This window comes from Plectropomus leopardus, chromosome 12 (assembly GCF_008729295.1).
Source record: "Plectropomus leopardus isolate mb chromosome 12, YSFRI_Pleo_2.0, whole genome shotgun sequence".
Taxonomy (NCBI): domain Eukaryota; kingdom Metazoa; phylum Chordata; class Actinopteri; order Perciformes; family Serranidae; genus Plectropomus; species Plectropomus leopardus.
In genome coordinates, this window is record NC_056474.1 from 10,650,295 (window position 1) to 10,794,473 (window position 144,179).

Consider the following 144,179-nt stretch of genomic DNA (forward strand, 5'->3'; position numbering starts at 1 on the left):
ATTCCCACAAGACAAATTCAAAATAATTCGTTTGAGCAATACATTTTTCATTTCTGCAAAAAACAAGTCAAAGACATGTAGCCGAGGAAATTTCCAAAAGAAAACAAAAATGTAACAGCAAAAGAGCCAAATTACAGAAAAAATGAGACCCTATTTTATCCAAATACTCAATATGTTTTAAAAATCTTTTTCAAAATTTGAATCAAATTCTTTAAACTTAACAATCCTTTATTTATAATTTCTTATATTTAACTCCTATACCACACATTGTTTGCTCAGGAAGTTTTGTGAATAATATTTATTTTTTCCCTGTTAGTATTTGATGTTTTGTAATGTGAAATGCTTTTTTGTGGAACGATATTAGTATGATATGAAATTGTATTGTATTTTCTTTTCTTTTACATTAAAATGTAATGCTTTTTTTCAGTTGAAGTAGTTTGTAAATTGAAACTTCCTATTACTTTTACTATTTCATAATAAACAGATATGCGCTGTGTTGTACAGTTTGTGTATGGTAGAAATAAACTTTTCAAATGGTCGTGTGGTTTCTCAAAGCTTCTGGAGTCCACCAGCATTCAGATCTGAAACCAGTTAGGAGTGAAGTATCACATTTCCTGAAGCAACAGCATCACCTTGTGGTGAATATCAGGTATTACACGTAGAGTAACAGGGAGTGGTCAATGGAGTCGAGATACTGAGAGCTGCTGAGGTCAGAAAATAAATCAGGGGTTTCAGCTCAGATGCTGATCATGTCACTGCAACAGACATATCGTCCACCTCTCGCCTTCATTTTATCTCTCCACACTAATAAAAGCAGGAAATTACCAAAAAATACTTTAAATAATTCAGTGCACACTAAAGTTCATCTTTAGTATATTAAGTTTAAACTGCATTTGGGGATCATTTTCATTATCAACGAGTCTGTGAATAATTTTCTTGATTAATCATTTGGTCTATGAAATATAAAGAAAGGTTAAAAGTGTAGATCACAAATTCCTGAAGCCCAATGTGACATCTTCCCATTTCATATTTTGTATAAGCAACAGTCCCAAAACCCCAAGCTACTTAGTTTACTATCACATAAGACAATGAAAGACAACAAATCCTCACAATTCACAACTAATGTTTGTCTGTTAATGTTAGGTTCTCTTGAAACATACCATAAATCAATTATAAAAACACAGATTAAATTTCTGCTGATTAATCAACTAATCGTTCCATTTAGAATCGAGTAAACTTTGCTGTCCAGTCAAAGCAGGAAAACTGTGAAATGTGACAATGTGACATTTCTTATGATCTCATGGTCTAACGCAGAAAAATATAAACATAAAACATGTCCACAAGATAAAACCATCAACATTAACACTGTATTCATACAGCCGCCGCTCATGTTCAATAAACTAAGGTTATTTCTAACTTGGATAGTTTTATTAAAGGAGAAAGATTAGTCTTATGTCCAGTGACAAGTAAGTAAAGAGACACAAGTCAGATAACATAAAACACACTGTCACAACAGTAGTGACACTTGCACACAAACTCATAGATATTCAGAAAGCATGTAGTTCAGGAGCCATGGGAACTAAATAAAATCAATTAATAAAAAAAGGCTTAGCAAATTTGGTAAACTTTAAAGTGGGATCAATAGATGTGGCAATAAACATTAAAGGAAACCTTATAATTTAACATTATAAACACCCTTAGAATTACTGTCAAACCACAAACCACATCTCAGGACACAGGTTAAGTATCACATGTCACTCAAAGGTTTCACAGCTGTGGGAACTAAAAATCTTCAACCCACTTTCAAGAAGACTAATAAAATCATCAAACGGGTCATGACCTTCAGGCTGAAGTGTGGCTTAAACTAAGAACGCTTTTCTCATGAACGGGAAGTCCAGGGGCGGAGCCAGAGATTGTAAACATTCAGCCCAAACCTGGGGGGTCTGGAGGTATTGTGATATTTCAACACCCTATGTTGAGATTCAACTCATCTGTTCTGCTTTCTCTGTGGATGTTTAGTATATACAGTATATTTAACAATTACCTACATATTCTCTGAATAATCGAAATCCAATTATTCTGACAATATGTAGAGAATATGTTGAGAATAATGCTCATGAATTGTCACACACTCCATAGATTATCTGTTAAACATCACCGCAGAAATAGAATAAAGCGAAACAGCTGAATTGTTAAATCCCAAATGATAAGCTGTTGAAATATTACAAGTATTCTACACTATCCATAGGCAGACTATCCAAAAATAAAGTGCTCCCTTAAGTCTTCCTGCAGAGCCTACATCTCTATTTTGTAACAAATTTTTCTCAAACTGTTTTCGACATTCTGAAATCACAACACAGCAAATATTGACGATGACTAATTTTCACTCCTGACACCTAAAAAGAGGCAAAAACGGTCTGGTGTCACTATTTTTAAGCCACATAAAACAGGTGGGATTGCAATTTACTGTAAACAGCAATACTAATGTTGAAACATATGTTTGTCACACTATACCAGAGTAGAGTTCACAGAATTAATGTTTGGCTGACAAATCTACTACATTGAAATCCATCCCATAATACTCTGGGCTGCTCTGATTGCAAATAAGGATCCCCATCAATGGCACGTAAATGTGGCCTTAAATACTCTGAATTGTATATCAGACCAACAGAAGAACATTCACTCAATTATATTGAATTATGTTTCTTTATGGAATAGCAATGTAGGATAAACACACATTTCTTATCAAAATAAGACAAAGTTGAACATATTTTTTTTTAAAAACTAAAGGCCCAGATACAACAAACTGACATCGACTAGTGTCGCTGAAGGCCAACTGATGCATCACCTGATGTCGCCTTTGTCTCGGCGAAACAGTTGTACTTGAACGCACTGCAAAAACTACAGCCAATGGCAAACTAGCATGTATGTTATGCGCATTCATGAGAAGAAATAACTCCATTTCAGGGTAGTCATCTGTTTTCATCTGTCAAAAAGAGAAACTAAAAGACCGACAGGACAGATTCAAGACTCTACTTATCCAGTTAGCACATTAACAACACAACTCGATGTTGAAAGAACAAAGCATATTTACCACGTTAGTGAACAACAACACAAACTATTCTGCTAAAGAGCTAAATAGATAAAAAACAATCTTATCTAATATAACAAGTTACTCATGCTTGAGAAATTTTAGCCATTTGTTTCCTTTCCTCGTTTCCTTTTCTCTTCTTATGTGCTGGGTTGAGATATGATGCCAGTAAGTGCCAAAAACCGCAGTTCATCAAACAGCCACTTGAGGCTCCAAATCAGAGTAAATTCCCACAGAACTCCATGTTAAAATGCCAAACTTTACAGCAAAAATAAACATTATTACAGCCTGATACAAAAAAACCCTGCTGTGGTCTCTGTAGCCAATTTAAACATTCATGACAACTGCACAGGGGTGGCCTTTTTTTTCATAATTCACCCTTTTACATTTTATTAAGGCCCAAAGTTACATACATCTAATGACTGGGCTGCTGTGACAGGCTGTCTGCGAGGTTCAGCTACAGTCCGAGTCAGATCCAGCCCAGCCCTCGCTCCTCCACAGCTTCATCCCCTCGTCCAAATATGGTCACTTCTGGCTCCGAAGTGCTGGTGCCAGCCGAAATGCCAAACTCGGCTTCAAAATGGGAGTCCACAAACCAGTGGCTGACGTCACAGTAGCTACAACAATTATTTATACAGTCTATGGCAGGGATACTAAACTGGCTTTGCTTGGAGGCTACGTTTTCAAAATAACAGGAGGCCCCATTTCAAGGATTTTAGGACATTTCTGGGATTTTAGGACATTTCTAGGATTTCAGGACGTGTCTAGTATTTTAGGACATTTTTAAGATTTTAGGAAATTTCTCAGATTTGGGGCCTTTTCTAGAATTCCAGGACACTTCTAGGATTTTAGGATGTTTCTAGTACTTTAGGACATAGCTAGGAAATAGTGGTGAAAAAAACTGCTCAAGAAGGCATTTTAATCTCTGCATCTTTGATGTATTCACTGACCTGTGAGTGAGAAATTAGTATATTTAAGGTGCCACTAAAACAAAGGCAGCATTTCACCCAGACACTAAGTTTAGTTTATAGTCTACACACACTGCACTCATTCAAAATATGAGGCTATGCTGGCTCACACCGCAGACATAATTCCCATCATGCCACAGGAGGCTGCGCCTCCCTGTAATGTATATGCTGTGTGTGTAGACTGTGATATATTAAGAAGCTTGACAGTCACATACATACTCTGACCTCAGCTAACCCTGCTGTAGTCAACAAGTCTGCTTACATTTATCTAATGATACAGACAGCTACAAAATATGTGCTTTAATGGAAATAATATTAGAAGCAAGTGTGGCCAAATGTAGGATGCTGTTTTGGTGTTTTTTTGACGTTTTCATGAAGGCCTCACTCTGAGCACACAGAGGTCATGTCCTCTTTCATAGTGACCTGAGGAGAGTTTGCATTATACAGTTACACAAGTTACACATAATCTTATATCTATCTGTGTTTCTAAAAATCCTGCCCCCAGTTCTGTGTATCACTACTACTTATGATGCTACACACGGGCCATACTTGGAGTGGAAATGCTGATCTTGATCAGTCAAGCCCGAGTGACACGACTGATGACCCTGGTATATGAGGGTAAGTGTAGTTTTCAGTTACTTAAAAACTTGACTGAACCCTGATTATGCAGTCTGCAACATTGTGTATTTTGTGGTCATGTGAGCCAGGCTCAATACGTCGGTGTTACGCAATTAAAATCACCAAGATAGGAAGTCAACAAAATCGTCACCTTACAGAACAACCTGCAGCAGAACAACAACCCAGAAAAAGGTCACATATTTTGGTACAAGAAAGTTACATAAAAACACCGCACTGTGAATGCTAATGGATTTTTTTCTACTCCATCAGCCACTTTGGCAACTAATCAACCAGAACATTTTGAGTTTGGTTGTGTTTGACAATTTGGGCTGGAGAAAGCAGAGCTTGACTCTTAATATTCTGTAAAAAATGCCATCATCCTTTAAAAAATACAGGCATTCAGGCTTCAGCAGTCTGAGCGAAAACCTTGAAAACAGGATAAATGCAGCTCGAAAGTTCATTTTCTTGAACCACAAACAGCCTTCCTCTTTAAAAACAAGTAATCTATAGTATTATTGAGAGACAAGGTGAAGCAAGGTCCCTGAAACCTTGCTTGTCTGCTGGCGAACGTCCATTCCCACACTTCCAGAAAACCAACTGCAAGCTAAATTTAAACCTCTGCTTTAGGGAACTGTGAGAGGTTACAAGGTGAGTGAAACTTTCTAGGATCTTTTGGAGGCTTGTCACAGTAGCTCAGCCATATAGTTTCTATAAATTATTTCTTACTGTTTTTAGCCAACCTTTATCTGCACATAGATATATGGCATTTCAAGTTAGGCCTTCATTGGTGCCAAATACAATGGTTGCAGCAGTTAAGGACACAAAAATAGAGTAGACAGATAGATAGGCTATTATAAATGATTTAATTTTGGCAGTTTGCAAAGAAAACCTGCCAGATTTTGGAGTTCGGGTTGCATTTAAAATAAATACAACCATTTTAAATTGTGAGTTCCTCCCCTGAGCCAAAATAATAAACACAAGTCCCTCCCCAGTGTTGAAAAAAGTATGACAGGCTTGCCCCACTTTGCACCGCCCCCCGTAAATAACAAACAGTCCCTAAGTAACCCCCCAAAATACTCAATATAGGTCTAGTGTCTGTACACAAAAAGTCACAGATAGACAGACAGATAGACAGATAGATAGATAGATAGACAGACAGATAGATAGATAGACAGATAGATAGATGTGTGCAACAGTGCCTCCCTCTATCGACAACACTTTAAACCACGTGACCTGTGTTTACATCCTCTCCTCAGTTATTTCTTTCTTCTTCCACCTCGACACAACAGCTCTCCATTACTACTTTACCTTTCCACCCGGTCCAGGCTCACCAGTTAGCCCAGTAAACCGGTAGTTAGCCTCTAACTGGAGGCTGTTAACGGCTGAAAGTGACTGACCGTCGCAGTGCACAGAGCATCCAGTAACAAGGAGTGAGTTAATGCGACACGGCATTGTGAGTATTTTTAATTTATTTTAAGCGAACTACGTTTTTTTGTGTGTGAGTTAGCCGGTTTGTGTTGTTGGCAGAATAATTGTGTCGGTTTTATTTAACTCCAGACTCGCTGTTCGGTGTGTTTGCTAGCTTTCAGGATAAAGATGTGAGCTTACCTAACCTGCTTTGTCTCTGTTTTGATGATGGCGCACTCAGGCCCACCAAAGCTAACGTTAGCTGGCAACTCTGCTGGCGTTATCCGACAACCAGATGTCAACACTTCGCATTTAAAACGTCTATTTAACGTGTCAGTGTTAGCCACAGTTGCTAAATTCACCCGTTGTTTAACGTCTTTTTCACTTCGGTGTGCCTAACGTACGGGGCTCGAGGACTTTCTGTCACAAACGTTCGCCTCATCAGGCGGAAGAAGCTCAAATCAACGTTTTGTTTGTTTGTTTTGACTTTTGTTTGTCACGCAGCAGCTACCAAAAACACGCATCAGCTTGTGTTGTTTTTTTTGTTTTTTTTAACAAACCGGTTTAGCTAGTCGTTGCTAAAAGATTGAGGTTAATCGCACTGCAGAGAGCTGGCCAGCGACTGCGTTTATGGTCGACAAGTGGGAACAAAAGCTGGAGGAGTGCACACACGCACGGGCTCTGTTTACTGTCTGTCAGCTCGTGTAATGGATGCTTAGCTCGCTGTGTTGTTTCTCACAGATGTGCACGGCGGGATTTTAAGAAACAGCCGTGATTAATAACGCTTGACAACATTTCATGAAAGCGCTGTTGTTGTTTTGCTCCACCGTCACACGCAGTGCGAAGAAAGTGTCCCGGCCGCTGATTGGCTGACAGGCTGCTGTCTGTGTGGCAACTGCAGCACGTGACCAGGTAGAGAGCTGATTGGCCTCATCAGGTGTCAGTTGTGGGGACATAGGAACATCTGTATGTATGTACACCGAGTGGGCAGTAAAATAAATACATCTGTACACTCTGAAGCACCATCCATGCCATAAGTACAACTATACTTTTTATTTTATTTTTTTTATTTAGTTGTTTTTCAAACTTTCAGACAGAGCGTTCAAAACATGAGAAATACGCTTTAAAATAATACACAAACTACCACAGAGTTGAATGAACACTTTTTAGGAACTATGAACATATTAATATGTTCTGCAGATTATCTGTATCTGCATTTTATTTTAATGATTGCCAGTAAAGTTAATTAATGAAAAAGTGTGCATATTACACTCAACCAACACACACAGTCTGCAATACATGCAAAGAAAGTGTCTGCATGGAAGGAACTTTTACTTTGTAAAACCTCAGGGCGATATTTTTGTACAATTATTTTTTATTATAATTTTCACTGAACTTTTTAAATAAAAAAATTAAGGGAACTTGCTTTTGCTAAAGGCATTTCAACAATGTTTTGTGTTGGAGTTTGTTATAATCCAAACTCTAATTTTTGCCAGAAATATTTTGATTTTTATTGTAAAAACATATCTGTTCCAAATACCAGTTATCGGACTCATTAAGTACTAATAATTTGGTATTGGCCCTGAAAAAACAGTATCGGTCAACCCCAATTATGTTTGTTTATTCATCACATCTATTACGCATGATATGATGTCATGTGGGATGGACGAGAAAAAAATGATTGTCTAGTTAGGCTATTCACTGCTCACCTGCATGGCGAAGGAGAGAGGGGTTAAGTTTTCTGGGTTCCCTAATTTACCCGCTAATCTCACTGATTTCACATTTACCTTAGCACAAATCAGTTTCATGTATTAGATTTCGTTCCTGTTTATTTTTACTCTGAAATCAACAATAAAATCTTTCAATGCATATGCTGAAGTGAAAATGGATTATTAAAACGGTACGTCATACAGACATCAGTTGTTCCAGTCTCAGCCTCTTAGGCTATGGTAGTCTCAACAAGTGACTACACAGTTTAGGATACACAAGATTAGGGGTGCAACTACTGCTTATTGTCATCATTTAAACTTATTTACTTGTTTGGTTTTTAAACTATGCAAATAGTGGCAAAATGACCAGTATATTTTTTTAAAATCCCAAGGAAATATGGATTTTTTGACCTATCGGCAGTCTAAAATCAAGAAGATATTAACTGTTGCATAAGGTCTTCTCATCACATGAGGAAAAATTAAGATGGATAAAATGTATGCAGTACAAGACACAAACGGTTGCAGGTTATCTAGCTGCAACAAATTGAGGGAAAGACAACAATGTTTATGTTAGGTTTATCCCAAAACTGTATGACCTTTTTTTTGATCACACAGTCAGTAGGAGCAAAAGTGACAGGAAACAACTAGAGATCTGGTACGATTGCTTCACACACACACTCATGCATTGAGTTCCTGTTGCCAGCCTGGTACCATAAATGTATCTACTCTCACATCCTGTGCTGTCTGTGGCTAATTAACACAGAGTCCAGCGGTCAAAGTTACATAAATAAAGAGAGATGTGAATACACTTTTCATTCACTCTGATCACACCATCACACTGCCCAACCCCTTTGAGATACCTGGGGACTGAGTCAGAGTAGAAATGGTATTATTTCCTAAATCAAAAGGATTTGTCCACCGCTGAGTATAAAAACCTTCAGAGGTTTTCATGGCAGTTTTTTTCGTATATTCCAGTCTGAGGACGGTACTAAAGGAAGGGGTCATTATAGTGAGCGACTCATTAGACTGTGGGACATCTTGTGCAGCTGTGGAAATGAAAGTCAGGACTTGATACTACCACTAACACCGCCCCAAACTTTATAACTGAAAAAGGAACATATACCTCTTTAAAGGCAAAAATGTTTTATAAAAGAGTAGAAATTGGGCCTTATTTAAAAGAAAATTCTTGTCTCACAGGATTGGACAGACAACTGACTTGAACCAGTTAGTCCATGGGTCAGCAACCTTTACTATATTAAATAGCCATTTCTGGACAAAAAATAAAATCTTTCTGGGGCTGCAAAAACATTTGAGTGTTAACACATTAATAATGTGTCTAAATGAGCGTCCATTAATATGTTTTACCCTAAGTTGACTACTCTGCAGTGGGCTATTTATGATCAACCTATTTGGTATTTTGAAGGCCCAGACACACCAAACTGACATCAAAGAACTAGAAGTGACGCCGGCCAACTTTGAAGCGCCTCACGTGGCCTGTGTCTCGGCCAAAAAGTTGCATGTGAACACTGCAAAGGCTACAGCCAACTGACAACAAACACATACGTTGTGCATGTGCATGAGAGGAAACATCCTCATACCAGCAGGCGGCAGTAGTCCCTAATTATAATTTAAAAAGGGAAACCAGAAGACTGATGCGATGGATTCAAGATACTAGTTAGCACATTAACAACACAACCCGATGTTGAAAGAACAAATTATATTAACCGTGCTATTGCATACAATAACAAACAATTATTAACCGTTTCTGTGAAACGGCTCAATGGCAAAAAATGAATCCCATCTTATATTGCAATTTCATTTCAATCTCACGCCCTCTTGACTGTAGCTTACTTTCCTCACTTCCGTTTCTCCTCTTGTGCAGTGAGCTGAACAGCCAATCAGAGTTACTTCATTTACAGACGGGCTCCACCACCCATACTACATGCTGAATCAGCCCCAAAAAGCTGAGAAGGTATAGAAGTATTGAAGTAAAAAGCTAATGTTAGGCTAAAATGAACTACACTACGGTGACCTTGCCACCACTACGAGGTTGTAAAGACGCGTTCTGTGTGGCTCGATGTGATGATGTTTTTTTAGTCTAATGCAGCCATTTGTTAGCAGCCTCCTTTTTTTAAGACACATTAAAACTTTTCAAGTGTATAGTGGGGTATTTACTGATGTATACTTTGTGCCATAGAACAAAGCGTGAAAGTCTCTCGTGTGTGTTAACCACAGAGCTTATTTCAGGCTTCTAACCAAAAAACCTTTTTAAAAAACCCATAGACTTAAGGACATGGGAACCAGAGGTAAAAGACTATTTTCTTGGGTGCTTTATGGGATATGGGCAAAACTAAAAGATCAAAGTACACATCAAATTTTTCCAAAAGATGGTGTCTGTCATTTCAGGTAGTTCTTATCACCCTGATGTTTGATCAAATGTTCATTTTTCTGGTAAGTTTGGTTTGAATTAGTTACTTGATGCTATGAAAAGGGGGCTTGACATCTATATTGGTGCTGATCGTGATTGGTAGTACCCATAAACTGTTGAGGACACAAGATGACAGACAGCTCAAGATGGAAGCAGCCTGATCCATAACATTTAGGCTTTTTGGGTGAAGTAGAGACACATCGTTAATCTTAAATACAGACTATGATTGGAATATGTGGTGAAACATTATTTTTCCCAGGTTTTTCCTGGGTTGACATTAGAGGAGGGGTCAATAGGTCACTGAATTCCAAAAGATGTATCCTCCGATGCCCGTTAACCTATTCAGCAAACATCATAGTCCTCTGTTCAGATTTTAGGTACATTATGTAAAATTGGACATTTTAGTGTAACTGTGGTGCTAGAAAAAAGGTCATTGGGGGACCTAAATCATTATGATTTATCTTCTGCGTGCCATGGATATCCACAGCAGATTTAATGGGAATTGGGTCATTAGTTTTTGGGGAATCGTGTCATGAAATAAAATGCTGAACAAGTGGAAGATTTTCCGTGCTGGTACAACTAGATTAGGACTCAGCATAGCTAAAAATGTATACAAAAGTAATCTTTATTACAGAAATGTTGTTCTGAATTACAGTACAATGCATGTGCAGGTGTTTTTCATCTCAATAACATTCAGGCGCCTTTGAGGCAAAATACGAGTACTTCTATGAAATTTGCATTTGGAGAGCATATTTGCACACATGTTGTATTAATAATACATGTGACATTGCAGGGAAAACAGTCGCTGACTTCCTTCCATACAGATCAAATCTTATTAATTACACCTCCTGAAGTTTTTTATCTGGCATTTTATACTTTAGTGTGATCCAAACATGCTCACATTATTAGCTGCAGTGAATATGGAACAAAGCTTTCACTCACCGGCCTCAAGAAATGTAAATTCACAGGCAGGATTTACATATTCACACAAGTCATTAAGGAAAATGTGGAAACTATTAATTAAATATCTATTTTTTTGTAGCTTTAAACACACTAACGCTGTAATCTGTTGTTACAACGTCACAGTTACAAGACTTGTGATTGTAGATCTATTATGAAATTTATGAAATTATCTATTATGAAAACACATAGATGATTTTTTTCCACTAATAATAAAAACCACATCACCCTGGGCTTTGCCTACAGAGTCTTGGACTTCATTTTGCTTTGCTGACAGAGCTACAAATGAGCTGATAAAAGTGCTTTACTTTACACTGTAAATTCAGGTAACCATGAGGATTATCAGGTTACCCCACACTGCCTGCTGATCACCAGAGTGTACATGTCGGTGTGCTGCCTCGACGGGCCTTTGGTGTTTAGTTACAGCTCTAGGGTTGTTCTCGTCTTGCCAGAAGATCTGTTACGTGTTTCGTCATGCACTGAGTGAGTCCTTGGCTGGGTCATAGCAGCTGGTTATGACCTGAGATGGTGTCAGTGCACTTTCAATACACACCCGGGGTCAACCCAGGACATCCGGTGTGTGTTTACCAGTTTATTTCTGTTTACAAGTATTTTTTTTCTGCCTAGCTTCTCTATAGCAACAAATACCTACCTGGTCCTTATTTTTTTTGTCTGGGTGAATGATGACCCCTGTTTCAAGACTCTGGTTTATCATTGGTAAAACTGTACAGCAGAGCACAAAAGCAATTTGCTTGTAGAACACCTCGCTTGACCCATTTTCCTGGATTTTCTTTCAAGTGCGGGCAACTCAAAGGACTATGCATTACAGAGAGGGTAGAGGAGGGAAACTGGGATAAAAAATACACCGCTGTACAATCAGTGAGGGTGAGCGAATCAATGAGTCTTTTTGCCTGCGAAAAAGAGCCAATGGAAAATTACCTTACCAGGCCTCCCACTACAAAGTCACCTCTGAATTTAATCTTTATTAGCTGAGTCAGATGTGGAGATGCTGAGGAAGCAGAGAGGGAATTCAAGACTTGTCTCCCTCGGCTGAATCTCCAGCTATAGCCTTTCACTTTGTGCCAGTGTGGGGTATTTTAGGCATCAAAGCAACTACAAAATGTTTAAAAACCAGCATGTGGTAGGAATTTCCTCTTAACTTAATAGTGAAGCTCAGTACTCAATGTAAATGTAACCTTCAGATCAGCAGAGATCTGTTTTAATTGACCCAGTGAAGTAAAGCAGTGAATTCTTGGCATTTAACGAATCAATTTAACTAACAGCATTATATACAGCATACTGTACATTACACTCTGCATGTAGGACATTACATAATGAATAGAGCTTTTTTCACAACACAGATTTTGTATTTTCTGCAGGAAAATCACAGGTGTAACAAAATTACACGAATGATGGCTCTGTTCCATAAAGACATGCCAGTAATCCAGCATATGTTATACAAGAGATCTTGAATCAAATAGCTCAACTGCATGGGAAACCATCAGAGTAAAACTCTGGAATCCCATATTTTTACACTGAAGTACATCTGAACTAACAGGTGAGGTGTAGGTGTGATTTATTTTGGGATCAAGGTTGGCCAGTGCTCACCTAAGCAGCCCGAGGATGTGTTTTAAGGAGAGGATGGGGAGCAGTTGTTGAGGTAGAATTGGGAATATGCTAAACTTCTAAAGAAATTCATAGTATTCGACTGCAGACATCTTGCAAACCAGAGGCAATTTTAGACAAAATAACAGGGGATAGTCATTAAATAACAACTGTGGCCATGCACTGTAGTATTGTGCCATACTGTATGGCAAAAAACTCCATGAGAATGCTATCAAAATGTAGTTAGTAATCAACTACATTATCAAAGTAGTTAACTCCAGAAATATGTGGTGATACTTGAGTTAAGGCACTATCTATTCTTTCATACCTTCATACGTTTCTGGCATTTCACTGGGTATACAATATACAACGGCATTTGTGTAAAACAATAAACAAACGAAAAGCATAAGCTGAGAAGCAGAGCTACTGGTGATAGAATAAGTGTAGCATGTATTTTTAATGTCTAGCTTACAATGTTGTGTTTCTCATCAAAAAAATAAGCCCACTTAGACAAGTCTCGCTGGGCTGAACGGAGATGATCTGCTGAATAAAATCACGTGGCTAATAAACTGCTTTTGAAGTTGGAAGAAGTAATCTCAAGATTAAGTTATATGTAGAATTACTTCCAAACAGTGGCTGAGAAGTTTTTCATTTGACTAGTTCTGTAACATTATCCCCACCACTCACAGAGGCCACCTTTCCCAGCTCAGCTGTCAGTAGACGCTGACCTCTGGTGACAGGTGTTGTGCCCTACATCGGCTAAATATGGCATCTTTGTATCTAGAAAAAGAAGCGTCAATAGTTTGTTTTGGAGAATCAGTACAGTATAACAAAACATAGAATTGCAATATCTGAATGTATATTTCTTCTACACCCCTACTATATTCAGTAAGAGTAAACAATGGTATAAGGGAGGTGTATGTTTGGGGGATTACTCTGTGTAGCACAGGTGATGTGATATTCAAAATCTTGAGGCTGAAACTACAAATTATTTTATCAAATCAGAATGCCTTAATGTTGTATTATTGGATTGTTTCAAACATGACATTTTGGTGAATATATTATTTGTAATAAATATTCACATAGATACGCCTATAGTGTTTCATTAAGTCTGTTATTAAACTGTTTTCATCCTGAAGGGAAGTCATTTGGGAAAATCCTGCTATATTCATTCAGTCCTCAGTCTGTTTCTGTCACAGTTAATATTTCATCAAAAAGACACTCCCAGCTGTGGGAAAATATTAATAAATCTTTACTTTTATCAGTATCTTAACTATAAGCTACGCTTGCAGATTTAAGCAGATGCTGTGTTCCCGAGCAGACATGTTGCCATAACGTGTTTATATAATTTCTCTCAGGTCACTTGCTGCGCGGACATGACCGTAGTCTGAACTGACGCTTGAGGAGTCACAGCGGCAGCATCCTTCAGGTCAGCCGTTCATCTCCATGCCACTGTGAGGAGGAATCACTCATCCTGAGTACGAGTTCGGCCCTTGTGTTTCTCTTCTCTTTTCACCATGGGGGGAGCCGTGAGCGCCGGGGAGGACAATGACGACCTCATTGATAATCTGAAGGAGGCTCAGTATATTCGCACAGAAAAAGTTGAACAGGCTTTTCGGGCCATAGACCGTGGTGACTACTATCTGGACGGCTACCGGGACAGTGCCTACAAAGACTTGGCGTGGAAGCATGGCAACATCCACCTGTCTGCTCCGTGTATATACTCCGAGGTGATGGAGGCCCTCAAACTACAGCCTGGACTTTCTTTCCTCAATCTGGGCAGCGGAACTGGCTACCTGAGCACAATGGTGGGCCTTATCATAGGTAAGCATAGTGTACTCAGCTGTGTTTTTCATGTGTGGGAAGTGTTCAGATGGTCTGGAAAATCTAGGTTAAACTAATTTGCTACAGTGCACTATGTGCCTACAGATCTGTATCAGTGACGTTTACATCTGCAAAATATTCCACATTTTGCCTAATTTCAAGAAAAAAAAGAAACAATATTCCTACCTAAAGTGATTATTCTACTACTACTACATGCTACATGCAGCCACTCTGATTAATGTCCCCTAACGTCTCGATTATCATGTCAAAAGATTATCATGCCATTTTGCATTTTTTCAAGAGAATATGATTTTTTCAAAGTTTTACACCAATGGTCAACTTGTTTGACTGTCTAAACGCCTCCAACATTCAATCCTTCAACCCCCTTCTTAAAAAGGTTGTCTTTGCTATATTTGCACTGAAACATCCAACATCCTGCTGATATCTGAGTCTTTCATAATGTTCAAAAGTAGGTGTGTTTCTTCTTCTTAACATAAATGTGGGCTTTCATTTGGGCATGCATCTCTACACCAGCCTTTCAAACTGCTGTTTGTCTACAACACATCCATGATAATTCACTGAGCTGACCATAAACAGGCATGAGGATGCGTGTCGCAAACTGCGGTAAAAACCTCAGTTGAGACACAAGTGTGAGTGTGTTGTTGTGTCCAAAGAAATCTCCTAAAACATGAATAATCCCAGCATATCCCACATCTCAATCGGAAAATTCTACATTCAGAATAAAGGCCTAATTCTGAATATTCAAATAAAATATACTGTTTAAATGACCTGTATCAAATTCTGGAATATTGTTATATTTAGTGTAAGTTAAAAGTCAGTGATTATAGGATGGCAAGGATTTTTTTCATCTCCAGTTAATGCACAGATTATTCTTCAGGTTTTTGGGATAATTGTAAAAAACTGAGAGATGCCCATCACAATTTCCCTAAAGCTTAAGGGACCATTTAGATGTTATTTTGTCAAAAATATAAATTATAAATATTCAGTTTATAATTAACATAAAAGTAAGAAAATCTTTTTTGCCAGAAAAAGGCTATAACAATATGATTAAAATAATTGCAGATTATTTTTTGTATCAACTAATAATACAACTAATACTTTCAACATGATACCACAATACCTGGCAGGTAATGTAAAAATATTGTTCCTGTTGTGTGTTTTTTCCAAGGGCCATTTGGTGTGAACCACGGAGTTGAGCTCCATAAGGACGTGGTCGAATATGCCAGAGAGAAACTGGATGACTTCATAAAGAACAGTGACAGCTTTGACAAGTAAGTGCATGCTTTAAACCAACATTTCATCTTGGGAAAAGCGCTGAATTGCTTTCTTGGGGACAGTTGGTTTAAAAGATCAATACCACTCTCAAATCTGTCCTTAAATTATAAGGTTACATCTATCCCCTGGTTAGGCTAGTTTAGCATACATATTGTAAACAGGGGATAGAAGCTAGCACAGTTCTGTCCAAAAGTCACAATATCTGGCACTAGCACTTCTTAATTTCATTCATGTTATGTTATATCACAGTTGACTATTCCATATAAAAACAAAAATTAACAGGGTTCGTACAAGGTTCCTGAATTTGAAATATAGGAATTTAAATGCTGGAATGAAAATTAGATTTTTTTTGGTCCATTAAAAATATTTGAATAAAATTGAAGAGAACATAAAGATACAAGATCTTCTCAAACATTTTACACAAATGTTTTAAACAAGGAAACCAAGAACAGCCTTGCTTGCAATTATTTTCTAATGCTGTATGAGTGGTATGAGCTCAGAGTGGCAATGGGTTGGTAAACACCAGTAAATAGTCAGCACCAGGATGTTTAGCCTGCAAAATAGTCACAACCGAGCAGCATCAATTGTCAAAGTTTTGAGATATAATTTGGTCAATAAGCAGCCGTGTGTGTCTGACTGTGGATGGTTGAGCAAATCTGCACACTTATCTTCCGCAAGATAAGTGTGCAGATTTGTGGAAAAAGCAATTTCATCCTTGAAAATAAAAGTAAGTGTTTGAAAAAGTACTTTAAAGTCCTTGACTCTGGCTTGCCCCTGCCTTCACAAACCCTGAATTAAACAGATATAAGATATAATGTGTTAACTAGTGAGCTTTAGATAAGAATATTATCTCATACCTTGTGACAAAAACTGCATGTGTTCAAACCACAGGCTCTAGTAACTGTGTTACCTGCCGGTTTCGCTCTTGTGGACCATAAGACTCAGTCTTGCAAATTAAATACGTTTAAATGTCTCTAATTATACTCATATAATCTGCATAATTCAGTCACAGCTCACAAATGTGATGATGAGCCTGAAAGAAAGAAAAAAAACTGTTCTCCTCTGTCATTTAATGCCTTTTACTCACTATACTTGTTATTATTTCACAGGTTTGAGATCTGCGAGCCTGTCTTTGTGGTGGGGAATTGCCTTGAAATTTCAACAGACAGTCACCAATACGATCGCATCTATTGTGGCGCAGGAGTGCAAAAAGACCATGAAAATTACATGAAAGTACTGCTCAAAATTGGAGGCATTCTGGTGATGCCAATAGAGGATCAGGTAAGTACTCTGAGCCATCACACTGATGCAGAATCAACACTCTGTGATTGCAATACAAACTGCTAACACATGAGGGAAAACACGGCAAAATAGCTTTGACCTACAAGGCTGGTTATGCAACTTTCACATGCATTATTGAGCCACAACTGCCCCTGGATTTGAGCACACACAGGGCTGTATAAATAAATGTTTTATTTAAAATGGTGGACGTGTGAGTGTGGACAGACTGTGGGGCATGCAAGAGGGCATTTAGACTATTTTGGGGAGTTAGTGGAGAAAATAGTTGGCAGGAACTTTTTCTGTCAGGAGAGTATAGGTTTGGACGGATTCATGGTCAAGGATATGGGGCAATTTAAGGAATTTTCAAGGTCCCGTATTGTAATAAATCAGATTTCGATTTCTTTTTTGAAATATAAAGGCAGTGTAAGTGCTAGGGTTGGACGGTATGGCTGTAAAATAATATTATGATATTTCAGGGTATTTTTGTGGTAATTATATTTTTGATGATACAATAAAAACATTGAGAATAATTCATTATTAATTAAAAAAAAACATAAAATTGCAACAAAGTAAGTGTTAGAGGTGTATATGTCAACATAAATGTAGTTTGCCTTCAAATATTCAGCAAAAACTGAACCAAAATTCTCTCAGTTTAGTTTGTAAACAACAAAAGTAAATTGTGAGATTCAGATTCTGTATAAAATATAAAAATTTAACAACATAAAGTCATAAAGTAATCAAAACTTGCTCATCTAGATAGTTGCCAAATTGACAAAAACATGCCTTTGATCTATAAATAATCCGTATATACAAATGACTGATTTGTTTTCTCCACCTGGACCTGTATGTTCTGTTATTTCTCCTCCACTCTTCCTGTTATAGCGTGTCTCTCAGCGCTGATAATCAGACCCGCCGCACACAAACAGATCTGCATTCATCACACATTCGTACTTTTTTTTTTTTTGTTGTGCTGGAAGCATCACATAGGTTTACATTAGGAAAGGATTTTGACAAAATTACCTGATGACACTGATTACTGTGTGCGCACAGAAAGAGAGTAGAGGGAGACGCTGTGCTGCTCTGAGCCGCTTACAGTTTATTTTAAGTAGCATAAAAGGTCTGAAAAGTTCGGGGCTATTCATAAAACATTCAACAGTCCCAGCCACACTACTGAAGTTGCTCCTGGCCTAGAGCAATTTTCCTTTCAACCACGCTTGTTGATGCCACATGATGCCATGATGTCAACAGGTCAAAATATTGCCATTATCACAATATTAATTTTTCTTATCATATTAAGCATTATACCAGTATTATCATGGATGATATGATATGGCACATCCCTAATAGATGCTATATAAATACTGTAAAAGAATCAAAATGCTCTATCCACAGAGAAATGCACACCGTATGGAGACGCTGCACCCTCAAACGAGCCGTTAGGACTTCTGTAGAGTTGTGATGTCACAATTACATGATATTAAAGGTAGAAACTGCCATCTCAGTGCTGTTACAGTCTTTATCTAGCTATAATAACGGTGCAGAGATGCAAGAGCACAGATGTGGAAGACCTGGAAACACTGACCAATCAGAGCAGACTGGGCTGTTTTGGGAGAGCGTCTTAAAAACAGGCACTAAAACAGAGCATTTCAGACAAAGGGTGAGTACAGGTATTCTCAGGGAGACAGTATGACAAAAATAATGTTTTTAACTGAACATTAAAGCATGTAAACATGCTTCAATAGAAGCCCCAAACGCAGGAATGAACCTGAAAATGAGCATTATTTATGACCTTTAAAGGACAAATGGGCTGACGTTAAGCAAAGCTTGACCATGATTATATACTGTGAACAGAGATGTGTTATTTGGATTATGTTGTCAGTAACTGAAGGCCTGAGTGCACTCTGAAGTGTGCTCAGAGAGTGCAATATAGTTCAAATAAATAACTCATACGGTATGCTGTGTTTTTACGGAAGTCACAAGGTTTTAATAAGAACGAGAGCAGCCTACTTATCAATCACGATGGAGAAAATAATTACTCATAATTATAATAACAGATCTTTGAAAGATCTAAACAGCATGAAAGTGCTACAACCCATATCCACTCGGGCCATGTCCACACTAATGCTAATAATTTTCAAACATGTCTTTCTTCCTCTTTGTTGTATCCTTTCATCAGCCCCAAGCCGACTCTCTCCACCTCCCAAAAAAACACTGAAATTGCTGGATACTGATTCAAAGAAGCAACAGTCACCTTGTATGTGAAATCATCATAGAAACAGAACGAGTAGAAAGGACGTCAGGGGGTCATAAAGTGTGTTACATTCATTAGTCTAAAAACTGTGTTTTGAATGATTCTTACACCTATTTTCTTTATCAAATAGAAAAACACAACCATACACCAATCCAAGTCCCTGTCTTTCACTAAATTTGGAGTAACAGCTTTATGTCTAGGGAATTCATCATAAAACACACTTTATTCAAACTTGCCAGAAATAAAACAAAACTTGCCAAACTGCCACTGTCCCAACAACCACCAAGTCTGTTTTGGTCAAAATTATGTCCTAATTCACAAATTTAGATGTGAAAATATGCTGATCTGCACACAGTTTATCCCTGCAGTCGCTCTCAGCCTCTCAGCTGTACAACAAGAACTGGATATCGCTCATTCTTCGAAGTCAGCGATGATAACATCGTGTTTCAACAAACACGAATGCAATTAAAGACAACGTAAAAGAGAAATAACAGTTATGGTGATTTTGGTTGTTATTGCATAACCTCAACCCTAAGTGAGTTTGCGAATTTCTGCAAGTTTGTTTTATTTGCCAGAAAATAATGCTGAAATTTGTCTTGCCTCATAAATACAAGAACAACATTTTTACAAAACCATACAACAAACGCTTCAAATCACATCAGACATTACAAAAAATGGATGCAGTGCAACATATTACTCATTCCCTGTTACATTCAGTGTTTGACCCAGTTACACTGAGTGTACTTAGTCATACTTTGATTTAATAGTTTGACAGACTGAGAACAAAAAACATGTACCATCGAACCGGTGGGACTCTAAATCCCCTGTGTGATGGCAAAAACTAACTTACCCAATAATGTGTGTGAATATGTACTATTATTATTATTATTGGTAAAATTAACAATCAATTCATCGTTATTTGAAAAAGAAAAACAAAAAACATAAAGACTTTGCTTATTTCAAAAAATACCAAATGCATGTTTCCTCAATCAAAGCTCAAACCAACATTTTGAACATACTTTGACAGCGTTGCATAACCTATTGATTAATCGATTACATTTCACCTATCTGATTAAATTTATAACAACTGATTAATCGATCATCATTTATTATCATCCCTAGTTCAGACGTAATAATACCACCCAGAGACAAAATTCTTTTAGTGTACGCAGCTTGAAAACTAGACTCAAGCGTTTGACTCATAAATTTGTTTATATGGACGTTTATTTGGCAGTTGGCTGGCTACAACAGTTGCCATAGCAATGGTAAACATAAAAATGGCTGCCGCTCTGACCTACATTGGTTTGACTGGTAATGTCTATTCTACTCTCATTCTGTGGTTAGAACATAATGCATTGTATGCTATAGATGTCATCTTAAGAATACCTTATCTTAATTTATGCTGGTGGGTGCTCTCAAAAACAACAAAAACAAAAAAATTCTAAAAGGACTGCAATGCGCACTCTTAGTAATGACTGTAAGCCTTTATCATTTATGACCCTTAATCATATACAATTTTAAACATGCCCAAACATCTATATTGTGGCTTTAGGGAAAGAAAAGTGAGCGTTATGGTGTTGAATGAAGTACATTAAAGATAGTTATGGATGCATGAATCATGTATTTGCCTTCAAGGCATCTTCAGAATCTGCTGGTATTAATGGGCCTGTTGTGTGCCACTCGAATACTCCCCTGAAACCACGACACCTCCCCCCAAGACATGCACTCCCTTTATTAGCATGCATGATGAGTCCAGAGCTTCATGCGCTTTAATTGTGTTTTGATAACTGTCATGCTGTGGACTGGTAATTACTTGTTATGGCCGGAGCCACCAGATATCTGTCATCTACTGAGGACCATGTCTCGCATGTCTAACTTCTCACACACTTTGATGACGTGTCTGATAGCTGGGGCTGATATGATGATTTAATGTGTGGTATTAAACGAACGACTTAAACGATTAGAAAGATTGACTAAATTAATTGGCCACTCTTTTGATGATCTTTTAAGTCATCTTTTCAAGCAATAATGACAAAGATTTAATGGCTTCAGCTTCTCAACTGTTTTGAGTGTCGGTCTGACGAAAAGAGACATTGGAAGATTTCACCTTTGGCTTTTTTACTGTTTTAAAAATTCTCAAATTAATTGAGAACATTTTTTGTATATTAACTCTCAAACAAAAGAACACTTTGCACATCTATCAGATAAGAAAGGAGCGTTGGAGAGGGATGAATCAACCTTAATGCTGCAAAAGGACTCCTGCACACTGTCTCACTTGCAATATCACTTTATTTACGATGTTTCAGTACTAGACCTTCATCAGGCAAACAAAAAACACCAAAACCGTTTTTGCAAGTTAGACAGTGTGTGGGAGTCCTTTTGCAGCTGTATATTAATTGTAAAAATATTCATATGCAGCAGTTTTTCTACTGTCAGAGATTTTTTATTCTGTTTATACCATGGGAGCTATTTCTTTAATATATCTGGCAGTTATTTGCCATCGTGCGCAGTGTTGCAAATGTAGAGGTGCTCCTCGTTTCCTGGGGTAAGAGATATCTTTACACAGTTTACTGAACACATGTAGTTATGAGTAAGATCATTAGACGTGTGAATGTTTAATGAGCAAACTGTGTTATTTGTACAGAGATAAGTGTAATAATATAGAGAATCACACGGACCAACGCTGAAAGATTCCTCTCTACACAGGTGGCAAAACCTCAAAACCGCACAATAAGCAAATCTAAATATATTTTGGAGAGAAACTGTGCTAGTTTATGCCCCGAGTTCTTGCTCCCTAGTGTCACACAGCATTTCAGATTTCATTTTAAGTGTTGAGTTCAGGTTTTGTCTCTTTATGCAGCTGACCCAAATAACCAGGACTGGCCAGTGCACATGGGAGAGCAAAAACATCTTGGCGGTGTCCTTTGCCCCCTTGGTCCAGCAGAGCAGAGCTGATGGAGAGAAGCCTGACACTGTCCAGCTGCGTAAGTTCCTCAGCCTCAGCAAAACAAAACAAAACTAAAAAAAAACTCTTTGTGTTTTACTATGCCTAACTGGTCTTGAAGTGTAAAGCAGGCAATATTTCAAAGTCAGACAGTACATTCAAAGTGATGTGACGAGACGAATCCTGCAGCAGTATTTGCTTTGACATTAGAAGCTCGCCCTGCAGCTGCTTCAGTTGTTCCCTTTTCCTTGAAATACTGAGACACAGTTCTCTCTTTGACAGCCTCGCTTGTTTATGCTGCCCTAGTTGAAGGACTGGTGCAGTTGTATAGATTATTCTTATTTTTGTGGCGCATTGCCCTGAAAGACTGTGTCATATCTATTTGTCCTCAGCCCCAGTGACTGTCCGCAGCCTTCAGGATCTGTCTCGGATCTACATCCGCCGCACTCTGAGAAACCTGGCCAACGAGAACAGTCAGGGGAAAGGGATGGTGCAAAGAGTTCCCCAGAAGCGCAAACGCAGACGCTGCCGACGGCGACGCATCAACACCTACGTTTTTGTAGGCAACCAGCTGATCCCCCAAATGGTGGAGAGCGAGGAGGAGGAGCATGCAGAGGAAGAACACAAGGAGGTGGAGGAGGAGGAAGAAAGAGACATTGGCGACATTGAAATCTTCAAGCAAGTGAACATGTTGAGAGACCAAATAATGGCTTTACCGCTGCCTGAGTCACTGAAAACATATTTGCTGTATTACAGAGAGAAATGACTAATTAACTCCATTTCCACTCTTAACGGGTGAGGCGCCTGCTGAAATGCTTTTCTTCACCCTTTTCAGTACAAATGTAGCATTATTTCCATTAAATCTTGATGGCAAAACTGTAATAGAAAGAGACGTCATAGATAATATTGGATAATAATGTTATGATTGTCGCAAATTGTTAGTTTTTGCTGACATTTTCTTTTGATTTGTATATCAAAATAACAATGTAAAAAGTATACTAAATGGACATAGTTTCAGACACCCATTTTGAGATTCAGATTTTATCACAATATCAGGATTTCTGCAGGAATTTGCAGATGAAAACAATTGTATAAAAGTTCTTATTATATTTGTTAAAATATGATCATGCTATGATGAAGACTTTTACTGCAGCCTTTTTAGAAGCTTTAACTTACAATCAGTGTATGGTGATTAAATGATCACCAGAAAAGACGCAAAAGACACTGAGAGGCAAATAAGGCCATATCCTCCCATTCTGAGTTACAGGTATACTCTGCAGGAAGTGACGGTTGGTAAGAGAGATGTCAATGGAGGGTTTACTACACATTAATTTTTTTGTTGCGGCCCACCATGATAACAACAACTGCCGCAAAGTGTTATTTACTGCACCACACTCTAGGAGCGCAGAGCGTACTCGGGGCATAAAGGGGGCAGCAGAATGCCAGATGCAGTGTAAATTAAACTTAGCTGATTTCTCTGAGTCTCTAAGTTTGCACTCCCTCGCCTCATCAATCAGTCTGATCTGATCAGATCAGCTGCGATTGGGTCGACTGATCACTTTTCCACTCTGCCAGAAAAAAAAAGTTTCATGTAGAGTTCCACCAGTGCTGCGTTCACTGACCCGCAAAAACGTCCGAATTTAGAGGATATACACACACGCGCACAAAAACAAACAGAAAGTTTGCTTCGTTAATCAGTTTACCACAGAGAATATTTTTGACTAGATCTGCATGTCAGACTGAAGGTAAATTTGCTGCTATTGACGCTATTCATTCGGCAATTACCACAAGTAATATCATCCCTACCCAAAAGCGCTGCTTTGGAAACATTTTGCTCACCCTCCGGTTTCCCCTTCGAAACGGCGTTACAAGCATTAATCACAGATTGAGTAGCATCACTAGCTTGTTCCATTGGCTAACCAGTGAAGACTGGAGGGTGAGCAGCTGGCACCGTTTCTGCATGTTAAAGTGGCTACCCAGCTGTCTGTCAGCAAAGCCAACAGAAAATGAACTAAAAGGCATGACATCTACAAAACCAAACATTAAAATTTCACCACCTTTAAATGGATAGCGCTTTAAAATGCAGCAAACTAAAAGGAGTTACTGGTTAATTTGTGTCCGATTACCCAAAGCAAAACTGACATCCCTGGTTTATAAAACAACATATTAACTCGGCCTCTCCTCCCTACACTGCAGACAACTGAACTACTGTACGAATGTTATATTTGTTGTAATGGAAAAAGCAGATACTTTTGCGATCTAACTAAGCTAAGCGCCAGCATCTACTTGCCCACCAAAAAACAGACCAACTCCACTTCGCCCTTTATCCCCATCCACTCCTGTGAAAGCCAACTGCACAATACTTTAACTTTGAAATGAACTTTTGTCTTCTTGCATCTCACCTCGCTATATTTGCTTTTTTTCGGTGCTGTGTCCACAATTTTCGTCGTTTCCTCTGATATGCATGCTGCTACTATCTGGTTGCTACCTTTTTATAAAGTCCCATGCACTGTGCCCATGAACATCTGACCACAGCAAAATAAGAATAAAATAGTGAAATACACGCAGAGCGATACAGCCACACACTTCTTGTGTGTCATAACTCAGTACATTTACATGATGCTGGAGAAAGTAGAATCATTGTGTTAGTACGTCTAAAACTGGACTTTTAACATGAATGTAAACATGTTAGTCCAACTTAATCATACTAAGCTGATTTCTCTGAGACGGACTAACAAATCTAGATATTGCAGATGAGAGGTCAACTGTCTCTCATGTGTACGCCTAAACCGGAGCTGAACTGGCCCAAGCGTTCTGCACATGCTCCATAGCTCCTTTACTGGGCTTTGACCCGGAAGCTGAATAGCTCAAATTTGCAAAAGAAAGCCGTGAAGAACAAACAAAGCAGAAGGGAAGAAAACAAAACAAGACCAACGAATCAACAAAAAGTAGCTGAGTACATACCAAATGTACAGCACCGAAAAGTTTGCCATTTTTTCACCATTTAACATGCAACCTGTGTGCTGCTAGCTAAATTGTTTGGTGTGTTGCTGTGTTAAAATGAATTTGAGAGCTCGTAGTTACGACACAGGAAGCCGTGCACACAACATGCTTGGACTTCAAGTTGCTAGGCAACAGCAACATGGAAGTTACTGTCGGTGTCTAGGGCCCACCGAAGCTAATGAGTCATATAATTCAGGATATGTAAAGGTATCGGTTCAGAGGAGAAGATGAGAATTACGAATTACGATGAGACTCTGTACGACTAAAATGATTATATATTAACTGCGCCTTCGCCATTGCTGAAAATGTCAGCAAACACATCACAACTTGTCAACTCGGAGCTGACGGAAAATATCTACTCACAAGGTCATAAATACCACATGAGGGGTTGTTCATATGGACTCATGTCGTGTACACAGTAACACAACCCCGAATGATCACATCATCTGACGTAATAAGTCAACCAGAAGATGATCCAATAACAACTAGCTGAAAGAAGGCATATCACGACCCACCGTGGCGGAGTTAGACACACCTCTGTCAATAAATCGATTCTCCCCCGGTGCTCGTATACTGGTACAACGGAGCTGTAACTGTTGCTCGACTTAACTGTGCATGTAAACGTACTGAGTGATGATTGAGAGGGATTACTTCTCTATGAGTCTATACATTGTTCCATAGGAAAATCCTGCACAGTATACCTTCCTAAAAGAGTAAGACATTCTTGCAGAATCATGAATTGTCTTTACTCTTCTTGATATTTCGTTTTCGTTTTTTGTACCTTCTTATAACAAGAGATCATACAGAGAGTAGAATCATTTTTTCTACAGGGCACCTTTTAAATGTAACTTTTTCTACCAGGTGTTTGCATACTCGTTTCCTCACTTTGCATATGAGTAGCTGACATCCTACTTGATAATGAAGAGGTGTTGTAGGCCCTCTCCTCTCCGTGGTTTCCCCTTCCATTTTTGGTGCAAATAGTATATCGATTAATCATATCAGAGGTTTGATGATGGGTGTTAAGTGGTGGTTCAGCTTTGTTTAAGAGGAAACTGCTAAAGGGGAGTTGTTTGTCAATAATGCATGAATATACTGTATATGTGTTGGGTGTTCCTGACTTTACTTCACATCTTATGATTGGTCACTGGAAGTGATGTCCCAAGTGATCAAGTGCGGAAATGTTTGGAGAAAAAAAAAACGCATTTGAAGAATATTAATCAATTTGATGGCCTTGAGACAAATCTTAAATCCTGTATAGTACTGCTTTTTTAATCAACAGCAATGCAAATCAGAATCACTGAGGATTTTGAAGCCTTTTATACCCTGGACTGTAGAAGTGTCCAACAAAGCACCTTAACTCTGCAGTCCTCAAGAGAAATTTGTTTCGTGGACTGTTGTAAATCAAAGTACAATTTGCTTGCAGAACATCCCTGATAGTGATGGCTTTTAAGTGCCAACGTACCCCATCACATTAGGACTTCTGCAAGCTTTCTGGCACATTAAATTCACCCAAACGATGGTATATTTCTACAAAAACATTCCAAGGGGAAAAAAAAGAAAACAGCACATCACTGATAGATGTCACACTTTTTCTTCATGCTTTACGACTTTGGAGATTTCGTTCATCTTACTTTGAATGCATCATTTAGTATTCCAAAAGCTGAGTTGAATGTTGTTGATATTAATTCTATTCAATATAAAGGTGATATATATGTATTATCATATGATTCTGCATACAGTTTAATTTGGTTTGTTGTAGCGCCCTCTTGCTGTACTGTATCTTGACACTGGGAACTCTGTAGATCAAAACTCCACTGCTGTCTGTTTAATAGATAAGATATATTAGTGCTATAGGTCTTCATTTTGTTATAGTGTAATGAAAAATATTTTGTTTGAAAACAGGAGTGATTATTCTATTAGTAGTTTTTGTGTGTGAAGAGGTATCATTTATTTTTATGTAAGGTTTTATTTTTTGGGTTTTTTTTTTTTTTTTACATCCATCGGACAGCTTTGCAAGTAAGCAATAATGGAATCATTTCTCCGCTCATAATTACCAATAACGGCATAGTCCCATTTGATTTGCGTAGTATCCATTAAAATTGTCATGAGCAATTACAGGAATGCAAAAGTTTATATACCATTATCTAAAATATAATTGCTAATTAGAGAGCACATTAAGTATAGAAAGCAGGGGACCTACAACCTCGACTCTCAGGTCACGCCTTGCACCAAAGTTAATGGGACTGCTGTGATTACGTTTAATGTGGACGAGATTCGACTACAAAAATGGCACCCGGTAAAGACCAAGTCATAATCAATTCTGTGCTTTTATATTAAGTTAATCTGTTGAGAGCCAAAAAAACAGTTCTGTTACTGTTTTTAGGTTGACTTCTCATAGTGTGTGCAGTTCATCTTGAAAATGTGTTGTTTCTCCGTAAATGTTTGGCACAAAAATAAAGGTCACAATCACATTATGCCTCTTCTAATCATTGTAACCGCTCTTTTCTTGTGTGTCAGATGGTTTTCTTCACTGACGTCCGACGTGGTCAAGGAGTCAAATGAGTCATTATTGCGCGGGGATAGAAAGCACAAACAGTAGTTAAAGTGCCAATCTGGCATCCTTGGCAAGCGCGTGATGACCTTTTTTTATTTTTCCTCGCTGCTACATTTAATTGATAACACAGAGAAAGAGTTTCCATTGACCCTCGCATTATGGCTTTTCCAACAGATTTGTGGATTTGCTGCAACGACCTGGAACAAGTAAACAGGTCCTTATCTGCACATAAAACTGAAGGCTGCATGCATTACTAATTTATGGTGTTTTGTACTTGATTTTCTGACATAACTCCTCTATCTTTGACTGCAGGAAACACAGAGGCAACATGAGCAGCATTCATGTTGTGATGGAATAAGAAGCTGCTTTTATAAAGCAACTCTATAGCTTCTTGCCTAAGATGCAGGTTTCCTGCTTAAAGCTTTAAATCACTAAGATAATGCTGATGACATCTTTAGGCTTGTTTTCTGGACTATGTGCATTTTTTTTTTCTTTTTGTATACTAACATCGTACTGTGTGTACGTGTTAGCGGTGTATGAGTAGTACAACTTAGTGTGCAATACAGTCAGGGATGGAAGAGTACTAAAACATTTTACAAAAGTACAAGACTGATACTGTAAAGACATTTTACTCGCAGTATTATCTCAATAATAATGATTTTAAAACTGATTCTCTTAAATGTATATCTTGACCTTCATCTGTTTTAGAGTCTAGAGTATACAATTGAATTCATAAGAATAACTAGACACTTTGTTCTTTTTTATTTTATATGCAATCTTTCTGTTTTCCTAAAAATACAATTTGTAAATTCTTCCACATGAAAAATAAATAAATAAATCAAAAACTGACTGATGTCAGTGTAGAGTTTCTATGTCAAAACTAGTTTGGAAACCATTTGCAGTCCAGTATGCAACTTCAACATGCATGGTTGAAGATTCTGCATATCTAACCAGGTAAATAAGTACCATACTTTTTTTAATACTTTTACTTTTAATAACATTGTGTCAGTGATGTATGATGTGCAGTATAGTCAGGGATGGAAAAAGTATTAAAACATTTTACTAAAGTACAAGAGTGTTATTTTAAACATTTTACTCAGGTAAGAGAAAATATGATGATGAGGTTTAATTAAAAAGACCAATTAAAGGTGCAGTGTGGAGGATTTAGGTGCATCTGACAGTGAGGACTGCAGATTGCAGCCAGCTAAAACTTTTTCCATGTGCCAATTGTGAACTCCTGGTTGGAATTCCTTCAGTGTTCATTGTTCATTTTTTTTTAAGCCGAATTAGCAGAGGTTTCCTTCTCTGTAATTAAGGTGGCTGTCTAGAAAACACAAATGGCCTATCTGGAGCAAGTGTTTGGTTTGTCCGTTATGAGCAACAGTAGAAACATGTCCGTGCAGCACGCCGTTTTCTGCGTAGAGCACCTGCTCCCTATGTAGATATAAACGGCTCATTCTGAGGTTTGTAACATAAACATGACAATTCTTATTTTCAGGTGATATACACAAAAGAAAACATACTTATGACATTATATTCCATTTCTGCTAATAAAGCACCCTTAATCCCAAAACCTGGACCTATAAGTATAAGTATCAAGCTCAGGCAAAGACACCCTGACCCTGATGACATCTTCAGGGTCATTTTTTCAGACTTTGTGCAATTTTTTTGTCCCAACATTGTATTGCGTGGATATTAACAACATATATATATAATCTGTGCATTTTAACACATAGACCAGGATGGAAAGAGTGCTAGAACATTTTACTCAAGCGCAAGACTGTTAGTCCGACTTAAAAACATTTTACTCAAGTAAAAGAATAAATGTAAACGATGATGTTTAATATAATCAACTAGACCTCTCAAATTAAAACATTTATGTAGGCTACAAAAAGTGCATCAGCATGACAACCACATCACACCACAGAGCCCGTCTGTCACAACCAGCAACACGTTCCTTTACAGACGGCACTTTGCACACAACTGATGATCGCTGCAACCAGCACAGAGGACAAAACTCAGCCACACAAGCAACAAAGAAAAACAGTAACAGTAACACGACACCGCGGCGGGTGCATCAAGCAAAATCAAGCCACATAAATTAAATAACCTGACATTTCTTATAAAATCACACAGCAATATAAAACATCAGCAGAACAGACAACACAGACATTCCACCAATATAAAACAGCCATTCGCACACATACAGGGCCGGCCCAACACATCAAGTTATACGAGCAGTTGCTTAGAGCTCCCTGGTGTAGAAAAGATTTTTTTCAATTGAACAAGACTAAAAATTGGACATTTCGTGCCATTTTTGCCAACAGAGACAAAACAAAAAGCTCGGAGACAAGCGTAATGGACAATTTAGGTAGACTAATAAGTAATTTACTGTCTGCTACGAAACAGCACTCCAAGGATTGTGTGGTTAAAAAAAAACAAAAAACAAATCAAATGAAAGTCATCGCATCACAGACATCAAATTAAACAGAGCTGTGCAAACGCTGCCTCTGTTAAAATATTTTCAGTGCTTTACTTAGCCATCAGCCTTTTTCAGACAGGGAATTGGAGCAGTTATATCTAAGCCGCAAGACGCCATTCACAAAAACTGTCGTGACTTTGCAGAACACTGGAGCGGTAACTGGTCGTGTATGAGGCAAGGTGGAGCAAATACAGTGCTCACTTACATGGTAATCTTTTTTTCAGTGGCTAAAATATGTCTTGCTGCAGCCCTGACAACAACAGCACATTGTTTAGTTTCTGTGACATTCAATTTGGTTCATCAAACACACTAGCAAAGCAACACAGTGCATTAAATCCACAGAGCAGAGTCCTTATACATCTGACCTCCACATGAGGCTGCAAGGGACAACAGAAATCAACAAGTTTGCTGATTTTGCATATATCTTTGCAATTACAATCGTTTTAACATACTACAATAAGGGGGCCCCCAAAGCAAATCCTGCCTACGGCCCCCAAAGCCTATGGCCGGCCCTGCACACATAATGCCAAAACAGACCTGCACAGTCTTCAATGCACAAACGAGGGAGCACGGTATGTCTTCCTCTGTAGAAAGTTACACAGCAATATGAGTGTTTATTTTACTCACCTGTCTGAAGACACCGAGCCTCGTGCAATCCTCAACAATCTGCTCCAGGTTCAACTTCTCTGCTCCTTCATTTTTAGTCCATAAATAGTCCACTGATCCTCTCTGTCGCACTGCGCTCCACAAAGTTTTCAAACATGTTGCAAAGTTTCTGCAGCTAAAACCGGGACACAGATTATCGTCTCAGACAGCAGAAAGTCCTCACGCTCCTCACCGAGGGGAAAAGTTCATTTAGAAATCACGGCTGGTGGATCCGCCATTGTAGCTTGAAAAGTGTTTCAGCGTTTAGCAATTGGCCAGACAAAACGTGCACCTGTGGGTGACGCAAAACGTGGGCGTGTTTGATTTGGGTTGATGGGGTCACGCATTCCCGGAGTGACGTATTAAACACGTGGTTAGTTAAGGTAGATGCAACTTTTTTTTAGAGAGAGAGGTTTTTTTATGAGCGAGAGATATGCAACCAGTAATTACCTAATTATATATGTATATCTCCTTTTTTTGGTTCTTTTCTTACAAGCTTTATTATTACTTACTTACTTTTCTTTGTGACTTTTGTTTTTACTCAGTACAGTTCAAGTAAAAGTAAAATAACTCGTTTTTTAAAAACATACTCAAAAAAGTACAAGTAGGCCTAAACACACAGAAAGTAACAACTTTGCACCAGTAAGAGTAAATGTATTTGGTTACTGCTACTCCTGCATATACAGTAATCGAAACTAAACTGCTACTTCTTGAAAAACCATTAAGCTATATTTAATTACACTGTTGCTATAATTATGGACTTTACCATGCATTTAACATATCATAGGCCCACTTCAAAAATCAATGTGAGTAAACTGATATAATAAGTATATTTATATTGAGTAAAGTAAAATTAATTAAACTATTACACTTCATTTTGATTTAACTGTGTCTCACAGTCAAATGGACTTTCAGTCATATGTTTTGCTGCTTTTATGCCATTTTAAGGAATAGTGGGAACTTATTTAACTTTCTTGCTGAGAGTTAGAGGAGATCAATATCAATCTTCTCATCTAACTCTCAGCAAGAAAGAGAATTAGCAGTGCTGTGCACAGACACTTTATAAAGGCAGGTGCTCACGTGAAAAAAGGGCATCATCTGTGGAAGGGATGCCAGCTGCAACAATCAGACTAAGTGTGCTCTGCTCTCCTTATTTTGTGCTCCTCTCCTTTCCTTTGCTCTCCTCTTAATTTGTTTCCCTCCCATTTATTTTTTAAATAGTCACTGACTAGTTCTAATAATTATCCTCTAATTAATCTTTAAATATCCTTTAAAAATCCCAGAGAACAGACCCATGTAGTGGCTGCAGCTCCAAATTCCTCCTCTGCACTCTTTGCACTCAGTATACTGTCTGTGTGCAGCACCAAAACACATCAGGTTTGTTTAAATTAATCATTAGAGTTGCTGTGTGGCTCCAGCTCTAATCAGCAGTGATGGAAATAAAACTCTTGGGTGAACATGCTAATTTTAGCCCCCTAGCCAGCGAGATACAATCATGCGCTGCCACAAAATACTGTCCGTCTACGTCTGAGCAGCGTTCAAACATCGTTCCAAATTAGTCCGCAACAAGTTTGAAACAGAGACTGAACAAGTAAAGGAAAAAAAAACAAATAACCGCTGTAACATTTTCACTGGCCTCCATGTTGCTGTCAGCTATTTACTAACCTGTTTTCCAGCCCGGACACACCAGAAAAAAAACAAAAAAGACAGAAAGGCGTACTCTGCTGGCACCGAAAAATGAGTCTGTTGCCTATTTTTAGCAGGATTTCACATGTTTAAAGAACCTGACTGCATGGCAATTTTTTTGTGGGGAAGGGGTGGTAGTGTATTTTTCAAAATGTCAAACTATCTCTTTAAGATGCAGTTAAGTATATTTGAAGTTGTACTACTTATATATTATGAATACACCAAATTCAGAATCAGTATGTCAAAAATAGCACAATTAAACCCTTTGAAACCTGAGCAAATTGGCTATTTTTTTTCCAAAACATGGGAAGAAGGCAATGAGCAACAAAAGGAGAAATGACCCCAAAATTAGCAATAAATTTGTAAAATAAATAAATAAATAAATAATAATTGAAATAGTTAAAAATTAGTTTGAAAAAAAAAGAAATACATAAATAAAAAGAATGGTGAAAAAGGAAATGACTTGGAAAAAGTGAATAAAATATAATTATTCTGTAGCATAATTTTAAATATGTAATTATGATAATTAGCTGTACATACTTTTTTAAAACAAGAAATTGCACCAATTTGCTCATGGTTTAAAGGCATAAATACTTATGAAAGGCATCTGAAAGCAGCACAAACAAAACTCCAGGTTTCAAAGGGTTAAGTACAAAACTCATAGCACACTGGGGAATAAAAGCAAACATCAAAACACATCAAATGGCATAAATTTAAATAGCATGTGAAATTGTAATGACTACTGTCGTGACACATAAACTGACCTTTAAGTGAAATTTCAGTGAAAATTCCCACACGGAAAAATAAAACCTCACTTCACATGATCCATGTTATAAAAGGTCTTATTTATTAATTTATTACACAGCATATTTGTTAATAAAACATCTGCAAAAAATAAAATACGCCTCACTCTCTAGGTCCGGTGTTATTAGGGTAAATGCAACCGAGATCATTTTAAAGCACAAAAGCGTCACTCAGACTTTCTTTGCATAGACTGCACCACCATTAGTCTCCCTCAGACACTCTTGTCAGCTTAACAAGCCCGCACAGTAGCAAGCACTTTACTGACCCCATTTAATTTGCTATCCTCTAGAGTTTACTTACCCACGGGCCTCTTCTGTTTGGAGCCTACTCTGTAAATGGAAGGTAAGAGCATGACTAATTGCGCTAATTGACCTGAACTCTTTTTGAATATGATAGTTTAGTTGTCACTCTGCTGCGTTTATAAACAGTTTAATGCAGAGTGAAGTTTAAAGGGGGATCTCAAACCTTTGGAGGCCATGACGCTACATATCTCTGTTCCATGTTTTATTATTGTCAGTGAAAGGTTGTCGTATTTACAAGCTGAAGTCAAATAAATGAGGATAAAATGTTCCAAAAATACACCATAGCTGATTTTATCCGTCCGAGTTGGTCCATAGAGTAAACGATGAAGAGAGCACGAGGTCATGAGCTTTCTACCTGGTTGTCTCTGGTGCACATCAAATTAACAAATGCTATAATCCCTACAAGTAATCCCGTGTCATAATTCATAACTCTTTGAGTTCATTTGAATGTCAGTGTTTATTTACATAATCAAGTTTTGGGGATAAAAAGCTATGAACATTAAGGAAAGTGTTTTCTAATCATATTTAGAGTTGTATTGTCTGATAATGGTGACAGTGATTATCAAAGTGTCAGTCTTTCATCCACACAAAAAAAACTACACCTTCATACAGCCGCTCTGTCCAGGAAAGTTATATTCTGACCTCAACCTGTGGGTAAACGTCATATAAGGAGAAAAAGAAATGCGGTTATTCAGTTTACACAAATACATCTAAAGTGTTGGCTTCATCCAAGCGATGCTGCCAGCAAACGTCTGTGTAATTAAAGGAATACCGCACCCGCAAAATGACCATTTGTATGTCAGTTTCTCACTGTGTGTTACCTTGAATTTGTGAATAAAACTTTTTTTTTCTCATGCCCCTACAGTGAATGGAAAATCCAAAACAAGTGGAAAAAGAAAAGAAGTGAGAGAAAAATTCTATTCATAATGATCATAATTAAATCTATAAAATTGTGGTACAAAATATTTTTAAGCACTTTATTCAGGCCATTTCGTTGTTGGTGTTGTTATTTTTTTTTTAAACGTGTGTTGTTTTTTATTTATTTTAAACAAATTTTCAGTTGACTTTCTTGTACTTTTCACATTTTTTTTGCTAATTTTTGGGTCATTTCTTCTTTCATTGCTCATTGCTTTCTCCCCGTGTTATTGAAAGAAATCAAGCCAATTTGCTCAAGTTTCAAAGGGTTAAACAGGGTTCCCACACCTTTTCATGGTCAGAATTTCAAAACTTTTCAATGACTTTTCAAGGACCCATAAGAAAATTTTCATTACCATTCAGAAAATATAATATGAACATAAGTTAACGTTACTCCAAATGTTAATTATATTATTAAACTGTCAGAGTGAACATCTGAACTCTGTAGGCTGAACGTGTCATTAGCTCAAAATCTCAAAAATAACTAACTTTTTAACTAACTAATTAACTTTCATGATCCTACATGTTAAATCACACTGTCACAACATTTTTCTCACCCCACGTGACCGGCATTATTATAACATATCAGTTTCGAACATCATTTATACTTAATTCCAGCATAAATCAAGCAATGTGTGTGATGGTTACAAAAAGGTCACCACTGACTCATATCAGAGTCAGGTTACGTCAACTGCTGCAGAAAATACATTTGATTTGACCTTTACAGTGACATGAGTTTCTCACTCTGTACTGGAGTAGTTGCCCTAAGTGTCGAAACTGTCGCCACACTGTGCGTGTCATCCCATCACTAAATGTGGTGCCTCTGTGCGTTGGTGTTTGATATCGACGGCCACTTACTGAGCATCTGTATTTTGAGGATTTTGGAGGGGGGCTGGGTTGATTTGGGTACTACTGAGCCTACAACTAGATAAATGAAACTTGGATTGCACTACAAGAGCTGTGTGAGTTTGTAAACTAATTTAAATAACTTTTTTAAATTCGCTGGTCACCATGGAGACAGGACAAAAACCAAAGTTTTCTTTATGAATTCAATGTAACATGGGGTGAGTAACTGATATACAAATAGCCATTTTGTGACTGAAGTATTCCGTTAAGTTTTGTATAAAAAATCAGATTCAGAATCAGATTTGTCGCCATTTATCTTAAACTCTAGTCCAGTGGAAATTAAATTTTACTGCTAATTCAAGTATGAATGTCGGTAAAAGTTTTCACCCAAAGAACACGCAAAGAAATGGAAATATAGAAAGTGTTATCATATTACGTCATCGTATCCAGTGTCCAGACAAGTCCTCGCAGAAGTTCAAGTGATGTGGAACAAAGAGGCTAAAACCAGATTTGTTTTAACTCTCCAAATCTTGAATAAAATTACATAGAAAAGCAGACTACCTTGGGAAAAGAACTGCATTATTTCATTGTGACGTGATCATAAGGATGTCTGAGGATCAAGAGAGGGACAAACTCACTTAAAAACATTTCTGAATTGCACATTTTGTGTCCATTCAGTCTTTTTGTGAAGTTTCGTTCATGTTTAGGTCCACAGTTATTCCAGAAATCCCAGAAATCTGAAACGTCTTCATAGATATCAAGTATGCAACTCTTAAAGAGGTCTTTTATTTTACCGCTGTCCTTTTTCCAGTTTTCCTGTCCATCATTTTAGGCCACGGTCACGACTTCAGCAGCGTTTCACACGGGGTCTGGTGAGAACAGCGCCTGTCAGGTGGCGTATTTAAGTTTAGGTGTCTGTGAATTACATGAGATGCTGGAAAGAGAAGGAAATCCCGCGGTAGTTGCGCTGCCTTGGCTCTCCACAAACATCGGGTCCAGACAGGCGACTTTGGCAGCAAAAAAGGCGTGAATACAATGAAGCACTGCAAAGAGGTTTGAGAACTCTAGCTCCTGAGGGAGGAGAAAAAAATCAATGCTCAAGTCAAACATAAGTAATTTATTTTTCTATAACCTTGCTTCTTTGAAATTCGTGTTGAATAACCTTCTCTCTGACATTAAACATCCTTTAGAGTCAGTTACCTTTGCTTCAATAGATTTGGAGTCTTGATTTTGGAATAAAAACTTGATCTTGCTTTTTCCATCATCAGATGATCCTTTCAGCTGGGAGAACTTGTATCTCCACAGGACTGCCTGAAACACAGAAATAACAAAGATTATACACGTCTTACGTTAAAGCACCCCTACGGTGTATTTACGCCTTTTTTGTGTTTTTCATATTTGACCTGACAATGTTGTTTAGCTGTGCCATTTGCCAAATACTTTTTAATGAATGTATTAACTTTGTGCTGAAAGTGAGATAAAGGAGGATGTCGCTAAAATAAGATGACGACAAATGACTTAGTAGAATCTGTAAGTCGTACATCATCCTCCAAGCTCGCACACACTGCTCTGTCATAAACAATGTTGTCAGTCAGTCGCTCAAATGGTCTGTATTTTCCCTTAAAGGTAGCATGCTAGCATAGTTATCTTAGATTTCTCTCTGTGTAGTTGCCCTAAACTTACTTTAGTGTGTTTTATTTTCACAATCACATTTGTAGCCTATGTGCAGTGAACGGCTGCAATCAATGCAGTGAATTACAACAAATCCCACCGGCTGAATGAAAACAACACTGACTGTCTCTTTCACTCGCTCTCTTCTTTACCGTCTCTAGGCCTCAGGGCACCACAGGAAGGATAGACATGTTTTTGAGGTCCACTGTCTGAAATGCAGTTTCTGGATGTGTTGAAAACACTTTCTACAGCACCAGCTTCTAACAGGTCCAGAAGCGCACAACTTTCAGTCAAAAAGTCCCGTTAGAATAACAAAGAAGAAAAAAGAAAATCTCAGCGCTGCCCAGAGCAGAGTTGGTGCTGTGAGTTGAGACGAGAGCGGCCTATGCTTGTGGACTGTGCACCATCACACAACTTTGTTTCAAACAGTGGGCCTCAGAAACACATCTATCCTTCCTTTGATGGACTGTGGCCGGCGTGTGGCTGTGTGGCTCCTCAGTGCAACAGCAGACAAACGGCGTCTCGTCATAACAACCGACAGCTACAGCAGAAAGGCAGAGCGAGTGAAAGTGAGAGTCGGCGTGAAGTCCTAATAATTGTCTTATTTGTGTTTTGATAAACAGTAAATTAATCAAATGAAATGCCAAATTGCTGTTTTCCAAACTACTGTAGTTATAATCTTATTGCTATGGTTATGGATTATCATGACATTCTAATATTAAACAACGAAACAACAAATTAAATTAAATACATATACATTTAATAGTTTCCTTGCTATGAAACACACCCTTATTCTCTGTTTGAGAAAAAATATTAAAAAGGAAGAAAAACTGGCAGGAGCAGGGCTTTAAACAAACCGCATCTATAAATCTATATTTACTGAATTCTTTTATATGTCACAATTTCATGAATAATTCATGTTTAAAATCCACATGGATCCAGTGAGAAATGGGGCACGTCAGCAGATCAACCACATAATAGTTGTTTTGAGGTATAAACGTGTTATTTTTCCCATTGAGAAATGCAACAAGCCACAGCTTATTTCACCTGAAACTGCAGAGCTTCAGTGATTCAATTATTGTTGAATAAACAAAAGCTGCACAGCGAGCCAGACGACCGTCGCAGACCGACTCCTCAGGTAGACAGCTGGCCGTGCTTTCACATGAATATGTATCTGTAAGCGTTCCTGCCACTGTAATAATTACTGTGACGCCAATCTGATTAATTCTGGCATAAGAAATAATGTTTAACATGCCGTACACAAAAGGGCCCACTGAGATCTTTTGAAAACAGAGCAGATTTCATGATACATGATCAAGTTGTACCATCGCTCCAGCTTTCCTTTAAAACCAAATCTGCCTCTGACGGAGGTGATGATATCGCCGTGTGTCTGCTGTGTCAATAACAAGTACAGAATGTAATATCATATCTTTATTGTGGCCGACTTGGGGGCAAAAAAACTGTGTTAATAATGTTTCCTTTTAGCAGTGGCTCTCAAACTTTTTTTTTCAAGCCCCTCTTCAGAAGCTGGAAAAAGTTCAACCCAACCCATATTAAAAAAAAAAAAAAAGTCGATCATTAACAATAATTAGGGATGCAACTAATAAACTAGATTTACTGTCAAGTGGTTATATTTCTTCAAGCACTTGTCAAGTTGCAATTACAGTTTAAATACATGTCTATGAAAACATAGAAGATCTATACAATCAGCAACGTTTCAAGATTAACTCCCCTTCTGTTCCTGAAATATGACACTGAATAATGGCCAGAAAACTGTTTTTGCAGGAAATTATTATGTCAAAGACCCTTGACCTTTTAGATATTTTATTTGTGTAAAACTTTTGTCATAATAAGCAGATGGTTTTGGCAGAAAACATGTTTTGTGTGGTCACAGTAACTTTGACCGTTGTCCACCAAATTCTCATAAATTCATTAAGTCCAAATGGACGTTTGAGCCAAATTTAAAGAAATTCCATCAAGGCCTTCTTGAAATATCATGTTCACATGGATGTGACTGATGCAAGGTCACAGTGACCTTTGATCACCAAATTCTAATCAGTTTATTGTTGAGTCCAAGTGGACGTTTGTACCAAATTTGAAGAAATTCCCTCAAGTTGTACGTTAGATATCACATTTACAATAATGAGATGGAAGGATGTACTGAAGGTTGTGGGGATGTAAGATGTGCTCTCTTTTATTATCTTTATTTATATAATTTACTGCTTCTACTTGCCTGTTTGCACTATTGTATCTTGCATATTGTACATATGTGCATTTTTAATGTTGTACTGTTTTATGTGTTTGTATCTTTTCTGTGTCTGAGCGAAGCCAAAGGCACAATTTCCACTGAGGTGGAAAATAGAGTCTCTTTCTCTCTATGTATGTGCAGACAGACAACCCGAGGGGGGAAAAAAAGCCTCTGGTCACAGCTATAGCCAGCGTGAGGCATGAAAAGGATCCATGCTAAATTTTAGTGAAATAAAGGCCATCAAGTATCAGAAAACTCCTGTTTGTTTATTTTTTCCCACATAAGTTACATTCACTCCATTTCTTTCCTTTTTACACTTTAAGAGTTCTATATTATTTGTTTTGAGTATTTTATTTGTTCTAGATGTTTGCTTTATTTATATTAAGTTTAAATACTGTATTTTCTTTTTCTTGGTTTTTGTTTATTTAGTGTTGTTTTGTAAGAACTGGGCAGCACTATGGGCACCTCGTGTTTTATAGAGGTAAGCAGCTATAGGATCAGCATGCACCTGGGAGGGACTTTGTTTGTTCTTATTTACCAGAGAAAGAGAGTCAGCCAGAGTTATGATTTCTTCGTTCTTTGTTTTCTAAATAAACCACAAGAAAACGCTAAAATATGAGAATGGACAATGGATTTTTTATTTTATTTAATTTTTTTAATGTTTTTGTGCTTGTGTTCACTGCAGTACTGTGGAGCATGAATTTGATGACGTGTGATTTTGATTTAAGATAATTAGCCATCATACAAAAGTTTAAATGCTGGTCTTTACCTGAAGTACATCGAGTACTTTTCTTGTGTGGTATTACTTCCTCTACTTATATACTCATACCTACACCTACTTATACTGTCGGAGGAAATCAAAGGCATGAGAAAAGCATGCAATCTCTCCAAAGAAAGGCCCCAGGGACCAAACTTCAGAGCTTTCTTGCTGTTGTTGCTGTGCTTTAAATATTATAAATAATTGTGCTATATATATGTCCTGGCACGGTCATCCTTGTTCTATATGTTCCAATTAAGTTTGTTGCTGTTTTTATACTGTGTTTTATACGGGAACGATAAAAACTAGAGCGACATTGGAACATTACGTCCTGAGCCAGCAGATTACAGCTCAACTTGTCGAACAGTTTTATTTGTGCAGTTTCTGATTGAAACTAATTCAAACATGCTTTGTTAAATTTGCCCATAGCAGCTTTTAATTACAAAGTAATCCCACCCTGTGTGTTGATTGCAATTGCAGTTTACATATGGATTGTGTTTTGTGCATTTCTCTCAGTAAACAATATGCTGGCAACACTTTTATCGTCCTTGGGGGACATTGCTGCTACACACTGACGGAATTAGGGCCAAGATCTTAAGAGAACAATATGGCAGCGCTTGTGTCCTGCTCATCCACATAATGTGCACCAGTGGAGTAGTCTGCATGGCGCTCAGATTTGGGGAAAGGCCAAAGAAAACTGTGGGAACGAGTGAGAGGTTTGAGCTGAGGGGGAGAAGCCGTCAAAACAAATGTGAACATACTCCCAAAAGGCACTCAGAGCAGAATAAGTCATAAGCACCAAAAAAAGAAAAAGTGAGGCTGAGGCATCACGATTAGTTTCATCACACTGTGCAATACAACTGTCTGAAATCTCCCTCTGAAAGGATCTCTTTTGTATTTGTATTGATGATAAAGTACTCTCTAACACTCACCTTTGAAGCTGCATCAAAGCACACAAAGCCCATACTGAAGTCAACTGTAAGTCCCATAAGGTGGCTCTCCATGATACAGGCATATGTTTTACACTACAAAATAAAAGAACAAGATGTTACCCACAAGTGCTACACAAGGACACAAAAGCCTCTTTTGCTCTGCTGAAAATGTCATACGAGTGTTATCAATCTTTGTGCTGAAACGACTGAGCTGGAACCGTGCGCTGGATTAAAATCATCACCATTCCCCGCACGTTGCCTACTGTTCAGGTGCCGACCTGTATCCTCTCCACCTCCAGGAAAGTGGCCATCTGAAAAGCCTTTTCCCAGATCAGCAGCTCGCACTCCAGTTCCACGCTGAAGAACATGTCCTCCCCGCTCTCCGTCTGCACACTGAAGCAGTGCTTCCTCTTGTCCAGAAGGTCATTGTCCTAAGATAAGACAGTAGAGCTGCCATGCTGATCAGGTACGGACGGACAGAGTGACGTGGAGATAAGACAAAGCAACAGCAGTGCAGCTTCCTGAAGCTAAAGGGTGGCTATTTTCTCTGACGACAGAGTGCAGCTTTAAAACCCTTTAAAACCCGAGCAAATTGGCTTAATTTCTGTCTGCCATTTCAGCCATGTTCTCAAAGAAAATCAAACCAATTTGCTCAAATGTTTGAATGCAAGTGAAAGGCATTTGAATGCAGCACAAGAAATCTGATGTCAGTCAAGGCTTGAAAGGGTTAAAAAGCACTTGAATTATTTCACTCTAAAACACTCACATAAATGTAATGCATATATATGCAAACTGAACCACACGATGATTTACACTCATGTATCTTTTCATAGTTTTGTAACCCTGTGTTGTAGGCGCTGCAAAGGTCAACTTATATCTGATTTAATATGCGAATTTATATGAATCTAATTTGCCTTCATGAGTTTCGAGATAATGAGCTGCAGTGAAATTCTAACAATCAAATTCAAAGTGACTTCGAACCTGCGGAGACCGAATACGATCTGAACCCTGAGTGTCTCTGTGGAATTGAAGTAGAACACATTCAAATAAATCAGTGGGTTATATAAGTGCATTCCTCAGTTTTCTAATTTATATTCTCTCAATGTATCCAGTGTGAGAAGAGCTGCGCTTCTAAATGCTTAAGAGATGAAACAGAGGAGGCTGCCTTACCTTTAAAATCTTGCACATTATCTCATACACAGTAAAGCTTTTCTCGGCTCTGGTCCAGTCCCATGTCGTCACCTGAAACATTGTATGCTTTGTTAGCAGAATGACTCAATTAAAGGGGAAAAAAGCAGAATAACTGTCCCTAAAAGTATAACTGATGAAAATCGTCTAAATTAAAAAACAACTGACCATTTGCTAAACCCCACAATTCTTGGTCATTGTTTTTACACCAGTAAAGCTTTCTTTCAGTTTACAGCGATAACACTGGCAGAAAACTTTTCACGAGCCTTTAATTTTTTTTAAACAATTTCTACAAATATGGCTCTTCAGTTAACACAGAAATTAACAAAAGCTTATTTTTCATGTCTAGCCAACGACAGTGCACTAAAATGAACTAAGTAGCAGCTTTTGTCAGCGAGAGGAACTTAATGCAAATGCTACAACTCTGTTAGTGTTTCTTAGCCTCCAGGAAAGCAGCTCAGCCCTGCAGCAAGTTTTCCCAGCGGCCACTCGCAGCATTGCAGAAATATTATCCCCTGCAGCCCAAAAACAATTTTTTCCAAGGGCCACCGTTATAAAAGAGACATTCTATAAAACTACACATCTCAAATTGCAAACAAGGTCAATTATGACTCTTTCTATTTTTTGATCCGTGGAGGTTTTATATTTGTAAAACTTCACTGGGTCCATTCTGAACGGACTGTAAGTGACTGGTGAGCGTGTCAAGTTTGTGAAAACACTTAACTTTGAAGTACAGTGACTTTTCAGCACATTTTTTTGAAGTACTGTTTCCATTTATTCTTGCAATAAGTTTTATTTCTTGGTGTTCAAAGCCGCCGTGTTGGTAACATTTTGTGAAATTCAATTTGTGGTATAATGCTGTATTCAGGAGGCTAGTTAGCCGGACATGCAGCATCCAGCTTTCATTAGAGCAGATAAATACACTGTTTAAAGCATTCATTACACTTTGGCTCTTGTGCTTTTGGTTTTGTAGAGGTAATGATAAAGACTACACCCAACATACTCTTTATATACAAAGTATCACCCTCACTACAATCACTTACACCGCCTTGACATGTGGAGAAATCTAAAGCTTGACTGGACGGCTGTGCCAAGTTATGGTTGCTGAGCTGTGATTGGAAAATCAATGTTCTGGGGTCAGTTATTGATGAATGGTTGTTAAGATCAAAACTGTCATCTTGCCGTTTCAGGGAAATATTCATCAAGCTGTAGGTAACTAGTCTGCAGTAATGAAGAAGCCTGTCTCATCGTCGGAACAAGCGGGCTCTTTTATTCAGCCATCCACTCACATTAGCATATTCCATTTATATTAGCACATTCAAGTTGAGCAGGCAATTCCAGTTTCCTATCAATCTTTTCCCATCTCCAGTAGCATCGACAGCTTATCCCTCTTGTCATAATCACTTAAGTGGCTGGCAGAATGTAAACAGATTTAATGATCATCATCAATCAAGAGGAAGATCAATGCAGCACAAAGGGATTATGAGTGAGCTGCTTCCTTCTTTTTTTTTTAACAGGAAAACATTTTCTCCTTTAACAGTACATTAACATGAAATGAAAAATCTCCCGCAGAGCTAAACGACGTTCAGTGCAAACACAGAAGTTTGTCGGTTTAAAGGGGAAACAAATAAAGATTAAGTGGGAACTTACAGGAGGTGCTGAAAACTTGAAGAGTGAGGAACCCCTCAAAGCGAGGAACTTTGGTGAATACATTCGGTCCTGAACGGAGTCCTGCTCCTTCTCGTCTACCCAGCCCATGTAGATAATCTATCAAACGATAAAGAGACACATGGTCATTAAGGATGCCGAGTGTATGTGGGCAAAAGTTGAGCTTTATTATGTTAAAAAAAAAAAAAAATCTAAAAATACTCTAAAATCGAGTAAGAAATAGTTCAGATAATCCATGAGTAACGAGGTCCTGCATGAACACATTAAGGACTGAATGGATCAATACCTAAATGATCAATGCTGCTGACACTAAGTGTTGTGTTGACTGTCAATACTGGCATCAGGAGGATCAATACTAAATAATATGCATATTCTTGAACTGGATCAAGTTTTCAGACTCCTCTTGGTAGAAACTGAAGAGTCTGCTGCTTTTTTTGTGTGCAACGGTGCATGTACAAATCACATTATTTCTTCAGAGGATTTACACAATTGTCAAACCTTTGTTTTTTTACCATTACAAACTATTTTGTTTTGTCACACATGAAATGAACTGAACTGAGAAAAATAAACACAAATCTGTGTTATCATCTACCTCTAGTTTTGGTTATTTCACAAAAGATATTGCACTCATTTCAAATGTCATCAATGCATTTAATGCTCGTTATCTGTGTTTATCAACCTCATACTCAATGTGATCTCATCCTTACTCATTATATTTTGCAGCTTGGGAAATAGCTGCCTGTGTTACTACAATGACACAGCAGACAGCCTCTTAAATTGTATTCTGAAAAAAGACAGGGTCAGCGGTAAGAGGGGCTGGGCAGTTTAGTTTAGGCGAGAAAACAACTTGGTTACAGTCAAGAAAAGATAATGAATGGTACTAAAAAACACCAATGCAGCAGCAAGAAGGGGCTAGCAGTTAGGTTTACGTAACAAAACAACTTAGTGGTGGTTGTAAAAAGATTGCAGATGATGCAAAAATACCCGACTTTGAGTGGCACAAACATGCAAATAGGAAGGGATTTACAGTTATGTTCACTTATGTTTCATAAAAGCCTGCATATGTCGCAAAAATGAATGATTTTTTTTGGTCTCAAACACTGCTCTGTTAACAATTTTAATCAGAGCAGTAGCAGGTTCAATAGGTTTCACTTTCAGTTTTGTTAGGTTTTGGTTCCAATATTACGTGGTTAGGATTAGAAAAAAGATCATGGTTTGGGTTAAAATAATAACATTTGTTACGTAAAATAATGTAACGTAACCTGACAAACTTATGTCGGTCAGTTAAAGTATGTCAACATTGACATTTGGTTTCACATGGAACCCGAATCCTGGTCTCCAGAGTGATAGTCTGAACGTCTGAAACACACTGCATGCATGAGCGGCTACAACGTGTTTCACACTTGTGGTGTTCACACCAGCACTGTGTTGCTGTGACCCTTCTGCAGGCCTGTCTGCTTCTATGAGTGCTATATTTCCACATTTGTAAGCACAGTTTTAATTTATTAAAGACATTGTGCAAGCTCCTGCACTGTCAACACCAAGTCTTGCAAATGTTTCACAATAAAATGCCTTGTTTCAACAACTGATGGGATACTGTCAACAGAGACGTTGTCAGAGGACTTTTATTTTGAAACAGAAGCAGGAAAGTTTACATAAAACAAATATGCTTGTATTTCTTCATCTCTGTGATACATAAAGACATTGAAACTGTAATAAAAGGTGGCATACAGTCAATTCAATCATCAGAACACCATTTCACTGTCTATTTCTGCTGACAACTGTGCGTAGCATGTGGAAAAAATTGGATGCACAAAAAAAAAAACAACAGCTGTGGCAATGCTCACGCCCTGCTGACACAGGCAGTGTGTTTCAGGCGTAACGCTTCGTCACCTCAATTCCGTCTTTGATCCTATCATAATTTCTATGGCCACTCAGGTATGACACAGGTCATAGATGTGGCAGGCCCCTTTTAGCCCATATCTATGAGGCTGATAACACCCATTCAAGCAAGTGATAACATTTGAAGCAGGTGCATGTCTGTATTTGTTTTTCTGGGCAGTGCACAGTTGGATAAAGGGATAAAATATGATGATTAATGAAATATTCAACAATATTGTGCTTGAAATTTGTAGGGTTGTTTGCAAAAAATGCATATTCAAACAACACCCACAGAATTTAATAGTATTAAACTCTTTATATTTCACAGGGGTGTCTTTTTTTTCCACAATTTCAACTTGGATTGTTGCTTATTTAATCATGAATATTCATTTTTTTATAGAGAAATACTTGAGAAACCAATTTCTCAGGGGCTTTAAAGATTAACCAAGCGGGCACGTCTGTTTGCATCCAGCAGATTAAATACCTCAGGAATCAAAGTACTTCACAACAGTGATGCAAAAATCATATAAAAACCCCTCATTACAAAATAAGACACAGAAGTGCTTAAGATTTAGCTAAAATAGCATAAACAGTGTGTCACGGTATGTAGCATCACCTTATCCGCCCTACATGACAAGACAAAAGATATAAAGTTAAGTATTCTTGAAAAAACAGATGGGGAGATGAAGAGAAAGAAAGTAAAGTGTCCACTGCAAATGTTCTGAGACATTATTTCAGACATCAAGAGAATCTCAACATCAGTGCTCATTAAATTCAGGGTGATTGCAACCCAAGCAAAATGTTTGCTTGCTTCTCTGTTTGCAGTTTTTTGATGGATGGCAAAATGAGAGAATGAAAGATTCGGGACAAGCCGGCGGCGTTGTATTTCTTAAAAGAATTGTCAAGTGAATTCACGTTATTTTGTGCGCGGCAGACACCAAAATAAATTAGTAACAAAAAAGGATTAACTCCCCATGTTTAGACTGAGAGATGACACTGCAAATTAACTGACTGAAGGCACTTAAGTTGTTTTCTGATCATTTTTCACTGGATGGATTTTAATGATGCAAACACTCTCCTTGTGTTGCAATCATTGGCAAGATTGTGCCGTGTCCTTTCTGTGACTCGCTGACCTGGTTTGATTTTTTAAGATAAGGATAAAACACACAGATTAAAGACAGCCAGAGTGAAAACAAAGTCTAAACAGGCAGCAGGGGCTCAGCCGCTGCCTGGAAAAACATCTTACCTGCTGGTTAACTGGAAAATTTCGGTTAATCTTCTTCACCTGTTAAATTTAACAAGAACATCAATAACTCATTAAAAAGTCTCCTGCTAACAATCAGACATCAATTACTGGTGAAGTATAAAATAGTTGTGGGACCTTGTGGGGACTCACAATTGGTGTCTAAGAACAAATAAACTATGAACCACGTTGTCTGTGCTCACATGTTAACCACAGCACTGAAGGAATACTGTTAGAGCTACTTCATTTATTCAATGCATGCAAATTACAAAATGAGATAGATAGTCATTTCCACAAGGACCCGAGGCTCTTCCTAAAAAAAAATCCATTTAAAAAAATCCATTCTCTCTGTGATAATAAAAGCGGGGAAACTACCGAGAGAGCAGTCAGGCTTTAAATTAAAACATTCTGCTCAGATCACAGGTATCACTCGCTCCTAATCCACACTATACTATCAATATAACTCTGTTTTAGCAGCAGAACACCAAATTAAGCCATCCAGACCTGAACCCGTCCTCCTATAGAGGCAAGAACAAGTCACAGCTGCTTGTTTTGAAATGTTACAGAAGTTTGGGCCGAGAGAGGAAACAGGATGTTTTTTTTTTTTTTTTTTTGTCAAGATGTGAGCAGGGTTTGGATATACGAGAGCGGTGACGGTGGGTTTGTTCAGATTCGACGGTGGGTTGTTGTGACCAGTCACACTGATATCTCTCCTCTGACAAAAATAGGGAAAGACTTTGGGGTTTTTCCAGTTCTTAAAGTTACAGAACACATCATGCATCTTATATTCCAAAAATACCCAACGGAGGTGAAAAGTACATTATCTAATTAGGAACACTTACTCTATACTTTGAAAGAAGGGAAGAGTATTTTGAGCATTTATATTTCTAATCCATAGCATTTTATAAATTATGTTTTACTCCACTACATTCATGTGACAACTGCAGTTATTGTAACATTGATGCACATCTCTGTTCATGATTTTTCTTTTTTTATTGCTTTTAAAATAATATATCACCAACATCATACTCAGTCCACTGCAGTTAACTCCTATACTGTATTACAAATCTGCCACATGCAATTTGATGCACTTGTTATTATAACCTTTGTTTTATCAGGTCAATTAAGATTAAGAACTTATTTTCAAGGGAAAACTGAGGACATTATATGTATCATGATGCAAGATAGTGAGGAACAATAATATAAGGTTATATTTTTTGTAAATTGCAAAACAGAACATGAAATAAAGTTTTTAGAAAAGCAGATATCACTTATGTATGCCCACTTATGTATGGTAGCTACAAACATGGCGAGAAATATCCCAAAATCACATTTAAAAGGACTGGGTTTGGTGGCTATGAACATGGCTTGAATTGTACTGTTGTAAAAAAATACCCAGATTGGTCATTAAAAACACAGCTGGACATGTCCCAAACACTCATTAAAAAACACCCGCTTTTGTTTGTCTTGACTAGCAGTCTGCCGCTGTCTGCTGCTCGCCCTCGTGCCACAGACACCCCCCCCTCCTCCTGATGAGAAGCTTAGCTCAACATGTAATCTGAACTACATCATATGAATCAGCGGTCTGCAGAAAGATACAGACTCAACATTTTTATGTATGTATATGTATGAATGAATAATTTCAAGGTATACTGCGCATCTTCAGCACAATCATTTCTTATTTTTACAAGTTCTCATCTAATCAGGGTTACTAGTTAAGTTGCAGATTACCATTTGAAATTTGCAGAGAGCAGAGCGGACTACCTCCTCCATCATCATCAGAAAACTGAACAAATTTTTTCAAGACAAACGGTGAAATACTTGACTACAAACAGCTCAATTGTACAACAGTCATCAAAGAAAGACTGACGCTGCTCTGCGAGGGAAAGGATGACCTTACTCTTAATGAGGTCCTTGATATTCATATGTTTTTAGCTGTTAGTGCTATTTTTGTCCACTTGTACATTTCATTTGAAAGGTTTCCCGTTTAATAAGTGAGGCTCATTAAATATAATTTTTTGAAAAGGTCTATCTATGAATATTTATTTTGACTTTTAAAAAAACAGGTGAACATTTGATAAAAACAAACAAATACATTCTCTAGTTTCACTGTTTATTGTTTTTTAAGGTCTTTGTGGGATTCTGGCTGATCCTCAGCGTGATAAATCAATCAATAAATCACTTTATTTGTCTCAAAAGGGCAACTGGTTGTGCAGCAGCAAAAATGAAAACACAAAGCACAAAAACACATCATATTACAAAAAATGAGAATAAACATAGAGTGTGCCATTTAAATTTGGAGCAAAAAATGTGAAATTTTATAATGGTTATAATTTAGACCCTTATTGGGGAAATTTAGTTGGAAGATAGCAAATAAAAGAAATATTTTTTCTCTGTTATGTTGGTTAGTAGTCTCCCTTACAGCTTTAGGTCCGTCTTTTGGTCCGCAACTTTGGTTCAGACTGAAATATCTAAACAGAATGGATGATTCTTTACTTTTCATCCAATCTCTGACGTCTGACGGTAATAAATCCTCTGAAGGCAACGGTCAATATTTCCAGAGATCTGAAGCAGCCAGCAGATACCCGGGCTAAGACTTCCTCTTCCGTGCACCGCTCATTGTTTACAGTTTGATTAGCAAGCTGAGACCGGTCCTGACAAGATTTCTGCTATAGTCTCTATAAACAGATACTTTATCTGCATATTGGGTTTCAGCAGTATACTGTGAAACCATATACTGTGGTATTAAAACTGATGGTTATCATACACATTAGGTTATCTACAGTATTAGAAAAAAAACGAACAGAGAATTTCACCTGTGCATACACATCTCCTTTCCTCCTCGACTGCTTATCAGACATTTACATGCAATTTTCAGTTTTTGAAGGTCATTGTAATAGATAATAATAATAATAATTGCATAATACTGTATACTGTGAGACCATGCAATTTTCTGAGACAGTTATCATAGCTGTTGCATCCCTACTGCATATTAATGCAGATAAATTAGACAAAGATTGTCAGACAATAGCTGATAGGTTCCTCAGATGAGATTTCTCTCAATGCATTCTGCCTCTTTTGCTCTCCACACAGTCTGTTTACCTGTAGACAACCAAAGCCCACTCAAAAGTGATGGGTCAATACTACTCGGACAACAAACCAAAACCTGATGCTTCCAAAACCAAAATCTTGCCAATAGATTCTGCAAATAAATATCTGCTACAGCAAATATTTGTCAGAGAAGGTCATCACTAAGACTTGCCAGTTTGTCCACAACACTGGTTTTCAACCAAATATCTGCGAAACTAACTACAGTCAGTTTTTAAGTGCTAATTAGTGGGAGTATAAATCACTAGTTTCACCACAATACAGCATTAAATCGATTCTTGGGGACAGAAATATGACATTTGCAGATATTACAAAGTCTGCTACGATACAACTCCGATTCAATTCAACTCAGGGGCCTGTGATCGATACGATATAAAAGCTGTTACTGAAGGAGCCTCCACCCTATTTATTTGTCTTTGGCCCTAAAAGATAAAAACAACACATAAAAAATGTCTATAATTGCAACCAGTTAAGTGCAGTAAAGTTTACTTCAAACTGGCTCTACTGACACATATGAAACCCAGAAAAATCCTTTTAAGGGAGAATATTTTTCTTTTTAAACCAAAACATGATATTTTTCATTATTTGCCTGCCAATGACAGTGACACAGAATGTAAAAAAAAAAAGGCGAAACCTAAAGATGATGATTTGGATTTAAGTTTTCACTTTGCATTGATGATATTGGACCGCTGATCATTGAATCAATATATCCAGATATATAGATCATTTCACCCCTACAAATGAGCAATTTTAGCATGCAAGCAGACTATACTCATACAGTAAACATGGTAAACATCATAGCTGCATGTTGATGTCAACATTTGCCTCAAAGCACCACTGTGCCTGAGGACAGCCTGACAGAGCTGCTAGCATGACTGAGGACTCTTGTTTTGTTGAATCTCTTTTGAATTTTCTTTTTATGTTTCAATTTATTTTCTATTACTGGAAGCACCATTGGAACTGTCGCAAAACGACCTGTTTATTATAAACTGAGGTGAACAGTGTGTGCAGCAGGAAACATAAAATCCAGAACACCAAATAAAAAGGATGCACGACGACATAAAAATTCAGGTGACAATAACCGATCCAAAAACAGTCACTGTCTGAAAGATACCGGAGCTTAATGATAACTGACATTACTGAAGGTTCGGCCACATCAAAATCTTTAGTATTTGCAATTAGACATCTATTTTCTTCAGCAGAAATCTGTGCATCCTACGTCCATCTATGTTGCTAGCTCACTCACACACCTCAGCGAATGCCAAGGCCAGAGAGAAATACACTCTCCATTGTTGAGGCCTTTCTGGCAGCGAGCAATCAGTGTTATGTTTAGTACGTCCCTCACTTCGTCCACTCCAATTAACCAAGCCTCCATTATTCCCTGGAGACTCTCCCACACACACACGCACACACGTACACATGCACACACACAGAGCTTTGCCAGTGGACACATGATAATTACAAATCCCTGTTTTTCCACTGCTGCTCACTCCATGTCGTATCACATCATGTGGCGAGCCGACACTGATGTCTGGTTATATATTTCTAGATGGCAGCTTAATGGGCTCTCAAAAAATGTATACTTTGCTGCATGAAAATTAACCTAAATATGCTGATAAATGTGTCAAAATCAGACACTTCTGTCAGGCTTTATATGAGTCACCACACACGATGGAGCTTGTTCGCAGTCTGTGTATGTGACCCCCCTGCTGAGCATCATCTGGAAACATGCTTTATATTTTTACAGCCAGAACAATATGCTCACAACAAGAGAAAGAATACAGCGCGTTATTTCTTTGTTTCTCGCTGTCTCTTGCTATCATTATTGTATAATGTTGAATTATAGATAATAAGCACAGGGTTTTGGCTGGAGGGAGTGAGTGTAGCACAGTGCAATTGCTGTTATTGTGACCTTGGGCGCGTAGAAATAAGTGTGTGCTTTACTCATAGTGTGAAAAGACATTAGTATGTGTCTACTTAATGCCGTGACATTTGCAAAGAGACTGTTAGACAACCCACAAATTGAAAGTATTTTGCATCAACTCCCCACCCAACATCTTATTGGTTTACTTGGGTGACTGTGAGGGGCGGCAGAGCAAACACATGCTTTTATTTAGTACTCACATTGTGCTTGGTGAGACTGGAAATGTTGCTCGCTATTGCCTGAAGCCAGTCCAAGCAGTCCTCAGCTGTGGGGAACTGTATAACTCCGCTGCAAACTCCGTCCACAGCTATGACCTGGAAAGCATTTTTCCTATAAGAATCAAGAGAAAAACAATAGATTACGGGACGATTTATCAGTTTGTAGTTCCTGAACTACAAATTACACATTGAACAAGATGAAAAACGAAACACAAAAACTCTTGTACCCTAGTCAATCTTCATTTTGATAAATAATAAAATAATAAAATAAAAATAATAATAAAACTGATAAAATATACAACAATATTTACAATAATGATTATGATAATAAAATAACATTAAAAAATATGTAGAAATAATAATAATAATATTTATATAACTATATTATTGTATTTATATATTTGTTATTATATTTATATATTTATAATAATAATAAAATACAAAAATAAATACACAATAAAAGAATAAAAATAAAAAAATGAATAAATAATAAGAAAATACATCATAAAATACAAATTCATTATTGAATTAATTATATAGTGCCTTATATATCACATACTTCATATAGAAGCACATATAATCACACCACCTTAGTGAAATCAAAGCAACTCTTGGTCCACTCTGTTTACCATTCGAGTCTGAGCATCTACAAGGCCTTCATCTTACAGCATCTTGGCCTTGAGACACCCTGGAGCCTCCTTACATGTCTGCATGCAGACAGTGAAGGACACTGAGGCCTCCGCAAATAGCCAACCATGACCATGGATGAATCATACACCTTCATACCATTATTATTATTCATGATGACATTTACATGCTTTCATACTGAATAATTTTTTCATGACAGACTGTAACTGATTTACGGTGTTCAAGGAAGCCACTAGTTTCCATTAATATCGTAAGGGAAGGAGAAAAAACTTGCAAAGACTGAAAAATTACTTGCAGTATGTGATTTCCTCAACTTCACTTTGTTATCAAGAGATCAAACCTATTACCTCATTTCATTTCATCCCAGCATGTAAAACTCTGAAAATGTATACATAAAACTTGCTGAGGAAGAAGTATGTCCCAATTTTATTTCATTTTTTACTTTGTTTATTGAAGTTTCAGAGTAACCAGCATTTACAAAATAATGCACTTGCAGGTTTTTTAGCAGGAGTATATTCAAGACCTGCATGGGACTATTTTTCCTAATCCCACCCCTGCCCGCTACCCCAGAGAGTAGATTATCTATTCCCGCCTGTTACCGCAGGGTGTGTGTCAGCTCCCGTCTGCACCTGCAAATGTTCTGACCATACATTCCCCCACAATAATCCGTTGATTGACTCTTCTCCCATCCCACAGGGAAAAGCCCTCACTTTACTGTGGTATTAAGAAAGATATGCATACGTGTTCATTGTAAGTACTAAAAATTACGTTCCAGTGCAGACTTACATTCATGACAGTTATTCTGGTGTCTCTGGTATTTAGTGTTATTATTATTATCTGTAATATTCCAAAGAAATTCTTTTTTTTTTTTGGCCATTTTATAGCAAACAGTTGCTTATTTTCACATCTAGCAGGTACAAAGCAATATTATTATCCATTTGGTAACATTTTTCTGTTAATTTTATAAATGTTGCCTTTTAGCTCTGTTTTTGGTCTTGACCAACTCCTGATAGAAATATCAGTATTTTTAGTGGCTGAATGCTCCACTATTTCACCAGCTAGTCAGTAACTTTGTCTGACTGTTGTTGGTGCTAAGTGGAAAATGCACAGTGGGGATTTTAGAGGTTTTCCACCAAAAAAGCTGCCTGCTGCCTGAAATGACTATGAAAGTCAAACTAAGAAAGTTGCAGTCATACAGTTAAAAAAATGAGCTGAAACTCACTACGAAGCTCTGTAAAATGAAGAGAAGCTGCAAATTCAGGTGCTAATTTTCAGTATGTTCATACCTATTTTGCTTTAAATGTATTTCAAAGAACAGAACTTCTTCACATTTTCATGACCAAAGTAAAATTAATGAAGCAAAAGTTTACTCTCGTCTGTTTTGAGGGTGATGTGATAAAAGATGTGAAATTCATCTTCATTGTGTCCTAAAATAATAAATAGAACTCACTGCTCACTGCATGGCTAATCAATCTATAAATGTATAATACCGTTATGCAATTTTCAACTGATGGGCTAAAACATGCCAAACCACAAGTGCAGTCCATTAAGAGCCATTTAACAAGATTACTGTTTCTATCATCCACAGTGTAGCAAAAGGAAAATGTATTATTGACAGTTTATTGGCTTATTACATCAAACATCCACCATTCTGAGAGTCTGACTCACTGCAGAACTATTTTGTTTCTTCTAATTTTGTTTAAAGGGATATGCTTAATAGCAGAAGTAATAATATAATAATAATACTTTTACAGATGAGGGATGGCAGTTTCATTTGAAACCCTTCAAGCATTGAAAAAGTAAGATATCTCTGCACTATCAGCCTGTCAAGTATTACAGGGATAAACCAGCTCTGCAAGTGAGAACAGACACCACTGACCCTTCAAGATGAAGTCCCGCAGCTCACCTGCAGACGTCTGAGCCCGGGTTGTACTGCGACAGCCGTGAGTGAAGCAGTGGAATAAGGCGGAGGTCCACCCATCTCTTCTCCCAGCGAAGCCCCGGGGACGTGGGCCAGGACGAGCAGGACAGCGTGTCCTGCAGAAGTGTGAAACGCAATTTAGAGGAGCTTGTCGTTTCCCACCTCGCTCATTTCAAACAATTGACATGTCAGGAGCTCAAGTCCTGCTGCTGTTGTTGCTGCAGGTGCACAGGAAGGCCGAGCGAGAGCGAGCTGCAGAGGAAAGCTGATTCACCCTTCTCAAAAGATAAAGATAGAGCATCCCGGTTGTCAGCGAGCAGTGACAGTTGCATGGAAACAACTTTCTGGCACGGGGAATGCTGCTGCATGGTTACAGAGGGACAGTTATAGAATCAGTCAGTCAGAGAGAAAGAGGCTGATGAAAAAAAAGTACCGTGTTGTTGGGATGGTAGTTCAAGTGAAGGCCGCTATCACACAGAGGAGAGGACGTCCCACTGCTCTGGTCGCTAGGGATACCTAAATGTACGGCAGGGTCACAAACAAAAAAGCCAAGGAATTAGGTCTGCATGATTTTGGCCAGAATGATAATCACAATCATTTTGATCAAAATTGAGATCATGATTATTTATCCCGATTATTATTATTATTCATTCATTGCAGATGTGAATTAGTTTGAAGCTATAATCTGCTACGGTGCATTAAATGGTAACATTTATGATTTAATTAGGGCTGTCAAACATTTAATTTTTAAAATCATGATTAATCGCAGAATTTCTATAGTTAATCAACATTAATCACATTTTTTTAATGGCATGTTTTTAATCGCTTATTTTTAAGTCAATTTTTTGCATTAAAAACAGTTTTGAGGTCCACATTGACAGAGTGAAACAATTCTTTCCAGATTGTCTTGATTAGGAATCAAAGGATTCCAAAAAAAATGTCTAATGAGGAGACTCACGGGTACCCATAGAGACCATTGTCATTCAGATGTCTTGAGTTCAGAGGTCAAGGGACCCCTGTGAAAATGGTCATGTTGCTTTAGCCTTGCAAAAATTTATCCTAACTTGGGAACATTATTCCGCCCCCTTCCTGAGAAGCTAGCGTGACATGGTTGGTACCACGGGATTCATTATGTAGTTTCATATGATGCGATTTAAACAGTAACACTGACAGCCCAAGTTTTAAACTGTACACGGTCCCTTTAAAATTAATGAAAACATAAATACTTCGAGGGACAAATGTCCAAATCTTTGCATCAAAATAAGGCAGGTCTTATTCATAGTGCATCTCTAAGAAAGATAATATAAATTAAATTGTAACAAAACTTGATACCAAAATAAAAATCAGCAAAGCATTGCTTTCATTTTCCCCTTGTGCCATCTTCCTTTGCATCAAAATAAGACCAAAACAGAAGGTTCTTTGTCCCCTGAATTAGTGCATCTTCTCTGGATACATATTGCCCGCTGTATTTATACAGCCAACATATTTATTCACAGCTGTCACCGTACCGTGATGCACTGCAGTGCAGCTGTGAATGTCTGAGTTGACGCTTGATGAGGACGAGAATTAACAGTAATGGCAAAGTTAGGGTTATATATATATATATATATATATATATATATATATAGCATGGTATGAAAACTGATGGCTATCATACAGTGTACCTTTGCTTATCAACTGTATCGGAAAAAAAAAATACATCTGAATGGAGAATCTCACCTTTACTTTAGTTAATTTTAATTAAATAATTTAATTTTTTTTTAAAAAGAGGATTCAATTTCCAATTATAGTAATACAATGTTGTAAAATGTTTGTTCAGCTATGTTTTCATATATTTCAGGGTCTTTGTATCTGATAATAATAATAATAATTACTACTAACTCTGTAATTCAGTGATACAATATTTTACCTAGATGGTTATTGCACCATGAAAGTTTGAAATGTTATAAATCCCAGCCTTCATGCATTCATGGTACAACAGATTGTGTTTTTTAAGGTGGTTTAGCAAGTTAGTTGCATTGCTTTGCTTTGCAGACACAAGTCCCATTTAGTTTGTGCATACGGTTTGTTCTCTCCTATGTCAAAACAATGGATGGTTTTTATTTAGCCCGTCTGCAATCGCACCATTCAGGAACATTTTTCAGAGGCAGCTGCTGCAGAAGCACGCAGCGGCATGACAGCTCTTCAAAAGTGGAGGCTGTTAGTTCAGGGAGCACTTGATTTGATACACAGCAGGGTTTTCTATGAGTGGAGAACGCATTTTAAATGTCAATATCACAGCCGATCATGTCAACTGAAAGGTGGGAAGCCAAAATCATAATCACGATTAATATTCAATTAATTTTGCAGCCCTACAATAAAGCCTTCAAAGTCAGAGCAACACCTCCATTTATTTCAAGGTTTCCAACTGCAGTGAATCACGGCTATCAACAGAAATGTGTTACTTTGTTCCCCAACAGTGTGGGCTGCCACTCTGTGCCAATTTGTATTCAGTTGACTGGTTGGATGGCCAGTCAACCTGGCCTATATACGCGAATGAAAGGATTTTTATGAAAGCTTTCATGTCTGATGACGGGGCTGAAGCTTTCCCATGGAAGAGCAATCAATTGCACCACAATGAGCAATGTCAATTCTTTCAGTTTAGCACATTTTGGGGAACTTGAGAAGTGTCCGTTCCTCTCCCCCCTCTTTAGCAAAGCTGCATCTTTATTCAGTGCTCATCAGGACGAGAACAAGAAAGTGAAGCAATTGAATTTATATTTCTTATTCTCAAAGTGGCTCTTCAGGCTCCGGTTTATTGTCACCAGGACAACCAATCCTAGACTGAAATAAAACCAGCTATAAATACTCTTGGTTAATTATTTTTGTACTGGTGATTATATACTTTAATCAAAGTGTGTGTAGAGGATTCTTACATGTGCAGTCCTCACACAGCGGCAGTTTCAGAAAGGCTGGAGTCTTCTTCAGGAAAGAGACAGTAAGAGTCACTTCTTCTCCAGCGTTTCTTAAAACCTGGACCTGGAAGGAAGAAACGTTGGGGTATTTTTATTGCTGCAAACTGTGTGGTTTTTTTGCAGATTGCTTGCTGTGATGAAACATGGTGCACTAACGTCACCCGAAGAGTGGAAAGCCAAGATAAGAGATTTACACAGACTAGACACACATATCTCCTGCAGTTACATTTTAAAAAAGCATGAAACAGAAACAATTGGCTTTACATGTCAAAAAGATACAAATCCTAAAGTGAGACAAGATAAGCTGTTGAAAGAGCCGTTGCAGTGTAAGAAAATATGAGATATGAGATGACAGCTTACCACTTCCTCGTGGCGATAACTTCGAACGTTTATTCCATTTATCTGGAAACAACAGTTACAGGGTTACCCTAAATAATACTGCTGGCATCACATCACTGTAGCTCTATCTTCAAAATGATTAATGAGGCAAGCACAATAACTGTTATGGCATCTGCGCTGAAAACTGTAAACAAGAGAGTCACATCCACAGTTGCCATGAATACAGAGCGCCTTTGGCTGGCTTGTAAATGTTTCCTCTGCCTCAGATGAGCTGAGAGAAATGAGCTGCTGGAGATTTTTTTATTTTTGCTGGAGCACATGTAACAAATGAAAGACTGGAGAATGTGACATTTACCTTTACCGATGCAGTTTTGTGGACATGCAGCACATGAATTATTAAAGTATGTGTTATCTTGCAGAGTAGGATGAGATATGTAAACAGAAGTTTTGGCATTTTACCTGAAGGATGCCATCCCCGATGAAAAGTAGCCCAGAGAGTTCAGCTGGAAACCAAAAAAAGTCACTTTAGTAAAACCAAACTAGAGGAGTGAAATGGACGTTGAGAGTTGTAAAACCAAAAACAACAAACCTTTTTGTTCTTTTGATATTTTTGAGATCACAACAGGGATTTTATGCTCTGCTCCACCCTAAGGACACAAATTAAATTATGCTGAGTTACAAAAGGTATCACAAACGCAGAATGAGTCAAAGACACTCGAAAGCAACTCAATTTATAAATGATCAATAACACTTGTTCAGACTTAATTTAAAGCAGTTGGGAGGAGAAGCGTAATCAGCTGGGATCTAAATTACCTTGATGCTCAGGCCAAACCCTCCAATTGTCTGTCTCCTGATCGTTACAGTCCTCTCCTGGAAGACATTCAGTTCGAAACAGAGAAACAAGTTCAGACTGATGCTGAACCTGTGGGAGCGCTCACAACAGAACAAGAGAGACTGATTGCCTTTCGAAGAACTCAAATTTAAACATGCACTAAAGGGTTTTCAATATGGCCCTAAAATAATATCACGATATTTCAGAGTATTTTTGCCATAACGACATGATCATATGACAAAATACTGAATACTGATACTGATACTGAAAAAAAACCCATACAACTGCAACAAAGTAAGTGTTTTATATGTCAACATAAATGTAACAGCTTGCTGTTGGTTATTCAGAAAAAAAATAAACAAAAAATATTTTTCATTTCTTTAATTTGTAAACAACAGTAACCAGCAGGAAGTTTGCTTTCAGCCACACTTGATGTTGCCATGCGTAACAGTATGATGTCATTTGTGGGGTTTTGAGGGGTGATCTGTAACTATTCTTATAGATGCACATTATTAGATTTTTTGCTGATAATTATTTGGCAATAACGATATATATCCACTTTTATCCCCACCTAATTTTAGTGATCAGTAAGTCTCTTCGGTGGTGAAATTAACATCATGTTATGCTCTTATCGTGATGGCCCACCAGCAGATGGAGACATAAAAAATGATGCTTTTCAGTGTTTGAAATATTCATTCATTGTGCAAAATGAGAAAAATACTTCAACTTTGGGTTGATGTTTTGTAAATGTTCACTTCGTCAAAATCAAAACAAAACAAACAAAAATCATTTTCTGATATTGGAAGAAGTCAACACGTTGACCAATATTTGATTTTAAAGTCAATAATTGCCAATACCGATGAAGTGCCGATATTATTGTGCATCCCAACTATTTCTAGATGAATAATCACTCTCACTGGTTGCCTGGCAACCTTGCAGTGATGACAAGACTCCAGGCAGTAACTGCGCCTGGCTGTTCAGTACTTCATAATTTCCCTATAAAAACCCAAATAGAAATGGTTACATTTCAGTTTGTGTACTGTTGATGAAATAAACAAGATATAAGATGGTAGCGAGTGTACTTTGAAGGGGGCTCGTATATTTTTAACTTTGGACAGAGCTGGGTTATCTAGCGCCTGCTTCCAGTCTTTATTCTAAGCTATGCTAATTACCTCTGCGCTCCAGCTTCCAGTACGTAACATCAGAAAGAAATTGTTAGATTCCCACACACCATCAGCACAAAGTTCATAAAAATGCAATGTTTGGTTATACATATTCCACGGACTGCCTGCTCTGTGCTGGAGTATAAACTGAAAGACCTTGGTTTATGGAGTGAGGGGAACATTTCAACCTTCATTTAAACTGATTTGAGTGTTTTGGGTGGTTGTTCTGTGCAGCTTTAATATTGATTGTGTGAGCTAATCATTAATTCAATGGTTGAGATGAATAATGATTAAAAAAGGTACTTAGATTGATACTTAACCTTTCTCAATACATTATTGGATCAAAAACACTCTAAAATCTTTAAAGTAGTGGGGGAAAGGGGTTATTAAGAGTAACTATCATAAGTGTAATCTTGCAAGGCCATATTTGATGTTAATTTTCTTTTGCTTTATTCTATTTGCTAAAATATATGATACCTTTTTCTACACAAACACAGTCTCCCAAGTTTTCATTAAATGTTGGCTTTAGCGCAATTGTTCGTCCTTATGTTGTGTCGAGAATTTTCTTGTTTATCTAGTCCTTACGTCTAGTCCTAGTCCTCTAGTCCTCCACTATAAAGATGTTGTTGTTTCATATTGATGATTGAGAAACCCAGGAATTAGTCCTAAAACCCAGAAATCTATTAGCATCTCAGCATCTCTGGTTTCCTTGTCTCAAAGTCAAGGATTTTTTTTTTTTTTTTGGTTTTGGTTAAAAGCCTTAAATAAGGCCTGTGGTGAACACAAGGTTAAGAGACCTTCACGATTTGTTCTACGCGGTGGGGACATGACCGTAGTATAGTTCGTGTTAGCCTCGCAAAAGGTTTTTTACTTTTGTAGATGACATTTGGATTTCAAAAATCCTGAAAGTGGTGTTCATTTGTAAAGATTATCTTGCTGAACAAACAAATGTAGGTATCATAGACATTTGTTAACCACAGAGCTAATTTTCTGCAAAATTCCTAAATAAATAAACCAGGGCGACTTTAGCTTCCAAAAACGTCATCCCTGGGGCACTCTATATGATGCCCAACACAGTATTTTTAATACATTTACTGTAGACAGCCCGCAGAAATCCAACACTTTCTTTTAAATTTAAAAGCGTAAATTGGTAACAGTAGCTAAAAAAGTCTACATCAGGTCTCCCTGACATGTTATGGTTTTATTTCTGTAGCATGACTTCACACTTTCCGTTAATAAGAAGTTATGTTTCAGAGGACACTCCATTTATCTTAAAAGATTTATCCAGCTCCTTGTTACTGCATTCATTTTTTAAAATGAGAAAAGTGAATTTATTAATGTGAAGACAAAGACGTCAGACGTGGTGACAAGTGTGGCTTAAAGATTACACTCTGCTCACCATGATCCAGTGGGTGACTCATTATTTAATAGCTACATTTGATTTATGAAGAATAGATTAACTGCAGTAGATTTGCCATTAACGCAGACATTCAGTGTTCTCAGTATCTTTGTGCTGTAACCTTCATGTATTGTGCAGTGCATGTAACTGATTTCAATGCACAAGCATGTGAAGTGCGGTACAGCGCCATTTAGCAATTATGAGACGGACTGGGTTACTTACACTCGAATAAAAAGGCTCTCCTGACACACAGATGACATCTTGTTCTTGAATGGTCAGAATATCTTTGGCCAAGTGTAGTCGAATATTAAACGGCTCCTCATTACCTTCTTGCATCAAATAAATCCCAGTCTTTGTCTGTGAAACAGAAAGATAAAATCATTCATCATCCCTCCACGACTAAATTAACTGGCCATGAAATGAAACATAGCTGAGAATACTCACTGCAGGATGAACATGGAAATTAGGATTCAGAGTTTTGGTGATGTCTGTTATTTCTCTCTTTTTTTTTTAACTACTCGCCTTAATGCTTATGTTGGAACAAATGAACCTATTCAGCACTCTGAGTAATAAACACACATTTAGATTAAAAAAACATAGAACAACTGCTGATTTATGGTTTCAAATAACGAGCAGACCCTCTGAGAAGCAGCTTTTTTGTATACATTCACGCTGAGAGAAAAAAATTATATCATCCCATTTGTTCTACATGTAAGGCTGATGAGGATGATGGCAAATTAAGAACCTGTGAAATTAAGTGGCTGGAACCGAGCTCACCCTCCACATTTGAATTTCCCTGCTTCATACAAGCAAGTGTGAGGACGGTTTCCAATGATCCATTTAAAACATGCTAATCCGCATAAATTTGCATTCTGCATATCCTTCCTCCTCCCTGGCTAATTACGATGCCTGGTCTGTCCTTGACTTAAAAAGGTCTAAATAAAAGAAGCACCTCCACCTGACAAGACTGCTAATAGAAAAAAAAGACCCCAGTGTCAGCATCCTTGTCACCCGGGATACACTGCTCATCAGTTAACAAGACAGTTGCTTGCACGGTTGCTATTCTTAGATAGAGTATCTAAACGGCAGGTCAAACTTGAATCAAAGTCAGTTTATGGAGCATATTATCTTTCACCCTGTAATGAGGATTGTGACGAAATGAGCCTCCGCCTGCAGCTGCAGCGTGAGAAATGAAATGAGGGGCGCATTAATTCACATTATTTGAAGTAATGTGTGTGTGAGAGTCATTAGCCGAGCAAAATGAGGGCAGTAGTGCTGTAACTGTATAGAGCTGGGTCAGACAGTTTCTCACGTGGTCGAGCACTGTTTGACCTGTTGTATTGCTTGCATTGCACATACTTAGCCTTATCTCTGATCCTATTGTATGTTTATCTATTACTCTCCCCTCCAACCCTCCAACTCACCCACCCCATTATTATCTACGTCCTTGTCTCAGATCTGATAGCGTGCGCATCACTATTTCCACTGCAAGATATGCAACAAGGACATCTCTTTCTAACCCAGAGATGGAGGAGCTCCCAAACGTCTGAATCTTATGTTGTCAGTGTAAAAAGGCAGCATGTAGCAGCATGCAAGTTAGCATGAAACTGGCATGCCACCCATCTCTGACATGCCAAACAGTGTCGCAGAAACACTGATTTGTAACGTGAAACTGCTTTATTCAGTGTTTTTACCTGTTTTAATTACCAGTTTCGTTTGTTTTGGAGAGGAAGACACCTCTGTTGATAATTTGTATCCCAGTGAAAACCTCCTGAACAATGAACACTGAAAAGCTCTGAGAAGTTTTAGCTGGTTGCAATCAGTAATCATCACCACTAGATGCCACTACATCTTACACACTGAACCTTTAAGTTTCAAACTTAAGTTTGTCCCTTATTCAAAATATTTCCCTAAACTGAGGGGTTCATTTAGGAGCACTGCATAAAGCCTCTTAGGTCTTCGCTTTTGTGTTTTGTGTTTGTATTTAGGTTTTAACGGTAGTTATTGTCATTATATAACCAAGTTCATAGATAATCTTCATTTGCATCATCAAGATTTAAAATGACTTAGCAGCAGTAAAATTAGCTAGTTTCTCCAAAATGGATGACAAAGAAAAGAGAAAAAATGAAGAAAGCCAAATTGGACTGAAGATGAGAAAGTTCTCCTCGAAGAATATGGAAAACACTATAGCACAATCCAGCGAAATTTAACCCAGTCATTGCAAATAATAATCACCAATCATAAGATGTTGCAAAAAGTAACTGACAAAATCAGTGCCACAAATCTTGCTATAAAAGAAACTGTAGATGAAGTGAAAAAGAAATGTAAAAATATTACTGTGACACCAAGAAAGGAGTCGACAAAAACTGGCAGCTCAATAAAACAACATAGCTGCCATAAATATATGAAACATGTTGTGTTAATGTTTGGCTAGGTAGCTACAAAATTGCTAGTGCAAAGATTAACAAGTTGTGTTTAGCTCATGGTGTCAGACGTTGTTTTTTTTCCCCAGTATCAAGAAATGTGTCTTGATATCTTCTCCTCCTCTTTAATCACCATCAATTCAGCCATTGTCCAATGCTCCACAGATGATTTTACTTTAAAGAGAAGAGTACCCTCAAATTTTCAGAGGAAAGTGGTTACTACGGACCTCCTAAAAAAACACATCAGGGAATACAGTGCTTAAATAGCTATGGGCAAATACTTAGGAACATTCAAAGGAAATTCTTACGATTTCTGCAACTCATTCATCTATTTGTGAGGTATCCTCAGATAAACATTTAAGGGTATCCTAAGTAGTTCTATGCAACTGGGTACTAGTATTAGAAGTTGGTGTTTTTCTACATAAGTAGCGTTATAAATGCACGTTTGGCTGACTACAAAGCAGTTGTATAACAAACAGTATTAAATCCTAGTAACTGTGCTGATGCTGAGGACACCGGGTGAGCTTTTCGAAGCAGTCATGTAATTAAAAAAAAAAAAGGAGGTTAAAATCAAGCTTCCAAAAGACAAGAAAGAAAACGCCAGGAGCAAGAGAGAAAACAATCAAAGGGAAAGCGACTTGTTGGCAGTGTTAGCTGTCTGATAAATGAAGCAGCTCTGCCCTCAGTTTGAAAAACAGCCACTAAGAGCGGATCAACTGCAGGTCCATCACCACCATCTCCTCATGTTACTGAGGATGTGAGTTCATAACGCGGCAACTAAAAGACACTTCAAGCAGTCTCTTACTGCAGTTTACAGTGTAGAGAGGAGCAACACATTCTCACGCCTGACTCCTCAAATACAGATGTGGCCCCACACTGTGACGCCGTCTGCACCACTCCAGCTTCAATTCTGAACATTCAGGGACGGCATGTCAATTTATGCTTTTTAAATGCAGCACCATAAAATGAGAGAGCGACGATACTCCTTGATCTTGCTCTAATCCATGCAGTTACAGTTTCTGCTCATTTAATGAATTCAGTCTCTTTACAAAATAAAGGTACTCGCTTAGGCTTGAGCAACAAAAGCATGTAGTTAGTGTGAAGAGCTTCATATAGTCTCCCCTTAAATTTATTAGGCTAATTCTTTTTCTTATCGACAGACTCGTAAAGTGTTTCAGGAAGACTGCAGGAAGCCAGCAGTCAAAACATGTCAAGGTTAAAAACACCTTACTAGTCTGCCGGTAAGAATTAGCCTAATAAGCATGTGGTTAGATTTAATAAAACATCATGGTTTGGCTTAAAATAAGTACGTCTGTTACTGATGTAATATAACATCACCTGACACATTACTAGCATAATATACTACACATACTAGCACACCATAGTTAAATAATAAATTAATAATAAATTATTTCTAACTTAACTGACTATTGGTTTCACATAGGACATTAACAGCAGTCTCCTGGTGAAAGTCTGGAGTTTACAAATGATCCACATCCCCACTCACCCCATACCCATACCACATTTGCTCACAGCGTCAAAAACAGCTTCAGCCTCTATAAGCTTCACACAATGGTGGGTTTTTTATGTAAAAGCTGAGAGAGGGAAGTTATATGCACATCACATAGGTGCAAGGCAATCAAAAAACAGCGTACATGAGGAAAAAAGTAACACCTGCAAACTTACTCCATGCCACACAGGTCTAATGAAGAACATGTCGAAATTTAACCTGAAAAAAGATTTGACCCAAATTTTACAAAGATCCAAGTAGGATTGAAACACTGTCTTCATTAAACTTGTGTTGCATGGAGTGAGTGTACAGGTGTTACTTTTTTACCTCATTTACGTAAAAGCAAGAGCACAAAATAGTTTCCTGTTGTATTTTACATATTCAGCAGGAAACGGCTGATTCACATGAACAATATTCTTACAATTCTTTTACAAGGACAGAATATCACCTATGATTAAATTATAATATGTCTCGCTTTAGCATTGCCTGATCTCACACAGAGCTGTTCAGAAAGTCGCCGATGCTGCAGCTTAAGTAGTAGTAGATGCGAGCACTTTTCAAATGTATGAATTGTCACACCCTCTCGTCACTCCGCCACCTTGGACCGAATCGCAGGTATCCCAGCATGTTATGTACAGCAAGTCGTTCGCTTCTAATAAAAGGTAGCAAATTTCTGGTCTAGTATAGTGGGGCGGTATCAAAAGGGTGCCTCAATGCATCTGCTTCTGATGCTGAGGGCTTTGAAACTTAACATGCAACACTTGCATCAATAACTCTGTTTTAGTTTAAGTGTTTACTCGTTTCAGTCATTAGTGCAGGTGTAACAGTGGATGTATTAGAAGGGGAGGGGACGCCTCTAAGGGTGGCTATGTACAGGGCCCCAGATTTAAGTCCTTTTTCTGGCTGCATGCTTTCACTGATGATGTTTCAGGCACTTGTAAATACCAAGGCTGCTTCTATAATCATTGGCAATTTACTGTCAAAATGTTACATTGATTGAATCCTACCAACCTCTTCATTTGAAGTCTTGAAATCCATGTGCTACTACGCAGTGAGGGATACTGCAATGGAGAAAAACAAGATTGAGTTAGACAGTGGAGGAAAACGCTTAATGACCAACTCACTGCGGCAAAACCGTACAGCCAATTCAAACCAGCATTGTTAGCAGAGTACCTGTTTTCATTATGCCTTTCTGGTATAGAACTTAGGTAATGGAGAGAAATAGATTTTTCATTGAAATGTGCCTCTTATAACGCAACTTAACAGTGAAAGAAGAAAAATACCCATGGAGCAATCTCGTGAGAAACCCGGAGACCATTAAACGTTTATGAATAATTCATTATCAAAGGTGAGAACCCAGGTATCCTAATAAATGTTTCAATATCCAATCCCGCGGTGCCAGAAATGAACTGTGTTGCCATATCTGATGACTTGTCAGAGAGGGAGTAAAACTGGGCCACAGCAGAAGGAAACACCACAGTAAAAGTACCAACCTGAGTGGTATTGTGGTTTTAAAAAAAAAAAAGACTGACAGCACTTACTTTTTTAAATTACCTGACTTGCTCTTTACAGACAGATACACAAGTGTCTTGAGAAAATGTTATGTGAGCAGCTCATTTACATAAACCAGCTCCACTCAGTTTTAATCAGACACGACTGCCACTTGACTCCACAAAGCACGTACGGAAAAAAAATGGCTCACACTTGAACCTGTGCTGCAGAGGGACTCTGAGACTTGCCTCAGTAGAAAGGCCCCCAGCTCTTTGTACGGTGAGATCTAGCCATCGAGCAGCGAGTTGATCCCTGATCTGAGCCGTAGCAGAGGGCCTCCCTGAATCATGGCTGTCAGACTTGGGTAGTTGGAGAGCACTGCTGTCACCTCTCCTGGTCGACTGTGGGTGTTGAAGAGCAGAATGAGGCTATCGTGTAGTGGCTTCACTCCTGGCGGTCCCCGATCGGTGGATGTGCTGCAGTAAAAAGAGGAGAATGCGGTTAAAGAATCATTCTAAACTAACGTGCTTTTTAACACAAATTAAAAGATGAAAAGTTAAACAAACAGCTCACCCCAAAAATGAAAAATACATATTTTTTCTTCTTACATGCAGTGCTATTTATTAGTCTAAATTACTTTGGTTTGAGTTGCGGAGTGTTGGAGATATCAGCCGTAGAGATGTCTGCGCAAAAAAAAAAGAAAGAAAGAGAGAAACACTCAACAGCAATTTCTCTTTCCAGAAATCATGACCCGCTTACCCGAGATAATCCACAGGCCTTTTGTGAGCAGTTTCATATAGGAACTTTTTCCTTTCTACCAACACCCGCCGAAAAGAGACCACGGTCAGTTCTAAGCACAGACACGAGGGAGCAATGCTCCACCTACACAACACAAAACCATCTTTAGCCTCAAGTAATTCTCATCTTTGAGCAGTTAGTTTTACAGCAGATGATGGAGAGGTGAATGAAAATGAACTATAGTCTGAAAATTATGTGTCAGCAAAAGAAAACTTAAACACCTAAACCTAAACCATTTCATGCTAATCATATTTACATAGTCAAGAACACAATTCCAATAATAGAAGAAAACCATTCACAAGAATATCACCTTACCCTCCTTTACATCCCCAGCCCTCATCTATGTACATGGCAAAAATTCTCTTTCTGAACATATTTTTAAACCGTTTGATATTCTTACTTTGTTTGATTTCTTCCTCCAGTCTATTCCACAAAAGCACACCACAAATAGATATGCACATACGTTTATATGGAAAATAAAACATGCATCTTTGCATCTTTTCATCATACAGGAATGTCTTCTTTTCTATTTCTGGACATTTTTAGCTTTATTGTTCAGTTCAAAACATTTGTTATAAAAGTAATCAAATGTAGTAAGTTAAATTCATTTGATAAAGTAATTAAATTAGTTACATTACTAATTATATTTTTAACAGGGTCAATAATTAATTAGTTATCAATAACCTATTATTTTTCAAAAGAAACCTTCCCAACACTGGTGTACATTGATGGACATCTGTAACGTCTCTTACTGCCCAGTCATTCAAAGCAGTATAGAAGCGGGTCTGAAAGAGACATTGCTGTTGAGTTTTTCAAATGTTTTTTCTTTTTTGGCGCTTTGAGCACGACAGGCCGCGTGCCATCTAGTTCCATTATACTGGAAAAAATGCAGACATCTCTCTGACCGATAAACTCCAACACTCTGCAACTCACACCAAAACAATCTAGATTGGTAAGTAGCACTACAGGTAAGAGAAAAAAATGTGTATTTATATTGGGGTGAATTGTCCCTTTACAAAGCTCAGCTAAATATTGCTGACTGAATGCTTCTGACTATGACTGAAAATATATAATCTACAGCTGCTTGCAACACGGATGAGCGTGATGTCAATATAACTATTGCATGTAAGTGAGAGTTTCAATCAGAAGCAATTCATAACTTTATTGCCCAAATAAGCACCTGGTAAAAAAAAAAAAAAGAGAGAGATTCAAAAGCAAACTCAGATCTGCGAATCCCATTCCTTAGCCTACGCTGAAGGATCCTCTCAAACACCTCACTTGTAAAAAGAACCTGTGGATTCGTGTGCACGAATGCCAAAACGCAATTAACTCATATTCTTTCATTTTTGTATGCCAAGCACAAATACCCTGTTTAAGTGTTTATTAAGTTTCAAAAGCACACCCTTGAGAAATCCTCCTTGTTAGCATGCATTGTTGGCTTGATGCCACCTTTTGTTGTTAACCACTATTATCGTCGATCCAAATGGTTTAAAAAAACTACAATGGATGCATCTTGAGATGCATTTCATGCATAAATCATTGAAGCCTGATTATAAAGTAACATCAGCCTTAATTTAACTTAATGTATTTGTTAAAGCACTGAGAAGATAGAGTGATTCATTCATATTATGTTACTATCAGTGCAACAACTCAAGAAATCTTCCCAGTAATTGATATCAGTTTAGCTTATTAACTTTCCGTTTTATGAAAAAGAGTACATTTCCTGGGGCAATTTGACTCTTTAATGGTAAATATTTGGCCCTTTTTCCTTTGTAAAAATGTTTTATTTTGTATATTTGTTTAGGTTGTATCCCTAAGTTATATTATAGGTTTTATTTTTTAATTAATGCCTAAGGCTTTCTGGAATGTTGTCCTGTGACTATAGCGCACTAGAAGGTCCAAACAACATTTTTAAATAAAGTCTGTAAATTCATTTATGGGGATCAGATACATTGAAAAAGACACTGTACAATAATATTAATATTAAAAATACTACTACTACTACTACTACTAATAATAATAATAATAAAATAATAATAATGACGAAATAGAGAAAGGGACATAACTTACTAGATAAACAGACAAAAGTCTATGTGCAAATATACAATACATGCAATAAATACAAAAAACAACAACAAAAAAAAACCTGAACTGCTGCCAGGGACACAAATCTCCTCCTTCTCTCTCTTAAAGTGTAAAACTAGGCAGTGCTGATCAAGTACAAACCAATATTCTGTCACAGTACTACCTGTTTCTCGACCAAAATGTCTTCAGAAACATATTTTAGTAGTTGTGTTTGGCTGTAGGCCCAATAATATTACGTCAAGAGGCGGGTGCTATACTGCTTCAACAAAGTCTGAAAATATTGAGATCAAACGGTAAAAGAAAGCACTGTTGATCAAATATAAACCAAGATCCTGCTACTGTGTTGCCTATTCTCGCCTAATATGTTTTCAGAGACATATTTTAGCTTACGTTTAACTGGAATTTGAGGTCTTTCGTTTCTAGCGAGCCGCCATATTGACACCTGTGGAAAATCGCTGGACCAAGCTCACCGGCAAGAGTGTTGAGGCACAAAGCATTCTGGTAGTTGTAGTATATACACATTTTCCTCTGTCTCCTCTGGTTATGTCGCACCAATTTCTACAGCATGGACAGTCTGGATTTATGAAAAGACCATCTTTCTGGCAGAGAAATACTTTTTCAGTCAATTTGTGGGGAAAATGACAAAAATCTGCCCAGCCTCTGAAGATTTTCTGCTTTTCACTGTGTTATCTGATTTAATATCAATATCTAATCTGAAAATGTCTCTTTGAGCTCTGGATAAATGTGATTGTCTTTTTCTTTTCAAAAGTTATGTGACATTTTATGAATCACACAACTGAGTCATCAGTCAACTAATTTGCAGATAATAAGTCATAATTTAAAAAAAAAATCATTAGTCTGGGCTCCAATTTAAAGGAGTAGTGTGAAAGGATTTAGTGGCAGATAGCAGGAAGGTTGCAGACTGCAACCAACTGAATACTCCTAAACTCACAACTCCTTTTTCAAGCATGCAGAGAACCTACGGTGGCCTTCAGGTAACATACAAATGTGACAGGCCCCTCTAAAGCCAGTGGTTTGTGTGTTTTGAACTGTTTTGTTTTGAATGTAGAAAGATGACAGCGCAACATGACAGAGGACCTTCCTATGTAGATATGAGGAGCTCAACGATCAAAAACACAGTAATTCGTATTTTCAGGTGATTATACACTAATGAAAGCATACTAATGATATTTTATTTAATTTCTGCCAATAGAGCCCCCTTAATCACACACACCGAGCCTTTTAACTCTTTAAAACCTGAGCTAATAAGTTTGATTTCTCAAAAAACACAGGGAAATGGCAATTAGCAATTTTACAACACACAGCCCAAAAATAGCAAGAAATTATCAAAAAGTTCCAAGATGTTTTACCTGAAAATAAGCAAAAAAAGAGACAACAAAAAAAGTGTGGAAAATTAAATAAGATATGAATAATTGTTTTTCTATGACATTGTTTTTCTGGACATTTTCCCCTAGCTTTTGATCATGTTGTAATAACTCTCCCCCTTTTTCTTAAAACTAGACCTTTAACTGCTTTCTTGCAATTTGTGGGACATTTCTTGCCAAGTTGGTCATTGCCTTTTTGCCCCGTGTTTACGAAAGTAATCAAACTACTTTGTTCAGTTTTGAAAGGGTTAATTAATTGTAAATGTACATGCATCCGACATTTCAATTAAGTTGTATGATACTCATACGTACTAGAAAATCGATGATGCACGTGAGAAAACTATTATTGACATTCATTTCAAAATATGTGGAATCCTTTGTGTTTGTAATCTATGATATTGTTTTTCTATGTATGTGAACGTAAACGTGTCCCACAGATTCATTAATAAAGTTTTATTGACTTTATAAATTCAATTTGGATCACGGTTTTCAGCCTCTCCCGCCTGCCGCTGCACTCTCTCGTGTCAGAGATGAGTCGGCTCTGTAATGGATGTCAGAGAAATCCTGACATCATTTGTGGACCTGCTTTAAAAATGAATGTCTTCACGTGGTCAGCTGAAAAACGTGTCTGCCGCTCTGATTTGAGCACTTTGTCTTAGCAGGTGCCCTCCTGCACATCCTGTTAGACGCCTGCACTTCTCCTTTTATTTCTCTGAGAATCCACAGATTAAATAGGCCGAACCTTTTGTGCCTTTTACATCGAGTCAGCGTAACTCCTTTTACAACCACGCCATCAGATAGTTTCAGTCCTACCAATTTGCCAAGCGATGTTTTTCAAATAATGCTCTCGTCTTTGACACAATGGCAGGAAGCAGAGGGAGAGGAGCAGAGTTAGATTGGCTGGATGATGTGGAGACTGTAACTTGACATCTCCATCTCTTAGACCTGAGGACAGCTGTGGCCCGCACAGGATGATGAATGGCCGCTTGTGAACGCAGGTGGAGCAGCTGCCTGCAGAGTGCTTCAGCAAATGTAGTTTTACCGCTCGAAAAATTGAGATGGGTTTCACTTACTGTACCGCTCACTTGTTCTGCGACCTGGAACATATGGTGCCTGGGAGTGCAGCTTTTTAATTTGGCGAGCCATGATAGCAGATATTATGTTACTCAAATATTATGGCAATCCCCAAAGATCCCCGCTCAACATCAACAGCTGACGAAGTTTCACGGGATCTGCTCAGTTTATGTTCGAAAACAAAATGACATTTGTGTTGCAAGCTGCCAGCCTCCTCTGCTGTTTAATGAACACCTCCCTGTTTTTAAATTTCTTTCTGTAGAAACAAAGAACACTAATCAGATTCACTTATCTATTTCTGTTACCTTGAGAGGAAAACACTTCTCCAACAATTGAGTTATTTTTTTATAATTTATCATAATATTTTATCTTCTAGGAACTTTAAAGAGGCAAAGTCTGGGTATATTTTTCCTTTTCTTTCATATTTTCAGTCATGAGGATTTACCTAAATCCGGAGGGAAAAATGCTGAATTGTTTGGCAGATTTTGTTCAAGGTTGTGGGATCTGGCTGGATTGTGCTCTTCATGTGACAACATAATATGGTTTTTATTGCTTTTTCTAGTTATTGTAGTTTCTTTGTACTTGTTTTGAAAAGAAACCGAGAGCTGCCAAACTGCTGAGGAGCTTTGTGGAAGCGTTATAGCTGTATGTAAGCTTCTCTTTGTCTCTAACTTGAGCGCTGCAGCTGTGTTTTCTTGTTTGTTTTAGGTGCAGTAGGTGAGAAATGGATTGAAATGGAAGTTTTAATTGAAGTGCAAGTGCAATGATCTGTTGTATCTCTGGAGAATAAAATACAACAAACACAATGAAAAATGAGTAGCAGAAAAAGAAAATGCATGTTTTCACTATTCCTCAGTTGGTTTCAGGGCTGCAGCAGGCAATCACTTTCATCATTGATTAATCTGCCAATGAACTTCTATAATAATCGGTAGAGGGTTTGGGCTATAAAATGTCATAAAAAAGTGAAAAATGTTGATCATATATTTCCAGAGCCCGAAGGTACATGTATAGATTGCTTGTTTTGTCTGACCAAAGGTATCATATTTAGCATCATAGAAGAAAACCAGCAAATAGTCCCATTTTAGAAGCTGGAACAATGGACTGTATGAAAATCAACCAGGGGCATCAACTGTTTCAAGAGCCCAGGGTGTCATCTTCAAATGCCATGTTTTGTTCAATCAAAAAAATCAAAACTTGACCCAACAATCTTAATTTCACCATTAAAAACAGGTAAATCCTCAAATTTGAGAAACTGGAACCAGAGAATGTTTGTTGTTTTTTGGTCTCTGTTGACTATTCATTTCAGCTCAGCTCACAGCTTTAATCTAAAGAACAATGTGTGCATTTGTGTTGTGTGCAGGTTCCTCTTCACCTGACAATTCCTGACACATTAATAAACCCAACCGTCAGTCCCGCTCCTGCAGTGAACGTCTCGTGTAAAGAGACAGCTGTTTGAACAGTTTTGTGTTTACAGAGCGCATCTTGTATTCCATGGGGCCTGTTTTGCGTGCTGCTAGAGGTGCTACCTCTGCTCCTTTTTCTTTAGATTAAGTCCAAGATAGATCATTTAGGCAATGTAGAAAGAGTATGTCATCGTGTTTTTTCAATACTTTTAAAGCATTTGTCAAAAAATAAGTCTTTCATTAAGTCAATACGTGAGCCCCTGGACGCAGCCAGTGAAGCTCTCGAGGCCAGATGCTCATGACTGATAGGCAGGGGAGTAAATTAGTGATGGACACATTTATAGACTGAGCTCTTGACCTTCCTGACTATGATGTATGTTTTCTGGCAACAGGGAGCCACCAGTTATCAGGTTGGTGCCAGCTTAAATCAGCCAGAATCATTTCACAAACTGGTTCCCTGTAACGTCGCCGGATATCAGAGAGCAGAAATAGACGAAGGACATAGAATTATAGCTAGAAGACACTGGTCCAGCAGCATGTTTGATACTGATGGGCTCCTTAATTGGATTGTATTCTTTTTTTGTCTTGAACATGTGATATAATGGTGCAACGCCCGCGGATAAATGGATTGGGCAAGTCAAGCATGTTATCTTACACAAGGGTTTTAATTAGGCTCAACAGATGAACATGCAGCCTTTTATACTACATTGAATAACATAATTCAGTCATTTAATTACATGATATATGTTTAAGTGTATAGTCATTTTTGTATTTCAACCAATGCGACCCGAGCAGCGTTGCAGGGGAAGACTCGGGGGCCTGGAAATGGCACCATGCTGTGTGTGGAGTACATGAAAGGATTAAAAAGCTCAGCATATTGCTGAAGGCTAAAGCTACATCGAAATGAAGCTACACAGTCGAGGGACACATCTGTTCACTTACTAAATATAAAGTAGGGAAATATAGAACTGTCTCTCAATTGCTCAGGCAAATTATTAATGAATTCAAACTGTGTGACATGAAACAAATGACTGGCTTAGGGATATAAATGAACTTCGCTAGATAATGAAGCTTAAATACTAGTAACATTTTATTGGAGATAAAAGCGGCAGTTAGAAACTAATGATTGCATATTTACTTTATTTCCTGGAAGATTTGCAAGATTCCCTTCAGGTCATTTTCTAGCTGCAAAATTTGACGTGTTCACCTGAAAACTAATATAAAATATATAGGTAGGGCTGCAACTAATGACTATTTTTTTTATTGTCAACTATTCTGTTGATTATTTTTTTAAAGATTATCTTTTTAGGCTTTTTGCCTTTTTAAGATAGGACAGACAAATAGACAGAGATGAAATGAGAGAGGAGTGATGGCATGCAGCAAAGGACCAGGTGAGCTATGGGTGTTAATGGTTCATTATATGGATCATTTAGTCTATAAAATGTGAGAAAATTGTGTGAAATACCCATGAAAACCTCCTAAAGCAAAAAAAGTGTCATTTTCAAAATGCATTTCTTGTTGGAACAAGACTTAAAATTGTAAAATTATTCAAGTTGTGATTTAAAACAGAAAAAAGGTAAAAAAAAAATAAAAATGAAAAAAAATTCTCACATTTGAGTGGCTGGAATTAAGAAACAAATAGGATCGTTGAGAGGTGAGAACATGAGTCACATGACATCACTCGAGTCGAACTGAAGTTGCAAATCTGAGGATATGAGACTTGCTTGACTGACGCTGATAGATGACTCGTCTTGACTCTGCATGGGTTTTCATAACCTGAGACTTGAGAAAGACAATTCAAATTAACTTTCTAATTAAATATTTGCATTTTTCTAGATATTAAGGAGTTATGTTTTGTTTTTGAAACAAGATTAAGTGATTTCTAGTACTAAGTGTGGAAACCAGCAACCTACCAGGTCTTGACGAAACCCACAAAGAATCAGTCTTTTTATCAAACCTATTAGCTTATTGGCTGGATAAATATTAACTAGAAAGTTAGCATAACAATTGACTAGATCACTGAATTTCATATGACTTGATTTGTCTTGCTTGACCACGTCTAGGGCTGTACCCAACTCAGAATTATGCTAGTCGCATAAGATTTAGTTTTTTAATAGGACTATTCACCTATTCATTCCCTTTCTTTTATGTATAGATTGAGAGTTTGAACAGGAAGTTCAGTGCCACAGCAATATTCACGTAATACAGTAAACAAGCTAGTTGTGCCAAATGATCAGAAATGTGCAACAACATTTTTTGAACAAAATGCAGAGACTGTATCATACTGAGTTGCTGTGAGCTGCTAATTCACCACTTCTAAGCAGAAAGCTGAAGATATCCTTGGGAAGCTGCCTTCTTCTCACTCATTGCTCACCCTGGGTCTGGGTCAGCAGCTACCTGCACCAGAGAGCAGCATGAAATTAAGGAGCACTCACTCTGCAGCTAAATCTGGGAACAAGAAACCTCCCCCAAAGCACACTGCACACTGACTGACAAATAAGGCCTGACTGCTTGACTAAGGGCTCATTTATGCTCAACGTTACATATACGGACACGGATGAAGCCTTCTGTCCACGCTCTCCTGAGGGCAGTGTCTTCAAGCAAGATACAACAGTAAGACACAAAGAGGACATTAAAAAAATGTTGGCACAGAACGACACAGTAACACTGTGAAAACAATTTTGTGTCCACATGTTGGGATATATTAAAAGGCCCCATTGATTTACTGCCATCTACAACACTGCTTCCACTAAAAGGTACACCATCAATTACAACCTCCTCCACCATCATTGTCTGAAACTTTTGACTCTGCTCTCTAGTGCCGTCTATTGGCTGTATCTATGTCAACATAAATGACGCATGGAAGTGTGAGGGCAGTGACACTTAAAACATTTGAAATAGATCTATTTTTGTGCATAAAGGGAGTATAAAGGAGCCCTTAAGGAAGTTTCAGTCAAACTGGTGATTTGAATCTCCGACTTTCAGGGAGCAGTTCGAGACTCGACTTGCCTGATTCTCACTATAGTAACTTGGGACTTGCGTGAGACTTGAAGGTTAAGGTTTGCTTGTGACTTACTCCCTCCTCTGGCATTCATGCATGGTTTAATAAAAAAATAATTAATCGAGTATCATAATAGTTGGCAATTACATTACATAAATGCTTAATAAAAGCTCAAAACTGTTACTGTAAACAGAAACTATGACGGCCACACAGCCTGTTTTGCCACCACAAGCAAAAATTGTGAAGTGGGTTAATTGCTGCCTGGGGCTATTTCACTACTCAAAGGTTGAATGAATTGCAAATATTCCAAGGAAACACAATAATGCAATTTACAGGACATAAGACAACTGTTTTCCATCAGGACTGAGCTGCTGCTGTAACATGCTGTCAAACCAGCAGTGTTTAACGAATAAGCGGAGTCTCCACATTAATCAAATGTGACCTAAAATTGTCCAGCCTGGGCTACATACACGCTGCAGAGCATAAAGGATTGAACAGAATTGCAAAGTTGGAGGTATAGATGTTATCTCTGAGGGTTTTTTTGTCACTTGTATGTTAAGCGGCGTGTTAGTCTCATAAATCATTATGTGTAATCTCAGTCCTTATTGCTTTACTCAGGGCAGTTATCACTTCCGTGTAGCTTTCAGTGCGTTGGTCTGTGTTGCAATCCTGAACCTCTAAATCAGATGGGCTGGTATATGAGGCGCATATAAATGAGAGTTGTGTCTTCTGTCTTCCCTGCCATGAGACTTTGGTGTGCATTCGCTTCATTAGCCATCAGTCTCCGCTAAGACAGACTAATGGTTTTCTTGTTGCATGACAGTCAGTGACTTTGTGGCACAGACCCCTAATATTTCTTCTCCTCACTCTCTGGGTGAGAGAGATATCTAGAGTTTTTTTTTTTTTTTTATTTGTGCCGCTCGTACATCACGTCGCGATAAAAAGCATATGGCTTCTCCTCTGTGAATTCAGCATCTGGAGCAGTTTGTATGGATGGTCGACCAAACAGTTGCTATAAAAGCCCCACGGAAACATCAGGTGTGATACATTTTCCTCCCCGTTGCTGGGCTCTGGGGCTAGATTGTAATGAAGATGTCCAGCCTTACAGTGACATACTGTAAGCTCTCCCAGCTGCCCTTTAGACAGAACAATCGCTGCAGGGAAACGTTAAAGGACTGTTTTCATTAAATGCACAAAATGTGCACCATCACGTTTCAGTCTCGAGCTTTAACTTCCCCTTAACTCACTGCTACTGTTCCATTTTTCCTGCCAGCCTTGTCAAGTTTTTTTCATGCATCATTTTCAGCACAGCACTCCTTTTCATGATCAAAATAGGTCAGTGAATAAAGCCAGATGACATTAAAAAAATGAATTATGCTTCACTCCAAGCACTGCAAGTGTAACCCTTGAATATTCAGAGCAACACTGTTACATACCAAGCTGCTGGGTGATGCCTGGGGAGTGTAACAGCCCTTTGAATGTGTTAACATACATAATTGATGTCAATGTGTACATTCACTGCTTCCAGTAATGCCTTAGGACAAGTTATCCCACTTGTATGCTTCTAAGACGTTTAACTAGTCCAGCTTCTTAAATGACCCAATGGGATTCAGTTGCAGGAGGAAAACCAGATTATTGATTACTTAAGCAGGGAAGATAAAGTGTTGGAGTACTCTTTGTTGTGCAGTGTAGACATTGTTTCCAGATCTTGATCGATGCCAGCCAGCTTTAGATGGTGTTTGTGTTGGGTAAAACTTTGTGACAGTCTTCTTTTTTCTCCAATTATCAGCAGACTGCGACACAGTAGATTCAAACAAGTTGTCCCTGGCTGTCTCTCCATCCTGCCTGACATATTGACCAGACGTGACTGACACCATTTCACTCAGGCCTGATTTTCTGCCAGTCTAGCTCTGTCACTTGGCCAAACTGCTTTTTGATTTAGGACATAAGCAGAAATAAGAGGGGGAGGGGGTAAACGCGTGTGCCAGGGCATAAAATCGTCAATGACATGTCAACGTCGTCCCCTCTGTAGGAAGTGAGACCTCCAGTACATCAAACAGATTGCTCCTGACCTATGACCAGCGAATGGACCAGCTTAGCCCGGCTCAATATGCTTGTATGAGCAGAGAAATCAATGATGTGAAGTCTGATTTTCTACATCTCAGTGGGCTTCTTGGATACAAACTGCACTGACTGCCTGTCATCCTGTAGCCCATAATGAGAAAAAACAAGCCTGCCTGTGTGCACCCCTGCCACACCAGTTTACAGTTCAAGAAGCAACATAAATTTTGTGAAACACTGGAGGATTTTCTGTGAGGATAATAAAACACAGTGGACCAGCAGCAGCAGCTCCTCAGCTTTATCACTGATGGACGTCGTCTTGATGCTGTTTCCAAGCTGCAAATGAGCATTTTGTGAATAGACTTGAGTGACGTTTGAGATGTAAAATGGCCTGTTTTGTTTTTAAAAAATTGCTGTGGATTATTGGCATCCAGTGCAGGGAGAGTTCTTTAACGCTGCTGAATAGCACTATGGATGAAAAGAGGTCTGCTGCCTCTGCACTGACTGGAGGAACTGCGGGTGCTGCTACCTGCACTGAGGCAATGTGAAGCTTTCTGCACGATATCAAATCATGCAATATTGCGAAAGGCTGTTTTAATCACGAGGCCCATTAGAAGTGAAGTGCTCAGCTGAGTGCATCACCGAAATGTGACTAATAGTGGATGGGATGCTTTATTATGCATCGGATCATATATGTGATTGATACATAAATCTCGGTGCGCAGCAATAAGGAAGAATACATATCAAAAAAGTACATTGTACACGGATTAATGTTCCGTTTCATGGGTGTTTGGCGTTATAATTAACTACCTACGTTCGTCATGCACTGTATCATGAGGCACTGTAAATGTTAAAGCTTCCCCCAAAAACAAAAAAGATCAGTGAGGCTTACCTGATTTTCTAGTAACAGGTGGTGATGTCTTATTAGATCCCTTTGGACTCCTATGTGACGGGCTTTCTTATTTTAATTTATGCAACGGTTGCTAAAACATCTCTGCGAAATCACAATGTATCCCTTGTGGCAGCATCGCCCACACGGCATCCTGGTCCACTATACTCTGTAAGCGATGTGCAGGAAAAAACCGACAGAGGAAAAACAGCCCACAGAAAACAGTATTTGTCCATATTTCCTGGGCAGCGGCGGTTTCAGGGATTCCTCTCCGTCGACATCTCTGGCAGAGGGTCCAGTTTCACAGCTCCGCGTCTGTCTCTCTCTCGCATCGTGCTGCCAAAATGACTGAAGCTGGAAATCACATGCGGCTGGTTTAACGCGCGCGTCAATCGACTCCGTTTACCCAAGGCAGCCGCACAACTCTGGATCCATTAATATTACATGGTTCTACTTTTTTACTGTTTCTAGGGGACGTGCCGCTACGCTGCCCCACATCCTGCGCTAAAGACGCGCAAACATCTCGCAAAGCGTTTTTCCCGTTTTCTGCCAATTACATTTGCGTGCACTGCGGTCCTCTGCGTGAGTGTGTGTGTGTGTGTGTGTGTGTGTGTGTGTGTGTGTGTGTGTGTGTGTGGATTCACTCGGGATTCAGACCAAGGTTTGCCCGCTTATAGATGAGATCTGCAGCAAATGACGAAAGAAATAGAATATTTGATTTGTTTGAACGCCCATAACTTCAAAGTTATTTTCACATTAAAGGCTATGTGTGTGCGTGTGTGTACGTGTGTATGTGTAGCTTATGTTTGTGTGTTCCACACTGTAAAATCTGTCAACGATTGCCTTGAAAAAGTGAGGAAATAGGCTAAAACCATTATTCTTAAATTATATTTTAATCTAATTGTTTAGTTCACTGAAAATGTTGTTGTATTTACTTAGTTTTGTGAAGTTGTTGCCACTTAAAATGACAGCTGAAATGATCAGGATTCCTACAGCTTAAGGTAAGTTAAATTTAAGACTTTTAAGACTTTTTTTATTGCCAATTGGAATTAGATAAAACCAGTCTTATAATATTCAAAACTGAAGAACAACAATTTTTCCAAATATTTATCATAACATAAAACGTGACTTTTTTTCCAGTAAAAAAACAAAAAGGTTATCTACATCAAGTTAAGTTATCTACATCAAGTGGAACACATGGAAAATAGATATAATAGATATAAGATAAGATAGATATAATGCACAGTATACTTTATTTACTGATGCTGCTAAAACTAAGAAAGATTAAGTTAATTTCATGTGTTTTATTTAAGTTGTATTAACTTCACAAGATTACGTAAATATAACTTAATGTTAAGGTAATTTAACGGTTGCTGTAAAGAAAGCATAACTTAAACGTCGCTTAAAGTAGATGATGCCAAAAGCCACCTTTTGCGTCAACATGGAGCAGTGCTGGACAGCTTCAGCTGACAGCATGGCAGGACAGAACTGGTGGCATTTTTATTATACGATGCTGGATGGCCGGAAAGGACCAGGTACATCCACACAGGCAGCGTCACTTGAGAATGGAGCCGGACAGAACCAGTCGGGTGCACATGAAACGCAGAAGGATGGCGTTTGGTTGTAAACGCTGCTGTTGGCAGCATAATACAACGGGAGCATGAGCACGATCCTAACCCCACAAAAAATTGACTTTCATGCCAGAATCTGATGTTCGCTTCCTGTCTGAAAGTGATGGGGGGTTTTTTCTACACCTTATCGTGAGCCTCTTACACATAATCCTAACCATCATTCCCACCATGTGCATTTGTTGACTTCACAGTAGCATCTGAGATTACAAGCAGCTGATGCAGAAAGATACCTGAAACATCATAAGTTGACGCAGAAGTTTACTGCAAAGTGGCATCATGTGACAAGTCGAGATAATAACTTGTTGTTTATATTTACTGACTTTTTTCAAGGCGATTAGTTTCCTAGATTTTAAATCAACTTGTCAAATTTTACAGTGGAAACCTGAGCTACACAAATGGTGATTAAGAGAGAAAAACAGGCTAAGGCATGGGTGGATTTTCTTTGCACACTGAGATTCTCATGACTCAGTTTATGTTGTCAATGAAAACACACTTGCATCTCCTTAACACACACACACTGTGCACATTGCAGTCACTCGGTAGTGCTTGGACTATTTCCCTGAGGCCCTCGCGTGAGCAGCTGCGCGAGTTGACCAGGTGCACCTCATTTCCCATGCTGTCATCTTGCCAGCTGAAGAGACCCTGCTATTTCCCCAGATGATGCAGGCAGACTCCTCTGACGTCTCACCTGGGCAGCACGTCTTACGTAGACAGACCTTATTCACAAACTGAGGAGCACGTGCACCATTTCACTCTTGACCCCAAAACAGGTCTCTTATTCAGAAAATGTTTTTAAATTAAAGGTGAAATCCTGCAGCTCTGGACCAGTATACCGCCTTCTTTTGGATCTGCAGCCTATAGCTGTGCTCAGAGTTATCTGCCGGTATGATTAAATAGAAGTGCTCAGTCACATCACACTTTGCTTTACAACAGCAACCTCTCTAAGTGTAATTCCACTGCGAGGCTCTCCATCCCTGTCCTGCCTAATGGCTGCTTAACTGTGATCCATCAGCAAACCAAAGCTAATTCACACCCAGATTATAGCGCTTGTACAGCCTTCAGGTTTCTCAAGAGGCCTTGTAAGAGTTCTACATTTTACCTTATTGTACCTTTAACCAATCTGACATCCCTCTACCTGTGCAGTGATGTACCCGATTTGGTGCTGATATGCTTGATTGGGATCAGCACAGATTTCAGAAACCATCGAGTATCATCTGATGGCAATACAGCCTCTGGGAGCAATCATGGTTGTATAAAGAGAAGCAGGCACACTGACTGTATCCCATCCATTCCAATAAGAGCTGCTCAGTAACACATAAAGCCCAAAACGTTTTATTTCCCGATATAAAATAAATACTTTTGCAATGTCCAGGGAAACTGGTATTGTTCCATCAGTTCTCAGACTTATAAAGGTCAATCCACTTATTGAAGCAAACGATCCAAAATGTTTTACAAATTACCATCCCATTTCAGTTCTTCCATATTTTCCAAAATTTTGGAGAGAAAAATGTTTCTAAGCGTATCCTTAAACATTTGAACATACCTACCTAATAAAATACTTAATTGTCATCACACAATTAAATTTGGGAAAACGAGAGCACTGCTATTAGATCGGTTTTCATTATTGGCAAACGTCCTGACTTGAGGTATTGAAATGGGCACCAGAAAAGAAAAAGTTGGATCTCAGCATCCCCACGAGAACATATTGTCTTGATCAACTTCTCACTCTGAGTGATGGGGTCTTATATTACCAAAAATGATCTGCTAAACCTGGATCTGTTTGATTGTTTGACATGAGATTTTTCTGTATTTGTGTTTGAGCTTCAATCACTGGTTTAAAGTGGGTAGGGCTTAGATGGGGAAAAAAATCATAATGCCTCTATCAGAAATTAGCAACATTTTAATAGTGATAACAGCTACCAACACTGTCAAGCAAATCTGATCAACATGTTATCTACACAGTGCTGAAGAAGAAGGTTGAGTTTTTAGCACTAAACTCTTAGTAAACATGTTGCTTATTTCAACCTCAAAAAATAAAAAATGTCAAAAGGCTCATGAGACTCGGATCAAAATAGGAAGGACAGCGGTCCACAGACAACACTTATGCATAGGGCATGAAATTTGGCACTACACCCCTGCACCTTTTATACACTATTCACTTTTTACACATTAAAAATGCAGCTATTATAAAAGATGTATGTACACTAAGACATACATATGCACAGATAAACCCACATATACTCAGATATCTGGGGGTTAAAAGTAAACAAAAGCCTGTGCAGGAGAGGTAGAGGGTTTAAAGCTTCTACAAAGACTGCTTCTAAAAACTCAAGGCAAGATAAGCAGGATTGCATTAAATAAAATAATTAGAAAGGTAATTACAGAACAAAGGGAAAAAAGAAAAATAATGAAGGAAAATTGCTTCTTAGTCCAGCTGTTCATCAGGCAACACTATAATTGGGACATTAACAATGTTATCCTTAAGATTTACAAATTTCCACTCAACAAAACATCATCTGACCTAGAAACATTCCAGTGATCCGAACACAAGCGGACAGCCAGAACACATCGCCATTGACACCTGTGTCTATCATGCGTCTCCAGCTGACCACTTGTGTTCAGATTTCATTACTGCTTATGTCATTTACTTGAGAAGGTCAAAGGGCCCAGCACACCGTTGTGACGCCCACACTCTCACAAGCATACCCATCAGTCACATTAGTGGTTGAGTCCATACAACTGGAGATACAGCTTTCAACAGAAATCAAAACATCTCCTTTCACAGGGCAAAACAATGAAAGGTCACAGAACATTTCATCCAAGTCATCATGAAATGGTTAAGATATAGCAACATGCTCTCATCCCAAGTCTTCACGTATAGCCAATACGTCAGTGGACGTTTGTATCTATATATAACGCTGTAGGTATCCTCCTGCATCTGCTGTTGGCATTCCAGGATGCCGCAACCAACACCGGGATGCCAACAACATGGTTATGTTTAGGCAACAAATTTGCATGGCAACAAACGCTGGGTAAGGTTCAGGACAAAACATCATGGTTTGGCTCTACATTCATATGGGAAGCGAACAGCAGCATTCAGTCAGTTGGACCAATCCACCACCACTCCTGCCTACCCCACAGGGACCTTCCAGCTCCTTATATTTCATTGCTACCAGCAGCACTTCAACCTGACGATGCGCCAGGTGCCACTGTGACCGGCGGCGTAACATAACACCGCGAAAGGTTCCATCCGGCTGTGTTACAAACTGACGCTGCTCCGTAGCCTATCATACCACCAGAACAGTGGCTTTTGGCATTGGTATCTTACACTGACATCACTGACAAAGCAGCTGTATTTGATGACTTTGGAAATAGATCACTGTCACCATGGCCAGCACTAATGATGAAAGGGTAACAAATGCATCTTGGTGGGGATACATCAGGATGCTTAAGTGTTTACTACAAAGGATACGAGATCAAATGCATCCTAGACCACCTTGGCAAGTGGTCTGAGTGATTGAATCGCAATGAGCTTGTTAAGGCCTGATGTTAGTGGACCACCGGGACACATCAAAGTTCACACCTGCGCTTATCATGCATCTCCAGCTGACCAGATGTTACAGTTATTATGTCCACACTTTTACTAGCTGCTCTGTAGCATGCTTGCTGCTCATGTTAGCAGTTGTGTCAGTACAGCTGGATATATCGCCATCAGCAGAAATCAACACATCTCCTTCCACAGGGCAAAATGATGGATGTCCATGCAACACATCATCCACCTTAACATAAAATGGGTAAGTTACAGAGCATAAGCTTACTCCTACTGTTGGCGTATCATACCACAGCAGAAGGTGGCTTTTGGTGTTGGTATCTTACACTGAAATCGCTGACAAAGTGGCTGTATTTAATGACCTCGGAATGACACATTAGTGGGCCGTCACCAAAACATCCACCATGGTCGGCATTGATGATGTATTCCTTGCTGGGGACACATTAAGTTGCTTGAGAGTTTACTACAAGAGATATAAATAAAATCTCTAGCTAAATAAAATTGACTTGACTTGACTTGATAAGAGGTCATATGCATCCAAGACCACCTCGGCAAGTGGTTTGAGTGATCGGATAAGAAATGCACATTGGTGGTTGTATTTAGTGCTGTCCAGTTGTGATCAGATCACCTGAGTGAATGCGTCTTGGTGGTCATTCAAACCAGTATATATCGCTGTCCACTTATGGCCACTTATGCTCAGATCACTCATTAGGCATGTTAATTCCAGGTCTATACAGGCTCTCAATGATAGTTAACCAAATTGTTGAAATACAGAAGACAATAAAGATGCCTTGACTGTCTAGCAGACAACACCTGGATGTTACAGTGAGCAGCTGCCTCTCAAAAAAGTAAACATTACCCTTTCACGTGTACTTGACCAGAAATCAAAAGCATGTTCATGTTTTAATTGCCGATGTTACATTATCCTGCCATGATGACACAATGCAGGGGCAAGGATACACGGCTTCCCCTCTGTTAATTAATTTTTGAGCTCACAAGCTACAGCCTCTGCTTTTCAGGGTATGTGATATGATTTGAATCGGCACACCATGCTTTCACTCCCCCTTCATTACTGTTGGCAGAGCAGCATCCACATGCTCTGAATGCAGAGAACAGAACCGAAGCATGAAAACTGCAAGGAGGCATATTTTCACCTGGCCATGCATGGTCTGCTTCTCTTGGATATGGTGGGTAATATTGATGTCAAAGCATTATCTTTTATGGTGCACTATGTTTTCTGCTGGATCACCACCAAACACCACCGCTCCTCACACATCCTACTTGGCATACAGCGCACTGAATGTGTGACAGTAGCCGGGAGTTATTATGCACAGATAACCTTCCCTTCCCTTTATAATCCAAGCGGGCACAAAGGGAAACTATTCATGATCTGCAATTATGTTTTCTAGATAAGATAAGCAGTTCACAATTAACTTAAGGCTTGCCCCAGACATAAGGAGCTTTTCATATCTGCTGACCTAGCCAATCAAACTGTTCTAGGAGCTGCTTTTCAATATCACCATGGCTAAGTTTTTGCCTTTGTGTGTTTCATTTTTTTCCTCCTGCCTTGTTACTTTCAGATGTTCGGCTCACACCCCTCTCAGAGGAGCAGAGTTGAACACAAGGGGGCGTAGACTGCTAAGTTTGCCTCTCCTTGTCCAGTTCAGCAGCAGCAGCAGGAATATATTAGATTATGGTATCATGTCTGACCTTGAGAGGGAACTACTCTTAAATTTACATTTCAAGGAGGACTGCCTTATTGCATTAATGGGGAGGAAATGTGCGGCTTTCTCCACACACAACTGCATTAGGAAGGGCCATCCTCTGGCAAAGCCTCAGAATGACAATGTGGAGGGCAGCGTGCAGTTTGGCCCAGCTGGTTCGATCATAAAGTCAAACATGTGTCTGTTCAGTAGATTTGTATTTATATATAGAACATTTGTATAAATACAGATGATAAATCTTCCGTCTTTATTCAAAGGAGTCATTATCATCATCATTTAGAGTCTTGGTTATTCTCCAATTCAAATGTGCCACCCATACAGGAGAATAATCAAGTCCCCAGAGGTTTGTGACACAACAATCATCAGTGGCACCGTGCATGCTCTGTGCAGTGATTGCATTAGCAATGGCATTTTAAATAATCCTGTCTATCTCACCCTCCTATTATTTCCCTTCCTCTTACTGTTTTATCTCTCTGTAGATGCAGGAACCCACACAGAAAGATGCTGGTTCCTCAGCGGTTCTGAGGTGTCATATAGCACCACTGCCACACTAAGAACCCTGTCTGGTTCTTCTGAGATTCTTTGCCATTTTTTATCCCCCCAGTAAACTAAACTAAGCTGAAGAACCAGTACGGAACCTTTAAAGGCTTTGTATTGTTCTTTCGGGGTTCCCTACTGGTTCTTCAGTTTAGTTTAGTGTAGTTTATTGGGGGAAAAAATAAAAACACTGCATTAAAAAAAGCCTAAAGACAATATTTACATAGGACAACTCATTAAAGCAGTCACTCTCAACCTTTTTGCCCCCATTTGCTCTGAAATATTCCAGGTTTGAAAAGGTAACATATTACATTTCTCAGTAAAGATGTGGCACAGGATTCTGAATCTCTTAAGCCAACATTTCAAAGAAATGATTATTAATTACTGAAATAGACACTGTCTATGTGTATCACATCAATGCACATCTTGGACTATAATCTCTGCACATTGCACATATTTGCTCTACTGTGATCTTACATACAACTGTACGGCTCTCTCATTCTCAAACTGCTATATTGCACATATTTGCAATGCAATAGTACTTTTTTTAAGTATCTTTGTCATTTTTTTATTGCAAGTTCTCTATTTGATATTTATTATTTATTTATATTTAACTACTTAGTATAAATCTTATTCTTTTAATGAATATATTTTCTTAGAATTTAGGTTGCCACAAATACAGTGACACTGAGTATTTCATTAAGTCTCATTCAGATTAGGATTTTAAAAAGCTTCATTTGGAAGCATATCAATATCTCCACTGCATTATCTTGCAACACTCAAGGGCTCCAAAACTCAAAAAATTAAAAACAATATAGTGCCAAATGGTCTCTAGTGGTTCTATAGAACACTATTGGGAAAATGTGCAGTATAGCACCTTAAAAAGATGGGTGACATACAGGTTCCCCTGTGATTATGAGCAAAAGAACCGCTTTTGGGTAATGTCAAGCACCATTTTTTAGAGCATGTTTTTAAAAATGAATTTTCTTTTCTTTAATTTTGGTAATTAACTTTGCTGCCTGCAGTATGAAGCCATGTACACATTCATCCTTGCAATACACACACACACACACACACACACACACACACACACACACACGTCTAGTACAAAGCACCTGTCTGACTGGGGTAAATGGCATTAACCCAGCCCCTTGGGGGGGTTGAGCTCCTATAGGCTCGAAGCGCATTTTAAAAACTCCGTGGTAAAAGCGAGATTTAATTGGTTTGAGGTCGCAGTATATGTAAATGCAAGCGTATGGCTCCTCCCATGCACCTGATAGGCAGTATTTACAGCTCTTTACAGCTACTCACTGCACTGTTTCTAAGAGCGCAGCGACGCACCATGACACTCCACTGGACTTAAGCAATAAGGATTTCCGTCTTCTCACAGCAAAGTCGCCGCTACATACTACAGGAGAAAAAAAAAGTTTGCCAAAAGTTTCTACTTGTTTTCCAAGATGCCACGCTCGTTTCTGGTCAAGAAACACATAAACTCCGCAAAGAAGCCAAATTATAGCGAGCTGGAGAGCCCAACAGGTAAAGTTTTAAAATGAATAACATGTCTCACTTTATAAAGCTTTTATTTCTTACAAGCTGTCGCGTTTTTTGTTTTTTGTTTTAAACTTTGCAAAGTTTTTAAAGTTGTTGACCGACTCTGAAATCCGTGGTCCTCACTCCACGGGCGATGACAGGCGTCACATGACCATTTTTACTGCCTTTATTTTCAGTGTTCTTCACGCCGCACATCTACAGGGGCCTCCCTCTGCCTGTCATCCCGCAGCCGGAGATCCTGAGCCCGGCAGCCTACAGCCCCATCACAGTGTGGACTACCAGCAACTTGCCGCTGTCTCCGCTCCCCAGTGACCTCTCCCCCATCTCCGGATACCCCTCATCGCTCTCCGACACCTCCTCTAAAGACCACAGCGGCTCCGAGAGCCCGAGGAGTGATGAAGACGAGCAGATGCTGCCCAAACTGACAGACCCTCACGGAGTGGAGGCAGAGAAATTCCAATGTAGTTTGTGTAGCAAGTCCTACTCCACGTACTCTGGACTGCTCAAGCATAAACAGCTGCACTGCGACGCCCAAACGAGGAAATCCTTCAGTTGTAAATACTGCGAGAAGGAGTATGTGAGCCTGGGAGCTCTCAAAATGCACATCAGGACTCACACTTTGCCTTGTGTTTGCAAAATATGCGGGAAAGCTTTCTCCAGACCGTGGCTGCTCCAAGGACACATCAGGACGCACACCGGTGAGTGGATGGGGAACAACAGAGGGGCCTTCAGTGTGAAGAGGCTGAATGTTTTTGTTGTTCAGCTTTAAGGCACAGACTAATTGTGTTTAAAGTAATACATGATTTAATAGCCTTTAGAGCATGTTTCACAGCACTGAGCAGCTTTGTAGTGAGGCTGTGAAAATATTCAGAATACTACAACTTCCTAGGTTAACTTTTAAATATTACTTTTTTTGTGACGAATATGTTATTTCTTTGAAACATTGTGTTGCAACAGACCAAGGTGCCTCTGTCACATTTTTATTCACACCTCTGTGTACTTTCTCTGACAATGTCTTCTTTCTCGACAGGAGAGAAGCCGTTCTCCTGCCCTCACTGCAACAGGGCTTTCGCAGACAGGTCCAATCTCAGGGCTCACCTACAGACCCATTCGGATGTGAAAAAATACCAATGCAAGAACTGCTCCAAAACCTTCTCCAGGATGTCTCTTCTGCACAAGCATGAGGAATCTGGTTGTTGTGTAGCACACTGAACTGGGATACTTTTCCACCAGCAGCAAAAGAGAAAAAAAATCCTCTTTATTTTTCCAGGAGAACTGTCAGGGAATCACATCGAAGGGGGTTTGTTCCCAAACATGCAGACTTTTTGTTTTTTTCTACGAGCGGTCCATTTCATTTCAGAGTGAGAAATAGCTCACGTGCTTCTGTGACTGAGCTTTGTCATGCCATGTACTCACCTACCTGTGCTATTCATGCACTTTCCTGCATGTCTAGAATGTTTTGTAAATGTTATCTTCAGTGTTTTGTACCAGTGTCTATCATTGGCTGTTATGCAGTCCTCCACTTTTTTTATACACACCACACAAACAATACCAAAAGGCGCATTATGAATGACAGTACACATGTAACCAAAGGAATACTGAAGCCATTGTTACTTAGGGAACAAGTGCAAACTTAGTGTTTTAGGGTGAAATTATTATAACTTTTGCACAGTCATTAGAAACAGTTTGCCAGCACTCAAATAGCAAAACAAATTCTCTCAAGTGCCTCAGTTTTACTTGGCAATAATATGTATTATTCAACAGTGTCCTGTTATATTTTTATATATTGAATGTAAGCGTGACTGAGATGATTGTATATCAACAGTGAAAACTGTGATGCTGAATGATTTTGATATTTTCATATCCTCATGACACTTTTAGAAATAAAGTTTCATGACATTTTGTATAATTTTTTTGGCATCTTTCGAGTTTATCCAGTGAACAGCTCCTTCGGCTGATTGTCACACGGTTCAAATAGAGTATCTTGCTCAAAAGTTAATGATATTTAATCCAGCTTGCACCATCTCATGTTATGGAGATGTAAAAATGAGCAGTGAGGTGACTCAGCTGCAAATCAGGCCTGAACCTGTTCCCTGTGAACCTGTCCAGACATCAAACAATCTTGAAATTTAACACATACTAGCTATATTGATCTGCACTCACTTGTTATACCCTTTGAGGACCCATGACTTTCTTTACCCAAGTGTGTGTAAAGTTTAGATGCGAGGGTGTAGTTCTCTTTATCTCATGTCATCGATGTATGTAACTCGAGGAAAATGTGTTTTTTTTAAATCTTCCTGCTCAATGATAACAATCTCTGCAGGGGCACGGGCCACTCAGATATCTAGATTTTAATATGTTTTCACAAAAAGCTCAAATTTGCATTTGCTTTGACAACCTCCTTGAATTTCTGGGATGCTTGCCATCAAGGATTAAATAGACTTCCTCAGGCTACATTTTGTTGTCTTTTACCATATGCTGTCTACTTGCAGCAGATAGAGATTAGAGCACAAAAAGTGCAGCGCCTTAAGGGATACAGTCAAAGTTGAACTCTTTCTAACAAACCCCAGAGTGTGTTCCCGTTTGCCCTAATGCCCAAAAGCTGCTGACCTGAAAGATGTGATCTGACAAACAGACACTTGTTTTTCTCACTGCGAGGGGCTCAGCTCCCCTGTAGGTAGATTCTCCTCGCTGTGAGTCATCGTCGAGCTATTCCAGGTGCTCGCAGTCGCACTCCAGGTCGGGCCAGGTGGCTCGGGGGCTCGTCAGCAACCTCGCTGGAAAGCAGGTGGATACAAACCACAGCCACAGGTCCGCTGATACTGTGGAAACCTCAGCCATGACCTAATGTGGAAACATCACAAGCAGCAGGTTCTATTATTCAGATCATTTGCCTCATAAAAGCAAAGTGCCATCAAGAGGGCACTCTAAACTACAACACTGCTGACAGTGAAGCGGCTTGTTTTCACTCACTAATATCTTTTATTCCATAGGCTACATTGTATCATCTTGGTGTCAGAGAGGGAAAAAAACAATGAATGCATAATGCCAATTAGCTTCATAATCTTGCAAGATTTCCCCTTTTACAACAACAATTAACTGCATGACTGATTTCTCAGATAACAACAACATGTTAAATGCTTTCCCCCTCCAACATGAATATTTGATTTAGCAGTTGTGATGATAGTGGGAGGAGAAGAGGAGGGGAGGGAGCAGGAACTCATTTGTTTGAAAGCATATGGCTATTAGAGGATGTGTTAAAGAATGTGAGATCAAATATTTGTTAGCTGTAGAGACTGTTAATAGTCACACTGTGGTGTTTAAGTTGTGAATCCCGCAGACGCCAAATGCAGGTAGATACCCTGTGGGTGTCTTTGCAGATAGATAAAAAGAAAGAAGAATCTCTGAGGTGAAATATTGCAAAGATAAAGTAAAAATTTGATTTATTCATTCCACAAGTCAACTAGAGTGAACATATTTGAGGCCTGAATTCAGTTGTTTATCATATTCAGTGTGAATAAAATATTTAATTTAGCTTTCCATTAATTGTTTCCCACCGGATGTTGAAACAAAGCCTACACCCTTGATTTAAAATGCCCGTTACATTTGACAATCAGTCCAAAATCATTAAGATATTCATATTATTTTCATATGACAATGAAAAGAAGAAAATTCTCACATTTGAGAAGCCTGGTCTTTTTACTTGAGAAATGACTAGACGGATTAATGAATTAATAAAACTGTTGGGGATTAATTTCTTGTCAGTCAAATAAATTAATCATCGACTAATCATTGTAGCTGCAGTGCAAATACAATCTAAGTTTTTCACAGACTGCTCTGCATTAGTTATCTATTCATTTCATTTGGCTGTGAAATATTGTAAACATGGGGTGGAATGTGATCAGCTCTTCTTGACTTAAATGAACAAATTTGGGGCCTGAATTTGGTCATTTATCATTTTCAGCACATGATCATTTTCTTAATTAAATGATTACTAAATATATATATATAATACTTTACTAAGCCCAAAGGAAATGTGTTTAAATCATAGACATAGATTTTGGGATCATGCAGGGATACATCAACCCCAATATGTAGAACAAGTGCATTTGTCCCAACAAATAAAAATATGAAAGAGGCAGAGGACTTTTATTTTGACGAACTGCTAGAGCGTGATGTAACAACGTCTCAAAAATAATGTCAGGACACTGCCATAAAATAGAAAAAAATAAAACAACTATATATGACATTTCCACCATTAACTAATGCAAAACATACATAAATTTGTGCTTAAAAAAATGATAAAAATTCAGGAATTTAAGTAACTGACACTAGAATTTTCTAATAATGATTCCAAAACCCCTAAAAAAATCCATTTGCTTTCATATATGAGAAAGAAAAGAAGAAACTCTTCACAACCAAGAAGGTAACAACAAGGAATGTTTGGCCCTTTAGCTTGAAAAATGACTATAACAATTATTTTAAAAAATGGTTGCAGATTAATTCTCTGTCGATCAAATAATTGATCCCTGGACTAATCATTGCAGCTGCAAACCGAATATTAGCTCTGGCTGTGAAAAGTTGCAATAATGAAGCAAAATGTGATCAGTTCTTCTCTAAAAGCCAAATTTAATGAACATATTTAAAGCCTGAATTTAGTAATTTAACTGCTGAATATTTTCTCAATTAATTGATAAATTAATGAAGTTTTAGCTATGAAATGTGAGACACTTTCACAAAAAAGAAAAACTTTCAACTAAACATTGCAGTTAGGGTCGAAATAAAATGATTTAGCCATTTAACTTAAACTGTCTATACATTAAATTTGCCGCCCATCCTTTTGATTCTGATTGTTATTAAAGCCTGATTTCATAATACTCTCTATTTCATCAGATATTTAACATCACATGTAAAATAAATGTCCTCACTCTGTACATATGAGAGCTTGGGGGGGACTTAAAAAATCCAGAGCGGCCTCAGAGAGCAGTTTGTGAGATGTAAAGGAGAGCATCTCTCTCACAAAGCTGCTGACTTTATGGTGAATCAGGGAGTATGATTCCTTTATGACCATCAAGTGGAACAAATAAAGTTAAGGGTGTCCTCTGAGGTCTGATTGTCCTAGCCAGGAAGCGATCCCTAGCCCTCCTCTCTCACCCCGCCACATCAGAAAGGAGATGATTGTGTATTCCCCTTTACTCCGACCGCCCCGAGGAATGTTTGCCTGTTTATTGAGCTCCCGCATCTTGTTAAAGACTATTCTCTTTCATTTCTGTTGTCTCCTCAAGTGACTGGGTCGCTACTTAGAACGGCGCTGCTTTTCAGCTGGAGGTGCATATTCTCCAGATAATACTGTTTGCCTCTAATTGTGTGGCGTCCTTTGCATCGTCGCTCTATTTGTTGATAAATTGGATTCATGCAGATCGAGCGAGCATAATTTAATCGCCAGGGAAGATGGATTCTTCTGAAGTTTTGCAGTTTTATAGTTTTATGTGTTTATCTCATTAAAGTGAAACAGGTTTGATGCAAGGGGGCAGAAAAACTTTGAAGAAACATGCGTGGCAGGCTGCAGTCATGCACTGAGATATGGTGGCTGACCCTCCATGTAGGTCAGAAATGATTTTTGTTTGGCGTGTCATTACGAGCACTGGAGTGAGGAGTCCAGCGGAGACAGACGAGGCTGTGTTGTCTTAATCAATAGCTCTGTGGTCTCTTTCTGCTGCCTCTTTGTCGAGCAGAGGTCAGCTGTCAAAAGATCCTGTGATCATATTTACTTGATTGTGTTTCCTCCTTAATGTTCGACCCACAAAACCCCATGACCACAGCTATAAAAGATCATCGCTGTAAACAACGATATCCTTTGTTACCACAGATGATTTGACGGACTGAGAGTCATCCTTTATACAACAGGTTTTATTTTAAACGGTATTTATAAGCAGCATATAAACAAAAACATTGTTTATAGCACAAAGAAAACACTATATTGTAGCAGTAAGCAGATTAATTGTACTCAGCTGCAGCACCAACTACAGAAGCATTGAGGTTAACTATTTAAAGTCATAGTTTATTCAATGTAGGCCTATCTCTGTTTTACTAAATTGAAATAGAAAACACATAATTACATATTCTTCAATTTAACACAATTAAATATGTAAAATGTACCACCAAAGAGGAGTTTCTGCCCCCAAATGTGGACTTTTTTTTAGTGAGTAGTTGTTGCTTCTCTAGTGGTGTTTCTGCCCCATATGTAGGTATTTTGTAGCAGTATTTTGTTGCGTTTTTTTGCTCGCAAATGTATTTTTTTTTTTTTTTAGCAATTCTTTGCCACGTTTTCAATTGCGTTTCTGCCCCCTTACCTGGAAGTTTTTTTGACAGGTCATCCCTGTGTTTCCAGTGGCTTTTGTGCCATCAAACATGGATGTTTGACTAAAAGATCTTTTTCAAATCCTATGCAAGTTGTTTATGTGCTTAAATAGAACTATGCATTAACTACAGCAATGTTGAAATGCAAAGAAACGTAAAATTGATCACTATTTACCAATACTAATACCTATTTAAAAGAGGTGAAAACACTTGGCTTTGTTTTTTTTTTTGTTGGTCTCAAATAGTGGTCTGCTGCTTGGCATGAAACATACAATTGTAATGTACCCCTGGTTTACAGAAATGTATAGTGCCAACATTTTCTTCTGGTGTTCCTGAATCGTAAAATCATCTGTTGCAAACTTGTGATAAATCACACTTGATTTGAATGGTTTGAGTCCTATTGTTCATTCATGGCTTTCCTATTTGAATTAAACATAACCACTTGAACTTTGAGATTTTTTTTTCATAATTGAGTATTCAGTACAGTCTCAATATATGCAAGATGAACTCTGTTTGCATGTAGAGAGATTTTTAGAAGGTGACTGACATATAACCACACGATTTACTGCCGATGAATCCTCATGGCAATTCGTTTGGATTTTATCATCTTCAACATGCAGCTCTCTGGAGTCGAGTCTCGAGTCCTTTTCCTCCACATCTCAATAGAGACCATCCAGGCGGATGATGTGTTCAGTCCTCTCTGCTGCATTTTCAGGTGATGCTGGACAGACATCTGGGTTATCAAATAATGTTCTGACAGGTACCTCTGAATGGTTTTCATTTTCACAAAGTGGTGCAGGGGAGTCTGATGCGGAGCCGCTGTCAGACTAAGTGGGGAGAGGCTGCTTTTAATTTGAATAATGATGATGTCATTCCCTGAAAAGCGGATGCAGCAAGTTGCTCATTTTTAATCCTTTCAGACCTCAGAGCTGCCTTTGACACAGTTGATCATCCAATTTAAAATTGAACGCCGTAAGCACTGGGTGGTATTACCTGTCCTTCGCTTGGCTGATTCATCTCCCTCCACTCAAACAGAAACTCGTATTTCACCAGTAAAAACTCATCTTTCTCTTGAGCAAACATCATATCTGGAGTTCCTCAGGGCTCTATTTTGGGCCAACCCTTCTTTCATATAGTCCTTCCTTTGAGCCACATAATTTGTAAACAAAACGTTTAATTTAGTTGATTTGGTGATAATTTGTAGTTAAACTTTGTTTTGTTTTTTTCCTAGGTTATAATTTATCTCCATTAACAGCCTTTTTACACTAAACAATTGCCCTTTGTTGATCCACTGACTAATTATCTAGCGCCATGAGAGGTTAACATTTGAGGTTTTGGATGAAATGGTGCAAAAACAAAAAGGGCATAGTCATTGTAGCATCAGCCATTGGCTTGTGACTTGTGTTTTAAAGCTTCGAGTTGGTCTTTCAGTTGTCGCTTTAGATGGATTTTTGGAGATGGTGGTGCTGGAGAAGCGAGTGGTGACTATGATTATACGTAACTAAGTATTTAGAAAACGTGAATGTGTGAGTTATATAAAATTTTCAGCCTGTTCTTATTCCCAAGTCGTCAAATACCATCGCTTAGTCAGTGATTTTAGCGTCTCAGGGACACCAAAAGCCACCTTTCACATCAATATGACACGCTGCCAGGTGGAATCAGTTTATAATGTGAGTGGACGGGACCTTCGCCTCAGAATGATACACCGCTGGACGGCTGGACAGCACCTGTCACGGGCTATGATATGCCATGGGGCGCTGTCAGTTTATAATGCACCTGTTACAGCAGTATGGTAGACCATGGGACAGTGTCAGTTTGAAGAAATGCAGTTATTGAAACTTCTGCATTCATTTTTAGTCCTCGAGATTGCCGCTTCAGTGCAAAGCACCACTAATATAACTGAAGACTCTTAATTTTGTTACAACAAATTTGAAATAGATTGAAAAGTTAAAAGTTAATTTATAGCCTTGGAAACACTAATAAAATAAGCCATTCAGTGGTTGATTATGATCTAAACATGATCTGCCATCTGCAGAAACTAAATTCAGGATAAACCAAGGTCATATAAGTCTTCTATCTTCTATATCGGCATGTAAAAAAGTTATGTTTTCAAAAAGTTCTCCAAAGTGGAGAGACATTAAACGACTGGTTTGTATTCATAGTGTCAACAAGGAAAAATCAGCAAGTTTTCTGGTATGTTATCTGGTCTTTCAGAAAATAAAATATTAAAGGTAAACTCTTGGATAAACAAACTGGAACAAAACACTTTTTACTGTTGAACCAAACCATATATCACCATTAGTTGTGTAGTACCACCTGTTCTACTTTATTACTGTAAATAGATCATATCGGAGGTATTTCATTTCATTTTGTATTCACAACAAGAGGGATGTTTTGACTGTTATTTTCAGCAGCAGCATCTTCAAAAACATGAAATATTAATGTTATCCTAATTTAGTAAGACAACGCAAAACTTGGTGTGCTTCTTTTAGAGCATGTTTTGACAGCCATCAGAAGTTACAAGTAAATTGATCCCACTGGAGCTGCACACATATAGCTGCTGTCTGTGTTCAAACAGGATGGTAGCTTGTCAGTAATTGGTTATCATAATGAATTTTAGGCACCAATAGTTCCTTTGTCTTTTCTTAAATTAAAAAAAAAGGTGCAGTAGCAGTTAATGAGGAATATATTAGAGAATCAGAGACAGCAAGGAGAATTTTAGAGATATAACAAGCTTCAAAGTAAGCAGTAAATGTTTACCTTAATTACAGCACACATGGTTGTTTGTCCTCTATATCTTTAAGGTAACTCTGTCCAGCTTGTGTTTGCTACAGGCTGGACGGAGGCCCCACATCCTCACACTGGATCACCACTTTTAGTGGTGATTACACTATTTCACAATCACATCCTGTTCTGAGCAACAAATTAACAGTGGGGCAGGTCTACACCAATTGCATATTTACCAGCTGTTTGGGTCTAATCGCATCCGTGGCTGCCTTCATTCACATCCAGATAAGCAGGAGAAATTACAAAACAGGATGCACCGAACTTTTAAAACAAATAATCATCATGGAAATTGGATTTGTTTTGTAATTGTACAGCTGTGTCCTGAGTCATTTATTCAAATTAATTTCCTCACTGTGTTTACCTGTTGTGGGAAGCGCTGTGCATCTTAATTTACTTTTTATCTCCAATCTATTACATACTGTGAATATAGAAAATGGTACGGGTCACTTTTCAATGACGGCCGCTGATGAGGCTATTAGCTTTAATAGATGTCACTCTGAATCTATACCAATCACTTAGGAGGAGACCGAAAAAGAGCAGCAGATAAGTCGCAGAAGGATTCACGAGACAAATGGATTGTGCAAGAAGAGAGTGGCAAGTCATGTAAATGTGAGAAACCCTATTGCTTGTTCACGGCATATTATTTTGATCGCTGATTATCTCCGAGCAGTGTCGGGGGTGCACAGTAGTGTGAGAATGTGAGTGTGAGATGATCCCTGAGAGGCCAGCAGACCGAGCCAGTGACCTAATTATGATGAATCAGAGCTGGGAAAATCTGTCTGGCCACCAGCCGTTTCTAAGTGCTTTTACACTCCACAGCAACAGCATGAACAGCCTCAACAAAGCAGCAAAACACTGCTCTGAGCTCTACAGTGGCTGTAGGTACATTGCTCAACATATATTCTTGTTGTGTGAGCTGAAAATGGAGGGCGTGGTACTAATAAATGTTTTAAATGCAGTGACGAAGACAGGGTGGAATATTTTTGTGGCTTTTTTTTAAAGGACTGCTCCAAGGACTGGCATTTTTGAGTTTGCCACTTGATTAACAAAAAAGTACATTTTAATAGGTTTTCCCCCACAAAATTATAGGGTTCAAATGATAATAATTGTTTTCACATTGATTAATCTCACCTAGTATTTCTCATTTCATTGTTTGTTCTGTCATGTTGTATGTCATGTTTAGTCTTTAACCTAATAATTTTAATTTTGCAATAAAAAGTAACAAATCATCACATTTGAGAAGTCTGACCAGAGAATGTTTGGTATTTTTTAGTCTCTGTTGACTATTCATTTTCCCCTGTACAGTTGTCATTAAGGGAGAAATTAACTATAGAGATCAAAAACATTTTTGTACTAGGCTGTGAACACATTTATTTCTGCCATCAAGTTGAGCTTTTTAACATAGGGTTCAATGGGAATTTACTCTGTTTTGGAGCCAGCCCCAAGTGGTCATTCGAAGAACTGCCATTTTTGTCAACTCTGCCTTGGCTTAGTTTTTTAGTCCCATCGGTTGAATAAAAAAATGAATACATTTCTGCAAGAAAACTTGACAGAAATGTATTCATGTTAACCTACATCACTATTTTTTCCCCTAACCTTTCTGACAGAAAGCAGTCTAGGCAAATTTCCCCCAGTTGCATTCAACAGACAAATATGAGAACATCAATCCTTTCATCAAACTTAACATCTAATGTCATACTTTTCCTTCAAGGCAAAAAACGAACTGGATCTATATTGTGTGAGCTTGTCATTGAAATATGCGAATCCCTGTTGAGTCCCAGGTACTTACATCAAAGGGCAGCTGTTCGGGGACACACACATTACTGCATGACCTCTCTTAACTTATGGGTAAATAGTGAAACAGAATACTCCGGGGGCTTGAGAAAGGCTCGCCCTGTAGTTTGGCATGACATTGGGCCTCCGAGTGGTATTAGGCGCCATCCACAACACATTTAAGACTTGAGTATGTTGCTTTGAGGAATTTTTGGGATTTCTCAGATGGATATGTTGGCCCTAAACCATGACGCTGTGTGAAATCAGTCCACAATATCCACTGAGACACAATTCTGAGTAGAGCCAGTGGCAGCTAGGGTATCTCTTAAGATAGTTTGGGTGTTTTTTTTCCTTCTGTCTAGTGGTTATCTGATCATCAGTCGAGGGAAAAGGTGAGTATGGAGCGCAAACAAAAGGTGCTTGAATAAACTAGCTCCCGGCCACATTATTCAGACTCTGGGTATTGTACTCTGCTGACAAGCCTCAACAGGACGTGAACCTCCAGTGAAGCTTCTCCGGGGATGGGTAGGACTCCTTTGCTCGACTCAGCGGATAAAAGAAAAAAAAGTGACTTAGATAGTCTGTATCTCTGCTGCTGCATGATGCATATCCAAGCAACAAATCACAAGTGTTTTACATCTACCCAAAATGTCACAACTAGAAAAACAGACACACCTGTAAGATGTTATGCAATCCAGCAGCAGCCCTGCAGGGAACAGCTACTGCTTCATTGTTTTTTTCTGTTCTGACTTAATTCTGTGGAAGATTTAGAGGCTGCACTTTGGGCTTTTTTGGAATGCATATGTTTAAGGGTGCATAAAACTGACACCTGTCATGTAAACAGCTATTAAAATTAATTAGTTTCACAAGAGGAGGAGGACCATTGAGTTGGATTATATTACAATATTCAAACATCTGTATTTTACTCATAACTCATTGTATTTGATGTTTTCTGAGGTCATTATTTTAGTTTTTCTTAAGTATATTTTGACTATGCTTGTTGAAAATTGCTGAAAATGGTATGTTTTAATTTTTAGTATTTGTTCTCTAATCCTTTGAAACTGTAGCAAATTGGCTATCTTATATATCTTTCTAAAAAAAAATATATGGGAAGTCGGCAAGGAGCAACTTGAGAAGAAATGACCCAGAAATTAGCAAGAAATCAGTAAAAAGGCACAAGTAAATTACCAGAAAAATAACACAAAAAAAACCCGAACCCAAACAAACAGAAAGTTATAATAATTTTAAATATATATTTATGATAATTAGAAATAAATTTTTTCTCTATTTTTTTCAAAAATAATGTTGTGATTCAGCTAATTTTTTGCAAGGGACATTTCTTGTTAAGTTGTCCATTGCCTTTTTGCCCATGTTTTTGAAAGAATTCAAACCAATTTGCTCAGTTTAAATACCTGTGAAAGGTGTCTGAATACAGCACAAGAAAAGTGATGGCGCTCCAGGTTTCAAAGGGTTAAATCAGTAGTTTCCAAGTTTTTGTCATGTGTGGTTTTAAAATAAGGCTAAGTTTACTTGGGAAACCTCATCACATGTCGCATTAAGTCTCCAAGTTGTGACCAGTTTAGTTCTATCAAAGCCATCAGGTCAGATTTTAATTCTGATTAACGCTTTGCTTCAAAAATTTAAGGTCACATTTCCCTGAAATAAGGTGTGGATATTTATGGTCCCCGGAGGATACATTTTAATGTTTTCATGACCCCTGACCTTTTCTGTAGCGCCTCCATTTCCATTTGTACAATAAACTGTATGTGAAAAAAATGATGTAGTTACCGTGACGTCAGCAGCTGGTTTGTGGACCCCCGTTTCAAAGCCTTGAGTTCTGCAGTGCTTGGATTTCTGGAGCCAGAAGTGACCATATTTGGTCGAAAGGTTGGATCTGTGATGGAGCAGGAAGTGGATCTGACTCATCCACTGTGGTGACGCATCGCAGACAGCCTGTAACACACAGAGGCAACACACTTAATGAGGCATATATTTCAGCCGTAAAATAAGTAAACAGGTGAGTTATATAAAAATACAACCCCAACACCTGTACTGTTGTCATGAATGTTGAAGTTAGCTATAGAGCCAAAAACTGCTTTTTTATCAGACTGTAAAATGTTTATTCTGCTGTAAAGTTGGGAATTTTAACATTGGAGTCTCAGGGGATTTACTGTGTTTTGGAGCCAGCCTCGGGTGGCCATTAGAAGAACTGCAGTTTTTGACACTTCCACATTAGCCTTTCTTTTCTAGCCATTCTGCCTGCATTTTCTTATTTTCTGTGTTGAGTATGTTTGTGGGTGTGAACTTTTAGAGTTCAGGTAAGGTTGGGAGAGCTCAGGTGAGGTCGGGGCTTTATAAAAACATAGCAACCAGCTTCCTGTTAATTTCACTGACGAAAACTATGACGAAAATTATGTCAAAAACCTTTTTTTCCATGACCAAAATAAGATTATGTCAAGCTGATAATGAAAATGATGATAGAATTTATGTTTCATTTTAACTGATGACAAAAAAATGTCAGTGGTGACTATCGCACATTAAAAATGAGAGGCAGGCAGGTAGAAGCCTCTGTTATCTGTAAGAGTAGCTGTGCTGTATGTAAACAGTCTTAAATTGCACAGTTTTCATTGACAGCCGAAAGTTTAGATTGAAACACCAATTCTGTGAGAGGACCTGAATTCAACCTCCAGACAAACACGTTAGATTCAGAAAGAATTCAGGCTGAAATGAAGTTATTTTTCTGCTTCTTCACAGTGTGATCAATAAGTCAAGAGTTTACAATGAACCTGGGTACAAATCGCAGTTGTCTCAAATTATTAGTTGACATCAAAATTATCTCAAAAAGATTTTTTTATACAACCTGTCAATTTGATTCAAATTTTATGGAACCTATTACTAAAACGTTTTGAGTTTTCACCAACAAAAACGAGACTAAAACTATATAGGATAAAAAAAAAGTCTAAATTTAAAATCATTGCCAAAATTAATGCTGTTTACAATCAGTTACTGATAATAATGCAATGTATAGCCAACTTTTAACAGGTAAATCACTGTGAGATTTGCTCAACACTTTCAGTTTTGGTTTTCTCTCTATAAGTCTCTAAACTTAATGTCCTGTTATCAGCTTGATGAGCCAAGAAGCCAAGGCTTTGAACATCCTGAACCAACGCCAAAAATCTCACAGTAATTCTGTTGATGGACATCCTTTATAGTTATTTTGATTTAAAGAACAGAGTGTGTGAAGACCTGAGGAAAATTTTATAAGCTGCTTTTACTAAAGCAGGTTTATAAATGAGTACTTTTACTGTTGTGCAAGTTCTCAAAAGGTAGCTGTTGTGTGATTTTTGTGCTCTTTCTCACAAAATGATAAATCCAGTGTGGTAACATATTTCAAAAGGATATGCACCATGAAATACCATCTGCATATAAAGCCACAACAGCAGAACGTCATCAGTCATTATAAAAAAAAATTTGTGTGACTAGCTTTTTGGCTCAAACTTGATTCCTCTGTGATCACTGGGACAAAACAGATATCGAAATGTTTACAATGGGATCCAGAAAATCCCTCTACAGTGAAGTAAAATATCCTCTGGGGCTGCACAATTTTATTTATGTTGAACAGAACCTACTACTGCTATTTTCCTGTTTTTCAAGAGATAGCGGAAATATTTCTGCACTCTAGGATTTCAAACATTACCCATCAGGCAACCGAATACTTGTATGGAGTGATATTTTGCAATTATAAGTCTTATAAACACTGCATCAATATTACAATCCCCCTCCGAGAAACAGATTGTTTGTCTTTCCAAGCTAGTAGTCACAGTCTTCCCTGCCATAAATATCCTCTGTCATTGGTGCATTCCTCTGCCTTCACCACAGCCTTTGAGTATTTTCGGAGATTGTCTGGTCTGCACCGATGCTTTCATTCCAGTGGACTGATCACAGGAGACCCGATCCAGCTGTGTCATGAGCCGCAGAGAAAACCACGGCTGATAAGAGACTGAGAAGACACCGAGTGATGTGGTATAAGGCGTGACTTTAAAGCCAACAAGCAGCATTTGGATTGTATTAGGAGATCTTGCTAATGGCACTCAGATTAACACTAATTTGGGCCTTTGGTGATTGAAGTAACACTGAAAGAAAAACCTCTGGCTTGAGATCACTGATGATAGCATCAATATGAGACATGCCACTGAGCACAGGAATGGGATATGAATCGAGGGCCTGCGGGGACAGACACGTCATCATCCCACAACAGCAGTGTTAGTTGCCACAGACAGCTGGAATGTTCCACTGGGATGACAGAGGGTGTGTCCGATCACACGGCAACATCCCCCCACCTCTATCAACACCACTTTTCCCCATCAACATGCCTCCTGGTTGAACCCCCCTCCGGCTCTAATCCCCTCCGTACGCGCTAACCGGTCAGTCGAGACAAATGGCGAGGCGCTGCCTGGCAGTGAAGACACAGCAGGTGCTGTGCTGTCAAAAGCCACTTCACACCTCCTCTCCCTCCTTCTCACACCACCACCACTATCGGCCCCCCGTAAGCCACCCTCTCCGTGGGAGGGGAGAGGGGGACTCTCCAGGGTGTGCTTTGTTATCAGCGTGCTCCAGCTTTGAAGTGAGCAGGGCCAGAATCTGGACTGTGTTTACTTGAAGGCATCTCCCTTGTTGTGTGTGTCAGGCCGAGGTAATTATGGCTCAGTGAGTAGCCCTGACCGTGATGACACGGTGGGGTAGGTGTGGAGAAGTAGGCAGGGCCCGGAGTACATCAGCGTCTTGGGCTGCTCTTACTCACTAGGATGTGGTGTAGACAAGGGAGCTCCCAAGGGGGGGTCTGCTTGCACGGGCATGATTTGTTAACAGAGGCAACGACCATGGCCAATAATGTCCTATAATTGTATTGTTATCATGAATTGCAGACTGTGCTTTTTTCTCAGTGGGGTGTCACATCAAAGACTTGTAAAGCAATGCAATACATTTGAAAATACAAATTTTGTTGCATAATTCAAAGGGGCAGTATGTGCAAGTTGTTATTTTGCCACATTAATCTATGGTAATACATTTTCTGTTAACACTGCTTCAAGAGTTTGATTGAGTTTGAGGTGAAGTTTGCCAATGTCATTTCTTCTTTAAGATATGAGTTACAGAAGTAGTTCATATTTCCGGGATATGATCTTATTGCCTTTCTTCCCCCAAAGTTTGATAAGGATATTGTTTGTTATGTTTGCATGGTAGCTAGTTAGTTTAGCACAAAGACTGGAAACAGAGCAAAACAGTTAGCTTAGCTCAGCCAAACATCTCAAAAGATTCCTATTAATATGCAATATCTTGTTTTATCCACTCATAAAAATCAATGTGTGACAAGGACATGTTCGGCTTTTAGGAAGACTTATGTGTCATCTCTATTTCTCAATGAATAAATCATATATTTTTCACATGAAATCATAGAAGGTACAAATCCAGTGAAATGTGATCCTGTCAACTTATTCAGCTTGTGCTTTTTAGGCTGCCACTTTATAGTTTTCCATGTTTCCAGACTGGCAGCAGTGCATGTGTTAACAGCATCCCTGATGGTACTGGTAATCCATGATTTCTGCTTTGAAATGATGTTACAGACTGATGATTTTACAAATTAAATTCGCCACAGACACTCTGAATTAAATGATGTGGGGTCATTCCCATGTTCCCAAGTTCCTATGTTCCTCAGATTTATATAGCACATTAGGCTTGGGCGGTATGTAATAATTCAAACCTCTCTGAAAATTAAACTCAATGGTATATGACAGCATAAGTGTGCAGTGGGAACCTGAAAAAGATGTTGCCCAGCTCTATATTCCTTTAATTTGACATGGGCCAGGCTGTAGCAGTGAAGATTAGGTTAGAGGTCTATGATCATGAATCTAAGGCAAAGATTAAGGCAAGAACGGCCTTACTTAAAACAGGAAAGTCTTTCCTTTGCGTTTAAAAAAAAAATCTGCATTCAAATGAAAACATTGCGAGAACATAGACTGGTAAAAACAATCGAAAATTCTGTAGTATGTATGCCAGGCCAGTAGTTGGCAGTGTAACTTTATAATGACGCAAAATGTGCATGCGGGAAGTGTGGCTGTGATGTCACCGTTTTCACACAATCCACCTATTGCCAGTTTACACAGCGACAGAAGAAGCTGCGTTTTCAAAAGATTACACTCTGAAACCTGGTTTCAAAAGTTTGCGTTTTCAGGCATCCAACATGCTGTTGTCATGTGACAAAAGGCCAAACCGTAATAAAAAAGCTTAACGTTTAATGCAAAGACCATTGCTGTGAAAACGTCCCCCAAGAGTCATAAACGTGCTGGACTTAGCCTTAATCAGTCCCTCCAGGATGTTGCGATCACAACAATTAAGCAAATTAAGAATTGAATTCTGCGTGACCTAGCAATTTTGAATCACCACAACTTTACAGTAAATTTGACTGTTTAACATGGGTGTCATCATATTGAGCTATGTGCACTTGTGCAAACTAGGCAGAGACAGCAGGTGGAGATGGTCATTCTGCATTTCGTCATATGTCGGCAATACAAGGTGCAGATCACTGTTCGAGACCAACAAACAATAAAAACAGTTGTATTTTAGGTATTTTATGTAGGTGTTTTGTAGCAACCCTCCAGCAGGAAAAGTGCCATCAAAAGCAGCTGTTTTTTTACTGAGACAGAGCTGCAATTCCTATCAGGGTAGTGCCTCCAAAACCGGGTATTATAAGACAATAAATGGTCTTTTCTTAACCATAACCAAGCAAAGTAACAGTGAGTTCTAGCGGTCCATCAAAAATGTCCTCAAACTGTAAATAAATAGAGAATTTGCTGCCTTGTTTTGCATTGCCAATTAAATTTCAGCAGCTGTACTTTTAACTAAAAAACAAGCCAAATCTATCAGTGTCACAACACAAATGCTGGTCACACATTGCACAAGCTTACTGGTGAGAGTTTGATAATGAGAATTCCCCTCCCTACAGCCTGCTCAGTAGCCAAAACATGCTTTCTGCAGCTCTTAGAATACCAATTAACTGCAGAGGCATTCAGACTATATGAAAAAAAGAGAAACCAGCATATGTATATTCATCAGGTCTAAATGTCATAACACATGATGCTGGTCTTGTCATAGATCATGTCATACATTCTTGTTACTCTGGGCTCCAAACATGTTGATGATGTGACTGCTAGCATGAAGTCAAAGGTCAGATTCCACATAATGCTGTTGAAGCCTTGTTGCAGATACTGGGTGCATGGACTCTGTAATGTGGAACTAAAATGAAGATTGGTGCATTGCAAAAGGCCAGATATTCCCCCTGCAGGCCTGCTGCAGTTAGCAGAGACTATGTGTAAGCTCTCTGTCAGAGTAATACCATGGAAAATAAGTCTTGCATCATCTGTAATATCCTGTGAGGTGTATTTCTTTATAATCATGTGCATCATTTAAAAGTATCACAGACTTCCATGTTATGAAATATTGGGCTCTTCGTGCTGACTGAAGACTATTTTTATTGTTATTCACATCACATTAGGCATCAAAAAAAAAAAAAAAATCAGGATCCAATCTAGGATATTTATCTTGTCACTCTCTCTTTTAACTTGTGACAATTAATTTTGGCTGTTATCCAGATTTAATAGATGTTTTTACTTGTGAGAGAATAATTGCTCCCCTGCTTTGAACAGTTAATTTGAAAAAAATGAATCAATTCTCTTTAATGAATAAAAGCTTTCATTAAAAAAATAGATAAATATAAAGAGCATGAATTCCCACACAGACCAAGGTGACGAACTACATATGGCAGAGTTAATGTGACAGGGAAAGCTTTTTTCAAAGCAAGTATACACACAGATTAGGGAGGATCTACAAAGTCTATTGCAATCTGATAAGACTTCTGGTGTTTTCATTGGTGAGTGTCTCTCCTTTTATCTTCTACAACCGCTGAGCTTCTCTTATCATGTGCAGCACAGTCTGGAATTTCAGCCTCTGATAATTGTCTCGTAATCTTTGGTTACCAGAGCAGAGAGTTAAAACTTATGTAGACTGTTAAATATTTCACAAACTCATACCTGTAAGTCACTACGATTGCCATCATGATGATGGATCTTCCTATAAGAATGTCTTTAAATCTTTATTTCTACCAAACCTTTCAGCTAAAGGAGCAATATCTTCTCTTTATGATCAACTGGGAAATGGACCAAAATGAAGTTTGGCTATAACACGTGAAAAAAGGGAAGAGATTACAGAGGAAGTGCACACAGTGCGTCAGGAGCCTTTTTTACACAGAGATTGTGCTATAGGGCTACTACCAAGTCCCTTTTTTATGCCCTATTTGCATTTTTACACAGTTACAAGTAAAAAGTAATCAAAATCCTGATCCTTCCCTAACTTTAATCAAAGTGCTTTTGCTGCCTAAATCTAACCACAGAGACGATTCTGGACCATGGTTGATTAGGAGACTGAGATATAGCATTTGTGACAGGGCCCCGATCATTCCTATCTGTAATAAGTTGCTCAGTGGCGCATGAAGCAAACAAAGCTCTATTTCCGCAGTATGAAATTACCCAGATGATTGGGGCTGTTTCTGCGTCACTGGACCCATAGTGCAAGCGCACAAGAAACTTCTGCCAGCTGAGTTTAGCACTCCGCTAACTTGAATGGCGATAAAATGATTTAATTGTGCTTTTCCTCTAGACTTTCTAAATGTAATCTGACCAAATGGATCAAATCCCTGATAGTAAAACTAGCCATTTTCCTCGGGTTTTGACACTCAAAAAAATGTATCACTGATTTAATGATGTCTCTTTCACAGTATAAGTCAATGGGGAAAAGTCTTTTTGGTCCTATGGCATTATGTGACAGACCCCTGAGCTGTAATTTCACTGTTTGGTCGCTGCGAAATTGGCTTTAAAACCCAGCACATTTCCGGGGCCTGGTCCAGATTTGTCCTGCACTTTGTATTCCCACCCACCACCCCAGCTGTTTTACTGTTAACCCTTAAACACCTGGATCGACATCAGTTTTCTTGTTCTGTGGTTCAGACACCTTTCATAAAACATGAGAAATTTGGTGTGATTTCATTTGAAATCATTGGAGAAAAGAAAATGAGAAACTTTGCAAGAAATGTCTTGCTAATTGCAAAAAAAAAAAAGAAAAAAGAAATAAAACCTGGAAAAAAAAAAGAAAATGTGTCCGTAAAACTGTGTTTATAACAAGGGCTTTGTGGTTTTTTTGTGTGCTTTTTTGCTTTTTTTTAGGTTATTTTTTTGGAACTATTTAATTATTATTTTTTTCTAATTTTCAGGCCATTTCTTCTTGCCCATTGCCTTCTTCCCATGTTTTTAAAAGAGAACAAACCAGTTTGCTAAGGTTTCAAAAGGTTATTCCATAACACTACATAAATGTAATGTGTCATTAACTCAAAGAAACTCTGATGATAAATCTATGAATATGGTAATATACAAACATCATTTCTTGGAGACAGGGTTGCCTTTGGACAGGAAAGCTTTTCCCAACGGTTTCCAGTCTTTATGCTACTGGTGGCAGATTATAATTCAATACAGAGTCATAAGAGTGTTATTGTATTATCATCTAACTCTCAGCAAGGAAAAGAATTAATGTTATTTCAAGAAAATCAAACTATTGCTTTCAATTAGAGACGCACAGGTAGGCTATGCTTTGTGGTTCCCTCGAGAAAATCCGTCAAACTGTTGTGAATTATGTTAACACGGGGCTCTGAGTTGAAACTAACACTGTAATGAACATCTTTATCATTATCTGTAAAAACATCACATGCTGAGTGTTTATCTTTTTTTTTCTCTGTTTTACTGTCATTTATCTTTCCCGTCTGTGTGTTATGTTTTCATTTGATAAGAGAACCAATTAACAGAGTTTTAAAAATGACTTCTGTTTGGACTGATGGTTAGATTTGATGAAGCTCTACTGTGAAATATATTTTAAAGGTTTGTTATATTCATCTCTCACTGCAAAATAAATTCACTGACATGAAGCCTGGAGGAATACGACTTGAGGGTGAGGTAAAGCTCCTCTGCCTTGATGCCAAGAGAAAGCAGAGGCAATGGTTGACCTTGTCCTTCTTTGCTGTTGGTCTGTGGGTTTGGGCCAGGGACAGGAACTCCCTGTACAGACACTGTGTCTGCGATTGCTGAAACTACTCCACAGTAGAACGCTTTGTTCACTGCCACCAAGGAAAACCTAGACAACAAAAACACACACATTCTGGAAAAATGAACACTCGAGAGGGGTCGTTTTCTCCTCAAAACGTCTTGCTTGGGTTTCAGTGGTAAATAATATTCCCTTCAGAAGGGAAAAATCATACAGCTTTACAAAAATGCCTCGGGATAATACATACAAGACCTGTTGTTATCAAACTGTTAATCTAAATTCACAAGTAGTAAAGGGTTATGATGTCTTGTGTAAAAACAGAAAAAAATCCCTTAACCACATTGTGACCAAAGACTTAAGTTGTTTAACTGTGTGTGCCGTGGTGAAGCTCATAACTCTTTGAAAATTAAACAGTTATAGGTCATGCGGTTATTTGTGTTATGTAGAAAAATCTTAACATGAACCAGCCAATAAAAATAACAATGCAGGAACGCTGTTTTAAATCAGAAAGATAACTCAGTTTAGCAGTTTTTACATAGATATATACAAATATATTACAATGCTGGATTCTAAAGTTCAGCAACTCTTGTGAGAGCACGTCTGAACACAAGATGTTTTGCAGCTTCATGAAAATAAAAGATTAATGCAACAGCAAAGGGGGGTCATTGGGTAACTTTGAACACTGCTGCCAACTTGGCGGCTTTCTCACTAGATTTGGTGACTTTTCAGTCCCTCTTAGCAACTTTATTTCTAAAAAGCAACGAACGACAAATTTAGCAACTTCTTCAGATCAATTAGGATAAAAAAGACCTATATTGTTATTCACTCCAATGCAGGCTGCTCAGGGTAATCACAAACCAAGGCTCCTCTGCCATCAGCCCGGGGTCAGCTGCAGTGCGGATTTTTTTATAGACTCTAATTCAGCAGTTAAGCAAGTTACTGCAATGGAAGCAAGTTTTCTTGCTTCCATTAATGAATGATTATGTCAGTGGTATGAAAAATAAGCCTACATAGTCTTCTGACAACTTTAAGTGATTTGAGAGTCTTGGTGCTTTCATTGGGAAAGAGTAGGCAACACTAATCATTAATCTGTGAATTTTCTCCTTGAAAATCAATGTTAACTGCACTATGCCTAGGTCTAATGTGAGCAAACCTCAGCTAGCAGCTCCACTCATTTGGCAATTACTGCTTGTAACACAGACTGAACCCAACAGTGTTGCTGTGCAAACATTGTGCCCACCCTCTGGTCTTCCTCTAGGTTGCCCTGATGAGTAAACATATTTTGAACCAGAGCCTCCCTTTGGCATTGTTAACTAGTCTACTAGTGCCATTACCAGTGTCAGAAAGGCTAGTGGTGCTAACGTGGTTAACAGTGCTAAAGGGAAGGACAGCATTCAGGACGCAAATTTGTAAATTTTTATGGATATCTTTATGATGTATTAAGTAAAATGTTGACATTGTGGACAATAGTCCTAGGACAGCGAAGGAATGACCCTCCCTACTCTCCCTGTGACTGGCTTATACACTATCTTAGTTGGTTGGAGTGGTTACATTAAGGCAAGAGGAGTGAGACTGGTTTGAGTTGGTGTTTCCTTTGTTATGCTAGGAAAGGCAAATGCACCACCAGGACAGCTTTGGGCTACCACTGGCGCTAGCTAGCTCCCACTTGGCCAAGGTGGTGTGCAGTGTAGACCAGCCAATGCTAACTTTCGTTAACCAGTGGAAACCAGAGGGTGGGCACTATGCTTCCAGATGTTAAAGCAGCTAGCCAGCTGTGTCAGCAAAGCAAGCAGAAAATAAAAGTCAATACATTTACATCACAAAACATTAAATTTTCACTACCTTTAAATGGAAAGTGCTTTGAAATGCAGCGCTAAAGCTCACTGAGTCAACAGAGCGCCAAACTAAAAGGAAAGGCCACTTGTATTTCATGTTATTTTGTGTTTGTTTTTCCTGAAAATTAACTGTTTCACGGGTGCTGGGCTATCAAAAGCAAACCAAAACTGACATCCTTACTAAGGCAACAGTTCTTCTCAGTCAAAGAGATTCCTGGCGTTTGGCATTTTTTATTCACTTCCAATCCAGCTGACCAAATATCACTGGCAAATAGTGTCACTTCAATCATAGTGCCCCCAAAACTGATAGGTTATCCAATTATGTGCGTTGATGCATTTCCTGTGAAGCTGGAACATTGCTCATGACCTTTTTCTTGATAGAAATGAAATTTTCTCTCCCTCAGGCTAAACAAAATCTCACAGCACTCCACCCTTTGAGTGAGTCATGCTGGGATAGTCAAACAAGCCTGCACGATGATGAATCTACAGACATTACTACTGGAGAAGATCTGTTTAGAAATCAGCCACCGTGCTCGCCAATGTGTCACATGTCCTCTCTCTCTCTCTCTCTCTATGAACTGGCACATCTCAGGGTATTAGAGATGTGTGGACGAGCGGCGGAAAGTCCTCCGCTGCTCTTTGCTCGGTGTCTCAGAGCAGGTTATCTCTCCCTGCAGCAAGCTGCCACGCGCCTATTGCACCTGATTGTCTCATCGGCACATTCCAGGTGAGAGGGCCTGACAAGCCAGGACAGAGCACCCAGACAGTGATACACTTGTTCAGCAGCCGCAGGTGTAGCTGCCCTCTTTTTTCTGCACTCTCCCAGAGGTATTAGGCACTGTGGAGGAGCAAGAGTAATCTGAAGGCGAGGCAGGGAAAAATCAATGACAAATGACTTGGCTCTTTTTTATGAAGCACAGTAAGAAAAGAACAGCCCTTTTTTATGTGGTCATCTTATTGACCTATATTCCCGTCCATCATTCAGAGGAGACTCAGGAGTGAAAAATACAATAAAGTAATAGACTGAGTGGTGACAACACCTGAAGCAAGAAGCATTACGAAAAGGAATTTTTCAATATTTGCATTGATTCAGCTTTAACTGGGCCAAACATTGTGAATATGGGCTGCCGTGGTCTGACAGATGACTTTAGGGACATTCATACACAGGCATTGGACAAAATAACAGGAACGTTACAGTAGAATCTATATTTAATGCCACAAAACATCCGTTCTGATCCAGCTTCCTCATATGTTTACACTTTGAATCAATCAGGGTTTCATGACTGTGTCAGCTGTAGCCGATTCACTGCTAAAAATAAAGTCTAAGTGGGATAAAATGTCTCATATCAAGGTGATATATGCTTGCTCTTTGTCTTTGTCTTTGACAAGTTATGTCCTTATGTTTGAGCATTTTACCTACTTGTTGAGCATTTTTTTGTCCTTTTATGTTGTTTTTAGTATTGCTGTACTGGTTTGAAGGGAAACATCTTGCATCTGAGAAAGTTACACTTAAATGTTCTCTTTGTATCTCTGTAATTGTATCTATCTATAAATGTATATGGTGCACCATGTTTAAAGATATCTGTGCTTTCTTTGCGACTTGATATCTTTACTTGTTTTTAAAAAAAGAGAGAGAGAGAGAGAGAGAGATTTTCCTGTACGGTTGGCAATAACTTTGCTTATTTTAAATAATATTTCTCCAATTTTATAGTTTTTTTGAATAACTTGAGAGCTTTTTTTGTTGCAGAGATACAGCCTGCTCTCACTCCCAACTTGTTAAACAATTTGTAACGCCACAGGACACTATCATAATAGGAAGAGCAAGAAAGCTGAGAAGGGAGGGCGGGAGTGACAGCTCAAACAAACTCTGGACGTTCACCTGGGAACCCGCAGTTTGTCATGTGAATTTGAAAGGAAGTAAACCTAAAAAGTACATGCAGACCTGTGAATCCACTTAAAGTGGCAATGTCTAACAAGTTGGGTTGAGAACATGTGGGGGCCAAGCCTATCGGGCTTACAAGTCACCATAAATGTATACATTTTCAAACATACAACTCACAATACCACCAATATCACCAGATTCTCAGCCATTTGTGACTATGGCAAATTTAGAAATCACCAATAAAGCATGTATTCTATAATAACACGTACACTGGAGAATTCTAAATAAATACTCATTATAAAGTTAATCTTGCCTTGTTTTCCAGGGTTGTGATACAAATATGCCAAATCACACATAAGAAGCACAAATTAAAATGTGCAAATCCAAAGGGGTAGGAGAAGGATGAAAAACTTTGAAAACTAAAATCTTTACAAGAAACAAAACTACAACTCTAACTCTGAGTGTATAGAATATTTTGGGATTTTGTCTGCTCTATTGTTATGTCTGTGTTTTGTGATATGAATAGAGTATGTTGTGCAGATTTAGGTCCGTGGGGGCAAATTAAGAAATCAGAGCTCTATTCACACAGGACTCGTACCAGCAGGGGACCTCATGTGATTTAGATGTGATTTAGAAATTACCCCCCACGTCTGTGTTTCATGCTGCGCATTTGCATGGGATAAGTGAAGTCTGATGCTCCATTTAGCCCATACAAAAATGTTTATTCAAACAAAAACTGTAAAAACATCAACACTCAGTAGTGTTACACATGAGAACTGCATTTTAGTACAGTGGGGTTTAATTCAGTTCAAACATATGTTTACAATGCCAAAGCAAGTGTGAAATATAATAAAATATGTACAATAAGTAAAGATCTACTCGACATTTATTTATAAACATGTTACTGCTGATTGGGTAGCACCTCTGACAAATCAATCAAATGAGAGAAAAAGTACTTCATAGACCGCAGGTGGTTCTCACGCACTGTTCGTACTTAAATAATGCACCAAGTACATTACTTGAAATTAAGTATATAACGTAATTCGTGGGACGCTAATTTGTGAGATATCCTGAATAGGAAAGAGGCAGAAAAAAGGTGCGGATTAGGAGATGCCCATTTGCACATGACTTATTTATTACATGACCTCTGTATCTGGTAAATATGGTACGTAATTTGCTGTGGATTTTTTTACTTGACAAATTTCGGACATGGCAGAGGTCTGAGGAAATTAGGATAACAGACGACCTCCACGGTTATTACAAATTCCTAGAGGTTTCCAGGTATGTCTGTGCTAATAGATCTTAAGTCTGTAATTTAAATTTATTTTCATTATCGATTAATCTGCAGATTATTTTCTTGATTAAACGAGTCGGGTCTATGAAATGTCAGAAATTATTTCATGTTGAAAAGCCTAAATTGACACCCCTGTTATTTGTCCACCACCTGTACATGTTAAGAGCCTCATTATGTATATATTTCCACCCTCTGGAGCAGAATAATGTACATTTGCTCTGACACATACTGTATCTCACAGACATTAATAACTCCCCTTCATCCATTCAGACATACACTAATACATTCACCTTCTAAATTTATTCCTTGGTGGGTCTGTTCGACTGCCACTGACAGGAGATCAGCCATTCAGGCAAAGGAGGAAACAGGAACTGAAGCATTTTGATGATGTAATTGGCAGCAGATGCGGAGGAAGATGGAGATAAAGGAGAAGGAATTCAAAATAATATCTGTTTGGGCATGCATTGGGGGGTTATCATGAGCACAGAGAGATCATGTTTTGACTTTTGTCTCACTGATTCACTGTTGCTCAAGTGCTTTCGTTTTACAGTGGTCTGAGCTATGGAAATCTGACATTTCAATGCAGCAGCGGTGGTGATATAGTGGAAGAATACTGTAGCATCTCTGAAAGAAGCCTTTAATAAAACATTGCTATCCCCACCTGATCAGGGGGCGCACAGCGGCCAGTACAGAAGACAAATTGGATATGCAAATGTACGAGGCACAATGTGAGTAGCTTGTAAACAGTATTATCTGCGCGCCTCATTTTGTGTGCCATAATATCAGCTGGGAGGAGATTTCAAATTCTCTAGGAAAGCTTTCTAATGCTGGAAACAATCCAACAGTTCATCTGGAATAAAATTTGCTCTCTCATCTGAAATTCATGGCAAAGAAAGCAAGCAAAGAAGGTCAAGTAGCCACTTTTTCTTGCCTTCCTTGTGGTCTGACAATAAGGCGGTGAGAACAACAAGGCAGGGCTGGGTGAGAGGATGCAGGGGGGGAGGACACAGGCTGGGACCTGCCTCAGCATTAAGTTATGCTTTTGTAAGGCAGAAGCACTTGCCTGTGGCAGGTGCAGGTAGCAGACGTGACGCTGCTGAGGTGTTCCTATTGAGAAGTACCCAACCTGCCGAGTTGTCAGGACAAGTTTGAGGACTCAGTCACCACCCTGCTCTGAAAGGCTAACCAGATCCGCGTACTATGACTTGCACTTCTAAAGATGTGATGGAGGAACTGGAAAATCCCAGTGCTCGAACATAAAATTATAGGATTGTTGTGATGCTTGTCATGGAGGCTAATGTGGAAGATAATACATCAAAACAGCAATTACAATCTCAGGGATTGTCTCTTTTATGTTCCACCCTAAAAAAGCGCTAAAAGCATTTACAGACTATAAAATAAACTCATATATCACTGACAGAGTGCTCAGCAGCTATATTTAAAATTCAAAAGGTTAGTTTTTATGGGAGTGGACTAATCCTAAAGCTAAAGTTTAAATGGGTATAAAATAACTGGGGCACTTATGAAGCTTTCCATCAGTGTATTCTGACTTTCCACTTAAGATTAACTCAGAAATGTTGCTGTATTTCTCAATAAAACCATCCTTTCCTGTTCATTATAGGGGTGCTGCCGATTTTCAAATATCTTATCTGTATCATAACAGTGGGGTTGTATGTGTAAATGAACTGTGGTCTCCATCTTGCCAGCATCTAGATCTCCCTTCTTTTTTTGCCAGCAAAAATCTGCCAGATGACGTGTTTCTTGTCTCATTTTTGGCTGGCTTCCTCATTTTAGCATGCCCACTGCCACCACAGATACAAACAGTACAGAAGCAGATAGCAAGCGAGCCGGCCCTCTCTCCCTGTCTCAAACTCAGACCAAACAGTAAAACTAGCCAGTGCTGGTCAAATAAACACACTGTTTTGCTTTGCTCATTTCTGGTTCAAAATGTCTTCAGAAATATATTTAAATATTGTTCCAGTGCGGCACAGTGCATTTTGGTAGTTGAGGGCTTTCTACCTCTTGAGCAAAAGTGAATGCCACAGCCGTTTTTCTCTGTTTTCTCTGGTAATGTAGCACCAATTTCAAAGTATTCACATTTTTCTACTACATAGACAGCCTAGTTTTATGAAAAGACCACATTTCCATCAGTGAAATACTTCTTTAAGCCCTCACTGTATTCAGCCTTCTGCCCCGGTGTATAAGGATGAACTCTTACGTGTTCACACCACAGAGGCACCTGTAGCTGCCTATACAGGACAGTGAATCACCAACAAATGTAAGCTTGCAAGTCCAGCCATGTCATGGTATTCCTGTCATCGCAGTGCAACAGTAATAATCTGCACAGAGGAGTCTGAGTGAGGAAAAAAGCGAATGAAAAGGTTCAGTGTGAAAAATGCAAAGAATCATCTTCTGGAGGAGACGTGATTCACCATGTGCCTCACTTGCTCAAAACATTTTCTTGTTGTAGGAGTGGCGATGGAAGGCCCAAGGCAATCATTTCTCAGGTTCAAAAGATGTTCAAGGAAAACGTATTTCTGACATGCTGCAGAGGAAAAGAACTTCCTCGCTATGCTGGTGTGTAACCAGAACTTATCAATCCAGAGCCTGTTTCAGCCTGCGTAGCAAAAAGAAAAAAAAAATGCTGAGTGAGATGATATGAAAGATTTTTAGCCCTCATGCTGGTTTGGAAATCAGAGATCACGTCAATGCCCACCAACATGGAGTCACAGGAATTTAAATATACCTCTTTAAGTCCTCTTTAAGCCTCCATGCCTGGAAAATTTTATCAGCAGGTAATTTCGGTGTGAACTCACACTACAAGCTGCTATTACAATTTTCATGTTATTCTCAGCAGCTAGTGAAGCAAATGCGATGATGTGGACCTAAAAACACAAAGTTTAGCCGCAATTATCACCGCAGACACCTGAACGAGTGGAGGTTTCTAACAATGAGGGCAGAGGAAGCAAAACGATCTTCCTTCCCTCCTCTGTTTGCTTTGCCTGAATGAATAGCAGATCCACCAGCATGGCAGTGTCAGAATAGATTAGCACCACGGTCCATCTCCCTGGCTTCACAAAATAAAATCCTCTTAAAAGCAGGGGATGTCACTCAATCTCCTGAGACATGTACTTGCATGGTGGACTTAGGAGCTCTCACTACTGGGAAATATACCTGCACAAATAGAAGAAGTTTAACTGAAAATGAGCTGCCAAAAGAAGTACTTGCCAAGGTATACAAAACCTCCCACACCAATTTCCCCTCAGACTGAATGCTCATATTATTCAAGTTTTCGATGCAGTCAAAGAATTAAACATCATGGAACTGCAAATAGGCATTATCTTATCAATCCACTTAGTCGTTTATTAGGACATCCTGGATGTTTAGCTTTCAAGAGAACAGGTTCAAGTAGCTCATATCTTAAAAGTATCTTCACATTGCCTTCAGCTATTTCTTATTTTATAATCATAGCCCAGGGCTGAGAGTAAAAGACGGCTTTTCAAAACCCATTCAGAGTTTTCAATCCGTGTAACTATGAAAACAACAGGAAGTTCCTCCCCGAATAGCCCAAAGGCAAGAGGTTAAGAGTTCATTGCTCACAAAATATCTTCTCTATTCTAACAAAACAAAAGTATTTATTCTTTCAAAGCGAGAAACATAATGTGTGAAGACTTTCCAAAAAGAGCCGTGTCTGCGGGTAGATGGCTGTATGACACAATTTGACTATACTATGCCATACATTGAAAAACACAGTGTGACAAGTATTTGTGCACTCTATATATTTGAAATTAGTTAGAATATATTTTGAAATAGATGGCAATATCGAAAGTACAAAATGCAACAACTATGACTTTTTGTCACATTTTTCCTAATTGCAAATATATTCATTTTTTTTGTTAGTTCATGAATTATGAAATAAATTAAATAACTGAGCCAGAGGCTCGCTGGCGGGCTAATTTTAATCCGTTGTCCCTGTTAAATGTTAAAGAGGCACCCTAAAAGCTGAATTCTCGAGTAGAAACAGTTTTTAAGGAGGGATCTGTCATGTGTGCACGAATGATCTGGTGCTTATCTTGGAGAAGTGATCCTATCGAATGAAATATTTGATATTTACAACAATTTTGTCGAATCACGGATATGGACATTATTATGCAGCAAATATGTTGCAAATTCATGTGTCAACGACGCTGTGTTTAACACTTAGTTACGGTTAGGCATAAAATTCACTTGGTTGCATTTAAGAAGATTTTGGCTTCAAATATCCGTTTTGGGGAACACAAATCTTCACAGGGAAAGCTACAATCTCTCATTAAAAAATTATTGCTTTTCATGCCACTTTCCAAGCAGGAAAAACAGCAGCTGGTTTCTACAAAACACCTCCGTTTAGTGCCTAAAAAGCTGCATGAAACACATCAATGAACGTTAAAAAAAACCCAGCTGGTTCTGGTATCTGTTAGTCATGAACAGTGGTCTGCAGTGGTCAGCATGCATGTTGTTGAGGTCAATGGTTTCCAACTGGTGGGTCATTGTCCAAAAGTGAGATGTGATCCATTCAAAATGGCCCATCAGTGACTTGTTAACATGTCAAAAGAACAGTGGATTACTGGCACTGAGCTTTTATTTTGAAGTGATGTTTCTGTTTATTCTTGCAATATGTTTTATTTCTTTGTCTTCTAAGCAATCATGAACATGTGATCATTTATCTAGTGTCTGGATGTTGAACTAATGACTAAGGAGAAATCTGGACCCTGTGACTGGACCAGTTGGGAACCACTGCCATCCACTATCCCCACCACCTCCCATTGATAAAGTCAGCTCATTAGCCACATCACTTTAGAAACCTTGATATGATACATATGAAACATACACATGTAACATTTTTGTGGTTTTCAGAAACATACAATGCAGACATTTTTTTCTGGTAACTGGGCTGATGGGAGAGACATTACAGTCTCTTCTTGTCTTGAGCCTCCTTGTACATGTTTTACCCTCCTGTGTCCTCAAGACTGAATAAATGTGACGTCATCCAATCTGCTGCTATCCTCTCTCACCGCATGACGATAAAACACAGAGAACAGAGACAATACAGATTGCCCTCTGAGATATCCGGAGTGACCTGTGAGGTGGATAACCTGTCCAGGAAGGAGAAACAGCGTTGGCCAGTCAGCTTAATGCCTAAAGCTACTTTAAAGTCTGTCAGAGCAATCACGTCGGCGCAAACGCACATTCACACATTACATAAATTCCCTACAGAAGTGCATTTACACACTCACAATGTATACATTTCTTTGTCGCACCTTTTGTCTGAAGATAAAGGGTTTTTTCGGTCAGGGGTGTAAAGTTTTTACAGGAGCTGAAGGGAACTCAATGCTTTTTTCCTAAACTTCTAAGAAAGATCAGCTGTCACTTGAGGCAAGGATGTAAAAATCTACATTTCCAGCAGTGCAGCGTGTGTCTCTCCCCTCAAATTGATTGGGATCATTTTCTGTACCGCAACAAGAATCCTCTCCCCTCTCCTTTTCATCTCATAGTCTCATTGATCATTGGAGCTTCTCAGATACAGAGAACAGGTGTGATCATCATCCTAATGCATTTTCTGTATGTGTGTGTGTGTGTGTGTGTGTGTGTGTGTGTGTGTGTGTAGGAGTATTTCTGTGTGCGCTAACATTTCAGTGAATACACTGGTGTGGTCTGAAAGTACAATGAATGAATGTTGACACAACATCCGTACTCATCCATAATTTATTTCAGCTCAAAACACTTTCCAGAGCTTTTTAAATGTTGATTTTTCTCCGTTCCTCGTAATATCATGTTGTGAAGACTTTTCAGTGCTCAAACTGGGCTAAATCATTGCAGGCCAGAGTTTACAATGCAATACCTTGCAGTGTTTGTGTACACATATTTATGTGTGCATGTGCGTGCATGCATGTATGTGTGTGTTTGTATCAACTCTGGCATAATGATAGACTGACAGTGGGAGCGACAGCACCACCCCAAGCAAGTAGAAAAGCCCTACATTCCTGGGCTGCGAGCTGTGAATCTGAGCACAGATTACAAGTTAAAACACGCAGCCAGGAGCCACCACTGTTTTAGTAAATACTTTCAGAGCTAGTGTTTAGAGATCATAGCTTTAGGACAAGGGTGGGATTGATTTCCCAAACATGGATTTTGTGTTGTGGTTGTCCGGTTTTATTGAAGGGTAGAAATGGAAAACCAGCTTCACCTGCTGAGGAAACGCTGGATATTCTTCAAGGTTTATTGATGCTTTAAAGAAACTGTTTAATATTTGGGGAAATGCTTATTAAGGCTCTTGCTAAGAGTTGGATGAGATGATTGATGCACTCTTGTATACACGTTAAATATGAAGAGGATGTTCAGTTATCTATTTTGCATTTATTTCGAGTGTAAGACTACACACTGTAGTTTTTTCTCACTATAAATGATAAAATCAGTTTACCAATTTGAGTGAAAAGGTGAATCTTGAAAAGTTTGCCCAAAACCTAATGACCTGTGATTTAGCAATGTTCCAAATTCACAATTTGACTTCTCACAGTCTACATTAGCTCTGATGTTTTCCCACTATCACAATGCTACTTAGGAAGCAATGATGTGCTATAATCTTGACACAGTCATGTATATTACAGGTGAGCACTGGCTGTTTGAATTAGCCTCAGATGAGTAGATCAAATCAACCTGAGTGTCATCTGATCATGTGCTTTAATCAGACCTTTTTCACACAGAAGACATTTTTATATGTCAAGCACAGGTGTAAATCATAAAATTAACAGCTGAATTCTATTTAGCTGCTTTGATTTTAGGATCCTGGTATTGTGCATGATCACTCACTGTCGTTTAAATAGAATAGAGCCATTGTTCATGTCATTAGTAACACCTGTGCTTTTCCTACTATGATAGACCACAATATCAGCTGTGAAACTCGTCTATGTAAGGGATAACTCAAGGAAATCTGACCCTCTGAATTCTGGCCATCTCTCAGCGAAGAAGCAAATAAGTGTATTTTGTGTGTAATTAGGTGATGTGTTGAACTGTCTCTTTGGTCTGAACATAATAATTTAAGTGTTGAGATGCTCAGTGATAACATAGTCCTGCATATAAAGACTAGATAACACCACAACTTGTAGTTTTTACACTTCAGTTTTTTTATGTAAATATATAGGCAAATTTTGTTACCTTGGGACACTGAAAGCTTGTTTATGCTGGATCTTAGATATGGAGATGGATAGAGCCTTCTGTCTGTACTCTGCATTCATTTTGTCCATATTTGTGCGCGTTTTTCTTAAAACCTATGGATACTGACGAAACAGAGCAGTACTCCCGCAGATCGTGGAGGCAGTAACGCACTTCAAGGGATATACGCAGGGTACCTGCATCTCAGCAGGATTTACAAGACACAAAGCTTACAGCACAATAAGTGGAAAGAAATTCCCCTGTTTTCAACACAGGTTTTACAAAATATGATGCAGGTACACTCAGTTAACAGCAGCATAATATAATAACTAATGACATATAATCACCTGCATCCCAACAGGATGTATAGTATAGGGAACACTCAAACCCATCAGCACAATAACTAAGGGATAATGTACTGCAAGGATGATGCCACTTCCACATGTCCACATGTCACAATGTTTTTAATGGCCTCACAGGCCACCACCTTCAACGCTGCCTCCGTTTACTGCTGCTGTATCTATGCCATCATAAAGGACGCACAGAAGTGAGGACAACAATATTTACAACATCTGAAACAGACAACTCTATTTTCAGCTTGTTTTCATTCCAAAGTTGTCAAATACCACCACTCTGACAGTGCTTTCAGCATACGATCCCGAAGCCAAAAGCCACGTTTTGCATTCGCAGAATACACCTGGATGGCATCAGCTGAGAACGTGGCCAGACGGACCTGGTCACAGCGTTATCATAACGCTGGACGGCACCTGCAACAGCAGCCTCATACATGGAGGCCGGTGTCACTTGAGAACGCAGCCGGACACAACCTGTCGTGTTTGCATGGTACGCCACAGAATGGTGGCAGGTTGAAAAGCTGCGAGTAACAACGTGATATAAGGAGTGCGAGGGCTCCTGCAGGGCGGGCTGTAAGGGTGGTGGATTGGTCTGGTGCTCCCCTCCTGTTTTTTTTCATACTCCTTACCATGTTCCTCCTTCCCCTAATCCTAACCATCCGTGTTCCAGTGTTGGTTGCCATGTGCTTTTTTTGCCTAAACATAACCACATGCAATGTAATCCTACCATATGTTTGTGTTGACATCACGATACCAACATCCCAGACCATCCATAAGAGATGAAGACAGATGCCTAGAGAGTAATATGTAGATGCGGAGGTCCACTGCAAAGTGGCAATATGTGATGATTTGAGATGAGAGCATGTTCATTTCTGTATGTAAAGGAAATATAAAACACCCTGTTTCCAATAGTTATGCTAAGCTCGGCTACCTTTTGGCTCATTATATCTATCGCCTCGTGTCACTTTCAACAAGAAAGCAAATAAGGAAATTGTTATCACTCAAAAATACCTATTCCTTTAACAAAAAATGAAATGCAACAGCACATTTGCCCTGTATTTATGTATGTTTGACATATATTTGTATCATAAATCTATTCGCAAGTGCTACAAAATAAATCCCACAATACAGAAGGGGCTCTCGTTGGATTCTTGCATTCTGTAATAAGAAATTATAGATTTATCCGGTGGTTCACTCTAGCTGCATAGATCTGCATAGATCACCACCTGCCACTCAAATCTGAAACACCTGCTTCCTCCACAGCATCCATCGCCAGCTGGCTCACTGCAGAAAACCCTAAAATAGCCATAAAAAAATAATAACTCAGCCAGAACCATATCTTTCCCACATCTGACTTTAAAAATTTGAATCCCATAAACGTTCATAATAATATTTCATAGCTTCTGCATGTGCCCACTTCTGTAATATTTATCCCCCACTCATTTCACCATGCTCTCTTTTTTCCACTCTCATTCCTGCTGTCCAGGGGTTGCTTGAGCTATGAGAGGAACTTTCCTGAACTCCCATCCAACATAATCAAATAGAAAATGTTCCCAATAATAACATGTACTCCCTGCATCCACTCAGTAACCTTTCCCCTCTTTCCTTTCTTTAATTGAAACATTAGTCAAACGGACCTGGTAGTTTGACCATGTAGGGCTCAATATTCCCAGGCAATAAAGAGGAGAACTGGTGATTACAGGCGGACATATCAGTGTGATTTAGATGGTGGACTCATGATCATGCTTGGTGGGAACATACAGGAAGGAGGATCCACTCCACCTACAGGTTTCCACCGCACATAACAGATTGTGTCTCCACTCGGCTGTATTAGCTCTGCCCAGCATGCTCTGTTGAATCCCTTTTGACTTGATAACAAGCGTATTTGGCTGCTCTGGTCCTCCTCACTCTGCCTGGCTGCCTTGTCTCATTGTAATTCACTACCGTTTTGCAGCACTTTGGACCCGCTCCGTTGCATACAATCCTGTCTGATGCCCGTGGTTCATTTGTCCACTTTTCACATCTTCACATGACATGCAGTGAGTGTGACTCTCAGTTTGTCTTGTTCCAGACAGCAGCTTTTAGTTTGATCATTTTTCTTTCATCTGTGTTGGGAGAATTATTGGGATCTTAAGTAAAAGTAGCAATACCTTAGTGATAAATATAATAATGTAAAAGTGCTGCATCCATAATATTACCTAAGTTGACACACAGAAGATTAACAGCTAAGTATGCTAAGGCACTACAAGTGGGAGTGCTTATTATACAGCAGAATGGCCTTTGCCTTCTTTGGCATTATGTTATTTTATTGGCAGTGGTGGGATGTAACCAAGAGCATTAACTCTCGTTCTGTGTTTAAGTACACATTTGAGACCCTTGTTCTCAAATTTTTCCCTTTGACTGCCACAACAAGGCTAAATTGATGTTCGTGAGGGTCCACTTTTATGCATTTGACATAAACATTGTCATTCACCCATGTTTGTGAGGGTCCTATGTGAACGAAGATGTGCAGCCCACTTTTTTGTGACCGTGCAGACTGTAGGCATATCAAGCATGCCATCTCTCTTTGTTAGGGGTTGACAGATTATCGGCCTATATCAGCATTTTACTTTAATGATCACTGATAAAATTAATTAAAAAGTGCAAAGAAAATGTCAGCATGGGAGGAACATTTACTTTGTAAAACCTAAGGGATCTGTTTCTACTTATCTATCTTTATTTAAATTTTCACTTGACTTTATAAAAACAAAATTTTGCTGTGTATGATGTTGAGCGTTTCAGTATTGATTCAATGTTTTTCTGAAGGTATTTAAACAAAGTTTTGTGTTGGAGTTTGTTATATTCCAAATTCTAAATATTGACTGTTTTTTTTTTCATTTTTATTGTAGATGCATATCAAAACCAAATTTTGGTTATTTGTCTCATTTTCTACTAATAATCAGTATTGGCCCTGAAAAACCAATATTGGTTGACCCCGACTCTTCATACCATGTCAGTTGCTCTCAGCTTTAAGATTCGGCGTGAAGAGTTTAACAGAGTGAGTTGAAAGGCCAGAGCATCTCATACAGATGCTAAAGGGTGGCATCTATCACATGCCGAGGGTCATGACGATCTGTATTTGATGACCTGGGAATGAAAATGGGCTGAGCAACTTTTTTTGCCGTATATGGTAGTAAATAAAATAGATTTGGCTTTGGTTTATTGCTTGGTGTCTCGATGTGGTAAGGGAGAGTGGCAACAAGGGTAGGACCAAAATATAGACAGTCGAGGCAGAAAGGAGGATTTTAGTGGCTTATTGTGAAGCTATATCTTAGGCATGCATATAAAAGGAGGGCAGGCAGGTAACAGACAGACAAGTAACAGAAGTTCAAAAGAGATGACAAAAACCACATTGCGATCTTGACAACCGTGACAGAGGAACAAAGGATCTGAGCTGTATATGCGCGGAGTGGCTGATTAGAAAATGAAATGCAGGTGAGGAGGTGGGCGGGGAAGGCCAGGCAGAGCAGCAAAGCTGATTAGGGAAGTGGGAACAGGTGAGTAGACTGGGGGGGGGCAGTCAGGTGATGGGGAAAGGATGAAAAATTTAAGGGCATGTGGTGGATGATAGAAAAATGGCCATAAATGGGCGTGGGGAAATATGTGACTGGTGAGGGGAAACAAAGAGATAACTGTGACAAAAAAACAAGTTCTGTGAAGATGTCATTTTTGGGAATGTGGGGTTATCGGCATTTCATTTTCCAGCATTTTACAGATAAAAAAAAATCCATTGATTTATCAGTAAATGATCATTAAAGATTTAGCTCTGTCTGTGTTAAACATGCTCTTATTGAGATTTTTATGTGATTTATACAATAGACATTTGTAAATGTGATTTTACTTAAGTTATATGTCTAATGCAATGCAACATGTTGTGATGTTTAGGTCAATTGACATTTACTTGTCTTAAACACATTCTTAATGAGACTTTTTTTGTGTGTATGTGTCTTGCTTCATGTACATTTTATTGTAGGTGGACCTCAGGAACAGTAGCTACTACCTTAGAGGCAACTAATGGGGATTCAAATAAATAATTAAGAAAAAGCCCTGAAAAACATTTCACCTCAACCAACAATAAAATGTTACTAAAATACTAATGACTATGATAAATAAAAATATTCAAGTCACAGTACTTTTGTTATTTCAGCCCAGTTGCCCGGAGACTGCAAACCACAAATACAAATCATTTGTACATTTCAAACATATTAAAAGTTTTTAAACTCATGTAGTACATGAGCTGACTTTGTCAGCGGTCGGTGGAGGGGAAGGTGGAAGATGTGTCACGAGAAGCCTGCCAAACTGCAGACCAACAAGACCAACCTTCAGCACCAACACACAACAAAGGCAGTTGTTTTTTCAGTAAACCATCACTGTGTTTCCAGCCTGGTTAGTACCATGAAAAAAGGTTGTTTCCAGTGGGGACCGTGCCACCAAAACTGTGTATTTTAAGCTAAAATACGACCTTTTTTAACCATGACTAATTGGTTTTTGTGCTTAAACCTAACCATAAATTATAGTGTTGTTTAAATGTAAAGAAACATTAAATTTTTAATATATATGCTTCATTAATAACATATAAATGTAGCACATCCATGATTTGCAGAAATGTACAATAGACCCACATTTAATCTGACCATTAGGTTAGATGCTTAAGTTGTTTAATTCATAATATGTACTTGCACTAAGTAACATTTCAATGCAGGACTCTTACTTGTAGTGGATTATTTTTACAGTGCAGTGTGTTTACTTTTACTCTAGGGATCTGAATACTTCTTCCACCATTGGTTATTTGATTATTATGGCTGCAGTTTAATGTTGAAGCAGGTCAGTATAAAACTAATCTGTGATTAGTGATTTTATATTAATTTGTATAAAATGTTAATCTTTAAAGTAACTAGTGACCACAGCTGTCAGATATATGTGGAGTAAAAAGTAAATTGTGTTTGTCAAGAAAAAGTGTGTTGAAGTAGCATTACATGGAAATACTCAAGAAAAACCTTACATGCATCACTTGAGTAAACATCTTTAGGAACTTGCCACCAGTGTGTTTCATATACAGTATATTAAAACCAGGACAAACATAATGCTCTGTATGCTGTGTTGCAAATAAATGTACTTTCAGTTAAACTGGTATATAATGGATGAATTGGAGGAATAAATCCTTTCAGCCTGAACAGTCACAATCCTGGATGCTGTGTGTCTAACAAAGCTGCTTCAGGTTGTCCAATCCAGATGACACAAACCCACAAAGTGGAAGATTTCCAGGAGGACGTCAGACCTGCTTCAAACTTGAACTGATTGGATGAATTTCAGAGATTGTTTGCTGACAAGTGTCGATTAATTCAAAGTCTGATGGCGATGCGAGGACTTTCTAAAAACTGCTTGTTAAAAGGGCCTGCTTTCTTGAAAAAAGGCCTTACATTTAACAGCTTAACCGCAATTTAAATGTAACAATGACAGCATTAAACATCTTTGATCAGGCGATATATGCAGAATTGCTGTAATGAGGCTCTTTAAACTCTAAACGGTGCTTAAACAAATGAATCAAACTGATTACAGTAACTTTACTCTGTGCCTACTTTCAGAGCTAAATGAGAAACAGTTTGAGGCTAATAAAATGCTTAATGCTTATATGCACAAAGAGACATTTAAGATTTTAGTGCAGACTTTTGGGGCATAGGTGTTCATCATACTGCTGGTAGACAACTAAATAGCTTCCCATTATGACTCAGACAGACCTGCAGGGCGTAAGAGCGTAAGGTGGTTGTTGCACCTGATGAAGTAAGGGCCTGTTGCCACCAGCTGGAGCAGAGCTGCAGTGCATCATCACCTGCAGCGAACACCTGGACTCCAGACAGACAGGTGTGTTCATTCACTCTAATGAGCATGTGCTGTTTATACACACAATCACACACACAAAGGTATTTGGTCGGTCATAGAGAAAATGTGGAATTAATGTGGGAAATTTGTCTGAATTCTGCAGAGCTTGTTTATTAGAGATGAAAACAAGCTTTTTAATTAAGAGCAATAGCCCCACAACCACGGCTGTGATGTGTTTAGTGGCGCTGTGTGATACTGATGAGGATGGCAGCTTACTGATGACATTTCACATGAAACCTGACAGATCCTTCCCCATGTTACTGCATGTGGTGCTCCAGTGCACGAGTGCCACAAGCAATGATTCACATGGTTGTTAGTTAAGATGTGATGATGATAATCTAAAGAGGAGGAGGATTACTCAGAAATAGTGGCAGAGGAAGTATCCATACCCTTAAGGTAAACGTGATAATACCACAATGTAAAAAATATTCAAAACAAGTACTGTAAAAGTCTAAATCAACACTGACAAATATTCAGCTTCCATTCACTTCAATTCAATGGAGACAAAGAGGCAAATAAAACATTTTCTTCCACTGACTAAGCATATTCGCATCATATTGTGGGATTTCAACTTCTGTGAACTTTAGGTGGTTATTTACCATTTAAGTTAATTACTCATAAAAAAAAGTGTTAAGCAACTTTACTACTCAACCATAGTTCAGAGGAAAATAGAGAAACCTAATAATGAGTCCTAAAATCTAGAAATCTGTTAGCATTTTGGCACTCCTGGTTCCCTCTTCTCAAAGTCAATGTGTTTTTTAAAAGGGTTTTTAGTTAGAAGACTAAAATAAGGTCTTAATACAAGTGCTTACAAGCTGAGGAGACCTTAATGTTTTGTTCTAAGACACAAAATAGGTCAGTAAATACCCCCCTCACAAAATTTGAAGCTTTTATGTGTCTTTAAAAAGGCAGTTGCTAAAAAGTGGCTAAATGTGACTACAGAAATAACCTAGCAATAGCTTTTTACTTTTGACTATTACATTTAGGCTTGAAAAAATCCTGAAAGTGGTGTTCATTTATAAAGATTGTCTTGCTGAGCAAAATGTGTCAGTATCATAAACATTTGTTTGCCAAAGAGTTTATTTCCTGCAGTGATCCAAAATCCAAAGGAAAAATCCCATAGGCTTTTTGGCGAGGGAATTTGGGCAACGTTAGCTTTCAGGTTGGCCTACAGAAAAACGTCATCTCTGGGGCACCCTATATTGTACTTTTTACGCCATTACTTTTATTTAACAGTGAGATTGGTTGGGGTAAGAATGTCAAAGTAAGCCAATCAGAGGCAGAATAAGGTAAACTGCGCTAAAGTACTTGAGTAAATGTATTCAGTTACATTCCACGACTGTTCAGGAGGACTGAGCTGTCAGCGGAAGCAAATCTCAAAAAGATCAATGGTCAGTGAAACAATGGCACTGGGAGTGAATGTAAAGTGGCTGTGAATCAAATTCCAGTTTGTACAGGAAGCTGTTGAACACCAGGAAGGACACTGCCCTCGCTCTTCCTCTGCTACGTCAAAAATACACCAGCTACAGGCACCAGACGCTGCCCGATCAGGATCCTGTTTTTACTCTTTTTTTTGGTCACAGTTTCCAAAAAAGAGGAGGGTCGCTGTGACATGGCACAAGCTCTTTGTTGCACATGTGACCAAATGTGGCTGCTACTGTCAAGGAGTCTTAAATTTCCTCAGCAGGAGCATGGTGCCTAATTTTAGAGAGAGCATATGACCAAATGGGAATAAGTGATAGCTGATCACACTATGGACTGTAGATATTCAGGGGTTTGAATGGTTTGCTGTAGGAGGAAGTGATTATTGCAGCAATGATTCACTGAGCTATTACTAACTTCTGAATCTATGTCACAATATCAAAGTGACAGTGATTCATAAGTCACTTGACATTATCAAAACTACTTTTAAGACTAACTGAGATTTTCTCTCTGCCCTTTTAAGATGAGCTATGTCTTATATTGCACTGCTGTAGCTGTAGCTGGTATGGTACCATTTATAGGTGCTTATTTACTTAAGTATTACCATTTTATGTTTCTGTATAGTGCTACAATGGATAATATATTAGAGGAAATATTGTATTTTCTTTTATTTCCTCCTTGGTTTATGACGCCAAGAGATATTAAAATCACTGAATGTGGATGGTATTGTTAGCTTGTCAACACTGCGCATAATACTGCTAAGCTTAGTAACAGCTTCCACAATAAGGCATGCAATAAAAAATGATTTAAAAAAATGTTTGCTGTCGCTGAAATTTCTCATCAGGTCACAGAATAACAGATCTCATAAAAATTAATACAAAATCCAATTTTCTACTATTCAGATTATGAATTCGAATTAAAAAAAGCATATAGTTAGATTATAAAATACAATGCATTGTTAAAGGGGAACTATTCTGCTCATTTTCCACTCTAAACTTACATTTGGGTTTCTACTATAACATGTTTAAATGCTTTTATGTTTAAATAACACTTTATCTTCCTCATACTGTGCTGGAACACTGAAACACTGCAGCGTCTCTAGCACTCATCTCCTTAAGCCCTCTTCCGAAAAAGCCCAGTCTGCTCAGATTGGTCAGTGATTCTGGGACTTATGAGCATCTCTGCGCCATCACTGAAGGTTGTGAAAGACTGACTGAGAATAGCGGCACTGTCTACTCTGAAAATTCATCAGTAAACACTTAAAAACCAAAAACTACACAATGGGGACATGTTCCAGCAAAAATATGATGCAAAACCAGGAAGAAATTAATAACATAGCAGCAAAGATTACAGGTTTCCCTGATGTTAGCATGTAGCTACATGCAGCAGAAATGACTGTGGATAACAGCAATTTATATAGTGGAAAATCATCAGTTAAAGTTTCTAAACCAGGAACCTGAAATCAGGGAGACAATAACATCAGCAATCAAAATTAAATGTTTTCTTGACATTAGCATGTAGCTACATGTAGCAGAGTACTTGCAGTTGGGGATGACTGTAATAAAGTAGCCTATAGCGGCATTTTCTACTGTCGTTTAAAAAAAAAATCACCTATAAACTACATTACCAGGTTGCTCCAGCAAAAAAATGATCCAAAATTAACAACACTGCAGCCAGGATTACATGTTTCCCTGACTTTATTATCTAGCTACATGTAGCAGTGTAGACTACATAGGGCTGGCACTATATCAAATTTTCACTACACCATTCTGCTGGCCAAAAGACTTCATGATAACAATAATATCACGATATCTATAAAAAATGTTGGGGTAAAATAATGCTATCAGTCAAATTCATCTAGTGTTTTGTTTTTTGTTTTGCCAAATGAATTACACTCAAAATACAAGTGCAGGGGGGTAAAGAGTCTGTTACCATAACTGTACAAAACTGTACAAAAAGAGCACTTACTTATAATGAAAAGTGAAATAAATAAGCCAGATGGCATTGGTGGAGGGAAATAAAGTGAGACAGGAAAGAAACGCAAATGATTTACATGGCGCTGGATTATTTGCATATTGTCAGATGTTTTTCTATATCAGTATTTCACTTTTAATCACGGTTATCATCAATACGTTATTGTGACAACCCCAAGGCTACACACTATAAATACTTGCAGTAGCGTGCCTGGAGTAGATGATCATACAAGGAAATTCGTCACACTATGACGTCAGCCTATTGCAAAAGAATAAAAAAACAAAAAGCAGAGTATTCAGAACAGATCTTAAGCCTGAGGTTTTTGCTCACAGGGATTACTTTTAGATACGTTTACCTCATTATTTTATCTTTGGCATTTGACATCTGACATTTAAAAATTATAGGCCTATTTAATAAAGAAAATTAAGTAAAGCATAATACCTTTATGGCTTTTGACCTCCTACAAAAAGACAATGTCGTTGAAGCCTCCTGTCCTGTTTCAGATGTTTTTATAAGTTACACCAAAGACAATTCAAAGCCCAAAGATGTAAAATAATCACAAATTTCACAAAAAAGCAAAGATTAGAGTCCATGAAACATATGCAAATTTGTGTAGCAAAACAGCTCATCTCATGACCCCTCAGATTTATGTTATTTACCCTTTGGAGGGGTCGGACCCTTGGACTCATGTAATATATAACAGGCTATCAGTTATCAGCATTTTACTGCAGAACAAGCACTCTGTTACTCAAAGTAAATCTTACTTCTGTACTTTTGCTTCATGTATTTGTACTTTCACTTCATTCAGTAACTCTGAATACTTTCTCCACCCGCTGGGAGCACAGGAGCAGCTCAGCCAACGACATAAGTAATGAAACAGAAATGGGAAAGTACCATGTAATGTAGTATCTGCATTCAATCTCCATCGCTCTATAGCTGCCGAGCTGCACTGCTGCTAAGCACAGAGGCTGGACTTCCAGCTGGAAATGTTCTATTGGGCTTTGGGCCCATTTCCTATAATCTTTGCTAATTAAAAGCAGCCCGTCCTGCTTTATTCACATGCTCTGTGCAACGGAATACCATAAATCCTTGTAAAAGACTGAATGTGTGAGAGAGAGAAAGGAGAAAGGCCGAGAGGGAGAAGATGAGAGAGAGAGAGAGGAGACCAATTATTCATCCTCATTATTATTGTAAAAGGAGATTTATTTTGTAATTATCTTATTTTTCTCATCTTTATTGAGATAATTTGTATAATTTGATTAATTGTAACTATTCTGTTTCTTCATTTAGATAGGAAACTGCATTACACAGTGCACCTTGTAATGTTCGTAATGGCAGAGTGAAATGTAAGAGAGCAAAGAGAAGCTCTTGCTTTACCCATGTCCTGAAAATAGATTTAATTCAGTAACTATCAAGTTTATAGTTAGCATTGAGTATAGCCAGGGTTACACTATCATCTTGATTCATCACCTCCTAATTATAGGCTTTCCAAAACAAAAGGAGGACAGCACTTAAGGGCGCTCATCAGGCTTTTCTCATACGCTGTTTGTATGTTTTCCTACGAAAAGTAATGCAGCAAAACTCACGTAATGATGAACTTCTAATTTGTATAACCAACATATTTTGGAAGGCTGCGGTCACGTGACCAACGTGCTGACGGGAGTCAAGAAAGAAGCAGTCCTGAACTCCGTAGGAGGCAGTTTGGGATGGGGCATGGGACTTTCCTCAGGAGACTGGTGTTTGAAACAGCGTGAACTCTGAGTCATTTCAAGGTACGTTCACACCACTTTTTTTTAAACCTAACCTCAGTAATTTTGTATTAATTACTTAACCTTACGTTAATTATATACCTTCATTTATGTGTGCATTTTTACAGGATATCACACCAATTGTTTTATGTGGATACATTGCCCTGACACACCAAGCCGGCAGTCACCCGGCTGTCAATGTTGGGCCATTGGTAAGCATATGTCACCTAAGTTTTTGCAGTGTATCCTGCACCGTTGGTCCAACTCAGCCCTTGTCTGCTTGTTTGTTTGTTTTTTTGCAAATTCAGCATGTTGAATCAGAGATTGCGGAGCCCGTCGGTGAACAAAATCACTCAGTTCAGCTCAGTGCACGAGAGGAAAAACAGACGTAAGGAAAGCAAACAAACAGCTTAAGTCAAGAGTCCATAAAATCAAAACAAACTTGTTATTGAGTATGTTTTGTTTTTTTTAGCAGAAGTGATTCACAGTTGTTTGTGGTTTTGTTTGCCTCTGCATGGTAATTATCCTTTGATCTTTCAACATTAGGTTACGTCTTTAATGTGCTAACTGGCTAACTAACATTTTTAATCCGTCATGTCAGTCTTCCAGTTTCACTTTTTGAATGACAAAGACAGACTAAAGCCGCCTGCCTCTATGGAGAGCTACTTCCTTTCATGCGGGCACATAACATACGTGCCAGTTGGTTTTTGGCTGTAGCCTTTGCGGTTTGTTCAAGCACAACTTTTTAGTCGAGACACAGGAGATGTGAGGTGACGCAACAGTCGGCCTTCATGCCTGGGCCTTGCAACTCAGTATTCTCCAAATTCAATATGGGACTTGTTTTAATGGCAAAATCTACGTTATTAATAATTTTCTGGTAATCATTGAGATTGAAAGTGCTGGACAAAAACCATCAACTCAACGTGAATCATGTAAGTTTTCATTACTTGATGTATTGCTTTGATATTTGCCAGTGATGAATGCTTGCTGGATATTTATAACCAGATCCCTGCACAATCAAGCTTTTGGGGGGGTTTCAGTTGGTCTGAGAAATGAAAAAGACCTTTCTAACAGGAAAAATATGTGCTGTTAATTAATCTTTTGGGGGTATTTTATTAATGTTGACCCTGGATCACTGCACAGACATCAATTTACAGCCTCACAATGAGGAAATACTGTCTTTTTTTTAAATAATTTGAGATTTTTTGTTTGCTTTAATATGCATAAATTGCATTGCAAATGAATGCTCACTAATGGAATTTATCAAATGTTTGTATCAACTCGTGCTTGTTTGTCAATTATGTGTCACCATATTCTAGTCATGACAATCTTTGGGCTGATTTATTGAAGGCTGGGACGAGCCAAGTTATGCAGACAACCAATCAATAATGCCATGATGTAAAGTGACCTCCATGTCACTGCATGCTTATTTGCAAGGAAAACTCGTTTTCTGAGCTGTCATCAGATCGAATACCTCTGAAGCGTGTTACAGGGGTGGAAAGAATTTTAGATTTATTCAGGTTATTTAAGGCAACCAAAAAAAGGGCTAATCATGATCTAAAAAAACACCACCCAACTTCTTTTCCTTTTATTGTCTTTGAAGGCATTTTCTAAATTTAGGTTTTACATTGGCAGTTTTCATGAGCATGAGTCAACATGTGGACGGGGATTAAGGAAGACAGTTTCCTTAAATAAAAGCGAGGTGCAAGTCATCCCATGAACAATGCAAAAAGATCAATAAATTGTGTTTGTTTGTGCGCGTGGGTGGTGGGTGAGTGTGCCCATCTGTCTGCGAGAACAAAAAATAAGGGTCATAAATTCAAAAATAGAGACGAAAGTAGATGAAAAGGCAACACCACCCTGAAAGTGTAAGTGTTTGTGTGATAATTGTGCAAGGGGTTTTGTGTAGTCCTGAGTTCGCATTTTCTCTAACAAGGGTCTGGCGTCCCCGCAGCCGTCAGTGGGATCCACGCTGGGCCCTTTCGCAGTAATCAGCCAGACTGTCTTGCTCTAATTGTTTCCAGATTTGTGTGGGAGGTCAGAGCCCCGGAGTACTGATCCTTGCCAAGTTTATAAACAGAGCAGTGTTTCCAGATGGCCACTGGCTCCAGACTGGCTAGCAGGTTGATTGGGACCAGAATAATAACAGGTGGAGAACAGACAATGAATTCCTTGACACTTTTTACCTCGCACACACTCACAGCGGCACCGACACTCTGAGAACACACAGTAACACACTTTCAATATGGTGAACAGGAGAGACTCCTGACGCCGTCTCTGTGGTTTGAGCCCAGCAACAGCCAGATCTGAGAGTAATACAGGCAGGATGTAGAGCACATTGAGAGGGCTGAACAGAGCCTGTATTACAGTTTTACACATGAGAATATAATGTAACAATCTACGAAATCTGTGAAATTGGAGATTTAACTGATTTTCAGCTCATCTAGTGACACTAATGTATAATTATTAACAGAATCTTCCTTTAAAAAAAGTTGCAGACTTGACTTCTCCTTTGTGTGATATTTTGACATTTTACAGTGTCTTTCTCCTGACTTGGCCCAGTCCCAGCTTTATGAAACCTTTCCTTCTTGTGGGGAACAATGTCAGCTGTGAATTGCAAAAGACACGATTACAAAATATGAGGTTCCTACAGGAAGCCAACTGCTTTCTTGTGTTGTTTTTGGATGCCATGTCAGATTGTGAAATCATTTTTTGAACCTCCAAGGCATCTGATTATTTATGTTTTCACATTCTGTGATTTTTTTTCATATATATTTGTATTTTTAGTCTAAAGCCTAAAATCCAAATAAAATAAATTCCTAGGAAATGTAAAGAAAATAAATGTGTCACATTCTATCTAATTCAAATCTCTCCTTTGTTTTTCTCCCTCTTTTAAGTTGTCACTTTTGGAAGTGTTCCTGTTGCAAACTTTGTCAAAGCTGAAGGTTGACTGTTTTTCCAAGAATCAGCTTATGTCCCCTGCAACACACACACACACACACACACACACACACACACACACACTGTCACACTTTCAAAGTGGAGATTTCAGCAGCTTCGGTGAAGACATTCCCACCACAATCACATCATTAGCTCCACCATGTCTCTTAATGCCTCTCTCAAGTTTTTGTTTACAGAATCCAGTCCTTCCAAGGTCTTTGTAATAGCTTGAGAGATCTGGGCTCTGGAGAGCAGGGGGAGGTTTGGAGGATGTGTGTGTGTGTGTGTGTGTGTGTGTGTGTGTGTGTGTGTGTGGAAGCAGGGGGGGAGCCTGCCTTTCATCGGTTTTGCTCTGCTACACTTGTTTGGGCCAAGGTTGGCCCCTGTTTTTCAGTAAGCGTACTCCACTCCAGATGTGCGGCGGCTCCAGAGTGGCTGCCATGTACAGTAAATCGGCATCTGAGGGCTCGTCAATCTGTGGGGTAGAGCGCTGCGGTGTCGTCAGCCCCAGCCACTGGTATAAACGGAAATTTGTACTGCTGAGCTCCCATGAGGCCTTGGGGGAGGTGAAGGTGGGTGGTGTTGCAGGGGGAGAGAAAAAAGGGGGCAGGGGAGGATATTTGGAAGTGAGAACTCAAAACTGAGAATGATGACTAGCAAGGGACAGAGACTGTTAACATGCACAAAAGGTGCAGCAAATGTCTGAATATTCTCATCCAAAGGGATAATGAGCTCACTTGGCTCAGCGGCAGGAAGTTAAATGAGCAGAAGAGAATGACGTCGACATGAGAATAAATGATGACTTTCGCAGGGAAATTTATCCACTGCTGAAAACGGAGACAAGAGTGTGGAAGCAGGTCACAGCCGGGGTATTTCAACATGCTTTAAATCAAATCATCAAGCTCCAAGTCGATAAAATCATACAAGTTCATAAAAGACTACTTTGCCTTGAAATAAAACACAAAAGGATTTTAAAGAGCAGCTGATTACAAGTAGACAGAAGTGCCAAATATGAATACAGAAAATGTTAACACCATTAATTCAGCATCACTCTGTTAATGTAAATATATGAGGCCTGACTCATAATAAAGACAAAGGTCTTTTCGGAGAGGACACAGTGCAGACTCTGGAGTGCCATCAGGCCAGACAGTGTTTCCCCCGCACATTCCTCCCTTTACATTTTCCCATGCTCAGAGCTCAGGCCCTGACTCAGCGCCATTATCACTGGGAACAAGTCATAGGAAAGCTGCTGATGACTTACAGAGTGAAGCCCTCATGTCCAGACTAATGTTTGAGCTCTGTCCTCAATGTGGTTTCCTCCCATCTAATGTTATTAAAGGTCAGCCATGTTTCTGTCACACAGAGCAGCCTGAGGCACGAGATGAGTCGCAGATAACCAAAGAAATAAAGTTGGTGATCGATCAATTTTTGTTTTAATTGTCACCTTGTGAAAAGCTTTGTTAAAACAAGTGTGTTTGCACTTGAATGGTTGGCCTTTTAACACACTGCAGTTTTGGGCTGCCTTATGAAAGCTGTCAGTTGGGAGGAAAACGTGATGAAATCTTTGGTTGTCAATCAGAGACATAAGCTCTGATCATACTGTGAGACGAGTCCACCAGCAAGATGAGACGGTGTCCGAAATTTAGATCTCAATTTGAAATGGAGAATACACTGCTAATGTTGGCAGGTTTGACTGATGACTTTGCCAGTTAGCCCAATTATAATATTCATTAAAGATCCACTCAAGTGAAAAATAAAGTTTTAACCCTGTTAACATGTCCATATGGGGTTTTAAATATGCTACAAAATACGAGCAAAAAAAAGCAGTCATGGCCAAGCATTTTTACCTTGGAACTGCAGTGTGCCAATGACAGTCTCAAAAACACGGATTCAGTCTTCCAGAGTTTGTAATGACACAAACCAAAAGGACCAGTTCCATAACACTGCAGAGAAACGAGGAGTATCAGAGCAGAAGCCAGATGTAACAACGTATCAATATTTTGTAAGCTAAGCTAGCTATCAATTTTTACTTCAACTTGTCAGAGTTAACGACTGGAATATGATGAACAGATGTAAAATAATTACATAGATGATATAATAAATAGCAGAGAAAAGCCCACTTAGCTATGTCCTGTCAGCTTCCTGTCAATCTCAATAGTACTTCTAAGCCTGGAAAGAGAGCTATTTAACTGAAACATAGTTTTCAATTAAACTACCTAAATTATACAAAAAGAAGCCCAAAATCAAACTAAAAGTAATGGAAATAACCCACTGTGACAACACTGTAAAGTGTCAAGCATAATGCTACTAATAGAAAAATATATTTACAAAGTCAAACATGCCTTTCAAATATTGCATTTCATGTTGCCCTCCTTTCCCTGGTTGTGACGGGGTCAACAGTCTCGTCCTTGTCTTCTTTTGAGGTTTAGCACAACAGACAAAGCCTGTTCACCGAACAGTGTGATACAGATTGTGGCCAAGGTTTTTATTACCATCTCATATATTGTGAGATGACTGTTGTTATTGCACGCTGTATATGTGACATTACAGATGACTTTCTGAAGTAACCTGATTTCTCCAAGGTATACTATGCAGAATGTCCGCAAAAAATAAATTAACAAAACAATGTACAGTATAGACTTATAAAAAAGAAATCCCTGTCAATCATGACTTATGACCCAGACGAATTGTGTTGTTGTGTGTTTATCTGCAGAAACTCTTTCCTCTGCCTATATGTCCTTATTTATTCTTATATTGCTGTGTTTGGTAAGTCCCTGGTCACAGTGCACAGGTGAAGTCAGGACTTAATAAATAAATAAATAAATAAATTAATAAATAAATGAATGACCAGGTGTCACACCATAAGCAGCATGCATCAAATCACACACACAGCACAAAAACCTGCAGATATAGCAGGGCAAAACTCCAAATGGACAAAGCTTGTTCCAAAATGAGAATGCATTCTGGGTTGGCTTTCACTTTCACTTTCGCTGGCAATATTGTTTACAAACAGCAACGAACGATTCCTGCATAGTATGCCTTTAAACATTATGTATATGAGACACACAACGTCCAACATCCTCTGCCACATAACTGGGTTTCTAATCACCTTTTTATATGCACATGCATCCAGTCCAACAAAAATAGAAACTTAAATACCAAACTGGATGTATATTGTAACGGTGTCTGTGTTTTTTTTTCTTCCATCGGCATGCCCATACCATGACCTTTTCCTCTTCGTAAGACAGACCCATTGCCCGACCCCTGTCCTTAGTTTCCTTTGGGATCCCCCACAGTCAACTGTGGGTGCCCCCCCCCCCCCCCCCCCTCGGCACCCTCGCACCGGATCCCATTGACACGGTGAGAGGGAGAAGAAGGGGGGAAGAAAACAGACCCTGGCTCCAGTCAGTCGGCCCTCCTCGGCAGGTTGATGAATGTCCAGGACTTCACGATCTTTGCCACCCAAGCCAGCGGAGTCAGGCTACAATGAGTTACAGTCTCCTGGTTAGAAAACTCTCCTGCCCGCCACCACCGCCGTCACCCCCCCACGCCAACCCACGCGCCCCACAGTCCCCCCCGCACCCCAGCTGGCCGGCCTCCCTCCCTCCACAAACACTGGAGGTCTATCCTTGACTGCTCAGCGCCGCACTCCTGCCACCACCTCCCTCGCCCTTTCAACTCTCGGCCCTGACTGCACCGATTCTACCCAGCAACACACACTCACAGGTCCAACCACAAGCTGGCACAGGTCACGTCAGCATGTCATTTCATTTCACCCCAAGCTGCTTATGTCAGTTGTCTGCAGCACTGATGTACTCATGAACCTGGCACCTGACTGCTTTAAAACATACGATGGACTTTATACAGTTCTTCCTGCAATGCAAACTACAAATAGAATATTTTGTCTTCCAGAAGGTGACGAACACTGCCACCAGCTAAACTTCACTAAATAATAAATGTGCTAAATATTTTATCGTCTTCCTTCACTCCTTACATCACGTCTGCACTGACTGCGTACCTTGTAAATGCAAAACAGAGGTGAAAACGTGTGCTCAGGATGGCCGTAAAACCAAAACCGCAATGGCATGAGGAAAACAACAGCATTGTTAAGATCGGCCTCCTGCTGCTGCGGCTAATTGTTCTCCAGTCATGGGCGATTCACTGTCACAGCTAACTGAAGGCAAGTATCAACTGACTGAGAAACTCTTGCTCAAGTGCTTCTCTCATCATTTGTGTTTGAATAATGGAGAATCGACTGATGATAGTTGTTCTGCCGTAGGATGAATGTAATCACACACTCATATAGCCACTGCGATGTTTCCAGGCACTTGCTGTCTCATGTGAATACAGTTTTCTAACAATAATATCTCAGCAGGCTGAAAGGTTACAGATACACTGGAAACTACAGAAAGAAAAAGAAACAGTAGGAGGCATGATGAAACTGCACAGAGCTAAAGACAAATATGCCGTGCCATTAGATTTGCAATTATTTGTTATTACGGCAAAGCACACTCATTATGTTACCCTACAATTGAGACTGGCAGCACTCGAGGTAATTTGCTGACGCAAAAGTCGTGATGCCTTTGGCTGCAGAGCATGAGTCTGAGTGCTTTGCGCCATTTTTCCATCTTCAGCCAGAAATCCTGACTGACCCCTTTAATCATTTGAAAGGGTTCCTTCTTTTGACTCCTGTGTGTCATAATAATGTTTCTATAAGAAAGACGTTAATTTCACTATTCAAACTGAATCTGGAGCACTTCAAGAAGCACAGAGTCAACACTTGAACAGTGGCAGAAAGTAACTAAGTACATTTACTCAAGTACTGCACGTAAGTACAAATTTAAGGTACCTGAGTAACTACATGTTATGCTACTTTATGCTTTTACTCCACTACATTTTTGAGGCAGTATATAACGTGACGTTACTTTGCATGTTTAGATTATTAATACAGAATATAAATCAACTAATAAATTATGTTGTATTGTAATAGGTTAAACTACCCAGCAGTGTAGAGAGTTATTCACTAATTATAATCTAGTAATCTAATATTTATGATTCTGCATAATTAATATTTTTACTTTTGGTACTTTAAATATATTTTGATGCCGATATTTTTTTAATTCTACTTAAAGGCGCTGACACACCAAGCCAAAACGGTTGGCCCTGAGCCAATGTTGGGCCTTCGGTGAGTGTCTCCCCCTAGTTTCTGCAGTGTGTCCTGCACTGTTGGCTCACAACAGTGAGTCGGTTTTTTTTTTCAGGCGATTCTGCACGTTAAATTGGCGTCGGAGATGTAGAGGCCGCTGGTAAATTAAATCACTCTGATTGTCCATTTAGCTCAGCACACAAGAATCTCCAAAATCCTACACACTTGACTTTTAAGTAATGTTTTGCATGCAGGACATGTATTTGTAACAGTATTTTCAGACTGTAGTATTGCTAGCTAGCTAAGAGCATAGGTATATAATAATGACTACATAACGGATCCCAAGATGGCGCCTAGTCAGTTGAGTGGAGTTCGTTCCTGGTGCAGACGGCAAAAAAAGTTACTAGCCTCCAGGTTTACTTCCAAGGAATGCAGCCCATTAAGTATGTGCAGTAGTGTTTCATCATTCATTCACACTGTAAAGAGTCATAATTGATTTGACGAAAAGTCTCTTTTATAATGATGGTCTTTGGGGACAATGCATTTTGGGCTACAGCGGATTTTTTGCTGCAATACTGTGAGTGGCCACTGGAAAAATTGTAAGTAAGCCTGAAAAAGCATTCCTGGTGTCCTGCCTAAGAGCTGTCAGTGACTCAAACATGCTGTTGATCATTCTAAGCTTATTGACGTTAAAAAAAATTAAGCAGATATTTTCTAGTAATACATGAGTGCTGGTGGAAGAAGCATTCAGATATTTTACTTACTAGATAAAAGTAACTACAGTCTTAAAATTGTTTTACAAACAAAATTTCTGCATGTAAAATTTTATTCAAGTAAAAGTTTAACATCAGCAAAAAATACTTAAAACATACAATTTTAAGTATAAGTATTATGTTAATTTGATCCTTTTAGATTATTATTATGAATGTTATATGATTGGATTATTATTACTGATGCATTCACATAAGCAGCATTTTCATTTCATAACTGTCTGAGGTTTTTACTGATAATTCAGTCAATTAATTATCACAATTTAGAGGTAGATTATATCTTTATGGAGGCTAAAATATATATATAAAAAAAGTAGTAAATATTTACTTCTGAAATTTTGTGCACTAGAAATACAAACTAGTGTCAAATGGAAGTACTAAAGTTCAACTTAAGTACAATATACTACAGAGTATTACATTGCAGTGTCGGTGGTTGAAGTGTCTCTGGACATTAGGCGCCACAGAAGAGTCAAAGACTTGTGATCAGCTGACACAGTCGCTGTCAAAGGATTCTTTGAATGGCTTTTCAAAGGAAACACTGTCCGCACACGGTTCATCCGTCTGTTCCCTTTAAACCACATCTAACTTCCGTTCAACCCCCCCACTGGTGCAGGAGACATTCCTCACAAGATGGTTGAATGGCGGCCCTGTTGCAGGTCAGCCTCAGCGGCAGCAACAGGCGATTTACAGGGTCCCTGCTGTGTGGAGCTGTGACCTGGCCTCAGAGCAGTGCTCCCAGGTGACAAATAAAACACTGGCCCTCACAGGAGCGGCACTTCAGGCTCCACAATGCTAATTCAATACAATGCGTCTAATTGTGGCCCATTTCAGAGGGGCCAGCAAGATCCTCTGCCAGCCATTCAGAGGATTACTGCTAATTGGGAAATAAACGTGTGGTAAAAGAGTCTGGGATGAGGTATTTAATGTGGAACCCTCTTAATGGACACTTAGAGCTTATTAGCTTCAGTCTAACAAAGCATTGTTTGATCAGAAAGGCTCCTTTATTTTCCCTTCATGGTGTTGCATTAGATTCGGTGTTTTTCTTAAAAAACACTGATTGTTTTGTTAGGCGCCACTGAAAGTCAGCATCAAAGACGTTGTGCTGCTAAATATCAGTTCAATTATCTTGGTAATTTCATGTTGTGCATTGAAGCATAATTCATACAAAAGCATATTTTAGTAATGGTCTGTAGATATGGACCACTCACCACAAAATCCAGAGACCAGACGGCCAAAGTGCTTATCAGCGATGGCTTTGTTTGATATTTTGCGGAGACATTGAAAGACCATTTGTTAGAGCCTGTACACCAAAATAATAATGGATTTATTGTGCCACCAACTATTTAAATTTGAATATATACCAATACTTTTGGAAAGACTAGTCTACAAATTACAGTCATGTGTTGTCGCTGCTGTTGGTTCAGTAATTTACCTTCGACCAAGAATGTTTTTTTCAGAAATATTGCCCTTAGCTACTTATGTTGTATTATTATTTAGCTGTAAATAGTATCCGCATCAATCCTGTTTAAGTAAGTTGTGGCAGTATTACGTTTGCAACTAATTAAGTTTTTTAAAATCACTGTCTTATCCATCTGCATAACTAATTTTTTAACTTTTGGTTAAAGATATTCTCCACATCAAATCACTGAAGGAATACAAAATAGCCATTTGTAGGTCAAATACTCACCCCGTGTTGTGTTGAATTTGTGAAGAAAACTTTCTTGGATGCCTCCACAGCGAACAAAGAATCCAAATCTGAAAAATATAAGTAGAGGGTTCCAGTTTGCAAACTGTCACACAACTCGTACAGGATAATCCAAGT

The 144,179-nt window shown here is 38.7% G+C and overlaps 3 protein-coding genes across 3 annotated transcripts; 2 read left to right on the forward strand and 1 right to left on the reverse strand.

Annotated features, from left to right (window-relative positions):
- The first annotated feature begins 5,875 nt into the window (after window positions 1–5,875).
- Window positions 5,876–27,856, forward strand: pcmtd1 (protein-L-isoaspartate (D-aspartate) O-methyltransferase domain containing 1). The gene is made up of 6 exons (XM_042497092.1): window positions 5,876–6,130; window positions 14,145–14,610; window positions 15,800–15,902; window positions 17,016–17,187; window positions 22,299–22,422; window positions 22,775–27,856. Exons 2-6 carry the CDS (start codon window positions 14,304–14,306, stop codon window positions 23,146–23,148), a joined length of 1,080 nt encoding a protein of 359 aa, XP_042353026.1. The 5' UTR covers window positions 5,876–6,130; window positions 14,145–14,303; the 3' UTR covers window positions 23,149–27,856.
- Window positions 27,857–36,463: 8,607 nt separating this feature from the next.
- Window positions 36,464–66,710, reverse strand: sntg1 (syntrophin, gamma 1). The gene is made up of 17 exons (XM_042498234.1): window positions 66,658–66,710; window positions 61,936–62,070; window positions 59,133–59,189; window positions 58,909–58,966; window positions 58,779–58,822; window positions 58,341–58,382; window positions 57,942–58,044; window positions 55,460–55,542; window positions 55,012–55,142; window positions 52,440–52,569; window positions 47,211–47,249; window positions 44,066–44,182; window positions 42,398–42,469; window positions 41,506–41,658; window positions 41,228–41,320; window positions 36,820–36,930; window positions 36,464–36,690 (listed from the first exon to the last, which is right to left on the reverse strand). Exons 1-17 carry the CDS (start codon window positions 66,682–66,684, stop codon window positions 36,508–36,510), a joined length of 1,578 nt encoding a protein of 525 aa, XP_042354168.1. The 5' UTR covers window positions 66,685–66,710; the 3' UTR covers window positions 36,464–36,507.
- Window positions 66,711–88,574: 21,864 nt separating this feature from the next.
- On the forward strand, window positions 88,575–90,735 carry snai2 (snail family zinc finger 2). The gene is made up of 3 exons (XM_042497825.1): window positions 88,575–88,811; window positions 89,003–89,524; window positions 89,857–90,735. Exons 1-3 carry the CDS (start codon window positions 88,733–88,735, stop codon window positions 90,036–90,038), a joined length of 783 nt encoding a protein of 260 aa, XP_042353759.1. The 5' UTR covers window positions 88,575–88,732; the 3' UTR covers window positions 90,039–90,735.
- The last annotated feature ends 53,444 nt before the right edge of the window (window positions 90,736–144,179 follow it).

Bases quoted from the DNA above. Each gene is read 5' to 3' on its own strand.
- sntg1 (XM_042498234.1), bottom strand. From the start codon at position 66,684: ATGGATTTCAAGACTTCAAATGAAGAG. The intron at 58,967-59,132 runs GTAATTTAGATC...TTGTGTCCTTAG, and splicing joins GGTTTGGCCTGAGCATCAAG to GGTGGAGCAGAGCATAAAAT. The intron at 44,183-47,210 runs GTAAGATGTTTT...ATCGTTTGATAG, and splicing joins ATTTTCCAGTTAACCAGCAG to ATTATCTACATGGGCTGGGT.
- snai2 (XM_042497825.1), top strand. From the start codon at position 88,733: ATGCCACGCTCGTTTCTGGTCAAGAAACACATAAACTCCGCAAAGAAG. The intron at 88,812-89,002 runs GTAAAGTTTTAA...CTTTATTTTCAG, and splicing joins CGAGCTGGAGAGCCCAACAG to TGTTCTTCACGCCGCACATC. The intron at 89,525-89,856 runs GTGAGTGGATGG...CTTTCTCGACAG, and splicing joins ACACATCAGGACGCACACCG to GAGAGAAGCCGTTCTCCTGC.
- pcmtd1 (XM_042497092.1), top strand. From the start codon at position 14,304: ATGGGGGGAGCCGTGAGCGCCGGGGAGGACAATGACGACCTCATTGAT. The intron at 17,188-22,298 runs GTAAGTACTCTG...CTCTTTATGCAG, and splicing joins TGATGCCAATAGAGGATCAG to CTGACCCAAATAACCAGGAC. The intron at 22,423-22,774 runs GTAAGTTCCTCA...ATTTGTCCTCAG, and splicing joins GCCTGACACTGTCCAGCTGC to CCCCAGTGACTGTCCGCAGC.